This window comes from Mesoplodon mirus, assembly GCF_964341445.2.
Source record: "Mesoplodon mirus genome assembly, chromosome: 5".
NCBI lineage: Eukaryota > Metazoa > Chordata > Mammalia > Artiodactyla > Ziphiidae > Mesoplodon > Mesoplodon mirus.
Window position 1 is genome coordinate 35,488,666 of NC_138980.1, and position 109,725 is coordinate 35,598,390.

At 52.8% G+C, this 109,725-nt stretch overlaps 5 protein-coding genes across 23 annotated transcripts; 3 read left to right on the top strand and 2 right to left on the bottom strand.

Annotated features, from left to right (window-relative positions):
• Nucleotides 1-330: 330 nt before the first annotated feature.
• Nucleotides 331-25,656, bottom strand: MAP2K2 (mitogen-activated protein kinase kinase 2). 4 transcript variants are annotated; one of them, XR_014293999.1, is made up of 12 exons: nucleotides 25,275-25,655; nucleotides 21,321-21,531; nucleotides 15,149-15,295; nucleotides 10,725-10,802; nucleotides 10,012-10,063; nucleotides 9,810-9,934; nucleotides 8,875-9,088; nucleotides 6,747-6,811; nucleotides 5,721-5,782; nucleotides 4,747-4,792; nucleotides 1,636-2,951; nucleotides 331-1,083 (listed from the first exon to the last, which is right to left on the bottom strand). XR_014293999.1 is itself a non-coding variant. In XM_082620542.1 (11 exons), the coding sequence occupies exons 1-11, from the start codon at nucleotides 25,364-25,366 to the stop codon at nucleotides 2,841-2,843; spliced, it is 1,203 nt and encodes a 400-aa protein (XP_082476668.1). In that variant the 5' UTR covers nucleotides 25,367-25,655; the 3' UTR covers nucleotides 1,441-2,840. The 4 variants fall into 4 exon arrangements, 3 of the variants coding, with proteins under 3 accessions (XP_082476670.1, XP_082476668.1, XP_082476669.1); XM_082620542.1 differs by lacking the exon at nucleotides 331-1,083 and having other exon boundaries at nucleotides 1,441-2,951; XM_082620544.1 differs by lacking the exons at nucleotides 331-1,083; nucleotides 21,321-21,531 and having other exon boundaries at nucleotides 1,437-2,951; nucleotides 25,275-25,461.
• A 198-nt stretch (nucleotides 25,657-25,854) lies between these two features.
• CREB3L3 (cAMP responsive element binding protein 3 like 3) lies at nucleotides 25,855-65,467 on the top strand. 5 transcript variants are annotated; one of them, XM_082620779.1, is made up of 13 exons: nucleotides 25,855-25,951; nucleotides 30,043-30,101; nucleotides 33,539-33,602; nucleotides 54,111-54,252; nucleotides 54,752-54,880; nucleotides 55,336-55,633; nucleotides 56,504-56,616; nucleotides 58,284-58,418; nucleotides 58,978-59,084; nucleotides 61,768-61,836; nucleotides 64,069-64,153; nucleotides 64,359-64,455; nucleotides 64,663-65,467. In XM_082620779.1, the coding sequence occupies exons 4-13, from the start codon at nucleotides 54,226-54,228 to the stop codon at nucleotides 64,974-64,976; spliced, it is 1,374 nt and encodes a 457-aa protein (XP_082476905.1). In that variant the 5' UTR covers nucleotides 25,855-25,951; nucleotides 30,043-30,101; nucleotides 33,539-33,602; nucleotides 54,111-54,225; the 3' UTR covers nucleotides 64,977-65,467. The 5 variants fall into 5 exon arrangements, with proteins under 5 accessions (XP_082476905.1, XP_082476904.1, XP_082476908.1 ...); XM_082620778.1 differs by lacking the exon at nucleotides 30,043-30,101; XM_082620782.1 differs by lacking the exon at nucleotides 30,043-30,101 and having other exon boundaries at nucleotides 64,403-64,455.
• Nucleotides 65,468-66,109: 642 nt separating this feature from the next.
• On the bottom strand, nucleotides 66,110-73,306 carry SIRT6 (sirtuin 6; the record flags this gene model as incomplete). Of its 10 annotated transcripts, none has more annotated exons than XM_082620793.1 (8): nucleotides 66,110-67,102; nucleotides 67,192-67,315; nucleotides 67,965-68,045; nucleotides 68,124-68,219; nucleotides 70,072-70,124; nucleotides 70,411-70,593; nucleotides 72,008-72,040; nucleotides 73,150-73,216. In XM_082620793.1, 8 exons carry the CDS (start codon nucleotides 73,213-73,215, stop codon nucleotides 66,761-66,763), a joined length of 978 nt encoding a protein of 325 aa, XP_082476919.1. In that variant the 3' UTR covers nucleotides 66,110-66,760. The 10 variants fall into 10 exon arrangements, with proteins under 10 accessions (XP_082476919.1, XP_082476922.1, XP_082476918.1 ...); XM_082620796.1 differs by having other exon boundaries at nucleotides 66,136-67,102; nucleotides 70,065-70,124; nucleotides 73,150-73,306; XM_082620792.1 differs by having other exon boundaries at nucleotides 66,136-67,102; nucleotides 70,065-70,124; nucleotides 71,913-72,040; nucleotides 73,150-73,215.
• Nucleotides 73,307-84,151: 10,845 nt separating this feature from the next.
• ANKRD24 (ankyrin repeat domain 24) lies at nucleotides 84,152-100,005 on the top strand. The gene is made up of 20 exons (XM_082620805.1): nucleotides 84,152-84,503; nucleotides 85,527-85,657; nucleotides 85,735-85,823; nucleotides 86,888-86,952; nucleotides 87,451-87,508; nucleotides 89,045-89,115; nucleotides 89,298-89,404; nucleotides 89,580-89,767; nucleotides 90,260-90,288; nucleotides 90,910-90,990; nucleotides 91,132-91,239; nucleotides 91,854-91,898; nucleotides 91,988-92,086; nucleotides 92,928-93,000; nucleotides 93,233-93,351; nucleotides 93,528-94,931; nucleotides 97,710-97,877; nucleotides 99,069-99,194; nucleotides 99,423-99,488; nucleotides 99,687-100,005. Exons 1-20 carry the CDS (start codon nucleotides 84,174-84,176, stop codon nucleotides 99,762-99,764), a joined length of 3,435 nt encoding a protein of 1,144 aa, XP_082476931.1. The 5' UTR covers nucleotides 84,152-84,173; the 3' UTR covers nucleotides 99,765-100,005.
• An 855-nt stretch (nucleotides 100,006-100,860) lies between these two features.
• EBI3 (Epstein-Barr virus induced 3) lies at nucleotides 100,861-109,340 on the top strand (the record flags this gene model as incomplete). 3 transcript variants are annotated; one of them, XM_082620802.1, is made up of 7 exons in its annotated part: nucleotides 100,861-101,008; nucleotides 101,115-101,214; nucleotides 101,838-101,958; nucleotides 103,655-103,833; nucleotides 105,744-105,901; nucleotides 107,843-107,987; nucleotides 109,090-109,340. In XM_082620802.1, exons 2-7 carry the CDS (start codon nucleotides 101,142-101,144, stop codon nucleotides 109,164-109,166), a joined length of 753 nt encoding a protein of 250 aa, XP_082476928.1. In that variant the 5' UTR covers nucleotides 100,861-101,008; nucleotides 101,115-101,141. The 3 variants fall into 3 exon arrangements, with proteins under 3 accessions (XP_082476928.1, XP_082476929.1, XP_082476930.1); XM_082620803.1 differs by lacking the exon at nucleotides 100,861-101,008 and having other exon boundaries at nucleotides 101,026-101,214; nucleotides 108,283-109,340; XM_082620804.1 differs by lacking the exons at nucleotides 100,861-101,008; nucleotides 109,090-109,340 and having other exon boundaries at nucleotides 101,026-101,214; nucleotides 107,843-107,995.
• Between the last annotated feature and the right edge of the window lie 385 nt (nucleotides 109,341-109,725).

Here is a 109,725-nt window from a genome sequence, read left to right on the forward strand (position 1 = left end):
AAGGGAATGTGACGGTCCGGGGCCGGGGCTGGTCCAACCTGAGAATTCCACTGGATCAGGCGGGAAGGCATTTGCCCACCCGTGACCCCGAGCTTTTAGATGGCTTCTGGCCCATGGCCAGGGTTGGGGGTAAAAGCCTGTGGCACCCTGATTGAGCTGGGCCACCTTTCCTGGCTCATCACTTATTCCAAGGTCACTTGTGAGCTGCTCAGGGCTCAGAACCAGGCAGGGAGAGTCTGCTCTCTGGGGACACAGAGGTCAGCACACGTGGTGTTGTAAAGTGCTGTTTAATATGATGAAAACTTGGACCTGAGGAGAAACTTGCAACGACAAGACGCTGGATACCTTCTTCTTCCAAACCAAGCGCAAAAGAAACCAAAAAAACAAACAAAAAAACCCAAACCCCAGAAGCGAAGAAAACTCAAAACCCAAGTAAGAAAACACCCAACGGGTGAGATTCTGAAGCTCCTGGATTCATTTCCTGATTGATTTGTTTTTGGACAAAGAGGTCAGACAGAGGGGTGCTGGGGGTCCCAGGGGCCTGAACAGGGCAGCTGCATCATCTCACGTACTTGGCCGTCTCGGGGTTTAAGGAAGAGCCACGGGGAACCTTGACACAGAACAGTCTCTCACAAGAAGCTTGGGAGAGGCCAGCAGCCTGGATGCCTGACCCCACCTTCTGCCTGGACCCCTACACGTCAGGAGACCCCAAAACCAACAGATGTTACATGTTCCAGGAAGAAGAGCCTGCCCCCTTGCAAGAGAGGACCTCGACAGGACAGGGAGCAGCGTCCCCAGGCCGGCCTGCAGTCACCTTTGGCCAGATTGTTAGGAGCAGCCAGGCCTGGACCACTGTGAACCGGGGAGAGACGGGGTGTCGGGGTGTGGGAGCAGAGGGGGCCAAGTCTAGCGACGTTTGCAGGAAGCGGGCAGGGGGGCGGGGGAGGGAGGGAGACCCCTGGCTGTTAAAGTCGGACACTTTCATCACGGTCTCCAAGGCTCTGGCGTGTTCCTGGCTGAGTCGGAGTGGGAAGGGTGAGGGCCAAGTGTCTCTCTGGTCCTTTCCTGAGGCGCCTCGGGGTCCTGGCAAAGCAACACAGCAGACGGTGGGTGGCTGGAGCCGATCCGTGCTCCCCCAGCAACCCTGGAGGCCTCACCCCACTGACCCGATTCACCCGCACCCCAGGAACCCCGTCAATGTGGTCTCACTCCTTGCAAACGGCAGTCGGCTCTGTTAACAGACATTGGTCAGGCCCACAGCCTGACGTGTACAGGACTGGCCCAACGATGGGGCTGTCTGTGACTGCCAGCGCCGGGCGCCCACGGGCCAAGACGCTGAGTCACAGTTCACCCATTAGGCCCCCTTCCCCCTCTGAAGCTCTGGAGGGAGCTGGGGTACCCACAGAGCGACACCTCCATCACTTTTAGTTATCTTTTTTATTCTTTTCTAAATCAGGAAAGACTTTGGGGGCAACTACGAGGTGGCAGAAATCTGGAAAGCTGGTTGGAACAGCTACCAACTTGTCTTCTCTTTGGTGACCACAGGAAAAAACAGAGGAGACTTGAAGGGTCTCCCTAGGAAGAAAAGGACCCAGCAGTTCCCAGAGGGCCACAATCCCCCACCTTCAGCTGTACCTTCTCCAGAAACACGGGGCCGGTGTGGCTTGCACCAGGACCGCTGCTCTACAAGAGCCCTTCCTCTGCGATTTATCAGATAAATATCGGCTCGTTTCAAGCCTTCAGGAAGTATTGGGGCTGTGGGGAGACTCACAGCTTCATCTTCAGAGAGCCTGCAGGAGGGGAAGCCTTAGAAGCAGCCCTGCCTTCCACCACTTCCTACTGCCCGATGGCCGAGAGGCGGCCTTCTCCGTTGGAGGTGGTACGGCCCTGAAGGCGGAAAGGCTGGGTCTCAGGCCTCGGACCTCAAGCAGACCCCTGCAGGGGGCCTGGCTGGACACCTCAATGGCCACCAGGAGTCAGGACAGCCTCACCCCCACCATCGCATTTCCGATCAGCTGCGGTCGAACGGTTCAAGGGCCGAGACAGTGGCGTGCCTTGGGTGGTCACTTCTGATTTGCTGGGGGAGCGGAGGTGACACAGAGCCACCCGCCCACATCTGTCGGCCTGCAGGCATAGGGGAACGGGCCTTATCTGCAGGATCTGCTGGGGCTTCAACCACAGGACAGCTTGGAAACCCAAGGCTTCCTTTCTGCCAAGCGAGTGTCAGCTCAGGCTGCTGCGATGTCAGAAGTCTCTGTTCCCCGAAGCACAGCAGAGGACTCGGGGGTCCCTCCCAGGGGGCAGGTCACGCACTGCTGAGGACAGGCTGCATGGCCCGAGGCTGGAGCCGCCAGGGCGGGGGGGCGGGACCCCACGAGAGCCACTGGGCCCGATGGCTCTTGCGGGCCAGGAGGGCCACCTCCAAGGGGCAGATGCCAGGCTGGGGGCACACATGCACCCCAAGGTGGCAGCCCCCTTCTATTCTGGTGAAAGTCACCCACGGCTGGGGGTCCCTCCGAGGCTTCAGCCCTTGGAAAGGAGCAAAGCCAGTGCCCGACGCCACCCCCGTCTCTCGGGGGTTGGGCCGCCCTCGCAGAGGCGTCCACCCCGGGCTGGACCAAGGCTGACACCCCAAAGACAAGGCACAAGAAGCACAACCGGCACGTTTGCTTTTTCTTTCCCTGTTTTGTTTTGGTTTTTTTCTTTAAACCTAAGGAAGCAGGTTCTGAGAAGACAGCGCAGCGGCGTCGGCCTCCCCGGGCCCGAGGGCCACACGCGCATCCCCGCAGAGGGGGCAGCCGAGGGGCGGAGGGGGAGCGGGTCTGTCGGTGGCGGGACCGTCAGACGGCGGTGCGCGTGGGCGTGCTGGGCTGGTTCAGCCGCAGCGTTTTACACAACCAGCCGGCAAAATCCACTTCTTCCACCTCGGACCGCTTGATGAAGGCGTGGTTCTGAAAGGGAAGGAACGACGTGACTGGCTCGGCCCTGGCCGGCCGGGTCCCCAGCCCAGAGCAGGGAGGCCTGGGCCTGAGATGGGGTCTCAGGTGACGGGGGAGGCCACTCTATGCCCCCTGGAGCCCAGGGTGACGTGGGGTCGGCTCACCCTCTGTGGGGCATCCTGGGCGCTGTGGGGTGTGGAGAAGCATCCCTGCCCCGACCCGCTCGATGCCAGGATCCCCCCCGAGGTGTGACAACCACACATGTCCCCAGATGTGGTCCAGGGACCCATGGGGGCAGAGTCACCTGGGTGAGAACATCTGATCTGGAACCACGGAACTCTGTGAGGATAGCAAGTGCCCTACATGTCCTGTCCAGGTGGCAGCCACCGGCCGCTTGAGGCTCCTGAGCCCTTGAAACAGGGCCCGTGTGGCTGGAGAGCAGGATCGCGCCTCGTCCATCAGTTTAAGGAACTTTAACAGTCACCCTGACAGCGGTTCCCGTTCGGAAGGGCGGGGGTCTCGGCCTCCCACGTGACATCCGCCTGTTATGCCAGCTGGGGAGGCGAGACCACCCCCACCTCCCTGAAGGTGGGCGCAGGCTTGGGTGAAACACCAAACCAAGGGAACAGGACTCGTGGTCGGGGAGACAGTCAGCCCCACACGGCCCGCGGTGTCACGCAGGCAGAGACCTGGACGTCGTCCCGCACCGTGTGAACTGCGCAGAGCTGGGTGGGTGGGTGGGTGGGGGGGAGACGACAGCAGGTGTCAAAGTTCACTCCCCTGTTCCATGGGTCTGCATGTTCCACAGTGAACACGTGCTTCTTATGTCGTGCGTGCCCTGAACATACGTCACTGGCCTCAGTAAGGAGCTTCTAGAAAGAAGCAGATGGACGCAGACCCCTTCCCACAAGGCGCTCCAGGCCAGGCTCACTCTTGGGGCCACAGAAAACTGACTACAGCCAGGACACACAGGCTGTAGCCACAGCAAACAGAGGGGGTGCCTTCCTGGAGGCGGTGCCGAAGCAGATGCCCACAGCTGGGGGAAGAGCAACAGGACATGTCCCAGAAGGAGAAGGGCCATCCTGTGCAAAGGTCCTGAGGTGGAAAGCGGGAGGGAGGCTCGGTGGAGGACATGGTGGGGAGGGGGGAGCGTGGTCCTGCAGGCGGGGGGAGGGGCACAGGAGCCCACTGGAGGGGCGTGGCTCAGTTATTCAAACTACCGCATCGTGACCACCCTAAGAGGCTCCCTCTCTCCCATGTGGACACATAAGGTTGACAACCAACGTCTCACGCCTGTAGCTGGCAGTGTTTTCTCTCTTCGAGACACAAGACGCATAAACAAGGGGCTGACTCAGCATCGGGGGTGACTCAGGTGGTCAGGTCTGGTGATGGAGGAAGAAGGCCTAACGTCCACAGTGGACGTGGGCGGAAGGCACTGTGACGGTCACCCTGAGGCTGGCAGGCAGCCCTACCGGGGGAAGGCCAATGCCGGAGACCACCTTGGTTTTCAAGGACGCTGGACAGTATGGGTTTTGAGGACGGCAAACACCCCAGTGGTGCCCCCAACGCCTTGGAGGCCGGCCATTCTGAGACACAGCCCTAGCCCCAGGCACACGGGCCCTTCTGTCCCCCGGGGAGCTAAGAGGACCACAGCCGCTCTGCATGGCACCCCCCCAGCAAGCCAGGGCGACCCACAGGGGTTCTCCAGCTTGGCCAAGAGACATTGCAGCCAGCTCAGGTGTTCACTCAGGGTGAGGAGGGCCTGCCAGGGACCTCCGGAAGTCCAAAATCTGTGAGCATCACTCACCATGAGCATCTTCAGATCTGCTCGCTCTGCTGGGTTCTTAATTAGGCTGTGGGTTCCAGGGGGTGGGAGAGAGAAGACAGGTGGGCAGTCAGTGGCCTTGGGGGAAGAGGCCTGCATCCTGCTGCCCTTTCCTGCCTGGCCCCCGTGGGTGAGGGGCTCCACCGCCACCCTTGGGTGTGAGAGCAGGATGCCCTGGGAGGGCAGGGCAAGAATCTGAGACCAGGACAGGAGGGAAAGGGGAAGAGGGTGGGAAACCCCCCCCACGCTGCTCCATCAGAGGCCCAGCAGCAACCGCAGCTAAGTTTCTAATAAAAACCCCCAAGTCTGGGAGTCCAAGGGTCAAAGTGGAAGTTTTCCCTTCACGAAAGCAGAACTGTCTAAAAGGCAGCTGCTCAAAGCAGTTCGGGGCTGAGTGGCAGTTCTTCAAACTGGCAACCTCACAGGGCAGAGAGGTTTACGGGGAGTGCTGGACACACACTCACAGGCTGGCTGCGAGGTACGCAACCCTGGGCCGCAGCGTCGTGTCCTGACATTCAGGGCGCTCGACGGGCCGGCCCTCCGGGTCCATAGCCCGCTCGCCTGAGGCCGCGTCACCCAGACGCTTCAGAGGATGGGAGGGCCAGCCCCCAGAAACCGGCTCCGAAGGCCTGCCTAGGAGCCACGGGTTATGGGCTTGAGGGGTTAGGACACCGGGCTGCCTGCTGGCAGAAGGCAAGGCGGGAATAGCGTTATTTCCAGAGAGCCTGCCATCCTGGCTTGCACGGGGTTTCGGGAACAAGCTGGGGGTGGCAGCTGGACACCATGACTCAGCAGCCTCGGTGGGGGGGTGGCGGGGGAATCTGGGTTCTCAGGTGAGCTCCGGTCCCACCAGCCGCTGCCACTGCCCGGCATCCCCGAGGCCCTGGTCGTCCCAGGAAGCAGGCGGCCTGGCCCCTGCCCCCACCCGCCCTGAGCTGGCGGCCGTGGTGTCTTACCATTTATTTACAAACTCCTGGAAGTCCTGGGTGAAGATGCCATTGGGCAGCTTTGGAGGAGGCTGCGGGGCAGGACAGACAGGCGGGGGTGAGAGCTCAAGGATGCTTCTGGAATCAGGGAGAAAAGGCGCTTCCCAGCCTGTGCCTCTGAGGACAGCTCAGCACTTGTCGGGGACCCTCAGGATGCACCCTTCCTGGAGGCAGAGGGCGCCCACCCCCTGCTTCCAGCAGCTTCCCTGGGGCAGCCCTGCCAACTGGGTCAGCCTCTTCCCAGAGTTTCCTGCAAAAGCTCTTCTTCTTTGGGGACCACGACTGGTTCAGGAGTGAAGGAGAACAGGGCTCATCCTCATTTTATGGACGAGGGTGGTTACTCTTGACCACGTGCTACACGGTCTGGGCCACTACCCTCCGGAGGTGCTTGGAGAGAGCTGGGGGTCTGCCTGAAGAGGGGGAGCCCGAGGGGCCTGGCCCCGCACAGGTCCCGGGGTGGGGACAGCCGTGCGCAGGCTCAGGCCCCGTCCAGGAGTGCAGTGGGCCTTCTTCCTGCTCAGGGGCGGGAGGTGCCGGCGGCATCCCTGGAAGGACGTGTTCACTGGGCCTGGGTGTTGCTGCCAGGTGCAGGGAGAGCTGTGTCACCGGAATCACCCTGCCCTGTTCTGTTGCCACTGACCCTGCTCTGAGCTGCTCACCTCAAGACCCAACCCTGGGCCAAGCTCGGCCACCCCAACTCCAAAGGGCCACTGGAAACACACTTCCATCAGAGAAGGGCCAGGAGGGTGACCCGGCCACGCTGAGAGGGAAGGCTGTAGGGTCAGGTCCTGCTCGGCCCCGTCCCAGCTGCAGGCCTGAGGAGGCCACTCCCATCCTTATGCCTGGATTTACCCATCTGTACAATGGGAGTATCCACACTGCCCTCTCACGGGGTGGGGAGAAGGAATGGGTGGGCGCCCTGTGCCCCCTTCCCAGAGAGGAAGGAGACCTGCCTGCTGTGGAGACCTGCCTGCCAGCAGGGCCCCGGGCACGCACCTCGTTCACGATGTAGTCCAGCAGCTCAAAGATTGCCATGGCCGGCCGGCTGTCCATCCCATGACCTGCCCAGGGCAGAAACAAAGACGGGTGAGATGGGCAGGTGGGCACCGTGCTTCCATCGGGCGGCGGGGCCTGAGCGCACTGAACGCAGCCGAACACCCTCCTTCGCACCCGGCCCGACCCAAGAGGGCAGGCTCCCGGGCCCAGCTGCCTTCCTGGGAGAGGAACATCTCTCCTGAGCCTCTGGTGAATTAAAAAACCAAAACACCAGAATGAACAGGAACGTTTGTTGAGAAGGCACACATCTGGCAGGGGGCTGCGTCTGGGCTGTGCTAAAGCCGACCCCCTGCTCCCTGGCGTGGGGGGAGGGGGCACGGGGGGCCGAGCAGGCGAGGGCAGCAGTGTGACCTGGCATGGACCTGCGGGCTCAGGATGGTGGCCGGCTGGGATGGCTAACCCCTGTCCTAGACCCAGCTGGCCAGGCCCGCGTTTGGCAGCTGGACTTTTGCCTTCTGTCCCCTGTCCTGAAATGGGCACGTGGGCCAGGGCCGGGGCTGGGGGAGGTGCTGGCAGGCCGAGTGGCCTGGCACAGCGCCCCGCTCCTCCCCGCCTGGAAGGTCTGGGCACCGTCTGGGAGTTGGGATGGAAAGGGAGGGGCAGGGCCAGGGCCTGAGGACACAGATGCGGGCGGGGGTGGGGGGGTTCTCCCCTTGGAGGAAATCAAGACACCCCAGCAGTCTGGGTGCGGCACCAGGAAAGGGGAGGGTCTGGGCTTGAGAATACTGTGAAAACAGCCATCTGACGACCCAAGTGTCCGTCAGCGGTAAACAGAGACCACACGGTGGAATATTATGTGACCATAAAAAAGGAGCGAGGCACCGATACTTGCCATGGTGTGGACAGATCTCAAGAACACAATGCTCACTGAGAGAAGCCAGACACAGAAGGACACACAGTGTGTGATTCCATTGATGGGAAACGTCCAGGACAGGCAAATCCACAGACACAGAGAGTGGGTTCGTGGTTGTCAGGGGCTGGGTAGGGGACAGGGTTTCCTTTTGGGGTGATGAAACGTTCTGAAGTCAGATAAAGGTGATGGTCGGACAACCTTGTGAAGGTATAGAAATCCAGTGAGTTATAAGCCTGAATTCAGTGGACCACATGGTATGTGAATGCTATCTCAATAAAGCTGTTAGAAACCAACCAACCAAGTGCAGTCCACTGCATGTGGTCCTTTGGGCTCTCACTCAATTCAACTCTCTTCCTGTCACTTGACTTAAAAAATAAATAAATTGGGCTTCCCTGGTGGCGCCTGCCGATGCAGGGGACACGGGTTCGTGCCCCGGTCCGGGAAGATCCCACATGCTGCAGAGCGGCTGGGCCCGTGAGCCGTAGCCGCTGAGCCTGCGTGTCCGGAGCCTGTGCTCCGCAATGGGAGAGGCCACAACAGTGAGAGGCCCGCGTACCGCAAAAAAAAAAAAAAAAAAAAAAAAAAAATCACAGAGCCCTACGCACCCCTTCCTAATTACACCACCTGAGCCATGACCCTGACCCCTCGCCAGCCCCCAGCGTGGTGGAAGCACCGGCCTGAACCTCGCGGGTGGCTGCCTGAGTTACCGGGAGGCCCCTGGGAGCCCCGCTGCCCTCCCGTCCCCGTGCTGTGTGTTGGGGCTGAATCTAACCAGCCACCCAAGACCCGAGTTGAGTTCCTTTCACTTTGGGCTCCCTGAAAGGCCTGGCCCAACACAGCAGGACGGCCACTGCAGAGTCCAGGTGTGGGGCAGAAGACTGCCTGCTGGGCAACCCTTTCGGCTTTTCTGTACACTTGAACATTCTCGTGATGAAATGCTGGAGAAACCACCCGCCACCCCACGGCTTGGCTGAGGGGCGAGTGTCTCGACCCTGCCAGCTGGCAGCAACAGGTGCAGCTGCCCCAGACAGGACAGATTGGGGCGTTGCTTGCAGCGTTGTCCCCAGAAGCCTCAGGACCATCTGAGGACTGCTGACCGCAGTGACCACGGCCCAGGGGGACAGGTGGACCTAAGAGGGGCCAGAGGGGAGGCAGCTGCTGTCCCCAGGCGCCGCGTGCCCCATCCAAACCGGAAGTCCCAGCCTCGGGCCATACCGCTGATGGGGCGTCCGGGGGGTCTCGGCCGCGGCGAGATGCTGTGAGGCTCTCCTTCCGCGCCGTCGACCATGGGCCGGCCAAATATGGCCTCCAGCTCCTTGGCGTCTGGCGGGGGGATGGGGTACCTTCCAATGGACAGCTCCACCAGGGACAGGCCCATGCTCCAGATGTCTGACTGCACCGAGTAGTGAGTGCCTTGCAGCCGCTCCGGCTGGGGGGAGATGGGCAGAGACGGCCCGAGGGAGATGGAGGGGCGCTGGCACCCTAGAGTGTCCCTGTGGTCCCCCTGCAGCCCCATCCCGCTTAGGGACCCAGCAGCAGAAAGAAAGCCATTCCACCCCCTCCCTCCACCTGCTTCCAGCCATGCTCACAGCAGCCCCTTAAAGCCCCGCAACCCAAAGTGCTTCTGGAGAACGACCGACCCAGGAAAGATGCTGGAACGTCTCCTTCTCCCAACAATCCCAAGGCGGACTTCTCAGAATCTGCTCTTAAAATCAGCCAGATGGGGACTTCCCTGGCGGTCCAGTGGTTAAGACTCCACGCTCCCAATGCAGGGGGCGCGGGTTCGATCCCTGGTCAGGGAACTAAGATCCCGCAGGCCATGCGGTGTGGCCAAAAAAAATTAAAGAGATAAAAATGAAAATAAAAAAATAAAATCACCCAGATAGTGCCTAAAATAATGGAGGGCTAGTCAATTGGCTCAGAAATGGACTGACTACTCTCCCCGAGCGGACAGGAACCAGGCCGGCATCTCCAGAGAGACAAAAACCCAGATGAGAAGATGATGGAAACTAGAAATTCGAAGGAGAGAAGAAAGCCCGCAAAAGAAACTATACTACAGGGAAGGGCAGGCTTTTGGAAAAGCTTCTGGAAAACGAGGAAGAGCTGATGAGGGTCGGGGTGGCGCGGGGGAGGATGCTGGAAGGACTCACAGACATGTAGGACCGCGTGCCCACGAAGGAGTTGGCCATGGAGTCGATGAGCTGCCCGCTCACCCCAAAGTCGCACAGCTTGATCTCCCCTCGGGAGTTGACGAGGATGTTGGATGGCTTCACATCTGGGAGCAGAGCCGGCGGTGTGGACGCTGAGGGTCGCCGCCAGCCCCTCCCGGCCCCGGGGCGCCCGTCCCCTTACCTCGGTGCATGATCTGGTGCTTCTCCCGGAGATACGCCAGGCCCCGCAGAACCTGCAGGGAAGCCGCAGGGCGGTGCCGTGAGGGGGACTGTCCTCTGGACAGGCCCGAGGCCCAGGCGGAAGTGGCCATGTGACAGTGACGACATTCTTCGGGTGGGTACAGTCACCCACCTCCCCAACTCTCACACGGCCCCCCACCCTTGAGGAGGACACCACTCTCCCCTTGTCTGAGGAGGGCCCGAGGCCCTGTCAGTAGGGCTGTAAGTGTCCAGCCAACGGCCCCGCCTCAGGGGTCACCCCAGCCCGAGAGGCGTCCTCTGTTGAGCCCTTTGGTGCCGGCACTGTGCTCAGGGCCCCCATGTTGATGGTGTGAAGGATACAGTGGCTGTTTCACCGAGTTAGACAGGCGACACTCGACGATGGCAGCACCGTGGGACAGTGCGTGCCTGGCGCCACACCACGGTTCCTCCTGCCACCCCCATGCCTGTATGGGGCAGGGAAGTATCACCCCCACTTCACAGGCAAAGGGACGCCACCCGCTCAGTCCCACAGCCGGTGGAGGCTGGCACTGGCACCTCTGCCTCTTTGCCCGGAGGCTGATGCCCACCACCGGCTTCCGGAGGCTCCTCGAGCCTGGCCGCGTGGAAGGGGGCAGAAGTAAGAAGAAACCCATGAGAACGCGGGGCCGGGAGCGCGCGCCTGCATGCACTTACCGCGATGCTGACCTTCCCCAGGATCTCTTCGGGGATCCTCTTGGCTTCTTTCAACACCTGGTCCAGGGAGCCACCGTCCTAGGGGCAGCACAGGAGAGAGAGGCAGAGCTGCCCCGATCCGTCGCGAGGTAGGGCTCCCCAGAGGGACGCCAGAGCGGCAGGGAGGAAAACGAAGCATTGCCCTGGTTCCCGGAGAGCTGGTGCTCAACTTCCTCCACGGAAAACAGAGGCCAGACCACAGCCAAAGGCAACCCACTGGCTCAGAGCAGGGACTCCGGCGGCCCCGGCCACCTCTGGGGCCTCAGGAAACGGAAAGGGTGCCAGTGTGCTCGCCAGGCGGTCCGTCCTTCCCGGAACCGAGGCCCGTGGCTGGACGGCGTGACTCAGCCTTCCTGAGGTTGCCACGGCAGCGGCAGGCGGCCAGTGCTCCACGAGGCCTGCGGCTGAGCTGCCCAGCTTGCAGCCGGAGCACCAGAGAGTGTACCTGAGCCAGACCCGCAGCTCTGGGCCTGGGTCCCCTCCCAGCAAGTCAGCCGCAGCCTCGGGAAGGGGAGCGCGAGCACAGGGGCGCCGCCCGCAAGTGCCCGGCACAGACAGAAGGCCAAGCCAGCTCCGCCAGGAAGGCCTGATGGCCGAGGGGCACGGGGGAGGGGGAACGATGGCTTGGCCCCCCCATCCTGCTGGTGTAGCCACTGCTCGTCACCCTGAAACTGGGATGTCCAGTAAAGGATGTGACACAGAGCACCCTAGTTGATCCCCTGACCAGGGCATGGCCCCAAATCCACACGATAACGAGGAAGTGACAGAAACCAAGTGTCTTGCGCAAGGTCACCCGGAAGCAAACCTGGAGACCAAAACCCTGGGTGTCACCGACTGGCCCAAGGCGCCTCTTCAGAGATGGGCTCCAAGGACACACCGAGGCCCACCCAGGATGCTAGGCAGACCGGAGCTGAGGCTCGGGCATGCGGTGGGAGGTGGTCAGCATCTGAACTCGCAGCTGGGTGGAGAGCCTGTTTTCTCTCCATGCGGCTCTAGGGCTCCTGTGGCCACCGGCTGTCCCAGGAAGCCTCTTATTCCATTTGGGGGGGGGGGGCGAGAAGCCTGCAGCCTCGGAGACGTCTGGTCCCCCCTCCCTGGCACTCTCCTCCAGCTGTGCTTGGGGAGAAGGGCCGCGGTGGGAGTTGTGGAAAACCCCAGGCCCTCCAACGCTTTGGGAACCCATGAGGGACTCTGTAGGCTAGCCCCGGCCTGAGGACGAGGGGGCTGTGCGTGCAGCGACAGCGGGTGTGGCCGGGAAGGAACCCACGGGACCAGGCGGTCCAGTGCACTTGGTCGACAGGCTGCCCGGTCCAGCCCCGTTCTGCGTGCAGGGCGAGATGGGAATTCCACTTTTTTCTCGTTTTTTGTTTCATCAACCTTAAAAGGATTTTTTTTTTTTTTTTTTTTTTTTGCGGTACACGGGCCTCTCACTGTTGCGGCCTCTCCCGTTGCGGAGCACAGGCTCCGGATGCGGAGGCTCAGCGGCCATGGCTCACGGGCCCGGCCTTTCCGCAGCATGTGGGATCTTCCCGGACCGGGGCACAAACCCGCGTCCCCTGCATCGGCAGGCAGACTCTCCACCACTGCGTCACCAGGGAAGCCCAAAAGGATTTTTTTAAAAAAAGCGTTCGTGATCTCTGTTCCCTGACTCGGCTCCTCATACTCTTAACTTTCCGTAGGATTGCGGTATGTTTGCTGGATGACATTCAGGGAGAATGTCTCCGCAGCGACTACGGTGGGCCAGGCCCCAGGATGGGGTCTCAAGGTGACTCAGGACACATCACGGGTCTTCTCCACGCAGCCCCACTGCTACCCACCCCCTGACATCAGCGTGGATCATCCTCCGTGGGAGGCCGAGCTGATACAGAGTTTTAAGTATATCTATCTATCTATCTATCTGGGGGCTCATATTATGCATACTTTCCTCTCGGGGGATTTTCTCATCCGATGCATATATGCTGCTTTCACTTCTCCCCTGGAAAGCGGCCTGGTGTCATTCTTCACCTCCCCTTTGCTGACGGACGTGTCTGATTTTTCATTATTGTAGAACAAGGGAGTGCATTCTTCAGTAGATTTGACCAGGACCCAAGAAAATACCAAGAGGTGCCTCTGAGTGGTCAGTCGGCTGCTCCTTGGCCGCTCCGGCCCTGAGACACCCGCTGTCCACTGGTCCAAGCCCCTAGTTTCCCCAAGAAAAGGAATAGGTCTGGGCACCGGGGAGCCGCCAGCCCCACTGTTTCCCATGCCCACAGGTGAGTTTCTCCTTCTGTGCTGAATTGGGGCTGCTCGTCACAGCCAGCGGGCCTTTCTCATAAGCTGGAGCTGGAATCTACCCGGTGGGAGACGAGAGTCAATCTGTGCACGACCCTGCGTAGAGGTGAACGCGTGCCCTCGACAGGGAGAGAAATGGAGGTGATGCAGGAATTCGGGGAAATGGTGGTAGTGGTGACAACGTCATGGCTGACGCTCCGTCAACGTTCATGGACCAGCTCGCCCCGTCCTCACACCTTTGGCCTGACAGACAAGGTGTGAGACTCGTCCAGTCCCGCACGAGAGGTGGGGGGACTGCAAGCGTCCTCTCACTGCCATGTGCGAGACCCTGCAGGGGACCAGCGGGCACGAGGACGCTGGTGTGGGTGGCACAGGCCCTCTCAGCGCTTCCTGTCATCTTGTCCTCCTCACGCCCTCCCCGCCCAGCAGCCACCCACCACTTAAGGCTCACCTCCATGGACTGTAACCCATCAGCAGAAAGAGGGGCGCGCGGGCCACACCCGAGCCCGTGTCTTTGCGTTTGTGTGCCATCTACGCGTTCCACTGTCGTCACATGCTCGCTATGAAAGCGAACAAGAAAAGCCCAACCGTGAAGCTCTGAAGGACGAACAGGGCAAACAAAGAGAATCTAGCATCTCCCCTGCATCCCAGCAGTTCCGTCTGTGCGTCGCCGGGGTGCAGGCGCCTCACCTGGAACTGATGCTTTACACCCACCAAGGACGGAGGGGGAGGGGGTGGGGCTGTCATGCTGCCTCTTTTCTTTTTCATTTTATTTTATTTTTTTTTAGACCATGCTGTGTAGCACGCGGGATCTTAGTTCCCCAACCAGAGATGGAACCCGTGCCCCCTGCAGTGGGAGCACAGAGTCTTAACTACTGGACCGCCAGGGAAGTCCCATGCTGCCTCTTTTGTACAAGGCAAAGAGGGGCCTCCAAACTCTCAGGGTATTCAGGGAGCAGGGATGGAGGTAGCTGAAGGGGGGCGGCGAGCAGGGGAGGAGGGGGGAAGGGGAGAGGGAGGGAGGAGGCGGGGAGAGACAGCACAGAAGAGGCTCCCCTCAGACCACAGCGATGTGGTCACATCCTTTTCTCGCCCTGATACTCGTCTGTGCAGTGTCGACCAGGTGGGTGGGCAGATACGACTGCCCTCTCCCAGGTGGGGAAGGAGCTCCCACGGAGCAGTGCCAGGCGGGAATCAGGCAGCCAGGTTGGGGCAAGGCAGCTGGGGGAGCCCTCCCTCCGGCCCACATGCATTCCTCGCGGGCTCTTGCTCAAATTCATTTCCTGCCTTCGTTACAAAACCATCAGAGGGGACGGCAAGCTGGAGGCGAGGTGTAACCAAAGCCACCTGCCAAAAGCCACGTGGCATCCTGGTTTTGCAAGGGCCCTGAGGGCCGGGGCCTGGACAGCCGGGCGCGGGCAGGGCCCTACCTGACAAAGGAGGCACGGCAGAGGGCCGGCGGCATTTCCCCTGGGGGCCTTCGGCTCTGACCACTTCTGCTTTCGTTACACCTGATCCCACCCACTTCTGAGCCTCGAGACCAGAGTTCCTTAATGAGGGGGCACATCAGAATCAACCACAGTTTGGTTTAAAAGAGATGGGTGGCCGCCCTCCATGGCAGAGGCCTGGTCCCATGGGTCTGAGCTGGGGTGCAGACCCGGGTCCCCAGACCACACACGCTGGTTAGAGGGCACTCGGGAAGGAGAGATCAAGTGTTTAGTCGCGTAGCCCACCGGCGGGCCTCAGCCCTCAGGCGTGCCTGCTTGGGTGCAAGGACTTTCAACATTGCATTACTCAGAAGGCCGCGGGGACCGGAAACAACCTCAGTGTCCACCGAGAGCGTTTCATAAATCACCCAACAGGTACACGTGGACACCAGGGTGCTAGACGGAGGGGAAAAAGACGGAGCGAGCTCTGTGCCAACAGAGAGTAACGTCTACCATGGATCCGGGGAAAAAGCAACGTCGGGAGGAGGGTGTCTGGCGCTTAAGAAACAAAGGAGCCTACGTGCACACACGGCTGCACTGCCTCGCCCACCTCCAAGAGGGTCCCCCGGGAACAGGACGGGGACTCCGGGGTGGGAGGCGAGGCGCCCCGGGCCCCACCGCGCTCACCATGTGCTCCATGCAGATGCTGATCTCGCCGTCGCTGTAGAAGGCCCCATAGAAGCCCACGATGTACGGGGAGTTACACTCATGCAGCACCTGCAGCTCACGGATGATCTGGTTCCGGATGGCTGGCTTGATCTCCAGGTGGATCAGCTGCAAGGGAGAGGGAGGCGGGGTCAGGACCGGGCCACTGAGGGGGGCCGGGAAGGCGCGGTGTCTGTGTACCTGAGAATGGGGAACACCACCCACACACAGACTGGAGCGGGAATGTTCGCAGTAACCAGCTTCACAGCAACTGAAAGGTGGGAGCAACCCAAATGCCCTGAATCAACGGAGGAAGGGACAGAAAAATGTCTCTCTAGGCCCTGAACATCACTCAGCCGTGAAAAGGGGTGACGCACTGACACTCGCTGCAACGTGGATAGACCTTGAGAACACGATGCTCAGTGAGAGAAGCCAGACACAGAAGGACACACGGTGGGAGATTCCACTGATGGGAAATGTCCAGAACAGGCAAATCCACAGAGAGTGCCTTCCTGGCTGTCAGGGGCTGGGGACAGGGGAGTGACTGCTAATGGGGATGGGGTATATTTTTGGGGTGATGAAAATGTTCTAAAATTGATGATGGTGATGGATGCACAGCTCTGTGAATATACTAAAAATCAGTGAATTAAATACTCTAAAAGGGTCGTTTGTATGGTAGGTGAAGTACTTCTCAATAATGCTGTTTAAAATATATATATATATCATCAGAGGCAACACTATTCCATTGGTTACAGGGGGAGCTCTGTTAATCAAATCATACAAAGGGCCAGCCTTTCCCAGGAGCAGACCAGGTAATGCCCTGAGGCGGCAATTACTTCACCTCTGCCCCCCTCCGCCCCTTGGGTTTTCTGGACCCCTTCCCACCCCCAGCCTAGAGAGAACAGATAGCCTTCCACTGCCACCCTAGGATCCTAGCTCCACTTCTCCTTGAGTTTAAGTCAGCAGAGAGGACTGCCACCAAATTCATCGCAATATCTGGAAAGGTCAGAAAAGAAAGGATCGTCCAGAGAGATGCAGAAAAGACAGCTGACAAACAGCCAAGAGCAACGCCCAGCTACAAACCCCAAGTAAGCCAAGATCCCCCGTACAGCGGGGGAGAGTCAGGCTGCAGGTCCACATCCTGGTTACTTCGAGTCCTAGATGCTACAGCCATGGTGATAAGACAAGAAAAGGGTGTGATTTCCACCTGTCCATCAGAGAGGCGGAACCAGATCCCCGGTACCTGAAAATGACCACTACCAATTCAACAGACATTTCTGTGGAGTCATTTACACTCGGGGCTGGTGACAGGGAGAGACAGCACAGATGGTCCTGCTTGGAGGAGACGCACCACCCCGAGGGGAAGAGACGCAGGCAAAACAACCCCGCTGTGGTGGAGATGCTGACGGAGGAATCACAGAGCAGGGTCCAGGGCTCAGGCGACACTCAGGCCGGGCCTCAAAGGACAGGTGGGACTCTGCCAGATGGACAAGGTGGGGTGGGCATGCTGGCAGAAGGACAAAGAGCTGCCTGTTGGCAGGCTGTGTGCCGAGTTCACGGGGGCACGGGGCATCCGTGGGGCACCCACCAACGACCTCCAAAACCTTGAGAACTGCAGCAGCTCCCAGCGAAATGGTGCCTGGTGCCTACGCCGCCCCCAGGCAAAGCCTCACGCCTCCACGTGAAGGTTCCCCACCTGACCCAGCCTGCAGAGCAGAGCTCTGGCTGTGGGCCCTGGGACACCGCACCTGCCCCTTGGCCATCACCAGCAGGACGGCGGAACACACCAGAACCCCAGGTGCTCTCTCCTCCATCGGCCGCCCCTGTGAGCACGTGCACACAGACCCGCTTGGAAAGGGCGAAAGGAGGGTCTGAAAGCCAAGTGCTGCTGTCGTGTGCAGCACGGCAGGTTCATCCTGCAAGCCAGGTGGGAGGGCACGGCGAGGCTGACGGTGGGCAATGCCGGCGTCAGGACCATCAAGGCCCAAGAGGAATACAGCGCGGGCCACCAATTTAATTTTGAATCCTCTAGCTGCTGCGTTCAGAGTACAGAGAGACAGGTGACATGAATTTTTCATGTATTTCGTTGAAACTCGGTGTAATGTATCAAAAATTGACTGTTTTGACGTGAGGGCGATATAAAAATAGTAATGAGTTTTTTCACACGGAGCCCTTGAAACCTGGTTTGTGTTTCTGCACGTACGGTGTGCCCTGGCTGACATCGACCGTGTTTCAAGGGCTCGGCCACCACGTCTGACCAGGGGTAGCCATCGTGGACAGCGCCGCCCTCGACCGAGAACTTCGAAGGAGCTGCAGATGAATTACTGGGGGGGGGGGTAGAGAAGCAGAAGTGGGGGAGTTGGACAAAACTGGGCAGATCTGGACAAATCCCAGGGGTCCTGGAAGCCTGGAGTCAGGACCTTAATGTGAATAAGGCCAAAAGAAGTCAGAGGCTTTCCAGAAAAATATGGTAAAGAAAGGATGCAGGGGCGGCTGCCATGTGAAGTGAGCCTCATGGATCACCTAGGAACCAGCGCTGAGGGGGTGTGAAGGAAAAGCAGGAATGGGAAGAGGGCCACGTTTCTGAGCACTGGTGCTTGCGATTCGCCCTGACGATGACGACCCATAGGGGTTGGAGAGTGGTGGTGAAAACTGCCCCCATTGGGCTGACCAGCAAGTTCAGGTTCAGAGACTTAAATGACGCCCCCAGGGGCACACAGCTGGTGAGCGGTCAGGGAGGGTTGGGGCCTGGCTCGTGGAACGCCAAACAAAACCCACGCTCTTTCCACGGCAGCACCTGGGCCGTGCGAGCTCCAACAGCTGATTAAATAAGTACAGTGTTAGGAGTTCAAACCCCATCTAGGAGTCTAAGGCTGTTGCAACTGCAGAATGGGGGAGTTGAGTTGGGAATGGGGGCAGGGGGCACAAACTAGGTAAAGAGGGAAATGGATTGCGGAGGCGAGGCCTTGACAGCTTCCACTGGGTCAGGGTCAACTGCAAAGGGAGGACCCGAGAGGGTTCAAGCCCAATTCAGACACCGACCCAGTTAAGCCTCAGTTTCTCAGTAAAACAGAGCTGTTGGTCCATGCAAAAGAGAATGTGCACACCGGCTTTGACCCAGGGCCATCACTAGAAAGGCAGCTAGCGTTAGGCCGTGGCCTTGGGCAGGTCTGTAACCTCCATTCTGGAAGCATGCAGATGCCGAGGGGAACACACACACACACACACGCACACGCACGCACGCACGCACGCGTGCGCGCGCAGCTGAAAACACATCCCTCCGCCCAGAGCACAGGGAAGTTGGGAGAGCCCCACAGGTGCAACACGGTCACCGAATTCTTCAAGGATCTCTGCCGGTCCCAGTGATGCAGAGGTTGTGTGCCCAGGGCCCCACAAGGATGCGGGAGGAATCGTGACACCAGGCATGAGTTCAGAGAACATTTACGAACGGATGTGACAGTGGAAAATGGAAATGGAGACCGGTTCTTGCGGGTCTTAGGGAACTGGTGTCACTGCTCGTGTCGTAGTGGTCAGGGTAATCCCCTGCCCATCACAGGGACTGGAGGGATGCCGGCCCACAGCAGGATCCGTGCAGGCCTTCCAGAATGCATGGAATTCCTACTCAGTTTCCCAGGAATTCGGAATTCCACCCAGGGTAGTGGAGGGAGGACGGAGGCCACCGTTCCTCAAAAACCACTTTGACACCTCAATTTTCCCACCTGTGTCCTCAGCTGAATACAGGCAAACAGAGCTCCTGGGAGAACTGGCACTCTGGGAGCCCTTGACCTCCACAGACCAGCCGAGGGCTCCGGGCCCACCAGGGAGTAAATTCACGCCCTGAATTGCATGACTCTGGGTGAGGCTGCACAGGCCACAGGCAACTGGAAGGGGTTACGACTGATGGGGAACAAAATCTGAGGTTCACTCCCCCCAGTTTTTAGAACTTTTTTTTTTTTGGCTGTACCACGCGGCATATGGGATCTTAGTTCCCTGACCAGGGATCGAACCGGGGCCCTTGGCAGTGAAAGTGCTGAGTCCTAACCATTGGACCTCCAGGGAATTCCCTTTCTTAACAAAATTTTTATTCTATTATTATTATTTTTTTGGCCAAACCGCGCAGCATGTGGGATCAGTTACCCGACCAAGGATCGAACCTACGCCCCCTGCAGTGGAAGCTCGGAGTCTTAACCACTGGACCACCAGGGAAGTCCTCCCCTTTTTTTTAAACCTTTTATTTTGAAAGGATTATGCAAGCACAGGAAAGCTGCAAAAAGAGCAGAGAGAGTCCCGTGTGCCCTTCACCCAGCTTCCCCTGGCAGTGACGCTGTCTGTGACTGAGGCCGGTATCACAGCCGGGACACAGACATCGGGGCAGCACCACTAACTAGACTACACCTGGGCTCCCCAGCTTTAAACCCAGAAGCCTTACTTCGGAGGCTTTCAGAAAGCCGTAGACAAACTCTCGGATTTCATGGTTATACAAGGCACATCGGCAGCCACCTGGAAGAGTCCTGGCTGTCCTGAGACCCCTCCGACCCTGATGAGCACTCTGTGCACTCTGTTCCCAAGTCCCCCCCTTCCATCACCGTCTGAATTTCACGTCTGCCCTTCCACTCCCTGTGCTTTGGGCGATGGCAGACCAGGGATTTCGGGGGCTGCTCTGGTTTTGAAAAGGCTGCCTGTGGTAAGCAGACAGAAATAGAAAGCATGTGGCTATAGGTTTCAGGAGGGAGGGCGGGGCTCTGGAGGCAGGAGGAATAGCTGCCGCACTAACCTCCCCCCGGCATGGAAATCGAGTGCATGGTTCCCAGGAAAGGCGGGCCCTGCGCAGATCCCCCCGAGGAACGGGGTGGTCAGGTTTCCAAGAACACAATTCGGAAACTACAGGACGATGGGCTTCCAGAAAGGGGGCTTTCTATGGCTGCAGGAACACGTCTGTGTGAGCTGAATCACGTGTCAACTCAACATCCCTCAGTCACGTGTGCAGGAGTCACCATCCCCAGGTGGTGACCTCTTCTTCCCCACTCCCGGTGTCTCTCAGGGACCCTCCCCTACGTGTATCAGGGAGGCCGCACTGTGGCACAGGAGCCCTCATGAGGGACTTCTCAGCACCAGGGTTTGCACTGAACAGGGAGGTGATGGTTGATTTTGTGTGTCCGCTTGGCTAGGCCACGGTACCCAGCTGTTGGGTCAGACGCCAATCTAGATGTCACTGTGAAGGTATTTTTTAGATGTGATCTAACATGGAAATCATCAAACTTTGAGGAAAGCAGGTGACCCTCCGTAAGTGGGTGAGCCTTATCTAATCAGTTGAAGGCCTTAAGAGAAAAGACTGAGGTCGTGCTCCCCCGCAACCCCCAAAGAGAGGATTCTGCCTCCAGACTCCCTCTCTCTCTTTTTTCTTCTTTTTAAATTTTTTGGCCACGCCACAGCATGCGGGATCCTAGTTCCCTGACCAGAGATCGAACCAGTGCTCCCTGCAGTGGAAGCATGGGGTCTTAACCACTGGACCACCAGGGAAGCCCCCAGACTCTCTGTGGACTCAAGCTGCACCAGCTCTTTCCTGGGTCTGCGCCCACCGGCCCGCCCTACAGATTTCAGACCTGCCAGCCACCACAGTCGCCTGAGCCAATGCCTTAAAGTACCTCTACCTACCCCCACCTCCTACACACCCCTAGTGCTTCTGTTTCTCTGGAGAACCCTGGCTACTACAGGTGGCTCGGGTACCCCATTGCCAAGGGACCGCCCTCCCCCACCCCACCGATGTGGCCATCGCTACCAGAAGACAGTCCTGGTCGGCAGGGCCTTCTGGTTGTGAAGTCAGGGGAAGCCCGGCTCTAAGGGGACTCGATTCTCCTCTCTTCCATCTGCTACCCTTCTCAAGCCAGTCTGTTCCCGGCAACCTGAATTTCAGACATCCCGCAAGGCAGGGGGTGGCCTCCAAGGGAAGAGCTGCGCGGGACCAGGCTGCATCACCACATTCTAACTAGAACCCAGGTTGGCGGGGGTGGCCTCTGAGCCTGGGAGCCTGTCAGAAGGCAGAGGCCAGCACCCTTGAGGCCCCTCTCTCTTGCTGCCAGGGCACCTGTCGCCACCACTTGCACCCGCAGAGTACGGGGACAGAGCCGTCGCCCTGCCGCCAGCTGCCTCTCACCTTTCTTGCCATGATGAGGCCCGAGGGTCTGTGCTGGACCTTGGTGACCACCCCACCGTTCCCGGCTCCCAGCTCCGAGATCCTTTCAAAGTCATCGTCCTTGAGCTCCCCGACCTTGGCCTTCTGGGTGAGGAAGGCTTCCAGCCGCTTCTTCTGCTGCTCGTCAAGTTCTAGCTCCTCTAGCTTCTTCTGCAGGTCCACCAAGTTTGCTCTGCGGAGACCCCAAGGGCGAGGGTTAGCCAAGACTGCATGCGCTACCAAGAGATGACTCAGCCCAAGCCGAGGTCACCGCGTGGCCACTGCACATTCCAGGCCTGGGGTTTGTAGCTGGGAGGTGAATCAGACCTGATTCTGGTGCTTGAAGGGCCTACGATCTCATGGGAAAGAAAGACCACCCGCAGACACAGAGCTGAGGTCCCTGAGAACTGGGGATGCCGTCCCTCTCCCCCACTCATAAAGGTTAGGAGACCTCAGAACCTCGAGGACCAGCTCTAGCTCAGTGGCCCTGCTATCAGACCTGGGAGCCCTTCCTCCTGACACAAGAGCTCTGGACCACATGGGAAGGAGACAAGGGAAATGGAGAGACAAGCCTGGGGGTCGGGGAGTGAAGCCCCAGGTCAGGACACCTGTCTTTCACAGGGGTGGAGGAGCAAACTCATTTTGAGTGGCCTCAGAGCAAAGAACTAGAACCAAGAGGCAGATGACAGAAGCCGTAGCATCTATGCCTCTAATTTACACGAATTACACAGAAGCACGGGCGGGGGAAAGGAGAGGGGCATAATTTAAACAGTACAGACAATTCCAGGGCATTCCTTTGCAGCAGCATGCTCTTATTATATCTTGAGCGTTACTGTAAACGGTAGGCATTTATACGTACACGCATTCCTAGAGCCGGTTATTAAAAACCAACCATGTGGGACTTCCCTGGTGGCGCAGTGGTTAAGAATCCGCCTGCCAATGCAAGAGACACAGATTCGAGCCCTGGTCCGGGAAGATCTCACATGCTGAGGAGCAACTAAGCCCGTGTGCCACAACTACTGAGCCTGCGCTCTGGAACCCGCGAGCCACAAATACTGAGCCCACGAGGCACACCTACTGAGCCAGCGCTCTAGAGCCCGTGAGCCACAACTACTGAGCCTGCACTCTGGAGCCTGTGAGCCACAACTACTGAGGCCCGCGCACCTAGAGCCTGTGCTCCACAAGAGAAGCCACCGCAATGAGAAGCCTGCGCACCGCAACGAAGAGTAGCCCCCCGCTCACTGCAACTAGAGAAAGCTCGCGCGCAGCAACAAAGACCCAACGCAGCCAAAAATAAATAAACAAATAAATAAATGTATATAAAAACCATGTATACTGCACTTTATTGGGTGATTTCAACGAACTTTCAAAGGAAAGGTTGACAGTTAAGCTATTTTCACTAGCCCCTTGACTTTGAACCAAATCCTGGAGTAAAACACTGTAACAGGCAGGTAGACGCCAGCTCAGTGCTCAGCGCGCACAAGCACTAACCTGAGGCTGCCCAAAAGAAAAAGAACATGAGCTATGTATGCAATTTTAAAAATTTCTAGCCACGTTAGAAAATGTTTATCTGGTGAAATTAGTTACTCTGGAATATGTATTATACTTACAGCTCCCCTGAATTTGGACAAACAAGCCACATTTCAAGTGCTGGCTGTGGCCAAGGGCTCTACCCAAACAGTGAGTGCAGCTCTAAGAAAAGTCACTAGAGGAGAATGGGCCACCTCCAGAGGTCCCCACTCACCATTCTCCAGGGCATTTAAGCCAAGGTTTACCGCCCACCTAGGGGAGACCCCCCCCACGGGGGGGGAATTCAAGCAGGAGATGAAGGGGGACACTGGAGTTCTGGCAGGAGCCTTCCAAGCCCCAAGTTCAACCATGACTTGCCTACAACTTAAAGAGATGTAAGCAAAAGGGCACACAGGAGCAAGATGACCTGCCGCTGGGTGATGGTCACCTGAGCTGGTACCTCGAAGAGGTCATTGGGAGGTAGGGGGCTAGGTGCCACTTTCTGAGCAGGTACAAGAGCTTTAACTCCCATAATCCGCCTGGGAGGCACCTCTCTTGTAGACCCAGCCCACCCAGGAGGGACAAGGTTCAGAGGTTCAGTAACCTGCCTGAGGGTCACAAGGCAAGGAAGTGGCAGAGGCTGGAGCGACACCTACGTCCATCCAGCCTGCAAAGCCTGTGCTCATAGTACTGGTCCCCTGAGCCAGGACCTGGATAAAGGGGGAACGAGAAGGACGCCGATGGACAGAGAAGGAAAGGCAAAGGAAGGAATGTACGTGCCACAACCCCTTCACCATAGGGCTGAAGAGGCAGCTTTTGCAGCCAGACCCTCAGACCCTGGAATGTGTCCAGCCTGGCCTATGACATCTAAAATGCATTATGGAGTCAGCTGATTAAGCCATTTTACATTTCATGGCAACTCTATTGTGGTTATTTTTAAAAAAACCCTGGAATTCCAACGGCTGGCTTCTTCTACTGGGGGAATTCTTGAAGGGATGGAAATCACAAATCACATTAAAAAAAAAAACGAGAAGAGAATATGATGAAGGAGCTGTCTCGTAAGAATAAGTGGAGTTTCTGAGAATCAGTAACATGTCCCCACATCGAGCTGCGCCCTCGGGGACAGAGAAAGATGTGAACTCACACACATATGCATCAAGGCGCTCCTCCTTCATCTGGTCGCAGGAGGCCAAGTCCCCTGAGAGGCACTAAACATGCCATTCGCCCATCACACCTGGTTCTCATGGGTCACACCACAGGCAAGGCACACGGCACATGGATCCCAGCCACGGACCTCTGAGACCAGCCTGGCCGCTCCAGCATGAAGAACGGGAGTGGGGAGGTCATAGGGACATGCTCTGGGGCCAAGTGGCGTGACCTCACACAACGCAACTCTGCCATCAGGTAACCCCAATGCCCCATGCTTCTTTCTGTGTCTCCTTCCTTCCCCTCAAGTCCTCCTGTCCCCCTCAGTTGCCTCAAACCCACCCATACTTCTCCAGCCCCTCAAGGCTTTGCTAATCCATTCGATCCAGAATCTCTGTTCATCTGCTTTCAGGGGTCCCAGCAGGCCCCCAACTTCTTTCCTGCTGGATGCCCAGTTTTCCCCACCCCCGCCCCTTCAAATCCCCCTTGCTCCTTGTTCCCCGCCAGCCTCTATGCCTTCTCCAGGCCTCCTAGCCACTCTCCCCAGGTTCAGCTCCACCCCCCACCAGCAGGGTCTTCTCAGGCTCCCTTCTCCCCAATTCCCTGAGGACCCCTCCACCCCTCAGGGATCCCTCCCCACCCTCAAATCTCTCAGGTACCCCCTTCCCCTTTTCCTGGACCTCCTTACCCCATGCTCACTCCCAGGAACCCCGCTTGCCCCTTCCCCTCCTCTCAGGAATCCCACGCGCCACCGTTCTTGGAATGCAAGGACCCCCCCCCCGTCTTTCCCTCCACATCACTACTCAGGGACTTCTCCTCCTTCCTCCAATTTCACTATTGCGGACCCCTGACCCATCCTCTCCCTTCAGAAACCCTCCCATCATCATCCTGGCTGCACTATTTAGGGCGCCACATTCCGGTCTTCTCCCCGCAGGGACCGACTCACTACTCTGAGACCCTCCATCCCATCTTCTCCCAGCAAGAACCCTCCCCCAGCCCGATTTCACGATTCAGGGACCTCCCTCCCGCCGACAGCTATACTCCGAGCCCCTCATCTCTCCTCTCCTCTCGGGGACCCCTCTCCGACCTTGCTACCCAGGGCCCCCTCCCCTCCTTTCAAGGACCCCCTTCCCCGATCTCGCAACTCAGGGACCCCTCCCCCCGTCCTTCCCACCGAGGGCCCACTCCCCCGTCCTCTCATCTCCTCGACCCCCTCCCCCGACCTCGGTATTCCGGGACCCCCATCCCGTCTTCTCCCCGGCCCTGGCCCTGCCCACTCACTCGGAGGCGCCCTCGCTGGTGGGGGACGGGCCCTCGGCGATGGCGGGGTTGATGGTGAGCGCCGGCAGCACCGGCTTCCTCCGGGCCAGCATCGGGGATCCGAGGGCCGGCGGCGGCGGCGCCTCTAGCCGGGGCCCATAGGGGGCGGGCCGGGAGCGGGCGGCGCCGACGCGAGCGCGGGGCTGCGGCCGCGGCCTAGGCCGGCGCCGGGGGGACGAGGATAGGCGGCGCTGCGGATCGGGGCCGAGAGGCGCCAAGGGACGCAGGGGCTGAAGCCGAGGGATCGGGGCCGCGGCAGCCACCGAGGCCGGACCGAGGCTGACGCTGCAGCCGGAGCCCGGGAAGCAGAGAGAAGGGAGGAGGAGCTACGAGATCGCGGGCCTCTCGCGATAACCAGCGCCGGGGAGCCGAGCCGGGCCCCGCCCCTCACCCCAACGCGTGCGCACCAGCCTGAGGCCGTCTCCTCGAAGGGAAAAGGGGAGGATACTGACTCTAGGCGGCGCACGGAGCATGCGCACTCGCTCGTCTCCCACCGAGCGTGTGCGCATGTGCTTGGGGCGCCGGGAGTGGGTTCGGGGGAGGCAGGGCGAGAGCGAGGACGCGGTGGGCAGGTATTCGTGAGGGAGACGTCAGACCCTTAGAGCCTTGCAGGTGCCGGACTGGGAATACATCACCCGGTAAAATCCTCAAAAGTTATGGGAGGGGCTTCCCTGGTGGCGCAGTGGTTGGGAGTCCGCCTGCCGATGCAGGGGACATGGGTTCGTGCCCCGGTCCGGGAAGATACCACATGCCGCGGAGCGGCTAGGCCCGTGAGCCATGGCCGCTGAGCCTGCGCGTCCGGAGCCTGTGCTCCGCAACGGGAGAGGCCACAACAGTGAGAGGCCCGCGTACCGCAAAAAAAAAAAAAAAAAGTGGGAGACTTAAATTGACCTCAGAGTCAAAGGCTTTTTGCCAGTTATGGACACACACACACACACTCATAATATCAATTACCATCATTCTTTCACGCAAGAGAGGTCATTTAAAAACTTTCATTTTTGTTGTAAGTATATGTAACATAAAATTTACCATTTTACCATTTGTAAGTGCACAGCTCAGTGGCATTAAGTACATTCACACGGTTTAGCAACCATCCCCACCATCCATCTCCAGAACTTTCTCATCCTCCCAAACTGAAACTCTGCCCCCATGAAACACTGACTCCCCATTCTACTCCCCCAGACTATCACTACTTTCTGCCTCTATGAATTCGACTCCTCTAGGGACCTCATATAAGTGGAATCATACAATATTTGTACTTTTGTGACTATCTTATTTCACTCAACATAGTGTCCTCAAGGTTCATCCATGTTGTGGCGCGTGTCAGAATTTCCTTCTTTTTTAAGGCTGAATAATATTTCTCTGTATGGTTGGACCATGTTTTGTTTATCCGTTTACCCACTGATGGACATTTGGGTGTTTCCACCTTTTGGCTGTGATGAATAGTGCTGCTATGAATATGGGCGTACCAATATCTGTTCATATCCCTGCTTGCAGTTCTTTTGGATATCTACTTAGAAGCGGAATTGCTGGATCATATGGTGTTTCTGTGTTTAATTATTTTGAGGGATCATACTGTTTTCCACAGCGGCTACACCATTTTATAAGAAAGGTCATTTTTAACACCAATTTAAAAAAAAAAGGCAGTGTATGGCGCAGAATAAAGGCACAGCCATTTATTTAAATGGGAAAAAGTTGGCTTCATGAAAAACTCACCACATTGCTTTTTTTTGGCTCACATCTATGAGCACCTGTGTGTATTTCATGGTAGGGTGCATCTTCACGTGGGAAGAAACAGAGAGAGGAAGGTTCAGTCCACCTCTTCTAGGTCCATACCAGGTCCCCTGGTCCCTCTGGCTCAGCCCTGCCCACTTCCTGTCCAGCCGCCCTGAAGTCATTCTTTTAACAGTTAATTTGCAAGCCTTTTAGGTGCTAGACCCGCGCTGGGCACTGAGAGATACAATGTTTAAAAAAATAGCTACATAATCTAAGTATACATAATTGCAAAATGTGACAATGGTCTAAAAATGCAAAGATGTAACCATAGCTCTGATGAAAACTGCTCCCCCACACTGCCTGCCCCTCCACTTTTACAATCTGAGCCGTGTTTGTTTTGCCTCTCACTGCTCCCAGTTGCTCATCCAAAATTCAGAAGAATGCTCATCTAGCCTCAAATAATGCCATGACCTTTCCCAGATCTGGGCGTTTCCAATGTCTTTCTGTTCTGCAAAATGATTTCTGTATGATTTTATTTTATTTTAGGCTATATATACATATAGTCTTTTTTATTGAGCTGTAATGTACATGTAATGAACGCACAGTTCTTGAATGTTCAATTCCTTAAGCTTTTATAACTGTATACACCCATGAAACCATTCCCGGAAACAAGATGCAGAACATTTCCATCACTCCAGAAAGTTTTCTCAGTGTCCTATTCAGTTAATCCCCCTTGCCCCAAGCAGCAGTGGTGTGCTGGTAAATGTTTAACGATGGGCTTGTGAAACGAGAGATTGGGGGGTGGGGGGAGAGAGAGAGAGAGAGAGAGAGAGGGAGAGGCTGCTTTGTAATTTGTAGTACCTGTCCTTTTCTGTGGTGTATATATTCCCACCGAGACTTATTTCCATCTACCATGAAGTTGGAAAGGATGGTAACAGTAGGCACCTATGAGCCAGGACAAGCTGGCTGCAGCCCCCTACTCCCCTACAGGCATCCTAGATTCTGATTTCTATCCCCAGAGATTAGTTTTGCATGTTCTAGAGCTTCGTGGAAATGGAATTGTACAGTATGTACTCTTGTGCCCAGCTTCTTTTGCTCAGCAAAATATTTTGGCCATTCATCCATGTGATTGCATGTAACAGTAATTTGTTTTTTTCCTTGCTGTATGTGTGATATTCCATCGTGTGTATTTGGGGGACTGCCCTTCATGTAGACCAATCAATTCGTTCTTTTTTTTTTAATTGAAGTATAGTCAATTTACAATGTTTCAGGTGTACAACAAAGTGATTCAGTTATGTATATATTATATATTTTTCAGATTCTTTTCCATTATAGGTTATTAAACGATATTGAATATAGTTCCCTGTACTATACCATAGGTCCTTGTTGTTTATTTTATGTATAGTGGTGTGTATCTGTCAATCCCAAATTCCTAATTTATCTCCTCCCTTTCCCCTTTGGTAACCATAAGTTTGTTTTCTATGTCTGTGAGCCTGTTTCTGTTTTGTAAAGAGGTTCACTTGTATCATTATTTTTAGATTTCACATATATGTGACATATATTTGTCTTTGTCTGACTTAGTATAATAATCTCTAGGTCCATCCATGTTGCTGTAAATGGCATTATTTCATTCTTTTTTTTAATGGCTGAGTTAAATTAGTTCTTGAGGAGGATCAAGGGATCAAATCTTTTCTAATAAGCAGAATTTTCTCCTCGATTCCTAGTTGGGGGCTCAGCGTACATTAAATCTGATTCTCCCTGTTCCTTCCAGTTCCCTATTTCTTGGAATTCCCAATGCACCCTGCTTGTTTCTGGCATATGGCTCTTTCTGCATTCTGATTCCCTTCCCTGCTCTCTTATTCTATCTTCCCTTCTAGTTACGAACATTTTGAAGGCAAGGAAGATGTTGGATTTGTCTCTTTCTCTTCCAGTCCAGCTCCTTGGATAGTGGAAGCCTCCGAATATATGCTACTTGAATTAATGAAACGCATGCTCCTGTCCTTGGGAGGCGAACTTCCTGCTAATCACCTGATGCTCAGCCCTTGTTATAGAACATGAGCTTTTATTGTTGCGATTACAGCAGACTTGCCCTCCACCCCCTTCTCTATCTTGACCATGGAGTACATTTTGCTCTGTAACCTCACCCTGTTACCTATCTCTCTACTTATCATTGGTTCCAATCACATCTTTCTTGATACATCTGTTCCCTGGTCCCAGAGACTTGGATCTCTCTGAAATCTCCGCCTCCCCATGGAGATTAATTTCTAATAGCTTTGTTGATAGATTCAATCCAAAGTGATGTTTATCTTACTCAGAAACAATTTAGCATTAATATCACATGTGTACACTCTGCCTATCTCGGAATGCACCCTGAACTTTACCTCTCTCACCTGGGCAATGGATTAACTGGAAGAACGGCTGACCTGACCCCTTTGCATACTGCAGTTGAGCTCTATCTAGACTACCTACAACCCAGCAATTCTACCCCTAGGCATATGCCCTTGTATAACCAGGAGACACATACGCTAATGTTCTCTGTGGCAAAAATCTGGAAACAACACGAATATCCACTGATGGAAAAATGGAAAAATATGTTCCAGTATACTCCCCAAAGAAATATTAGGCAGCAGTAAACTCACAAATGACAACAACAACGTAAAAATGTCTTAGAAAGTTACAGAAGACGTTTTACGACACCTTTTTTTTTTTTTTTTTAGATTTTATTTAATTTTGGCTGCATTGGGTCTTTGTTGTGCAGGCTTTCTCTAGTTGTGGTGAGCGGGGGCTACTCTTCGTTGCAGTGTGCAGGCTTCTCATTGTGGTGGCTTCTCTTGTTGCGGAGCACAGGCTCCAGGCGCGCAGGCTTCAGTAGCTGTGGCATGTGGGCTCAGGAGTTGTGGCTCAGGGGCTCTAGAGTGCAGGCTCAGTAGTTGTGGTACACAGGCTTAGTTGCTCCGCAGCATGTGGGATCTTCACGGACTAGGGCTCAAACCCGTGTCCCCTGAATTGGCAGGTGGATTCTTAACTACTGCGCCACCAGGGAAGTCCCCATCACCTCAATTTTTTTTAAAGGTAAAAAGTATTTATACTCAAAACATCACATCCTAATTATATTTTGCTATTATGTATGCTTTTTAATTTGCTTTGATTTTCACCTATTTTCATTGTTTTTGTTATTGTATCTGTTTGGTGGAAATATGATGGGGAGGTACTTTCTGTATCTTTTTAACTTTGTGTCATTGACATCACATTGGCAGATTGAAATGGTCCCTAGTGGGAGTATTTACACCCTGGAAATTGGCAAATAATACAAATGAGGGCTTGATTTATTGTGTTTTTGATTGCATAGAATGAGTCAGAAAATATTTTGGTAAAGGATCGGTCAATATTTTCTGCTTTGTGGGCCCTACATCTCTATTGCATGTCTGTACGGAGAGAGCAGCCACAGACCACACTAACCAAATTGGCATGGCCACGTGCCAATAAAACTTTATTTACATAAACAGGCAGAGGATCATAGCATGCCAACTCCTGGTTTAGGCTTTAAAAAGTGGTGGGGAAAAGTTAATAATGCAGATTAAATGTCAAAATGTGTGTGTCTACCATTGTTAGGTTGTGACTAGCACACACACACACACACAGAAGTGGAAAGATATTTTCCAGTATTCAAAAACCATTACATGATTCACCAAAGAAGACGTTCACATTATTGATGAACAAGTGAAATTCCAACATACATCTTCACTTTCATGTTACTTATTAACATAAATGAAAAATATTGCCAATGTTCATGTCAGAACTACACTTGTTCCATTATTTGCTACCAGAGGTTGGCTATGGATACAAGAGTTTGGCAAAACTCAGTCAAAACCTATTCTGAGATTCAAGTGGCTATGTAGAATTTATAATATGGTATTGTATATGTGATTATTATTTGTAAATTGTGTCCTACACCTCCTTTATATTGTTAGCATTTACAAGTATATATTAGAGACTTCCCTGGTTGGGAATCCACCTGCCAATGCAGGGGACATGGGTTCGAGCCCTGGTCTGGGAAGATCCCACATGCTGCAGAGCAACTAAGCCCATGCGCCATAACTACTGAACCTGCTCTCTAGAGCCCGGGAGTCACAACTACTGAGCCCACGTGCCACAACTACTGAAGCCCATGCGCCTAGATCCTGTGCTCCGCAACAAGAGAAGCCACCACAATGAGAAGCCCATGCACCATAACAAAGAGTAGCCCCCACTCGCCGCAACTAGAGAAAGCCCACGTGCAGCAACAAAGACCCAAGGCAGCCAAAAAATATAAAATAAATAATAATAATAATAAATATATATATTATATAATGCATGTATATTATATACGTTTAATGTATATTCGACATATAGAGATGTCTGCAATGCATGTATATTATATACATGTATATTCGACATATAATGATGTCTGCAATGCATGTATGTTATACATGTATAATATACATTAGATATACAGAGATATCTAAATTCCCTTCCAAGAGAGCCGGTTGTTAAACACAGACCAGCACACCACTACTTTTACACACTGGGGAGCTGAAATATTCCTCCACCAAAACGGTGTGCATTCATTCAACTAACATTTATTGAGTGTCTACTCCCTGCCAGGTGGAAAGACCTACCCCAGGGGATATGGATATTCACTAATTACCTCATTCAACAGAAACGTCTGTGATCATTCCCTGCATCAGCTTCCATCCAGATACTTAGCTATTCAGAGAGAGAAAGGGATATGGGGTTGAGCAAAAACTCAGGAAGTAGCAAATAAGTGGACAAAAACACAGAGGCCCATCTCTGTGATGCCATCCCTAGAGGTTTTATGTGTGTTTTTTGCTTGTTTGTTTTTCGTTTCGTTTTGTTGGTGGCCGCACCACCGTGGCTTGAGGGATCTTAGTTCCCCAGCCAGGGATGGAACCTCAGACCTGGGCAGTGAAAGTGCAGAGTCCTAACCACTTGACTGCCAGGGAATTCCCATCTCTTTCTTTCTTTCTTTCTTTCCTTCTTTCTTTCTTCCTTCTTTTCTTCCTTTCGTTCTTTCTCTTCCTTCCTTCCTTTCTTTCTTTTCTTTCTTTCTCTCTTTTTCTTCCTTCCTTCCTTCCTTCCTTTCTTTCTTTCTTTCTTTCCCCTTCCTTCCCTCCTTCCTTCCTTTTTACCTCCTTTTATTATTTGATTATTTTTCTTGAGATATAATTGACATATAACATTATATTAGTTTCAGGTGTACAGCCTAATGATTTGGCTTATGTATATATTGAGAAACAATCACCACCACAAGACTAGTTAACATCTGTCACCACACATACTTAACAAACACCTTTTTTTTTCTTGTGATGAGAACATTTAAGACCTCCTCTCTTTGCAACCTTCAAATATAAAACACGGTACTATTAACTATAGTCACCATGCTGTACATTATGTCCTCAGGACTCATTTTATAACTGGAAGTTTGTACCTTTTGACACCTTTCACCCATTTCTTGCCCCTCTCATCCCCGCCCCTAGAGTTGTTTTTCTTTATTTCTTTCTTTTTTTTTTTGCGGTACGCGGGCCTCTCACTGTTGTGGCCTCTCCCGTTGCAGAGCACAGGCTCCGGACGCGTAGGCCCAGCGGCCATGGCTCACGGGCCCAGCCGCTCCGTGGCATGTGGGATCTTCCCAGACCAGGGCAGGAACGCGCGTCCCCTGCATCGGCAGGCGGACTCTCAACCACTGCGCCACCAGGGAAGCCCTGTTTTTCTTTTTTAATGATGTTGTATCATGTCCTGACCAATGGATGGGCAAGATGATATCTATTTTACAGCTGTGCAAAAAGGGTCCATGCAAATGAACAAGAATTAGGAGGAATGTGGAAAAGGAGTTTGACTTGGGGCAGGGGTGATTAATAGGTGAAATTTACTTTTTGCCTTCCCTTTATTTATTTATTTCATAGCACTATTATTTAGTAAGAAACAGATAAGCATTGACTTTTAAATTTTATTATTATTTTTTTAATTGAGGCATCATGTATGTAATGCAAAATCCACCCTTTTAAAGTGTATGGGGACTTCCCTGGTGGTCCAGTGGTAAAGACTCCGTGCTTCCACTGCAGGGGACGCGGGTTCGATCCCTGGCTGGGGAACTAAGATCCTGCATGCTGCGTGGCAAGGCCAAAAAATTATTAAAAAATAAAATATAGTGTATGGATCAGTGGTTTTTAGTATATTCACTGTGTTGTGCAACCCTCACTGCTATCTAGTTCTAGAACATTCCATTGCCCCCAAAAGAAACCCCATTCCCATTAGCCGTCACTCCCCAGCCCCCGGAAACTTGCTTTTCTGCCTCCAGTTTGCCATCAGCTTCTGACTGTGCCCATAAATGTCTGCGGAAGGGATGAAGTCAAATGGAGTTTTGATGGGATGTCGTAATCACTCCGATCAAAGTCCCAAACTCAAGGTTTCTAGAATGAGTGATGACTTTATTTTTTCTTTTTTTACAGGGGCAATTAAAAATCTCCAGGGCTTGGCAAGATCAGATGGTTGGGTGCAGATTTCTCTCTCAAGGTCAGTACCTCAGGTGACCTTCAGTTTATGAAGGTGTTTCTTCATCAGTCTGATTTCTTTCTTCCTTCCTTCCTTCCTTTCTTTTTTTAATATTTGTTTATTTTTTTAGGCTGCACCGGATCTTAGTTGCAGCACGCCGAATCTTTGTTGCAGAACGCAGGGTCCTTTAGTTGCGCATGCAGACTGTTAGTTGCGGCATAGATGTGGGATCTAGTTCCCCGACCAGGGATCAAACCTGGGACCCCTGCATTGGGAGCGCGGAGCCTTACCCGCTGGACCACCAGGGAAGTCCCCGGCAGTCTGACTTCTGTTTCCTATAAAGCATCAGAAACATTGTTTAGATAATTCAGCAAAGGAGGAGTCCCTCAGAAACGTGGGGCCTTGGAAAACTCATCTCACCCCTCTGGGTCTCAGTTTCCCCTTTGGCAACACCATTTCCTCCTTTGACATGAGAGCAGGGCTCTGCAAACTTTTTCTGTAAATAAATAAATATTTATTTAATAAATATTTTCTGTTCTGAGGGCCAGTCTCTGTCGCAAAAATATAGAGACAAATGGGTGTAGCCAGGTGACACTGACATTTGCATTTCATATCATTTTCAGTAACAGAAAATATTCTTAAAACTTTTTCTCAACCGGTTAAAGAGTGTAAAATGCATTCTTGAAGACAATACAACAGCAGGTGGTGAGCTGGCTTTGGCCCGTGGGCTGTGGTTTGCCAACCCCTGATCTAGGGCATCAGGACATTGGTTACACTTCGAGGCATTTGGGGTATAAGACGTGGCATGTTCCTCATAACTAAGTTAAGGCAAATCATTCCTTCATTCAACAGCTACAGCAGTTCGTTCAAATTCTTATTGAGCCCCTACTCTGTACCAAGCTCTCATGGAGCTCACAGTCTGATAGGGAGAAATAGGCCACAAACAAATAAAAAACAGTATGTCCCATTTCAGCAAGTGCCGCGGAAGAAAAATAGCAAATGCAAGAGAAGAGGAAACACAGAAGCTGGGAATAGGGCAAAAGTCACAGTTTTAAATAGGATGTCAGGGACTTCCCTGGGGGTGCAGTGGTTAAGAATCCACGCTCCCAATGCAGGGGGCCTGGGTTTGATCCCTGGTCAGAGAACTACGTCCCACATCCATGCCGCAACTAAGGAGCCCGTGAGCCTCAACTAAGACCCGGCACAACCAAATAAATAAATAGGATGTCAGGGAAGGTCTCATTGAGAAGGTGACATTTGGCAAAAGCAGAAAAAGTTGGGAGTGTGCTCCATCGAGATCTGGAAGAAGAGTTTTGAGGCAGATGACACAGCCAGTGCAAAGGTCCTGGGGCAGGACTGCACCTGGCGTGTTGGAGGGACAGCCAGGAGGCCCGGATGGCTGGAGCAGAGTGAGGCAAAGTGGATAAGACTGCTGATGGATGGATGTGGGGTGTGAGGGAAAGAGAAAACTCAAGGACAACCCAACGTTTTGACCTTGAGCACTGGAAGGCTGGAGCTTCTGTTTAGTGAGACAGGAAGGGCAGCAGGAGGAGCAGGTTTGGGGGAATGGCAGGTGCTCAGCCACGCTGAATTTGGGAGGCTTGTGAGATGCCCGCATGGAGATGGCAAAAGGCAGTTGGATATACAGGCCATTTGCCAACCTTCAGCAGTTAACCCTGAAAACAAAGTCAGACTTCTAGAAATGACAGGCATAGCAGAAGCACTTGCTGCATTTGTGGTAGGGATTAAGCTAGTTTTTGTTTGTTTGTTTGTTCTGTTTTTGGCCATGCCCCACTGGCATGTTGGATCTTAGTTCCCGGAGGAGGGAGGAGGGATCGAACCCGGACCCCCTGCAGTGGAAATGTAGAGACTTAACCACTGGACCTCCAGGGAAGTCCCTAAGCTAGTTCATTTTGAATCTAATAACTCACATCTGATATCTTGGAGAGGTGGTACTGGACTTTATAAATAATCACAGCTTTTTGGGGGGAGAAAGGTCCAAGCATTATTTTAATATTTGAGAAGGAATGGGTAACATCTTATTACGTTATTACGTCAGGTAAATATTTGATAAATATTTGATGGGGAAAATGAATGAATAAATGAGTGATGAAGGAAGGAAGGCTCTGAAAAAGAGTGATTTGTCTTCCCAAAAGTCCCTGGCACAGCTGGCATGGATGCCCTCTCGCAGGAGGACTATCTTCCTTTCTGACTGCCACGCTGGTGATGCTCTGCTCACATCCCAAAACACAATGGTTACACCTTCCCTCTCGTGAGCCACACAGAAAATCCCTAATTTGTAGCACCTGCCGATTCCTGAGGTGTAAATACCCCAACCTTGACCAATTTCAATCTACCTGCATGATGTCATTGAATCTCACCAGCCAGAGGAAGCCAGCTCCAGCTTACCACTGTACCTGAGTCTTTTCGGGCCTTGGACCCAACATCATCTCTTAGCCTGAGCGTATATATTACCTATCTCCTCTGTCCTTCTATGTCTTCAGTGTGAAATACCAGCCAGTTCCTGCAGATGTTGGATGAAATTATGTGGATCAAAATACTTCAGGAGAGGGACTTCCCTGGTAGTCCAGTGGTTAAGACTCTGCGCTCCCAATGCAGGGGGCGAGGGTTCGATCCCTGGTCAGGGAACTAGATACCTCATGCCGCAACTAAAGATCCCTCATGCTGAAAGTAAATATCCCGCACGCCACAACCAAGATCCTGCATGCCCCGACTAAGACCCAGTTTAGCCCAATAAATAAATAAATAAATAAATATTTTTAAACAACACTTTGGAGGGGCAAAGAATGGCATGCTACACAAATGCAAGGTGTATGTACAGATAAAAAGCACAAATTAAGAGGTGGTGTGTATACACACCAAGGGGCTTTGGAAAGTAACAAAGCTGTTCAAATTTGTTGACATCTTTGACAACGACTGAATGGGATTTAATTCATTGAGAGTCCTACTGTGTAAAGCATGGTGGGAGAGTAGGATCATGGCCCCAGTAGGGGGGAGTCCTGGAGACCTTGGCAGGGGGCAGGGGGAGGAATCAGGACAAGGAGGGGGCACAAAAATAACCTCCCACTCCTCCCCACTTCCCAGGAGACCTGGTGGGGGGGAGGGCGTGGGTGGGGCTGCCAGGGAAGGAGGTTGAGAAGGCAGTTGCTCGAGGGGTCCCCTAGAGGGCGCCAGGGACTGAGAAGTTGACCGGTCTCCCCCAGCCTCAGGCCTGGCCTGGGTGGGAAGGGGAGGGGTCCACTGGGTGACGCTGGGCAGCTGTCTATAGAGGAGGACCTGGGGGCCTAAGTCTCTGAACATGGACTTCCAGAGTTGGGGGTTTGGAGGAGAGGGGTTGAAAAATTAGAGCAGGAGTCTGCAAAAAAAATTTTTAAGGGCCACGTAGCAAATAGCTTAAACACAGCCCGTCAGTTAGTCAACTCTGCCCTTCTAGTCCCAAAACAGCCACAGACCATACAGTCCATAAATGGGCGTGCTGTGCGCCAACGGAATTTTATTTTTTGAGGCTGAAATTTGAATTTCATGTAATTTTCCTGTGTCGCGAAATAATTTTTTCCTATATTTTTAAAGCGAAATAATTATTCTATATTTTAAAATTATTTGAAAATGCAAAAGCTGCTCTTTGCTCTCAGTCTTTACAAAGAGACTATGGGGGTATAGTTTGTCAATGGACTAGGGATGATAATAAATATTTGTCTGACACTAGGAACCAGGTATTAAGTGCCTAAATGTAGTGGCTTACATAGAACATTTAAAAGCTGAAGGAAATCTTGTTTTAACGCTCACTTCTCTATAAGCCAGAAAGTTTCAGTAATAATTATGCAAAGCAACCAATAATTGTAATAGCCCTAAGAGAAATATAGAGTGAAATTTGTTCTTTCATTGAACACCAGCTATATAATCACACCAGTAACATACGTAAAATAAATATCCCAGTCCAATATACACACTACTAAATGTTAAATAGATAGCTAGTGGGAAGCAGCCACATAGCACAGGGAGATCACCTCGTTGCTTTGTGACCACCTAAAGGGGTGAGAGAGGGAGGGTGGGAGGGAGATGCAAGAGGGAGGAGATATGGGGATATATGTATATGTATAGCTGCTTCACTTTGTTATACAGCAGAAACTAACACACCACTGTAAAGCAATTATACTCCAATAAAGATGTTAAAAAATTAAATAAATAGGGCTTCCCTGGTGGTGCAGTGGTTGAGAGTCCGCCTGCCGATGCAGGGGAAACGGGTTAGATCCGTCCGGGAAGATCCCACATGCCGCAGAGCAGCTAGGCCCCTGAGCCATGGCCGCTGAGCCTGCGTGTCCAGAGCCTGTGCTCCGCAAAAGGAGAGGCCACAACAGTGAGAGGCCCGCGTAGAGCAAAAAAATAATAATAATAATAAATAAATAAATAAATAAATATCCCAGTCCAATAAAGGGAAAAAGATGATGAATGGATACATTTTAATTCCATTAATGAATTTTTTTTTAAAGAAAACTTCTCTTTACATGTAGGTACATATCTCTACTGATCTGTTGCAGCAATGAATAATAGCTTTACAGTTTAATAAGTTTAAATCATCAAACAAGAATAATAATTTAAAGGAGGAAATTATTGATATTTCCATTTTAAAGATACGGCTCAAATCCAGTAAAAATGAATTAAAATTTGAGCTTGCCAAACAAAAATATTATAATTTGCAATTGGTGCACTGTCTAAACTTTTAAACAGAAATAGAAGGTCCAAGTGGTCAGATAGGGAAAAAAAAAAAAAGTGAAGTAGCTCAAACTCTGTTTCTTTGCATTTAAAATCACTGGCCCATCACTGTTTATTTCAAATCTACTGTTTAAACACAAGATCGTGTAATACCACAAGGGTTGGAAATACGAACTGTGTCCAAAGAGAACTCAAAAGAATTAGAATCGTTAAGAACTAACTCTTCAAATGAATGTGTGTAGCTGAGTCTGTGTGTGTCTGGAGCCAAATGCATTGCATGCAGTTCTCCAAATTCACCTCCGTGTAAAATACAATGTTTATTAAAGGATAAGTAATAAAATGTGCCAATTCAAAACTTCCAGTGGTTAAACCACAGCAATTGTTCAGACCAAGAGTGGACAGACCATGACTTGCCAGCCAAATCCAGCTTATTTTTGTAGGAGCTAAGGAGCGTTTTTGTTTTTGTTTTTTTTTAACTGGTTGGGAAAAAAATCAAAAACAGAGGGACTTCCCTGGTGATCCAGTGGTTAAGACTTCACCTTCCAATGCCGGGTGTGTGGGTTCAATCCCTGGTCGGGGAGCTAAGATCCCATCTGCCTCGTGGCCAAAAAACCAAAGCATAAAACAGAAGCAGGGTTTCCCTGGTGGCGCAGTGGTTGGGAGTCTGCCTGCTGATGCAGGGGACACGGGTTCGTGCCCCGGTCCGGGAGGATCCCACATGCCGTGGAGCGGCTGGGCTTGTGAGCCATGGCCACTGGGCCTGTGTGTCCGGAGCCTGTGCTCCACAATGGGAGAGGCCACAACAGTGAGAGGCCTGTGTACCACAAAAAAAAAAACTCAAAAAACAGAAGCAGTATTGTAACAAATTCAAGGAAGATTTTAAAAATGGTCCACATCAAAAAAAAAAAAATCTTAACAAAAAATCAAAAAGAATAATATTTCACACGTGCAAAGTATAGAGGATTCAAATTTCAGTGTCCATATAAAGAGCTTTCCTGGCACTGGGCCATATTCATTGATGAATTATCTGCAGTGACTTTCTTGCTGGGATCACAAGCTGAGTAGTTGCCATCTGGCCCAAAGAGCTGAAAATATTTACTATCTGGCCCTTTATGGAAAAACTTTGCTCACTCCCTGGTTTAGACCAATAAAAGATTTCTTAGGGGGAGATTATTTTGACACTGACATTGTTCAGAATTGTCTACGCACGTTGATAAAATAATAATAATAAAATCAGGTTTATTATCAGTTTCTGAATTCTCTGCAGACAATGGGCTCCCCTGTTTTTACTTCAGATTTTCTTTTTTATAAATTGAAGTGTAGTTGATTTACAGTGTGTGTTAGTTACTGGTGTACAGCAAAGTGTATCAGATAGATACACTTTTCAGATTCTTTTCCATTATGGTTTATTAAAAGATATTGAATATAGTTTCCTGTGCTATACAGTAGGACCTTGTTGTTTATCGATTTCATATATAATAGTTTGTATCTGCTAATCCCAAACTCCTAATTTATCCCTCCCCCACTTCCTTACCTCTTTGGTAACCATATGTTTGTTTTCTGTTTTGTAAATAAGTTCATTTGTATCATATTTTAGATTCCACGTATAAGTGATATAATATGATATCTGTCTTTCTCTGCTTGACTTACTTCACTTAGTATGATAATCTCTAGGTCCATCCATGTTGCTGCAAATGGCATTATTTCATTCTTTTTTATGGCTAAGTAGTATTGTATTGCATATATACCACATCTTTATTCATTCATCTGTTGATGGACATTTATGTTGTTTCCATGCCTTAGCTATTGTAAATAGTGCTGCTATGAACATTGGGGTGCACGCATATTTTAGAATTAGAGTTTTCTCTGGATGTATGCCCAGGAGTGGGATTGCTGGATCATATGGCAACTCTAGTTTTAGTTTCTTAAGGAATCTCCATAGTGGCTGCACCAGTTTACATACCCACCAACAGTGTAGGCGAGTTCTCTTTTCTCCACACCATCACCAGCATTTTTTTAACTGCAGACTTTTTGATGATGGCCATTCTGAACAGTGTGAGGTGATGCCTCACAGTAGTTTTGATCTGCATTTCTCTAATAATTAGCGATGTTGAGCATCTTTTCATGTGCCTCTTGGCCATCTATATGTCTTCTTTGGAGAAATGTTGATTTAGGTCTTCCGCTCATTTTTTGTTTGGGTTGTTTTTTTTTTTTTATTATTGAGTTATACAAGCTGTGTGTATATTTTAGAAATTAATGGGCCTCGTTTATGATAGCACCTGGAGTGGGCTGCTCCCCTCTCCCCAGCCGTGGTATGCCACTGCTCATGTATAAGAGTTCACTGGATCTTTACTATTATCCCCATTTTGGGAGGAGTAGAGGCACAGAGAGGCCAAATAACTTGCCCAGGGTCACGCGGCTTGCAAGAGGAGGGGCTGGAATTGAATCCAGAGAGCCGTAACCATGACATTCGCTCTGTGCTAGATGACACGACAAAGCCCCAGCCTCTTGTTGCCATGAGCACTGCTACCTGGGGTTGACTCTGGCTCACCCCGGGGGCAGCTCCGACTTAGCGTTGCTGCCTTGAAGTTCAGCATCACTGCTTACAAGCTGCTTGGGCTAGAGCATCCCCTCTGCGAGCCTTAGTTTACTTATCTGCAAAATGGGTATTTACAAAGTCCCCAACTCATTTGGGGTTTTTGGAGGATCAAGTTTATTTGTGTACTTTGCACAGTGCCTGGCACAGTGAGTGAGCAATAAATTTTAGCTGTGGTTTTGATGAGACTGGGTGCCCAGACCCAGAAGCTGGGCCTAGGAGAAATGGCATTGTTTTCTGTGGAGAAGGGAAGTCCAAGAGAGTGGGGGTGGGGATGGTTTGAGAGAATTCAATGCACAGAGTGAGTTCTCCATGCATGTTTGTTTGTTTGTTTGTTTGTTTTGGAGGCCCCGCTGGGATTCTCCATGCACGTTTGCATGCAAATTGCATATATAAAATAAACCTAATGAAAGGTAAGAAATGACTTCCTTTTCAATCCTTTTTTAAACTGTCTGATTCTATCAAGAAGCACTCAAATTGGGTGCTGTTGTGTCTTTTAACACATTTTTGCTAAGTTTTTAAGCGTCACCTAATCCAGAACCTTCCACAGGCAACAGTAGCTGTCTAGAATATAATAACATTGTTTATTTTCTTTTGCATCTGTTTTAGGCACCTGATACTTAAAAAACAAAACAAAACCTGGTGTTATAATGTTTCCTTTTAAGACACATTTTAATTAATTAATTATTTTTTTTTTTTTTGGCTGTGTTGGGTCTTCGTTTCTGTACGAGGGTTTTCTCTAGTTGCGGCAAGTGGGGGCCACTCTTCATCGCGGTGCGCGGGCCGCTCACTATCGCGGCCTCTCTTGTTGCGGAGCACAGGCTCCAGATGCGCAGGCTCAGTAGTTGTGGCGCACGGGCTTTGTTGCTCCACGGCATGTGGGATCTTCCCAGACCAGGGCTCGAACCCATGTCCCCTGTATTGGCAGGCAGATTCTCAACCACTGCGCTACCAGGGAAGCCCTAAGATACATTTGTTGAAGAAAGTTTAGTACCATCTTCAGCATTATTACGTATTTGGCTTTTTTTCTTCAATAAATTTATTTTTGAAAGACACTTAGTAACACGATGGTAAATTAGACCAGTATCAGATGCCCCAATTAGAAGGTAATCGTAAAAGCAATGTAACATGAAAATAAATGTTACTAGGGACTTCCCTGGCGGTCCAGTGGTTAAGACTCAGAGCTTCCACTGCAGGGGGCACGGGTTCAATCCCTGGTCCTTCCGGGAACTAAGATCCCACATGCTACACTGCGCCACCAAAAAAAAAAAAAAAACTTACTAAATTCTGTTGAGGGTTTTGGTGATCTTTTAAGTATACTCTAACTTGGAGATGCTATTGGTGATCTGAGATTTCTACAGTGTTCTTCCTGCAGCAGGGAGGACATTTGGGGATTAACCATGCTCCCAGCGAGAAGAATCAGGGCGCAGTTCTTTCTTAACACTTTCTCAGCCCGTTCCACCTCGCTCATGCGTGGATGGGATTGTCCCCTACCTGGTGGGCTTCTCCATATATACATACACAATGTGGCCCACGACTCTTATCAAACTACACTCCTGGTCAGATTTTCCCTGGGATTAAACATCAACCCCAATGTTTAACCTGGCAGGGGCTTCATTTTATATAACCTTTAGATCCATCGTCCCATTTTGCAGATGGGGAACCAGAGTCTCAGAGGGGAGGAGTGACTCTGTGATGTCCCAGCCAAGTCGATTGCTGAGCTGGGGCTAGGACTTCGACCTCCTGGCACCCAGTCCAGAAAGCAATTGCACACAAAATGGGCAAGTTTTGAATTGATTAGAGACGACGCAGATATCCCAACTCGGCCGAGAGTAGGTGCATTTCTTTTGAGACCCATGGCGCACACTGAATTGTGGGGTTTGCTCCACAGATGGATTTGGAGCCACTTCAGTGGTGGTGGGGGATTGATTTCGTGGCTAGAGGTATATCGGTGATCAAAATACACAGGTCCCTGCTCCCTGGTGTAAACAGATAACATAGATAGATAAACAGAATTCCCTCCCATCAGAGGGGTTGTACTGGGTGTGACTGGGATGGGGGTGTGACTTTGGCTGGGGTGGTCAGGGCAGCTACTTAGAGAGGTGACCACCAGGCTTGGGTTTCATCGCAGCTTTGAGGGGTGTTAGGGGTTGAATTGTATCCCCCAGGCCCAAATTTATATGTTGGAGTCCTAACCCCCAGGGCCTTAGAATGTGACTGTATTTGGAGTTGGGGGTTTTCAAAGAGGTAATCGAGTTAAATGAGGTCACTAGGGTGAGCTCTAATCCATAAGACTGAGGTACTTGTAAAAAGGGGACATTTGGACACAGAGATACAGGGACAAGATGGCATCTAAAAGGCAAGGAGAGGGGCTTCCTTGGTGGTGCAGTGGTTAAGGATCTGCCTGCCAATGCAGGGGACACATGTTCGACCCCTGGTCCAGGAAGATCCCACATGCCCTGGAGCAACTAAGCCTGTGCACCACAACTACTGAGCCTGCGCTCTAGAGCCCGCGAGCCACAACTACTGAAGCCCACACTCCTAGAGCCCGTGCTCCGCAACAAGAGAAGCCACCGCACTGAGAAGCCTGCGCACTGCAGTGAAGAGTAGCCCCCTGCTCACCACAACTAGAGAAAGCCTGCGCGCAGCAACGAGGACCCAATGCAGCCAATAAATAAATAATAAATTCTTTAAAAAATAATATAAAAGGCAAGGAGAGAGGCCTCAGAAGGAACCAGCCCTGCTGACACCTTGATCTTGGACTACCAGCCTCTGGAACTGGGAAAGAATACATTTCTGTTGTTCCAGGCCCCCAGTCTGTGGGACTTTGTTTCAGCAGCTACAGCAAACACATTCAGAAGGTGAGGGATGGAGGGCCAGGACGAATTCAGGCTCTGGGGACCCCGAAATGCCTCCCCCACCCGAACCTTAAGGACTCCCTCCCAGAAGCCCCAGGGGTGGAGCCAGAGGAGACAAGGTCTCCTCGCCCACAAGGGGAAGGAAGCTGAGTTGACCACATCCACAGCCGTAGGAGGCCTCCTTTTCCTGGTGAGAGGGTCAGCTCTGACCCTTGGACCCACCAGCCATAAAACAATCACCGAGATGAGGTGAGATGAGATGGTGGTGAGACATGGGGGGAGGACTGGGCAGAGGGGTGTGGATTGCGAGATGGCAGGGGCGCTGACCCCGTTTGCTGGTCTAGACTCAGGATCCTCACGGGGTACTGTCCCAGAGGCCACCTGGTCTCCTGAAGCTGGGGGGCCCCCTTCCTATGGTTGGCTCAGGGCTAGACCCCGACACCAAGCTTGGAGAACCGGATCCCTGACCCAAGGGACCTCCCAGCTCTTTCCAAAAACACATTCCCTCCAGCCCCACGCAGAAACTTCTAGAACCATCACAGGACTGACATCAGCCTTCTCATCCTGGAACAAGACACCACCCTGCCCTCAACTCTCCAGGATCTTTCTGCCGAGGCCTCCCTGACCCAACCCCTCCCATCTCTCTTTCCTGCTTTATTCTTCTATACCTGGTCTCTCCCAATTTATTTATTTTTTAAATTTCTAATTGAAGTATAATTGATTTACAATGTTGTGTTTCTCTTCGATTTATTTATTTACTTGCTTATGCACAACTGATTTTACTTAGCATCTTCCCCACCTCAGAACATCAGCTCCACGGGGGTGGGGCATGGGGAATAATTGGTTATGTTCTCTGCTGCGTCCCAATGCCTGGCACACAGCAGGCACTCAAGAAGTAGTGGTCCGTGCCGTGGAGCGGCTGGGCCCGTGAGCCATGGCCGCTGAGCCTGCGCGTCCAGAGCCTGTGCTCCGCAACGGGAGAGGCCACAACAGTGAGAGGCCCGCGTACCGCAAAAAAAAAAAAAAAAAGGAAAAAAAAGAAGTAGTGGTCACTGGGACTTCCCTGGTGGTGCAGTGGTTAAGAATCCACCTGCTAATGTAGGGGACACGGGTTCGAGCCCTGGTCCTGGAAGATCCCACATGCCGCGGAGCAACTAAGCCCGTGCGCCACAACTACTGAGCCTGCGCTCTAGAGCCCGTGAGCCACAACTACTGAGCCCGTGAGCCACAACTACTGAGGCCGCGTGCCTAGAGTAGTCCCTGCTCGCCGCAACTAGAGACAGCCCGCACGCAGCAACGAAGACCCAACGCAGCCAAAAATAAATAAACTATTAAAAAAAAAAAAGTAGTGGTCACAAGAATGAATGAATGAATTCCTGGACATAACGTCCTTCATGCTTTAGGAAGGGCAGAGGGAGTCTCCCACCCCCTGACAAAGTCTCTCCTCTCATGGTATTGGGAGACCCTGGTTCAAACTTCCTGTCTTCAGTCACCCCTGAGTGCCAGAAACCCCTTGGACAGGGAAGCCTGGAGGATTAGGTGCTAATCAGTTGGCATTGCCCAAGAGCCTGATCAGAGTCCCCCTGTCTCCAGCCCCTGGCCTGCCTCAGCCACACCCATGTCACAAGGGTTTTACTCACTGCCTGGCCTGGCCGTACCCCAAGGGAGAGTCCCGGAGAAAGAGGAGGAGAAAGAGGGGGAGGAGGGGGAAGGGAAGGGGGCAGCAGCTGCTCCCAGACCCCTTCACCTCTTTCCCCCAAAACTGACCTAAAGGGAGAAGTAGAAAGGACCCTCTGGCAAGCAGCCAAAGGAATGTGGAGGTGACATGGTGACGAGGGACATGTCTCCATCTGGGGCAGGGGACCTGGGCGTTGTCTCAATGGTGGCTGACTCATGGAGTGGCCATGGTGAATCATAACCCCTTATTAGCCCCTCTGTCCTCCTGTGCAGAATGGGGACTGTCATTAGGGCCAGACTTGTGCTGAGGCCAAAGGGCTGAGGGGACCGGAAAATGACAAACGGACGTCTGCCCTTTGAGCGCCTCAGAACCTGAGCCTGGCGTGTTTCTTACAGATTCATATACTAGTGATAATAGTAATAACCCTAAAAATGGCCAGAGTTTGAGACCTGGCTGTGTGGGTGTCCCTTCTGAGTACTCCACATGTTATAATGGGTCGAACCCCCAAGAACTCGGTGAAGCAGGGTCTTTATCCCCCATTTTACAGATAAAGAAAATGAGTCAAGAGGAGCAAAGTTATTTGTCCACAGTTAAAGTGGCAGAGGCAGGATTCGAACCCAGGCCCTGCTCTACCCCAGCCGGTTCCATGGGGATATCATTCTCACTTTAAAGTTTTTAGCAGTTACATCAGAAAAGTACAAAGCAAAATGAAGTTTCGTATTAATAATAAATTTTTGTCAATCTAACTGATTGAATTCATAAACCCGAACTGTTATCATTTCAACGTGCAGTCAATGTCACATTTATGAACGCGGTATTTCACTTTTTTTCATGCTAAGTCTTGGATATCCAATGTGTATTTCACACGTACAACCCATCTCAATGTGGATGCTCAGTTTTTTGGGGGGTTTTTTGTGTTTTTTTTTTTGCGGTACGCGGGCCTCATCACTGTTGTGGCCTCTCCCGTTGCGGAGCACAGGCTCCGGACACGCAGGCTCAGCGGCCATGGCTCACGGGCCCAGCTGCTCTGTGGCATGTGGGATCTTCCCGGACCGGGGCACAAACCCGTGTCCCCTGCATTGGCAGGCGGACTCTCAACCACTGTGCCACCAGGGAAGCCCGGATGCTCAGTTTTCATCAGAAATCCTCGATCTGTATTTATAGAGTTCAGAAAATTTACAGTAAAAATGTAGATTCACATACGCAACTTGTTCCATATATACTCAAAAGTTGTCTGTTAAATGAATTAAGTATCAATTTTTTAAATTTAAATGAATAGAAATTAAATAAAAGTTAAAATCCAGTCCCTCAGTCACACTTTTTATACTTCAAGCACTCAGTAACCACATGTGAACTTAATCCTGCTATTGGGCTGAGCAAGTCTAATCCACAGAACCTGTGGATTACAGGAAACGTTTTCTGAAAAGGGCCAGATAGTAAATATTTTCAGCTTTTTGGGCCAAAGTGTCTCTGTCAAGATTATGCAACTGTGTGACAGCAACTGTAAACAATATGTAAACTAGTGGGAGTGACCATGTGCCAACAAAGTTTTATTTATAAAAACAAGCAAGGGGCCAGAATTGGCCCACAGACCATGCACTAAACTCCATGATTATATTTATACATGTTCAGTTGTTCCTTCTACAAGTATTGATTGGGCAGCTACTGCGTACCAGGCACAGTTCCAGGCACTAGGGATACTGCACACAGTAGGTCTTGTCCTAATGATTGTCCCTATTTTGCAGGTGAATTCTAGCTAGAGACTTTATGGTACTCCACCCCACAACCTTTCCTCTCTCTGACTTGCTAAGCACCTGGATCAATGTTGATGTATAGAAGGAGTAAAAGACACTTTTGTAGAGTGAAATAATGAATGAATATTGACATTCCCTCGGATGTGTCCCTCTGCCTGGCACAGAATAGACACTCCATAAATGTTTGTTGAATGAATGTACGCTGTGATAAATGAACAAAATATATAGTGTCGGGTGACAGTAAGTTTCTATGAAGAAACATAAATCGAGATGGGGATGGAGACTGGTTTTAAAGAAGGTGGTCATGGAGAGCTTCATGGAGGAGTTGAATTCGAGCAGCCATTTAAAGGTGAAAGGAGCCAGCTACAGGGAGATCTAGGAAAGGGGATAGGACAGCAAGTGCAGAGGCCCTGAGGGAGGACCGTGCCTGGTGACATGAGTCCAGTGTGGAGGCAGAGAGAGGAAAGGCAGTGGAAGACGGTGCAAAGGTAACAAGGGAGAGGGCTTTTTGAGTTCTAATAAGGAAAGCAGACTATGGGGGCGAGCATGGAAGCCAGGAGGAGGAGGAGAAGGGGGAGAATGCACTGGTCCAGCCCAGTGAGGATGGGGCTGAACCAGGACAGTAGAAATGGAGCAGGCAAAGAATGAACGTATTTTGAAGGCAGAGCTGTCAAGACTTGCTGATGGATTGTAATAAACATGTGCAAAGCCCACTGGAATATAAACAGAAACACAAGAGTGTGGGAGCTGAGAGAAGGAGGAGGGTGACAGATACACAGGAAGTAGTGAGAGCCAAAAAATAATGCCACGGAATTCAGAACAGTGGTTACCTCCATGGGGGGAGGGGTAACTCCTGAAAAGGGATTTCTGGAGTTCTGGAATATTCTTTTTTTTTTTTTGGCCGTGCCATGCGGCATGTGGGATCTTAGTTCCCCGGCCAGGGGTCGAACCTGTGCCCCCTGCAATGGAAGCCCAGAGTCTTAACCACTGGACTGCCAGGGAAGTCCAAAAATTATATATATTTTTAATTTAAAAAATTTACACATGGTCTTGGTGCAAACCAATGCTAATAGCATGCCATCAGATTAGAGTATAAGAGATTCAATTATGAGCATTTGACAGCCAAAAAGTAAGGGGGAAGGAAAGTAATGATATGTGAATAGGCGAGGACCATTTTGGCAAATTCAGAACTGGCCAGACATTCTTGAGTATCCACCATTCCCTGAGCAGTGTCAAGGGAGATGAACAGACCTGCCTTCAACCTTCAAGGGACTCAGTCTAGTTTTGAAAAGACAATACAGACAGGCAGGACCAATCAACAAATACCTAAGGAGAGTGTGTTAAGTGCTAATCTCTATAATCTACATTCAAATGTGAAGTTTGGGGCGGGGGTGGGGGTGGGGGGGTGGGGGGTGAGCGAGAGAGCTCTGTGGACAGGATTAATCAAGGAAAGTAAATAGTTTTTTTTTTTTGTTTGTTTTGTTGTTTGTTCAGTGCAAGGGTCAGAAACTCCAGCTCAAAAATTTTAAACCAAAAAGGGAAGTCACTGGCTCACATCACTGCCATGTTTCTGAAGCCAAGGAGTGGATTTCAGGTATGGCTGAGTCCAGGACTTCAGACTATGTTGTCAGAGATCGATTGCTCTCTGTCTGCTCTGCTGTATTCTGGGTGGGCTTTATTCTCAGATAGCTTCTCCCATCATGGGGTAATGATGGCCAACAGCCCCAAATCTACACTCCTACAGCTCAGCACCCCTAGAGTGCTATAGAGTGGAAAGGGGAGTTTTGGAGTGAAGTGACTTCCCAGGGTCTAACGTAATATCTGTGAAGAGTGAAGGTAGAGTTCACACACATGTCCATCTGTCTCCAAACCCTGCGTTCTTCTTAGCCACTGAATCATACTACCTCCTATGGAACTGTCCCCAAGCTGCAGAGGAAATGGTTAGCATTTTCTCAATTTTAAGAGTTTTCTCATTTGAATTTTTTTCAGTCTTTTCTGACTTTTAACTACCACTTGTCTGAGCTAGAATCTAGTACAGTATGCAATCTCCAGTCAGTAAAGATTCAGGAAGCAGTTTCTATGTGCCCTAAACTAAATGCTGGGATTTTATAGATAGGAAACGTGTATGTTTAAGGGTGTGAGACTGAATATCATAATTTCATGGTGTTTCACATAGAACCCAGTGGCTTTTGAACATCTTACCACTTGAGTACATCTGAAACCCACAGAGGGAAGTTATTTGCCCTGGGCAAAAAGATAAGAGCTAATATAGATCTGGGTTACAGTTCCTTGAAGAAATGTAAATGTTCCCAAGAAAAATAATATATTCACCCAAAATCAGTCATTCACATTTTACCTAGGTCTAGTTATATCTAAGTAACATCTGAGAGGGGTGATTTTTGCCCTGGGGAAAAATGCTAAGAACAAATCTTTGAGTTATAATGCCTTAAGGCTCCATAAGAAAATGTAAATGCTCCCAAGAAAAGAAATATATGTGCCTGATATCAGTCATTCACACTGCAGTTGGAATTAGCTCAAAGTGCTTTGAGCACATTTTCCCTGAGGTAACTTTAGAGATGGAAAGGAAGAGGGATCTGTGAGAAAAGCATGGGTGTAGGGAAACTGCCTCCTGGCAGGACTTGGCTGGCAATTATTGATATGGTGGTGTTCACATCAGAATAAAGCAATAATGATGAAAGGGAGGCATCACCTTATTTAAGCAATGTTACAGGCAAGGCAGTGGGAATGCTGGACTTTGGGGACCCAGGTGGATCAATTTACTTTTGTAGAGGGGGCAGCTCCTAAACACTAACTCTAATACAAGGTGAGCTTGTATTAGAAAACTTGGGAAACTATGGAAAAGGTATGTTTTGCATTTTATTTGTATTGTGTTTTTTTGTTTGTTTTTTTTTTTTGAGGTACGCGGGCCTCTCACTGCTGTGGCCTCTCCCGTTGCGGAGCACAGGCTCTGGACGCGCAGGCTCAGCGGCCATGGCTCAGGGGCCTAGCCGCTCCGCGGCATGTGGGATCTTCCTGAACCAGGGCACGAACCTGTGTCCCCTGCATCGGCAGGCGGACTCTCGACCACTGTGCCACCAGGGAAGCCCCAGACTCTATTAATCAATCCCCTATTGACAGATATTTGGTTGTTTCTAATGTTTTCCTAAACGCATTATGTACGTGGTTGTTCATTATGTATTTAGTATGCTTTTTATTGAGGTAGAATTAATTTACAGTAATGATGCACAGGTCTTAGGTGTGTTCAATTGGCTGAGTTTTGACATTTCTAGACAATCATGTAACCCCCATTAAAAATAAGATATGGAATATTTTCTCCACCCTAGAAAGTTCCTTCATGCCCCTGTCCACTCAATTGCCCACTCTACTTCAGGCAACCACTTTCTGTCACCAAGAATTACTTTTGCCTCTTTGAGTGTCATATAAATGGGATCCTACAGTATTCTTTTGTGTCTGGCTTCTTTTATCACAATGCATTTGAGATTCATCCATGTTGTTGAATGTATCCGTAATTTATTCCTTTTTATGGCTGAGTATTATTGTGTTGTATGGATATACCAGTTTGTTTATCCACTCCACTATTGTTGGGTATTTGAGTTGTTTACAGTTCAGGACAATTATGAATCAGGCTGCTGTGAACATTCATGTACAAGTCTTTCTGTGAACATATATTTACATTTCTCTTAGATAAATACCCAGGAATAAAATTACTAAATGCATGTTTAACTTTATAAGATATTTCCCAGTTGTCCAAAGTTTCCCCAAGTGGTTGGACCCTTTTGGTTCCCACAAACAGTGGGTGAGAGTTCCAGTTGCCCCAGATTTTCCGCCAACAACTGATGTTGTCTTTTGTATTGCAGTCTAGTGGGTATCTTTAAACGTTTTCATATATCAGAAATGGTTCAGTATGAATCAAGTGCAACTTAAAAACAAAACTCACACCTACGCAATTATGTTTAAGAAATGCTACAAACTCTGTCCCTTCCAAGGGTGTTACAGAGTGTTGTAAAGGCTCTGACAAGTTCCGCAAAGCTGTTTATTAACACCGTATTCCTCAATCAACACAGCATCCTCTTGTGTTATGTGTCATACTTTTTAAATAATTAATTAATTAATTTTTGGCTGCATTGGGTCTTCATTGCTGCACGCGGGCTTTTCTCTAGTTGTGGCGAGCGGGGACCGCTCTTCGTTGCGGTGCGCGGGCTTCTCATTGCGGTGGCTTCTCTTCTTGCGGAGCACGGCCTCTAGGCGTGTAGGCTTTAGTAGGTGTGGTGCAGGCTCAGTAGTTGTGGCGCATGGGCTTTGTTGCTCCACGGCATGTGGGATCTTCCCAGACCAGGGCTTGAACCCGTGTCCCCTGCATTGGCAGGTGGATTCTTAACCACTGCGCCACCAGGCAAGTCCCATGTTTCGTGCTTAAACACATTGGTGGAATCTATTGTGGGAATTTTACCTTAGATTCCAACTTAGCATCGCTTTGAAGCATGTGGTCATGTCCAGTAAATTAGGTCATATGATTCCAAGGGCATCAGAAAGTCCTCTTGTCCCTCAAATGCTTATCTTTATCCTACCTTTTCAGACGTCTCTTCATTAGGACATATAAAAGCCTTCCAAAGCCCATGATTATAAAATTACAAAAAAGTACAAATATCCTGGGGAGGTGGACTATGGGGTCTAAATCTACATGAAGGTGTAAATGAGTAATACCAGATCCATGATTCTGGCAGGTTTTGATAAGAAGAGGAGGAAGAGTTCTATGTCAAGGGCGCCGGGGCTCCTCAGAGTCATAAATGGGAGTGAGGGGGAGGCAGAGACAAGCCCAGAAGTCAAACTTCACCTACTTTCTACACCTGCTGAGACTGCCCTGGAAAGGAGCCTCCACAGCAAAGGCTGAATAAATATTATGACTAGGATCACTAAAGCCAAACCAAACCAAACAAACCCCTTAAAAAATCCAACACACACACACAAATCCAACACAGAGTGGTTAAAAAGGAAATAAGAGATGCAGAGGTCAAGAGTGAGATAACGTCCCCCATCCAGAGGGGGACAGTTACCGTAATGCAGGGATTCTCCTGCCAGGCACTGTTGACATCCGGGCCAGGCTTTCTCTGTGTGGGGCCGTTCCAGGCATTGTGAGGTGTGGAGCAGCATTTCTGACCCTCACTCATTCCACGCCTGGAGCACCCCCAGTTGTGACAACCACAGATGTTATTGTCAGATAAGAGAACCACTCTGGCGCAGCACATAATAGGTCGTCCTTAAGTTTTTGATGCATGAATAAATAATGGCTGGTCCAGGGAGAAATGTACACCAGGATGTGAATTTCTTGAGAGCAAGGAGGGTGTCTGAGTTACTGTGTAAACCTAGCACCTACCATCGTGCCTGGCACACAGAAGGTTCGTCATCCATTCACTAATCTCCAACAGCTTCCTGCTGTATTTTGTATAAACCAAATTCCTTGCCACAGACTGCAAGGCCCTACACGACCTGCCCCGTCCCCTCCCTGCCCTCCCCTCCTCCCTCTCTCACTCTGCTCCATCCACATGGACCTCCTGGCTGTTCCTCCAACACGCCAGGCCCCATCCTGCCCCAGGACCTTTGCACATGCTGTTCCTTGGCCTGAAACACCCTTCCACTAGATCTCCCAGTGGCTGGCTCTTTCTCATCATTCAGGGCTGTACTTAAATGACACTTCTTTTTTTTAAATTTTTTGGCCATGCCACATGGCATGTGAGATCTTAGTTCCCCGACCAGGGATTGAACCCTCGTCCCCTGCATTGGAAGCGTGGAGTCTTAACCGCTGGACCACCAGCAAAGTCCCTCAATGTCACCTTCTAAAAAGAAGCCTTTGCCAGCCCTCTGTTGCCCTTTACATGATGACATTTAGTTTCTTGGTAGCATTTGCCCATTTGTCAGTTTTCTGGTGTGTTTATGCATTTATGATCTAGCTCATCCACTGCCTTATCCCCAGGGCCTTAAATAGTGCTTGGCACACAGAAGGTGCCCAATGAGTAAGAGTTGACTGAGCACCTCCTGTGTGCCAGGCACTTCCTAGACACTGGGGACCCAGCTGAGAACAAAAGAGCCTCTATCTTAGCCCCGAAGTCACTCACGTGAAGAGGCAGGGGAGGAATGAGGGAAGAATACAGGGAAGTAAACAAGAAAATTTCAAATAGTGAGGATTTCAGTGAAACCAGTGATGTGATAAAGAGGTACAGGGTGAGGGCTCCTCTCTGGTGAGGGGTCAGAGACGGCCTCTCAGCTGTCTGGGCTGAGATCCACAGATAGAAAACATTCCCGAATATGTGAACGCAGTGATAGATTCGGGGTGGCGGGGATAGGAGTTCCAGGCAGAGGGAACAGCTAGTGCAAAGGCTCTGAGGAGGGAATAAGTTTGGCTCAATGAATATTTATTGAGAATAAATGAATGATAGAAGATTCTAGAAGGAATCGATTGCTCTGGTTTGGCCGTGGAGAGCTTGCTTGCGGGCAGGGGGTTGGGGGTTGCCAGCTCCAATGAGGGAAGGGGGCTCCTGGCAGAGGGAAAGGCTTTAGCGGAGGCCTGGGCAGTTCTTGGTTCTGTTCTGAGAGTGGACAAGACCCAGACAAGGGCCCTGGGCTCTCCTGGAGCCGACATCCAGGGACTATGACGAGAAACAGTACCTGAAAGTAGGGGAGAGGTCATGCGAGAGCCGAGGCTCCCCAGACTTTGGCCTTTGCCCACTGCCGGCTGGAAAAGCACGAAACATCTGAGATAACGGTCTTCCCTCCCCTCCCCCTAGCCTGCCCCCGTGTCACTGGCCCTTAACCCTGTCTGTCTTGCCTGTTCCCCAATCAGCACCTGGGGGTGGGCTAGGAGCGCCCCAGGACTATTTCAGCATCTTTTAGGGGTGGTGACAGAGCCACAGAGAAGAGCCGGCTGAGCCTGGGAGCCCTGGTGGTGGGGTGAGCCCCCAGCTCGCAGCAGACGCAGAAGTGGCTGGAGAAGGAGCTGGCCGGGCTCATGAATGGGGATTTAGCAGTTGGAAAGGTGAGCCCTGCACGGGTCTCCAGGTGAGGGAGGGTTTATGCCAGGAACCTTCCCAAGCTCCCAGGGTTGTCAGGAACCTCACACCCCATTTTATAGATGAGGAGACTAAGGCCCAGAGGGAGAATGCAACGACCAAAATTGTGTCTCCATTCCGGGGCTGCTCCTGGTCTTTCTTCCTGGTTCCCCCGCCTTCCAGAAGGGGGGAATTTGGGCAGCATGGGAGTGCAAGAGAGGGCTAGCTCCATTGGCGGATCATCCCCACGGGGGCATCTGTCTACCACTTTTTAAAGAAATTGGCTGTCAGGCCCCAGGAGTCTCTGGGCTGGCCCCCAAACACAGATTTGGAGACAGAAGTCCAGCAAGCAGGAGCAGCAGGCCCGACCTTGGGGCTGGAGCTGGGATAGAAATGGAGCAGGATGGACCTCAGGGTGGTGTGCAGACGGGTGGTGGGGAGGAGAAGGGCTGCGTGACCCTCACAAATGTCCCCTCCTTGCCCCAGATGGCTTCCTCCACTAGTCTCACGTGCCCTATCGACAGCCTGGAACTCTTGGATCTCCTGTTTGACCGGCAGGACGGCATCCTGAGACACATAGAGCTGGGCGAGGACTGGGGCCACGTTGAGGACCAGGTGATAACCCGCTGCATTTACCCCAGGGCCAGAGCCAGGACCCCACTCAGCTCTGTGTATTTATTGCTCATGTGTGAGATTTTAGCAAAGCACGTTATTGTATGGAACCTCTCAGCGACCCTAAGGGGCAGATGACATCACCTCCTTCTTATAGGTGGGGAAAAGCGAGGCCCAGAGAGGGGTGGTAACTTGTCCTGGGTCACACACACAGCAGTTTGGAGTTGGGTCCAGACTTAAACTTGGGGCCTGTGCCTCGACACTGTTGGATGTTGTTCCCGTGCTACATGACTGTGTTCAGGCTCCAACAACACTGGGGGCAAGGAGCATTAGCTCTTTCCATCTTACAGAAAGGACACGTGAGGCCCAGAGAGGGTCAGTGGCTTGCCCAGAGACACACAGCTACCAAACCAAAACATAGGCCTCCTAATTCCCACCGTCCCTCTCCGTCCCAACAGGTCCTGCCAGGCCCGAACTCTGATGATTTCCTCAACTCCATCCTGGGTTCTGGAGAATCAGTGCCCAGCTCCCCGACCTGGTCTCCTGCGGCCAGTGACAGTGGCATCTCAGAAGATCTGCCCTCCGACCCCCAGGACACCCCTCCACACAGTGGGATGGCTGCCACTCCGGCCAGCTGCCATAGTGCCGAGTCTGACAAGGGGCCCTGCCCCTCCTACCATCCTGGCCCTGCCTGCCCCACCAGGAACCTTGGGCCAGTGGCCCAAGGGCTTGAGGCTTCCGTGGCCATAGACCTGGGTGAGTCCTGTGTCTTTGTCAACTACCCTCACCTTCTCCCAGGCACTGTACATGCAAACCCACCTTTTGAGATGGGTATTGGGATGCTGTCATGGGCCCGTTTTCCAGGTGATTAAGAAATGAGTCAGAGCCGCAAAGGTGGGCTGCGCCCCTGGCAGGCTGGTTCCTGCCCCAAGCATCATGCTGGCAACCTCATTTTTGTACCTTCCGTGCCTGGATCATAGTAGATGCTCAATGAAAGTGTGTGAGGTCACGGGATCCCAGGCCTTGGGGTGTTCCCCCGGACCTGGAAAAAGGCCTGATGCAGAAGCCACCGCCAACAGGGCACCCTTTGTCTCTTGAGCATTGCGGTGGTATGGGAACGCTTATTTGTCCCTTTGGAGACTTGACAAAACTAAGGCTCAGAGAGGTTTAGTCCCTTACCCAAGGTCACACAGCTCCACCTAGTCGGGATTAGAGCAAAGGGCTATTTGACTCTGAAGTCTGTGCTCTCCAGAGCAGCTCACCTACAGTGTGCCAGGTACCTACCTGGTGGGAGGGAACCACAGGTGAATCAGACCTGGTCCTTTCACCTGAGGGAGAGATAAGGGCAAGCCAGCGGCAGATCTAGCCTATAATCCTGGGCAATAACAGCTGCTCCCTCCTGGGTTGACAGTGGGTCCCTGACAATGTCCTGATGAATCTGGGTTCCCATCTTATGGTGGAGGGGAGACTGAGGCACCAGGTCTTGGGGCCCCAAGCTGTGCTACAAATCCCTAGCACATTGGGGTCAATGCTGGGAGCTTTGCTGGAGGAGGGAAGTAGAAGCTGGGAGCTCAGGGGCCACCCGCCTGACTCCCTCCCTGTCTCTGTCCCCATCTGCCCTGTCAGAAATGTGGAGCCCAGGCCTGTACGCCGAGGAGCAGGCTGAGCTGGCCAGCTCACCCCCACACTGCAACCTCACAGTGAAAGACCTCCTGCTCTCTGGCAGTGGCGGGGACCTGGTGAGCAGTCCCCACCCGCCCCCTGGAGCATCAGAGTTGGGAGGGCGCTGGGGTTCATGGGGCCCCAGTACCCCCATTTTGGAGACTGGAAGACAGTCACAGACAGGGGCTGATAGTTGTCCAAGGTAAGTCCAAGTCACTTACTCTGACTTACATCCAGAGTAAGTCAGTGGGTCCCAGTCCTGAGTTCTCTGTCTCCTGGGCTGGGGTACTTTCTACTATAGTAGTAGTATTAAAAAAAAAAAAAGGCTGAAACCTACCAAGCATCTACTATAGACCAGGCACTCTTCTAAATGCTCTTAATGTATCATCTTTTAATTAACAGCAACCCTGAAAACTGGGGCTCTTATCTTAATTCTGCGTTTGAGGAAATGGGCACAGAGAGGTCCAGTAACTTGACCTAAGTCACACAGCTGCTGCAGGCTCAATCCCTGGGCTGGCCCATTGGGCCTATTGTGCCCATTGCACGCTGACCGAGGGCTGTCTATCTTGCCCTGGGGTTCTACTACAGGTAAACTAGACCTGAGAACCCAATTAGTACCTCCATTTCGCAGATGAGAAAGTCAACGCCCAGAGAGGTTAAGCCACAAACCCAAAGTCACACAGCAAGCAAGTGGCCGAGTCAGGATTTGAACTCTAGTTTGCCTGATGCCCAAAGTTGTCCTGACAACCTCTAAGAAAGAGCAGAACACCCCTCTTGACTTGAGAGATGTGCAGTGAGCACCAGCTGTGTGCTCAGCCTCTGGGGACCTCATGGTCAAAAGGGGACAACTGACTGCTCATGGAAATGTACCCATAAGGGAGAGAGGCTGGAGGGGCATTGCAGGTCCAGGAAGGCTTCCTGGAGGAGGCAGAACTTCAGCAGGTCTTGAAAGATAGGAAAGGTGAATGACTGCTCTGGAAATACTAACTGGCTTTTGTAAATGTGTCAAGTTTAATACTGTTGTTCTGTGTGTGAACAACGTTGGGAAGTGGAAGACCTTATCCCCATTTGGCAGATGAACATGCTAAGGCTTGGATCCTGGAGAGAAAATGGTTGGGCTGATCCATGGCCTGGAATTCTAGGGAGTGGAGAGTTTGATCCAACGAATGCCAGGCTGCCCCAATCTCCACCTTTATTCCTGAGCGTCCCATTCCATGGTGTGACATTCCTAAGACTTGGTTCTCTGATGACACGATTCTTTCATTTTCAATGTTTCTATTTCATAATTTAAATTTAACTAAAAAAATTTTTGAATACACAAATGCATTCACGTAGTCCAAGTTCCAAAGGTACAAACAAGTAAACAGGGAGAAACACCCCTCACCCCCATTTCCTGGAGGCTCACTTAACCTGTGCCTTGTGTGTTGGATTTTCCCTTTGCTGTTGCAGACTGCACTGCAAGGAATGTTCAGAGCCCAGAGAAGTGCCTGGCATGTAGTAAGTGCTAAATACATAGCTGTCTAATGACTACTTGTGAAACAAATGAAAAACTTGTATCTGAAGAGCAATTCCTGGAAGTGGAATTGCTGGGTCAGAGGGCCGTGTGCTGGTTCTTTGGAGCCCTAGTGCCAGTGGGGACCCTACAGCAGATGGATCGATTGTTTCTCAGACCTGACGCCTCTTTCATTTCCCAGAGGCAGTCACTCTCTCTGCCCTCAAAGCAATTCTTCTGGTTTCCCCACAGCAACATCACCTGGCAGCCCCCAACCTGTTGCGCCTTGGGACCGGGCACGGCCAGGAGCTGGTGCTGACAGAGGATGAGAAGAAGCTGTTGGCCAAAGAAGGCATCACTCTGCCCACCCAGCTGCCCCTCACCAAGGTGAGTCAGTGGGACCCCTGGCTCTGGAGCTCACCCCCTTTCCTGCAGCTACTTGCCCATGAGTCTCACCTTTGGGTCTCCCACACTAGAATGTTAGGACGTGTCTGTCACCAGAGCCAGAAGAATCACCCTCAAAGCCACCGCAGTGGGGGCTTTCTAGCTGGCCGCAGTCTCCACCCAGCCTATTCACTCAGTATCAGTATCTGAGTTTGCTTTTGCAATTGGAAGACCTCCCTTAGTCTTGATAACTGGCCCCGGGAAAGGCGCTGTTCCCACAGATGGCCAGAAGATGGCGGGATTGCACCAGTGCACAAAATCCAGTTGCTAATACGGGACTGGGTTTGGGAGCTGGGAAGACCTTCGGGACCCAGGACCCCCCTAGAGATTCTGCAAGAATTTCGGGGCAGAAAATCTGGTCTTCAACTCATCATGGGTCTGCCCTCAAGTCCCTGAGTCTGGGATGGCTCCCTTGGGAGGATAATGGGGTGAAGTTGTGGGGTCTGGACAAGAGAACGGACCCTGCAGACTGCCTCAGTCTGCTCCCCATGTCACTCTGCAGTATGAGGAGCGAGTGCTGAAAAAAATCCGCCGGAAAATTCGGAACAAACAGTCAGCCCAAGAAAGCCGGAAAAAGAAGAAGGAATATATTGATGGCCTGGAAACTCGGTAAGGCTGGGGTCCTGGGACACCACACTTAAGTGGGAAACTGAGGCCTGAGAGAGGGATGCAATGGAGCTAAGGTCACGGTTTTCAGGATCTGACAAAATTAGAGTTGTTTCCTTCTCTGAGACAGACGATTTTTCATGTGAATTGCAAGGATGGAAAAATGCCTAGTCAGGTGGTACAGGGCTCAGGTTTGAGGCCCCTTAATCCCCTAGAAGATGTTATGCCAAGAAGGGAGAAGGTATCATCCATCTTGTCGTGGCTCTTTGCCTGAAGATGGGACACTTACTTCCCTTGCTGAGCATCACTGATGCTCAGAGCTGTCATGGCTTCCTTCGGTGGGGGAGAAGAAAGGCAGAATTTCCTCAACTTAAGAACTGTGCACCGGGGACTTCCCTGTTGGCGCAGTGGTTAAGAATCAAGAATCCACCTGCCAATGCAGGAGACACAGGTTCAAGCCCTGGTCCGGGAAGATCCCATATGCCACGGAGCAACTAAGCCCGTGCACCACAACTACTGAGCCTGCGCTCTAGAGCTCGTGAGCCACAACTATGGAGCCCGTGGGCCACAACTACTGAAGCCCATGCGCTTAGAGCCCGTGCTCCGCAACAAAAGAAGCCACTATGATGAGAAACCTGTGCACCACAATGAAGAGTAGCCCCCACTTGACACAACTCAAGAAAACCCATGCGCAGCAACAATGCAACCAAAAATAAATAAATAAATAAATTAATTTAAAAAAAAAAAGAACTGTGCAACCCAGGACTTCCCTGGTAGTCCAGTGGTTAAGACTCCATGTTCCCAATGCAGGGGGCCCAGGTTCGATCCCTGGTCAGGGAACTAGATCCCACATGCCACAACTAAGATCCACGTGCCACAACTAAGACCTGGTGCAGCCAAATAAATAAATATTAAAAAAAAAAAAAGAACTGTGCACCCCAATCTCATCCAATCGCCTCTCTCAACTCATTTAGGCTACTGAGGGACAGGCTCCTCTTTATTCTTTAATAGAAACATAAAAACTTAGCTTGCTCACTTTTTAAACCAAAAGTGATTTAATTAAATGTTACAGATTTGGGTTTTCTATTTATTTTCTAGTCAATTCTGAGATGTCATATTCTTCTGGAAAGTTGTCCATTTCAAATTTACTGACATAAAATTGTTCATAGTTCTCTCCTATTATTTTTTAAGTTCTGAATAATTTATAGTTATGCCCTTTACTCATGTTGTGTATTTGTGCCTTCTCGTTTTTTATCTTGGTCAGTCTTGCCAGAAGTTTGTCTGTTTTATTATTCTTTTCAAAGAATGAATTTCTGGCTTTTCCTCCCACCCAGTTGTCTTTTTGTATTCTAGTTCTTTATTTCTACTCTTAGCTTTATTGTGTCTTTAGTTGTGTTTTGTTTTGCTTTTGGTGGGGAAGATCTATTCTGTTGTTCTTTTGCTAATTGTTAAATGTGTATGTTGAGCTGGTTGAGCTGTAATAAGGTTATACATTTTGGGGGACTTCCCTGGCAGTCCAGTGGTTAAGACTCCTTGCTTCCACTGCAGCAGGGCACAGGTTTGATCCCTGGTCAGAGAACTAAGATCCCGCATGCTGAGGGGCCAAAAAAAAAAGAAAAAAAAAAAAAGGTTATACATTTTCCTCTCAGCACTGCTTTAGCTGCATCTCACACATTTTGATTTGTACCATTGTCATTACCATTTGGTCCCTAGGTCTTTCTTAATTTACACAGTGGATTCTTCTTTATCCCATGAGTTATTTAGAAGGAGGGCCTTTTAATGGGAGAATTTATTCTCTTCCCTGGTTGTGATATGAGGACTAGCATATCCTCATGTCATGATTTGAGTGTTTTGGGTTTTTTTTAAGATTTTTTGATGTGGACCATTTTTAAAGTTTTTATTGAATTTACTACAATATTGCTTCTGTTTTATGTTTTGGTTTTGGTTTTTTTGTTTTTTGTTTTTTGTTTTTTCTGCAAGGCATGTGGGATCCTAGCTCCCAACCAGGGATTGAACCCACATCCCCTGCAGTGGAAGGTGAAGTCTTAACCACTGGACCACCAGGGAAGTCCCATTATTTGAGTGTTTTAATTCTACATCTGAGTGGTCTGGGCCAAGACAGCATTAACAGATGGATGCAGATGGGAAAGGTGGGGTTCCCAGACCGGACCCCAAAACCCTAGATGGAATGATCACATTGTCTTGTTCCTCAAATGTACTCTGCTAAGCCCCTAATCAACTTTACTTCATGTCAGTCCCCAACTGCTCTATGAACTAGGTAACTGTATCTCCACTTTATAGATGAGGGGACTGAGGCCAGACAGCAGAGCGCCTCAAGGTCACAGGGAGGGTGAAGATTGTAACTTGGGTCTCCTTGGACTCAGTTGCCATGCTGCTGCATCTTCTCAAAGCATCACTGCCTGAGTTTGGTGGTCCATTTCCAATCCTGGGGGCTCAGACCGGAAGAAAGCCCCCACGCCAATGCAAAGATGGTACCTAGAAGCCAGGCAGAACTGGGTTTAAATTCTGGCCTTGTTACAGACTTGCCAGGGTGACTTTGGATGAATGACTTCCCCTCTCTGGGCTTCGGTTCCCTGCCTGTACAGTGGGGCCTCACAAAGAGATGTTAGTTTGACCTGTTGGTGACAGGCATATTCTGAATGTCACTGTGATGTTGCCCCTGCAGGATGTCAGCCTGCACTGCCCAGAACCAGGAACTTCAGAGGAAGGTCTTACATCTTGAGAAGCAGAACCTGTGAGTATTGGTCAAAGTGGGGCAGAGAACAGGGGGAGCTGACCCCAGAGTCCCTTGCAGGAGAGGCAGACATGGGGTGACAGGCTGTGTGACAGCAAGGCAGAGCAGGGGGTAAGGGCTCCACCTAGAAAGGGGGAAGGCTGCAGAGAGAAGGGGTTTTGGACTTGGGCCCTTGAAGGATGTATAAGAGTTCACTAAAGGGAAGATGCTGCCGGTAGAGGAAATGGCATATGAACGGCTAAAGGCTAGGAGTATGGTGTGCCAGATAACTGCAGGTGATTCCATCTGTGGGTGCATTTACTTAGTCAATTTTTGGGGGGGTGTCATGAATGATGCAATTACAGGTGTTTGTGAAATAGCTTGTGTTAACACTTTAGTTGTGATGGGAGGAGGTGGTATTTCCTCCCCTCATCGTGGTCAACCTCCCGATTCACATTTTGAACTGTTGGATGTCTGCTCTGGTGGCAGAGAGGACTTTGTTGCATTCATTCAGCTTTGGGGAAGAAGTGTATGCCTCTGTCAAGTTGTTGGGTGTTTTTTAAACCTTAAATCTTTTATCCCCCTGCATATATACATTCATCTTGTCACAAGGTCAGTGTTGCCTCCATAACTGAGTTAATACAGGCTAAATTTCCATCTTCTGTGATGTCCTGTTTGAAGTTTAAACAGCTTGATCTATTTTTTAACAACCTATCAGCATATTCTTCATGTTGTGTGGACAGTGCTTGGTGCCTTATTCTTTCATAGAATCGTCTGTTTGAAAATAGTGAGGGATTGATTCTTTTTTCTAATAAATTTATTTATTTATTTGTTTGTTTATTTATTTATTTTTGGCTGAGCTGGGTCTTCGTTGCTGCACGTGAGCTTTCTCTAGTTGCGGTGAGTGGAGGCTACTCTTCGTTGCGGTGTGCAGGCTTCTCATTGCAGTGGTTTCTCTTGTTGTGGAGCATGGGCTCTAGGCGCACGGGCTTCAGTAGTTATGGCACGTGGGCTCAGTAGTTGTGGTTTGTGGGCTCTAGAGCGCAGGCTCAGTAGTTGTGGTGCACAGGCTTAGTTGCTCCATGGCATGTGGGATCTTCCCGGATCGGGGCTCGAACTCGTGTCCCCTGCATTGGCAGGTGGATTCTTAACCACTGAGCCACCAGGGAATTGATTGATTCTTATGGTGGTATTTAGAAGGGAATTTTAGTTCTTTTCTTTCTGTGCTATAATGTAGCTATGTTTAAACTTTCCAACCAGGTGGTATATTTTCTACTAACCTGTTTTTAACCTGAGGAAAATTCTTGAGCCATTGTTTCCAAATAGCTTCCACTGAGTATTTGCTACACTGGCATACTTCTAGATCAAACTGTATGGCCCTACTTACTCAATTTTTATTTAGCATCTACTCTGTGCCAGGCATAGTTCTGGACACTGGGACCCAAACAGTGAACAAAACAGACCCAGCCCCTCCACTTAAAGACTCACAGTCTCCTGAGAAACAGACTCAAGACAAACAAAAATATATGAAAGATCATTCAAATAGTGATAGCCACTGGGAAGAAAACTAAACTAGGGAGAAGGGGCTAGGGAGTGAGGGGGTGCCATTTTAGGCAGGGAGGTCAGACAAAGTGACATTTGAGATGAGACCCAACAGCTAAGAAAGCAGCAGCTACAAAAAGACCTGTGGGGGGTGGGGTGGGGGAACAGTGTCCTTGGTACAGAGAGAACAGCCTGTGCAAAGGCCCTGGAGCAGAAATGCTTGTGTGTAGGAGGAACAGTGAGGGACTGTGTGTCTGGAGCAGAGGGAGGGAGAGGGAGAGAGGAAGGAGGGGAGGGCAGGGAGGGGACGGGACTGGCTGTGCCAGGCCTTGTGGGCCTCGGGGAGGACTTGGGCTTTTACCTCCGAGGGAGATGGGAGCTCTGGGAGGGTTGGAAGAAGTTGACTCACATTTGAAAAAGTGTGGAGCATGAACTCTAGAGGCGGCAGGAGAAGCTTGGGGGGACCAGAGGCTGGGGCCGGTGTCCAGGCGAGCAATAATGGCAACCTGGATGGAGAAGGTGGGGTGGCAGAGAAGTGGGTGAGATGTTCAGTGGAGATTTATTGAGGGAGCTTCTGGGACTTTTAAGAGCAGTGGGGCCTTGAAGGATGGACGGGATTCAGACCTCAGCCAGGCTGGGGGACCCCAGGAATCACAGGGAGGCAGGTCAAGGCTATGTAGGGATCAACCAAGTCTTCCCGTTTCCACTAAGGTCCCTTCTGGAGCAGCTGAAGAAACTCCAGGCCATCGTGGTCCAGTCCACGAGCAAGTCGGCTCAGACGGGCACCTGCATAGCGGTGAGTCCTGACCCCCAGCTCCAAGGGGCTTGTGAGCCTTGGCAGAGGGTCCTGTGGGGGAGGTGAGTGTGAGTAGGAGGACGGACGGCCCTGAGCCCCAGCTCATGCACACTCCAGTCTTCTGGGCCTCAGTTTCCCTGCCTATGACACGAGTGTGCTCAGGGGAGGGGGAGGGATGGGGTGACCCTGCCCCCATCTCCACCAGGTCCTGCTCTTCTCTTTCGCCCTCATCATCCTCCCCTCCATCAGCCCTTTCGCCTCCAACAAAGCCGAGAGCCCCGGAGACTTCGTGCCTGTACGAGGTAGGTGGACCAGGGGATTGCTCCTCCCTCAAAAACCCTCTGGGCTGCCCCGTGGGCGCACTCCCCTTGGATCCCCAGCCCCCATACTGGGCCACTGGGGGAGGGGGAGGAGGCCCCCTTGCAACTGCTTCCTGAGGCTGGGGGCTAAAAGAAAGAAGGGACCCAGCCCCCCAGGCCATCCCTCACGACCCCCCAACCCTTGCTCAGTTTTCTCCAGAACTTTGCACAACGATGCCGCATCCCGTGTGGCTCCCAACACCGTGCCAGGCTCCGAAACCCCAGGACATGGGCCCAAGGCTGTCACACTTCAGGAAGGGTCTCCAAGCAGCCCTCAGGGGGAATGGGGATCCCGGGACCCGCCGGCTCCGGACAACTCGACGGAGGATCTGGACAACGGGACCCTGGTCCAGGGCAACTCGATGAGGGAGCTGGACCAGGCCACCCTCCTAGACTGTGCCCGGCCTGAACAAGCACTCGGCCCAGGGCTCGTGGGGCTGGAGGTAGCAGGCGGGGAGCTGTGAGCACCACGGGTACGTGCCCCCAGGCCCCTCTAGTCAGGGGTGCTTCAGTGGGTGCTGCAGTGGACAGAGACAAGCATAGGGATCCGAGGTGAGGGAGAGACCCCGGCGATGGTGTCAGGATGGAGATGCACAGACTCACAGCTACAGACCCAGGGACCCAGGCCCATGCAGAAGCTGATGCTCAGACACAGACCATAAGGCCACAAAGCCTGAGAAATACACATACAGATCCAGGGGCAGAAGGAAACAGGAAGACACACACACAGACTGATCCACAGACCCAGAGAGATAGGCATACACCAGGCCTCGGTAACTCCCCACTCAGGGACTCCTTCCTGCCCCCTGGAACACAGGGAGGAGGAAGCGGCCAAGTCTGCTGGGACCCTGGCCCTGGAGCACGGGCTGAGCTCTGAACTTTGGGGCCGCCATGGCTCACAGCCATTCCCTTTTTCTAAGACTGCTACGGTCCTTAATAAAGTATTTTGAGAGAACACGGCTGGCATGGAGGTGGAGTTGGGTGTGGGGCTGAATTAGAGTTTGGGGCTCCCCAACCCACAGAAGGAGGGACTGGGCCAGCCTAGGATAGAGGAGTGAGGCAGGGGGTCCCTTGACCCCCAGGCTGGAGCAGTGACCAGAGAGGTGCCGCGGCGTCTTCAGCACCTTGGAGAGCGGCGACAGGCGGAGAGCAGGGCGCAGCAGGAGGGCGAGGTAGCTCTGGCCCGCACCCCCCCCACACCCGCGACCCTTCCAGGGTATTCGCGGAAGGTCTGCGGCAGTTGCCTTCCTGGGGGGCCGGGCTGCCCACCCTGCTCGTTTTATGGATGAGGACACTGAGGCGTCGGGAATGAAGGGACCTGCCCAAGGTCACAGCTGGGGAGGACTGACCCCAGCTGCACCTGCGCTCTTCCTTTAACGCGTCACCCTGGCCCTGCCCGCTTTGCACAGGTGCCCGGGGGTTGCAATTGAGATCAAAAAACGCGGCCTCTCTCCTCAAGGGGCTCACAGCCTAGTAGCAGAGAGCACATAATAAAGAATCCCACAAGTCAGAATTACAAACTGAGGACTCAGCAAATATCAGCGGCTGGTAAGGCCCTCCTTCGCCCCCAGGCCTGGATTGCACGCCCAGGCACACATCCCAGGGGGTGAGGGGACCACACAGCCCTGCCCCCAGGGACTAGGACCCAGGGCAAGGTTGTGGATGGCAAACAGACTCAGATGCAAGAAATTCTTTTATTGCATTGAAGGCTTTTCTGGAAGCCTGGAGGAAGCCAGGTGGACCCACCCTTCCTCCTCCAGCCCCAAAGGCAGTGTGAGCCTCTATTGTCTGTCCTGCCACAAAGTTTGGCTCCTAAATGATGGCCCTGCCTCCCTTCCCTCCTGGAGGGACTGTGAAGGTTATCTGGGGGCAGGCAGGGGTTGGGGAGTGTGAGGGCCCAGGGGTCAGAGGAAACCACAGAGGGCCTGGCCACACCTCCCAGGAACATCCTGAGTCAGAGGCTGGAGCCTGGGGGGTGGAGCAGGTACAGTGGGTGGGGGGTGGGGGTGTCAGCTCCAAGGTCAGGGTCCAGGGGGGCTGCTCCTTCCCAGGCCCCCTCCAGAGGCCCCAAGCTAAAGGGAGGTGCAATGGAGGGCAAGTCTGCCTCGGGGCCTGGAGCCCAGCTCTCAGCGCCCTGAGGTCTCCCCCCAAGGACAGAGACGAGTAACAAAGTGAGACCAGTAAGGAAAAAAAAAAAAAAAGAATCCATGGTTTCTACAAACAGCCCCGCCCTCCCCAGGCCCCCTGGTCAGCTGGGAACCACCTCCGTCTTCACTCTTTTGGGGGGCCTGTGGGGAACAGGACTGTCCAGCCGCTCCCTTTTGGGGCTGGTGGGCCCAGAGCCGTCGTGCTGGGCGCCGGGCTCAGCTGCGGGCTCCTGCTTGGGGCTGGCGGGCGCTGGGCTGTGGAGCTGGGCGGGGGCCTCCTCCTTGGGCTCCAGCTTGGGGGTGGGTGGGCGGGGCAGGGGTGGCAGTGCCCTCTCCAGCACGCGGGGGCCGTTCCAGGCCGGGATCTCCAGGCCCAGATGCTTCATGAGCCGGGTCATGACTTCATCTACATAGCCGTGGATACGCAGGTCTGCGTGGCGGTCCTGCGGGGGGGCGAGGACCGGTCAGGCGGAGGGAGAAGGCTTGGGGGGGCCTGGGGTGTCAGGGGTCAGGGGTGGGTTCCAGCACGTACATGCTTGGTGGGCTGAAGGTTGATGATGACCAGCCGGCCTCCGCGGCGTTTGGTGGCGAGGGGCAGGTTCCCGCTGGGCCGGATTTGCAGGGAGGTGCCCAGCGTGATGGACAAGTCCGCGTTCCTGGGGCCAGGAGGCGGGATTAGCCTGAGCCCCTCGGCAAGGGTCTCTGCAGCCCTCCTCCTGCCCCACGAGGCTGGGGGTGGGCCGTCTCCAACACACATACCACCCCACCCTTGCTCAAATGCCATGGCTTCACTGCTCTGCTGACACGCTGGGGCCAGCCCTGGGAGGCCGGCTCACACAGCGCCCATCTCTTCCTGGGGGCCGGCTTGCCCCAGCTTCCAAGCTGCCCTGAATCCTGCCCGCCGCTTCCCTTCTGCCGGAGCCACCCCACCACGTCGGCAGAAGTGGAGCTGCTGATGTGGGTGGGACCTTCCCCACTTGGACCCCTGGGTTCCAGACCTGGCTCAGTCACTTCCTGGCTGGGCAGTGTGGACGGAGGTGTCAGCTTGCTCCAGCCTCGGTTTCCTCATCTGTAAAATGGGCCCCGAGCAGCACCCACCCTGGGCTGTGGTGAGGATGGTGTGTGAGGCCTCTGGCCGGGGCCGGGGGTATGAGGGCTCAGTACACAGGAGCTGCCATTGTTACGGGGGAAGCGAAGCCCAGAGAGGGTGTGGGCCACCTCTTTCCTGATGTCTCCAAGGTTGCAGCTGGCTGTGTTTCTGCCCCTCCCCTACCCACCCCACCCTGGGCTCGGCGGGGGTCAGACCTGCTGGCCTCATCGGCCAGAGTGAGGTCCCGGTCAGGCAGGGAGTCTTCCCAGTCCAGGATAGTGTCTCTCAGCTCCCCCCTGTATGGAGAGCGGGGGAGTCAGCAGGGACACCGGCCGCCTCCCCTGGGGTCCAGGGCGTGGGGAGGGGCCGCTTACCGGCAGGCCCGCAGCCCCCTTGACTTGGCCACGGTGCAGAGCCGGCCGGTGGCCTTCAGGCCCATGCTGCCCACGACGGTGTCCCGGACATACTGCCTGTGTCGGGAGAGGAAGGGGTCAGCTCCCTGCCTGCTCCCAGGTGCCTACCCTGCGGCCCCACCTGGGTGGCTCTTGCTTTTTGCAGGCAGCTGTTCTCCCAGGAAAGCGGGGGCCACATGACCAGAATCTAAGCATGAGGGGACATCTGGCAAACCCAGCACGGGGGCGCAGAGGGGGCCTCCCACCAAACAGCTGGCCTGGCTGCTTCAAAAGGTCCACAGCTCGGAAAACAGAGAGAGGTCGGGAACTGCTCCAGGTAAAGGAGACTAAAGAGATGGGACAGTGGCATGCAGAGTGCCGCCCTGGGTTGGACCCGGCACCAGGGAAAAAGCAATAGGAGGGCGCACTGGGAGCACAGATTGGGGAGAATAGTCGCGTTTGTGGTTTTTACATTTCCTGACTTCAGAAACTGCACCGCGGCTGTGGAAGAGAATACCGTGGCTTGTGGGAGATAAATGTCTAAAGGGTTTAAGGGGCAAAGGATAAGGAAATCTGCCCCTTGAACAGCAGAGCATATCCGAACACAGAAAAGGAGAAACAAATTGTGGCGAAATGGTAACATTGATGAATCTAGGTCAGGGTCAGTAAACCATAGCCCTGAGGATCAAATCCGGCCCTCTGCTTCCCATTTTTGTAAATAAAGTTGTATTGGCACACGGCCATGCCCATTCCTTTAAGTGCTGTCTATAGCAGCTTTCACGCTACAGACCTGATAGTCACGACACAGTCTGGCCCACAAAGCTGAAGATATTTACCATGTGGCCCTGTACAGGAAAAAGTTGGGGATCCCCGGTCTAGGTCAAGTATGAGTTCATTGTATGGTTCTTGTGAGTTTTCCACCAGATTGAAGTTTTTCAAAATAAATTTAGAGAGAAAAAAAATTTGTTTTTAAAGTTGGGGCCCCACCTGTGCTCTGGTCTTAAGAGATTCCACCCGCAGGGGAGCCACACACACCCGCCACGCCTGAGTTATTCACACCCCTAAGGCTGCTTGCCCAGCAGAGGGAGACATGCCCAGAGCCCTCCTGTTCCAGGAAGGCTCAGCCTTTCCAGAGCCGGAAGAATGCCCCGTCACACCCTGTTATGGGCTGAGTGGCGCCTCCCAAGTATTTTGGAATAAGACCTTATTTGGAAGTAGGGTTGTTGCAGATGTACTGGGTGGGTTCAGATGAGGTCACATTTGTGTAGGGTGGCCCCTAACCCATGTGACTGGTGTCCTTATAAAAAGAGGGGACACAGGGACTTCCTTGGTGGTCCAGTGGGTAAGACTCTGCGCTCCCAATGCAGGGGGCCCGGGTTCGATCCCTGGTCGGGGAACTAGATCCCGCATGCTGCAACTAAGTGCTTGAATGTGGCAACTAAAAAAGATCCCGCATGCCACAATGAAGATCCTGCGTGCCGCAACTAAAGCCATAAGTGAATATTAAGAAAAAAAAAAAAGAGGAGGGGACACAGACACACAGGGACATGGAAACGTGATAAAAGATTTAGAGGTCGGAGTGATGAGTCTACAGCCAAGGATCTGGAAGAGGCAGGAAGGATCCTCCCCGAGTTCTGAGGGAGGACGGCCCTGCCAACACCTTGATTATGGACTTTGAGCTTTCAGACCCACAAGACTATCAGTTTCTGTTGTTTTAAGTTACTCAGGTTGTGGCAGTTTGTTACAGCAGCTGCAGGAAATGAATACACCTCCCGGGAGGAAGATACGCCCCCAAGTCCCACCCTGGGAGGGTCACACCCTCGCCTCTGGAAACATCAGGTTCAACTCACAAGGCCCTTCTGCAGAGCCTGACCTGGGTCATCCACATCTTGGGTCCCCGCCCCTACCCCCGGTGGCACTCACGTCTTACACTTGACACATTCTTCTACAAACATGTTTCCGTGAAGCTCTGCCAGCTTGTCCCTGTGGGGGGGAGAAGGAAGAGGCTTAGTGGAGGGGATCCAGAGGGCTCAGGGCTGGAATCATGCCCCCCAGGACCAGGAAGAGGGGACCTCGATTCTCCAGATGTGCCCGCCTAGCAGACACTGACACTGGCAGCTGAGCACCAAGCACCTTTCCTGGCTGAATCGCCACAGTGGCCTTGAGAGGGAGGGGCTGCCATCAACACCCGTTTTCCAGATGAGGAAACTGAGGCTCGGAGAGAGGGACAGCCTGCCCAAGGCTGAGCGGGGCTGGACGTGGGGTGCACCTGGGGAAGCCGGAGCGCACGTGCAGCCCGTCCACGTTCTGGCTGACCAGGAAGCGCAGGAGGCCCACGCGCTCCAGCTGCACCAGTGCCATGTGAGTCTTCGTGGGCCGCGCGTTCTCGAAGGTGGTGTCGAACTTGGGGGCCAGGCCCTGCTCCTCCATCGTCCAGACGCCATGGGGGCCCCTGAGGTGGCAGGCGGGAGAGACAGAGAAGCTTAGGGATCAGGAAGACGGGGACAGAAAAGGAGACAGAGAAACAGAGACAGAGAAAGAGAATCAGACAGAGACGGAGTGACACAGTCAAAGGAGGGAGAACGTGGTACACAAGGGCAGAAATTAACTATTCAATCGCACCAACACTTACTGCTGCTGCACTGAGCCTGGCCCTGCGCTGGGTGATGCTGGGGCCCTAGGGGACCCAGGCCCTGCCCTCAAGGAGTCCTCCATCTTGTGGGGAGAGACATAGGTGGACACAGACCCTCCAGCTCTGTGGGGCTGGGGCAGAGGGAAGAACCCGGGGCTGGGCTGGCCCAGTAGAAGCGGTGAGGGCTCTTTGTGAAACTGTGGGAAGGCTTCCTGGAGGAGGCTGAGCTGTCTCTTGAACAGACAGGAAAGGGCCAGACAGCTCAGACAGAAGAGGTAAGCAAAGGCCAGGGGGCTGGCAACAGCCTGTGAGTGGTCTGGGGGCTGCGGGGGCTGCGGGGGCTGAGGTTGGAGAGCTGATCCAGGGCTAGGTTGGGAAGAGCTTTGATTTCCAGCCTGAAGTGCTTAGAACTCTCCTGTATGGCAATGGGGAACCATGGCAGGTTTTCGAAGTGGGGTGAGATTCACACCTTAAAATTCTAACATTCCTCCAAGAACGAGGAATCTGCTCTTCTGCTGTAAGAGTTTGCTCCGGGGGCCTGAGAGGCCTTAGAAAGAGAGTACGATTGTGATAGGCCTGCCCTACAGGGTAGGGTTGCAAACTCAGCACCTACAGGGGCCACTCGGAGGCCACCAGTTAGAGACCCCTGCTTTTCAGCAATGAGACTCTTGTCTAACACAGGCTGCCTAAAGTTAGACATCATCTGGCCTCACACCCTCACTTACAGGTGAGGAAACTGAGGTCCAGGTGGTTAAGCCACTTGTCCCACCAGAGGTCTGACAGAAAAATATTTGCAAGTGAGTATGGAACTAATTGTCCTTGATACCAATTCTCCTCTTTTTCTCTGGTAATAATAGAACCCCACTACTTAGCCTTGCAGTGAGCCTAGACGAAAGACTACATTTCCCAGCAACTAGGTGTAGTCAGGTGACCAAGTTCTGGCCGGTGGAATGGAATGCTGGGTGTGATATAAAGGGACATGCTCCAAAGGAAGGGTCTTTCCCATCCCCAACACCCCAGGGGACTGACATATCACCCCAGACTCAGCGGGAAGGAAGGCGGAAGGAGGGGTTCCGATGGCCACACATCTGTGAGCTCACAGGGAAGCCCTGCCTTGACTTCCCTCCATACGCACGGACCTGAAGTCGGGGATGCCTGAGGCTGTGCTGATGCCCGCGCCCGTGTGGAACACCACGTTGGAGGACTGCCAGACCAACTGTGCCAGCTCCCATACCTTCCGCTCCAACTCCTCAGGGGGGTCAAAGACCTGTTGGGTGGGAGAGAGTGAAGGGAGTGAAACAGGAGGGGAGGGAGCAGGGCACAAACTTTAAAAGAACGACACAGCAGTAGGACATAACAAAAACTGGTTAAAAGTCCAAGATGGTGGAAGATTCGACTTCCAGTAGGCCTGGAGCCTCATTATACACTCATTGTAATACATCAGCATATACTAAATGTATTAACACCCACAGGTGCCAGTTCAAAGGCTAACCATAAATGGCCAAAAAGTGGGCGGTGGCCCGATTCCTGGAAATCCCCACCCCTTCACCGAAATAGTTGGAATAATTTTCCCACTCACTAGCCTATGAAATTACCCAGCCCATACAAACTAATCACGCCATATTTCGAGGCCTCTCACCTTCCGATATGGCCCCAGGGCGGAGAAAGTGTCTGGTGCATGGTAGGTGCTTAATAAATGTTTGTGGAATAAAGTGGAAACCAGGCAGGAGAGGAGTGGGGCTTCACACCACCTGGGAGCTCACTAATGCCTGACTCGGAAGGGAGGCACTAGCCTTTGTGGGGTGGGGGCAATCTTCTCCCCCGCTTACAGAAGAGGAGAGGAGACCCAAAAGGAAGTGACCCCGCCAAGGTCTCAGTGTATGGTGGGGACTTCCTCTCAGCGTGGCTGGAGGGGTCTTTCTGACTTACATCCTCCAGGTTCCTCCCCAGCTCAAAACCCTTCCTCATCACCCTCAGGATGGTGTCAGCTCCTCAGCTTGGCACTTGAGGCCCATCCTGGCCTGGTTCTGGTAACCTCTCTGGCCTAATCTGTTCTCCAGGTTTGTTTATTCCCACCTCCGCGCCTTTGCCCTGGTAGTGCCTTCCGCCTGGAACTACAGCCCCTGGTGCCCCATCAGAACTTCAGGACTTCCCGACGTGGGTCCTAGCCTCAGTCCCAGCCTGACCGACCCGGAGCTGGGCGTGGTCGCGTCCCCAGGCGCGCTGGGGCGTCACTTCCCGCCCCCTCCTCACTGGGAAGTCCCTCCCATTGTCTAGCTTCAGTGTCTCCTGATACTCCCAGAATTCCCGCTGCAAGCCGGCCCCGCCCAGCCCACGGCCCTGACGACGGCTGTCGGGACACCCGGCCGCGCTCACCTCGGGGAGGCCGCACTTGCCCTTGTCCGCGTATGGCGACAGCCCCGCCGCATAATTCACCGACATCCTCCACCGACATCCTCCAGGCCCCAACGGGAACAATAAAGTTTCTCTTGTTGCGGCCGCTTCCGCCGGAAACGGAGTGGGACGAGGAAGAAGGAGGAACCTCCTTCTCATCCTCCGTACCCGGCCTCTTCTCCCCAAGGCGCATGCGCCTCGCGCTAACGCCTCAGTCGCCATATTAACTGCTGGCAAAGAGCAGCCAGCTTCCTACTGTGCTGAGGATGTGGAGTGGCGGGAAAAGGGCTGTCCAGTGACCCTGGCTGGAAACTAGGGGACTGCCCACGTGAGAGTTCTCTAGTCACTTCTAAAATGAGGGGCGAAAGCTATCGGTTCTCTCTTTCCCCTTTTTACAAATGAGTAAACTGATGCTCCCCTTCCCCGCACCCCACCCCTCACAGGACAGAGCCTGAGACAAGGGACTCAGGACTTATGCTTCGAGTCCAAGGTTCTTTCCCCTGCACATTTCATAAGTTTCTAAATTTACAAATGCAGGGTACCTGTGCATGTGTGCGGGGGCCTCAGGGGGTGGCAATTTGGGACCTCACTAGGGAGGGTCACGGACGCCACTCTTAAGTTATCTGAACGTTATCCAGGTGGACGATTATCACTCAGCAGGACAGGTCCTGACTTCACCAAGAGGCTGGAGGAACTGCTCACAATCACTGGGGCTGGAGGCCTTGAGGACTCACTTAAGAAACGTATTGAGCACCTACTGTTTACTAGGGAGACGCTGGAGAACACAGGCAGCACCCTGTGACCGGGCAATGGTGACTTAGTGTGAGTGGGTTGTAATGAGGGCACTGGACAATGAAGGAGCTCAGAGGAGGCGCCTGACCCAGCCTGGGGGCAAGCAGGAAGGCTTCCTGGAGGAGGGGATGTTGCAGCAAAGATCTGAACAGTGAGTACGATTGAGGTGGGGAGAATCAGCCAGTTGGGGGTGACAGGAGGTACAGAAAGAGGGCTCCTGGCATAGGGACCGCAAGTACAAAGGCTGAGAAGAGAGGAAAAGGATGGCTCATTCCAGAAACTGAAATCCGTCCCGCCGTGGTCGGGAAGAACATTGGTGTCTTCCCACCAGAGCCCCTTGGCCAACAGACAGCCCTGCTGCCAGCCTGTCTCCTCCCTCTGCTCATCCCCGGCCCCCTGGGGCAGCTGCCCGCTCAGAGCTGATCAGGTGTCAGAGCTGAGAGCTGGGAGCTGCTGGTGCGAGCTGGTGGCCCAGCTGGGAGCAGGTAACCAGAGCTGGCAGTGGACACAGTGGCCTGGTGCTGGAGTCACTGGAGCTGCAGGAGGTAGGAGGGGAAGGAGTTAAGGGAGGCCTGGGATGGAGGCTCCCCTTAGGGCCTCAGGCTCCTTGCCCCTGATCCCTGGCATGTGGGGGAAAGGAAAGGCTGGTGTGTGTCCCAGCTATGCTGAGGCAGGCTGACACCCACACACACACTCATTCATGCGTGCACCTCCCACTTCCCAGCCTTTGCACTGTCTAGGGTACGTACCCTCTTTTTCTGCTGCTGCAGCTCAATATCCTACCCAGCCATCAGGCCCTGTTCATATATCATCACCTCTTCCAGGAAGCGGCTCCCTAGATGATGGTACTTCCCCCTCCCCCAAGCCTGCGGATTCCCTCCTGCCCAGGCAACCTGCGGACTTCTCTCTTGGGTGTCAGTTACACCCTGCTCTGGGTGTGATTGAGTCTGTTAGACAGGAGTAAAGAAAAAGGGTGGGTGGAGTGGGTGGTGAGTGAATGGGTACCTTGATTGAATGGGGTAAATTGAAGGTGTGAATGAAAGGATGGGCAGTAGATGGATGGGAGGGTGGATGGATGGGTGAGTGGGTTTTGGATGGATGAGTGGTAAGTAGATGGGTCAGTGGATGGTGGATGAAGGATGGTTGGGTGGGTAGATGGTAGGTGGGTGTTGGCTGTATGGGTGGGTGCATAGGTGGATGGGTGGGTGGATAGTTGAGGTAGATAGGTGGTTGGATGAGTGGTTGGGTGGGTGGATGGGCAGGTGGATGGGATGGTGGGTGGGTGGTGGATGAAGGATGGTTGAAGGGTGCGTGGAGACATGAGAAGATGAGTTGGGTGGATGAGTGGGTGGGTGGTGGCCAGTGGGTGATTGGATGGGTGAGTGGATGGTGGGTGGATGGGCAGGTGGATGGTGGATGGATGGTGGATAGAGCACTGTTGAAGGGTACGTGGAGAACCATGAGAATATAAGTTGGGTGGATGATGGACAGTGGGTGGATGTAGAAGTGCTTGGGTGGGAGGATGGATGCACAGGTGAGTGGATGGGTGGAAAGATGATTTGGAGAATTCATGGGCAGGTGAGCAGGTGAAAGGACAGGTGAAGGATATGTCTTAACAGAAATCCCACTCAGACATAGGAAGGAATTCCTAGCCAGACACCTGGCAAAATGCCCCCTTGAGATCCTGCCTGACCTCTATACCTGCACATGCACAAAACACAAAACAGGCTAAGCTGGACAGACATGCATGCACATACATACCTTGTGCTCACATGTGCACACACATGCATGCAGCCATCACCCCAGACCTCTGCCCACCTTGGGTGACTTGCCTCCATGCTCTTACTCACACAGGAGCCAGGCTGGTGTAAGGGGACTTAGCTGCAAGGATTTTCTCTCTGACTTTCCAAGAAACATGCCTCTGTGCTAAGACGCCTTGGCTCTGGGCCTGGGCCCTCAGGAGCCCCTAACTATTCAAGAAAACAGAACCAGTCCAGACACTTCCAGCCTCTGGAGCCAGGGGTGGGGCAGAGGAAGAGCTGGGGGAACCCAATTTGAGGAGTTAGAATTCTGCCTACTAGTAAGAGGCAAAGCTGATCAGAACACCTTGGGATTTTGGAACTGGGCTGTGAAGGATGAATAGGAGTTCACCAGAGAAGGAAAAAAAAAAGGCATCCTAGGTAGAAGTAACTGCACAGATAAAAGCTTGAAACCAGAAAATGCCTGATCTACTTGGGCAACAGGGAATACTGGTGGGATACATTTATTGAGCACCTACTGTTTGCCAGGCTCTATGCTAGGGACGTCACAGGAAACTGGCCACAAGTTAGTTAAGAGGGGATTATTTCCTGCATTTTATGGAAGAGGGATGTAAAACACAGAGAGGGCAAGTGACCTGCTGAAGGACACACAGCAGTTAGAAGATGGGATAGGTCCATGTCCTGCTCTAGGGGCTGGGATGGCCAGGGGGGAGGAGGAAGTGGTACTTTTGAGGAGTGGGAGGGGGACGACTCTCCTGCCCACCAGGATTGATGTCCCTTACCCCCTGGCCTTCTGTAGGTGGCCTGGGCAGAGGAGAAACACCTGACACTGGCCATGAAGACCCTCCGGGCACGATTTAAGAAGACAGAGGTTAGTCTGAGGCCACTGAGATGCCCGATGTCCCCCAGCTTCAGGCTCCTGTCCCCCAGGACCTGGCCAAAGATCCACTGGGCCCTTGGACTGCTGTCCTCTGTCTGTCACCAGATTCTTTTGGCAGCTTCCGTATGACCAAGCCCCTCCCTGTTCAAAACTCTTCCATGGTTCCCCACCATCCACAGGTTTAAGTTTACCCTTTTAGCCTCTGGCCACCTCCCCTCCCTTTCCTCTCTACTGCCCCCTGCTGCCCTGATCTCCACATTACTTCCTGTTCAAGCTTTTCAGCCACCATGCCTTTGTCCAGGCTGTTCCCTCCACCTGCAATTCCCTTCCCTGTACTACTGTGCATCCAATCCTCCCCATCGCTCACAATTTGGCTCCAAGAACATTTCTTCCGGAAGATCTCTATTCCCAGCTACAGTGACCACTTGCTTTTCTGGGGCCTCACTTTCTCAGGGACTCTGATTTCTTGCTTCTGAGTATTTATTCAGCAAATATTTGTATTGGGTGCTGTTCTAGACACAAAGGACACAGCAGTGAACAGGGCAGACTGAAATCCCTGCCCTTGTGGAGCTGACAGCTGTGTTGGGGCGATGGATGCTAAACAAGATAAATAAGTGAAAAGGCATATTTTGTACCAGGGAGACAAAGAATGCAAAAAACGGGAATTTAAAGCATCCGGAGCAGGGGAGATGGTTGCAGTTTTAAAGCAGGTTGTCCGGAAAGACCTCACCAAGAAGCTGATATTAGAGTAAAGATCAGAAGGGGAAGGAGGAGGAAATCATGTGTGTATTTGCAGGAACTGCATTCCAGGCAGAGGGAACAGCCAGTGCAAAGGCCCTGAGGTGGGGTCTAGCTGGCTTCTCTTGCAGCTATATTTTGGGCTGTGAACTTCTAGAGACTGCGCTCCTTCCTCATTCATTACCCACTCCTTCCCAGCCCCACTAGTCCCTGCCAGTGTGCAGGCTGGTCCAGGGCACAGAGTGACAGAAGCTAAGAGAGCATTCACATGTAGAGTCTGGCAGCCAGCATTCCTGAGCACTGGCCTCTGTCAGGCTAGACTTCCCAATTACAGCACAAAGAAACCAGGGTCCAGAGAGGTTAACTCACCTCTCCTGGTCACAGAGTAAAGAAAGTGGCAACAGGGAGATTCAGACCCACACGTGTCTGACTTTAGAGCCCTTGGTCTTTCTCCCATGACAGGGCCTTCCCATCCTAAAGGCCCAAGGCAATCAGGGAGGCTACCTGGAGGAGGTGGTGCTGGAGCAGAGCCTGGAAGGACGGGGAAGATTTAGTTAGACAAGTGCAGGCACACAGGGAGGGGGATGGGGACCAGTGTGAGCAAAGGTCTGGAGGCTGGGCAGAGCCTGGTTGATACAGGGACATAATGGGATGATGAAGAGGTTCTTTTGGCTGGAGCAGAGAATGTAAGGGGGAGCTGAGGCCCGAGAAGGCCCAGCCTGAGGAGTCCTTGAATGTCAAAAACGGGGCAGAGGAACAAGCCTGGTTTTATTTTTTAATTAAGAAAAAATATTTGGCCTTGCTGCACAGCATGCAGGATCTTAATTCCCCAGCCAAAGATCGAACCCGTGGCCGCTGCTGTGGAAGAGCAGAGTCTTAACCACAGGACCGTCAGGGAAGTCCCAAGCCTGGTTTTAAAGTCAGGTGGCTCTGGGTTCGAATCCTTCCTCAGCCCCTGACTAGCTAGGTGACTGTGTATATCTCCACCATTCTCTGGCCTTCCAAAGTTTTCCCAACTGATTTTTATTTTATTTATTTATTTTGGCTGTGCTGCGCGGCTTGTGGGATCATAGTTCCCATCGAACCGGTGCCCCCTGCAGTGGAAGCTCAGGGTCCTAACCACTGGACCGCCAGGGAATTCCCCCCCCAAAATGATTTTTAAATGTATTTTTATTATTTGTCAATTTTAACATTCCTTTCATTTTGTTTAACGTTTAAAATTTAAATTCAATGCCGTTGAACTCATTTTTATTTATTTCATCCCATTTTTGTTTTTAACACTACAAGGAGATTTCCATGTGCTTTGCAGATGTCAGCGCCTTTAACCCTCATAACAATCATGTATGTGTGTGTGTGTGGTACACGGGCCTCTCACTGTTGTGGCCTCTCCTACTGTGGAGCACAGGCTCTGGACACGCAGGCTCAGCGGCCATGGCTCACGGGCCCAGCCGCTCCGCGGCATGTGGGATCTTCCCAGACCAGGGCACAAACCCGTGTCCCCTGCATCGGCAGGCGGACTCTCAACCACTGCACCACCAGGGAAGCCTGGTAGGAGCTTTTATCTCCACTTTATAAATGAGTAAACGATGCCCAAAGAGGTTAAGGAACTTGCCCAACGTCACACAGCTAGGAAGTGAGATGCCTGCCTTCTCCCCAACTGTGTTACTAGGAACACCCGTGTTACTAGGGCTGTGTTATTGGGCCTTGGTTGGGGGGAAAGTGCATTGATTGAAGTGAGAGGGAAGGAGAGGGGGAGGGAGAGAGAAAGAGAGAGAGAGAGAGAGAGAGAGACACGGTACCAGAGCAAGGAATAAATTGTTTGTTAATCCCTACAAAACGTGGCATGGGGTTAGCTTCGTTCACTGCGAAACGATCCTAAAATTTTCATCCCGTTTGAAATTGATTCCTAGTTAGTGTTCACATTTCCTGCTAAAAATTCCCGAGAAGTTGTAGCCAGTGGTAAACCAAACCACAGGATTGTTGAACTTCAAAAGCAGAGTCCTATTGAAATCCAATCCTTCAAAACGTTTGTGCCGCTAAAAAAAACAAAAACAAAAAAAACACCTAGGGGCTTCCCTGGTGGCGCAGTGGTTGAGAAGCTGCCTGCCAATGCAGGGGACACGGGTTCGAGCCCTGGTCAGGGAAGATCCCACGTGCCGTGGAGCAACTGGGCCCGTGAGCCACAAGTATTGAGCCTGCGCGTCTGGAGCCTGTGCTCCTCTACAAGAGAGGCCGCGACAGTGAGAGGCCTGCGCACCGCGATGAAGAGTGGCCCCCGCTTGCCACAACTAGAGAAAGCCCTGGCACAGAAACGAAGACCCAATACAGCCAAAAATAAATAAATAAATGAATTAAAGTACCCTTAATTTAAAAAAAAAACACCTAATTTGGGACGTGGGTGTGTTTTGATAGGTGCCTGGCACAGTGTCAAGATGAGGAGGGCAGGAATAGAGGGGTGTTAAAACCTCAGCCTGGGTGTGAGGGTCTCTGGGTGTGTCAGGGAGGGCGGGAGCAGCGATCAGAGCCTGCCTCGGCTGGAGCGGGTGCGGCAGATGGGAGGCCTGGGGGAGGAAGGAGAGGAGAAGCTGGTCCTCCACTCCCCCCGAAAACCGCCCCCCACCCCTGTCAGTCCCTCTACCTGCCAGGCTCCAGTTTCTCTGCCAAATGCAGGAGTCAGGTTCAGCTTTTGTTCAGCTGCCCCGAGGGAAGAAAGCAAACACCCGCGACTGCAGTGGTCTGTCTCCACCTCCGTCTCCATCTCTCCGGACCTTCCGTTTCCCATTCTCAGCACACAACCCGCCCGGCGTGCCCTCCCTGCGCCTTTCTGCTTCTCTCATGATACAGCCTGCTCTGCCAGGTCCCAGCAGAGCGTCCTACTTGCTCTGAGCCTTCTCGCAACCTCTCTGGGCCTCAGTTTTTCCATCCATAAGATGGGAGGGACTTCCCTGGTGGCCCAGTGGTTAAAACTCTGCGCTTCCAATGCAGGGAGCACGGGTTTGGTCCCTTGTTCAGGGAACTAAGATCCTACATGACACGCGATGCCGCAAAAAAAAAAAAAAAAAAAAAGATGGGAGTTAACTGAAGCCGGGAGCCCAGTCTTTGGATTCCCATCAATCTCCTGCCCTTATTTCAGGTTTTAGAAAAATCCTACATGGAAGAAGATTGCGGATTTGTAGAAAATTTTAGAGATTCATAAACTCCCAGTGCCTCAACACTTTTTGGAAAATCTGTCTGTCTGTCTCTCCCTCACTTTTATTCCCAGAGTCACTGTTTCTTTTTCTTTTTTTTTTTCACTTTGAACAAAGTAGTTTATTGTTATTAGATCAACACAGGCACTAGGGGATTGACTGAATTTTGTAGCTTGTAGTTTATTATTAGGATGCCCTGAAAAGTACTCTTGAAATGAACAAATGTTCATATAGATATATATTAGATATGTGACCTTATTTTAAATGAGTCACTATTTCTTTAATTCATTCAACAAACATTTATTCAGCACCTACTGTGGGCTGGAGATCAGGGCCGGCTTCACAGACACACACACACACACACACACACACACACACACACACACACACCCTGCCACTCAGAAGGGCCCCATGTTTGGTTTCATACTCATTTCTCCCCATCTTGAAATGCTTCATAATTTTTCAACAAGGGGCCCTGCATCTTCATTTTGCACCGGGTCTTTCAAAATCTATACCCGGTACCTGCTGGGGATCCAGCAGCAGTGACTAAGGGGGACAAAAATTCCTGCCTGTGCAGAGGTGACATTCTTTGGAGAGATCAAGAAGAAACAATATTTTCAGAAAGGTACACAGGATGATGTCAGGTAGTGATAAGAATGATGAAGGAAAAATAACCCCCCACTAAGGGGTCAGAGTGACAAGGGGTGATCAGAGAAGGGCTCTCTGAAGAGGTGTCTTCCAGTGCAAAAGACAGTAAAGGAATCAGCGTTGTGGGCAGTGGAGGAAGGAGGGCATTCCGGGTGGAGGACACAGCAAGGGCAAAGGCCCGGAGGTGGGCAGAGCTGTCTGAGGACCAGAAAGGAGGCCACGGCAACAGGATGTCACGGACCAGGGGAAAGGAAGGGGGAGATGAGCTCAGAGAGTTGACAAGGAGGATTGTTTAGAGCAAAGCTAGGCACATTTTTCCTGTAAAGGGCCAGAAAGTAAATTTTTTTTTTTTTTTTTTTTTGCCACGCCACACAGCTTGTGGGATCTTAGTTCCCTGAGCAGGGATTGAACCCCAGCCCTCAGCAGTGAAAGTATGGAGTCCTAACCATTGGACCACCGGGGAATTCCCGTAGGCCATTTAAAAATGGATGGGCATAGCCCCATCCATTTTTAACACTTGTTTTATGGACACTGAAATGAGAATTTCATATAATTTTCATGTGTCAGGAAGTATTACTCTTCTTTTGATTTTTTTTTTTTCCCTGACCACTTATAAGTGTAAAAACCATTCTTAGCTCTTGAGCTGGACCAAACCAGGAGGGGGTGGGGTGGGCTGGGATTTGCCACGCACCCCAGCCCTGGGGATGTCAGTTGGCAGTTAGACCCCTTGCCATAGAACCTCCTGGGCTCTGTGAGCAGTTAGCATTTGATGCCGAGCAAAGACACTGGAGGCTTTTGAGCAGAAGAGAGAAATGCTCTGATGCAGGCTTTAGGAACCTGGTGGACCAGGGAGGGGGACAGAAGCAGGGAGGCCTGGGAGGAGGTGACCTCCTGATAGAATTGTGATGGGGCTGGACCATGGGTGAGAAGAGGTCCCTGGATGTAGTTTACAGCTGGTGGGGTTGGCTGCTGGGTTGGGTGTGGGGTGAGAGAGGAGTGAGATGATGCTAAGACTTGGCCTAAGCCCCTACCAGGACAGCGATGCCCTTGGCCCACTGCGGGGGGCTTCTGAGCTTGTCTAGCATCCAGAAGGACAGGCCGAGGGCAGTTGGAAATCCGAGGCCTGAGCTGGGAGATCCATTTCAGTCTCCTCTCTGGACAAGCCTGAGAGGGTCACACCACCCCCCCTCGGTGTAAGAGGAGAGAGGAGCCCTTAACACCCTCCTTCCAACTCCCCAATTGCTTATCAGCAGATTCTCCATTTACCTGCCCCCACCTCTCCCTCCATCTGCCTAAAGGTGTCTAAGAATAATCACGGACAACAGCAGTGATCCTGCCCCCAGGTACACTGGGTGATACCTGGGACATTTACGGTTGTCACATGGTGGGGGGGGGTGTTTCTGGGCCAGGGGTGCCACTCAACACCCCACAGAGTCCAGAGTGGCCCCACCCCAGGGAATGACCAGGCCCCAAGTGTCAGCAGTGCCTCTGGGTGGAGGAACCCGGCTCTATAGTGTTCGTTCCATTATCTATCCCCTTGTTAAAGAATTGAGGCCCAGAGAGGGAGAATGGCTGGCCCCGGGTCACACAGCAACTATACAATGGCCAAGCTGGGTTCAAAGCCCCAGTGCCTGTCAGCAGTCACTGCTCTTAAATTTGGGTTCCTGAAGGCCTGTCTCCTCACGCATCCCTTCTCTCCCCTGTAATCCCAGTCTTCTCCCTTCTCCTGGTCCCTTCTCGAATTTGCATCCACAGCACAGTTGACTGTCCTGACTTTTGGAACCATTTGTGGCTCTCCTGACACCCCACACTCCTGGTTTCCCCCGCCTTCCCAGGACCCCCTCCTCCAGCTCCTATGCTACCACCTCTCCTCCTCTGCCCCACCCTTACGTATGCACACCCCCGCCCCACCCCATGCCCCAGGTCCTGGACCAGGGCAGAGGCTACCGCACTGGTCCAGGAGAGCAATTTATTTCATGATTTCTCCCAAACATGATCTTGTTCCTGCCACTCCCCAACTCCTGCCCATTCTTCAAGTTTCAGCTCAGATGTCCTTTCTTCCAGGAAGCCCTCCCTGACTCCCCAGGTGATATCAAGAGTCCTCTCTGAGCTCCCAGCTCACCTGGGCTTCCCTCATAATAGCCCTGATCACCTTGGTTCATAAATCCATGGGTGTATCTGTCTCCCCAGGGACCTCAGTGATAGCAGGGACATCTATCTTCGTCACCACTGAGTCCCAGTGCCCAGTGCAGTGTCAGGCACTCTGTAGCACGAGTGGACTGAATGAATGAAATACACATGGCTCAAAGGGCTTGGCCTTGTGAGTCACACATTAACGGAGCAAACATTCACCAACTGCCCACCCCACCCTGGCCTCTGCCAGGGAGGCCTCAGTGGGACCCTGCTCTCAAGGGGCTCCCAGTCTGAGAAAACCAGCAGAACACAGACCCTCCCAGCCCCTTGGAGTTAGAGCCAAAGGCTGTGTCCTCTCTGTCTTTCAGTGGTTTAACTGAGCACCTACTATGTCCTGCGTCCCTAGGATTCAGTATTAGATATGCACACAGCCCAACCACATCTTTCTTTGAATCCGTGTTTATGGCGCACTATGTTCCAGGCCACATATATAGCATCTCATTTAGTCTTCCCAGTAACCCTCTGCAGTAGGTACTGTTTAATATGAAACCCATTTCCTGGATGAGGAAAGTGAAGTTCAAAGCAGGTAAGTATCTGGGCCGATCTTATAGATGGTAAATCCGGGTGTGTGGAGGGCAGGGGGTGTGGCGGGGGGGGTGCCCTGGATTCAAATTCAGGTTTGTCAGACTGCAGAGCCCCACTGGTGGATGATGAATGAATGAATGAGTGAATGAATGAGTGAGGGAGAGCCCGGATAGCCCAGCGGCAGTGGAACCGGACCGGGAGTCACCTGAGACCACCCCCCTATCCCACACTCCCCCTCTTCCCCCCCCCCCCAGAGAGGCGGAGACGAACGCAGGCGGGTGCATGGAGATCCTGGGAGCCTGGCCCTCTTTGCCTCAGCCTCCCGGTGGCAAGAAGGTCAGGTCGGGCCACCGCGGTGCCCCTCCCCCAGAGCCCAGGCCCCTTCCCTGGCACTCCACCCCACCCGTAGGGGAGGGGCCGGGAGGGGGGCAGCAGGCGGGGTGCGCGGGGGAGGGTTGGCGCGGGGCTTGGTGGGACCGCGCGGGCCGGGCGGCCGAGCCCCGGCATCGCGGGCCCTTCCCTCTGGTCACCTCCCGGAGCCCGGCCGCCCGGCCGCCCGGCGCCCTGGACACCATGAAGCAGCTGTGCCTTTGCGCCGCCGCCTCCTTCGCGGTAGGGCCGGGGGAAGGGGCGCGGGAGTGTGGCGGGCGCGGGCCCTTCCTCCCCTCCCCGTCCCGCCCCTCCCCGCCCCCTGACCTCGCAGAGCCTAGACCCTCCAGCCTCAGACCCGCGAAGGATGATCAGGGAGGAGGGAGGGGGCGGGGCAGAGACTGGGGGGGATGGATGGGACATTTGGGGGGACAGTTCTGAGGACAGATGGGGACATAGAATTTAGAGGGCATTTAGAGGGACAGTTTTGGGGAACAGTTTTGGATGGGATCATTTGTGGGGACAATTTAGATGCTGTTTTGGGTGATCTTTTTGGGGGAAAGATTGACATTTGGAGAACAGTTTTGGAGGACATCTGAAAGATTTTAGGGGAGGACATTTTGGGGACAGATGATGGGGTCATTGGGGGGATGATTTTGGAGAACATGTCAGGAATTTGGGGAAGACATTTTGGAATGCATTTCAGATCTTGGGACGTTTGGGAGACAATTGTGGCATCTCAGAGGCAGTCAAAGGATAGATGGCCGAGGATGGTGCTGGGGGACATTGAAGCAACCGTTTTAGGGGTTCCTATGGGAAGACTTCAGAGGGTAGTTCAGAAAGGGATATGATGAGGTGATACTGGAAAGGTGGCTTTCACTAAGGGATGGGCTGGGGGCCTAGGTTTGAGGGACAACTTTTTGGAAAGATGCTGGGGGCTGATCTGGGGATGGTTTAATGGTACGATGGTGGAAGTGGCGTATGACAGCTGGGGCGATGGACCTGGGGGCAGATGCTGGGGACCCAGGCTTGAGGGATGCTGTCTCAGGCCCCCACCCAGGACCACTCCCCCCGGCAGCTGCGGCTCAGCCCCACTGACCTTGGCTCCTGCCCACCCTGCGGCCCCTGCCCCATCCCGAAGCCGGCAGCCAGAGGCAGGCGCCAGGCAAGTGCCCAGGCCGGGTGGTGAGAGCCCGGAGCCCCTGCTGGGGGAGCGGGGAGGGGCAGTGACCGCCAGTCCCATGTTCCCCTGGGTGTGCCCCACAGAGCCAGGACTGGGGCAAAAGTGACGAGCGGCTGCTGCAGGCCGTGGAGAACAATGATGCCGCACGGGTGGCCTCCCTCATTGCCCGCAAGGGGCTGGTGCCCACGAAGCTGGACCCCGAGGGCAAGTCCGCGTGAGTGCCCACGTCCTGGGGGTGTGATGGCTGAGGGGTGGCCACCCTGCAGCTGACCCCTGACCTCTGGCCTCCAGATTCCACCTGGCGGCCATGAGGGGTGCAGCCAGCTGTCTAGAGGTGATGCTGACACACGGCGCCAACGTTATGAGCACGGATGGGGCAGGTACTACCCGCCGGGCCCTGAGGGAGGGAAGAGGAACTCAGACCAGGTGCCCAGCCTGAGGGTCCAGCCAGGCCCTGCTTCATGGCCTCCTTGTCCTGCTGAAAAGGGAGGGTTCTCTTCAATGCCCCCCAGGGAGGCACAGGGGCGAGTCAGGCTGTGGTACCCAAGGATGGAGACCATGGCCGGCAGCAAACAGAGTGAGTCAACTTGTGGATCGGGGAGAGCTGGGACTCAGGTAGTGGTTGAGTCAGAGGAAGTAATGGAAACAGAGGAGCATCTGAGCTTAAGGAGCATCTGGGGGCGTGAGAATAACAAGTACCGTTTTTTTGGAGGGGAGTATCTGAGGTGCATGGAGTAGCTGGGCCTTAGAGTTACCTAGAGCTCTGGGAGTAGCTGAGACAAAAGGAGAATCTAGGTGTGTGACTTAACTAGGGCCCTGAGGGATAACTGTGATAGAAGACATGGCCAGAGGGAGTAGTTGGGACTCAGGGAATAGCTAGGCATGAGGCATAGCCACATCTGAAGCTTCAGGGCAACAAGTATAGGAGCCAGGATGTATGGGTACTGGGAATTTGTAGAGTATCAAAGAAAGCGGCATAGCTGGCACTTTGGTGTAGTTGAGCTTATATAGAGTAGCTGGAGACCTGGGGAGTAGCTGGGGACCTGGGGAGTAGCTGGGGACCAGGGGAGTAGCTGAGGACCTGGGGAGTAGCTGAGGACCTGGGGATTAGCTGGTGACCTGGGGAGTAGCTGGGGACCAGGGGAGTAGCTGAGGACCTGGGGAGTAGCTGAGGACCTGGGGAGTACCTGGCGACCTGGGGAGTAGCTGGGGACAGTAGTGCTTGAGGAGTGGATGGATGTGGAGTGTAGCTGGGATGAGATTGTCTGGGACACCTACTAGCTGAGGCTTGGAGAGTCTCTGGTCCCAGGGAGTAGCACGGTTTTGAGAAGTACCTGGGTTTGGGGACTTGTTAGAGTCATCACAAGTAGTTGACACAGGTTTGGGGGGCAACTGGAAGTTCCCTGAGTATCTGAAGCTCAGTACATTCTCTTCTCCCTTTCAGGTTACAGTGCCCTCCACCTGGCCGCCAAGTATGGGCACCCTCAATGCTTGAAGCAACTACTGCAGGTCATGCCCTTTCCTGCCTCAGATACTTCCCAGCCCCAGATACTCCCTTGCCCTGACTACTCCTGAGTTCCAGGAATTCACTGAACCCCCAGTTACCCCCTGAATCCTTCGTTTTCCTTGGCCCCTTTTACTCCTGAGTCCCAGCTACTCCTTGGACAACCAGATACTCCCTGAGTGTCCAGCTACTTCCCACACCCAAGTTACACTCCCAATACTAGCTATTTCCTGAGCCCAGCTTCTCCCCAAACCCCTGGCTGCCCCTGGGCTCCCAGCTAATCCCTCTTTCTCACCAATTTTCATAAAAGCCAAGAGAGTCATTTGGGGGCCTGTGAGAAGTGGGTTCCACAGAGCAGGTAGGTGGGAGGGGAGAAGGGGGGAGGCAAGGAGTCTGAAATACAGCAGAGCCCAAGGAGGGGCAGTTCCTAGAGAAATTAGGCAACAGGGATGGCTCCTAAACAGAGATGGCTCCACCTCCAGTGACACGCCTCTCCCCCCCAGGCATCCTGCGTGGTGGATACTGTGGACAGTAGTGGGTGGACGGCCCTGCATCACGCAGGTGGGTGCAGCCTGGCCTCGCCCTGGCCACCATGGCCCAGAGGGTGCTAGGCTTGGGAATTATTCTACCTAGGGCTCTGGGGACCTGCCTAGGACATTCCACCTCCTTCCTCACGGAACCCCTACTGTGTGCCAGGCACTGGGCTTTGCATTATCCTCAGTGACCCTTTGAGCCATGGACGATGATCATTGGACAGACAAGGGGATTGAGGCTTATCAGCAAGAAAGTGGGGAGGATCCAGGCCGTCTGACCCCGAAGCACAGCCTACTGTATGCTGGGCCTGGGTGAGGACAATCAGAGGGTGACCAGAGTATAATTTGCTTCAAGGAACTCCTAGGGAATCTCAGGAAGGCCAAAAGTCCAGGCAGCCTTCATAGTTATCAAATCCAAATTCTTTTCCTGAGGGAGGGAAGGGACCCACCCACCTGAGCCAGGGCCCAGCCCAACATCTGTCCACCGTGCCCATGACATTCGGGAATGTCTTTCACTTGATGACTCAAGAAACGTCTATCCTCTTGGGAGCGTGGAATACATTTGCTCTGGAGTTTTATTCACTGTTGAAACATTCCCTGCAGTTGGAGTACGCTGCCACCTAGTGGTGGCAAAGCCTTTGATCACGTTACGGAAGCTCCATGGTTTTTTTCTTTCAATAAATATTGAGTACCTGCTGTGTGCCAGGCTCGGTTCTAAGCAATGGGATTAAAACAGCAAACAAAACCCCATAAGTCCTTGGGCACACAGCAGGTAATCATATAGAGTTTGATGATTTTTTTTAGCTTTTTTTCTTATTTTATCTTTTTGGCCATGCTACACAGCACGTGGGATCTTAGTTCCCTCACCAGGGATCGAACCCGCGCCCCCTGCAGTGGAATTGCGGAGTCTTAACCACTGGACCGCCAGGGAAGTCCAAGAGTTTAATGGTTTTCCAGCAACACTTCCTTGCACAAAGCCCTTCCTTCTCTCTTTGAGGCTCTGGACATAACACACCTTGTCCTACTTTCTTGATGACCAAGTCCTTCCAAGCTCCTCCCTGCCTCGGGGTCCATGTCCATGCAGTGACCTCTACCCTCCCCCTTTCACCATCAAAACTCAAGCTCAGATCAAACCCCAAGAAGCCTGCCCAACCTCAGCGGAGGTCTGATCTCTCTAGTAAATATTAACACTCTTTGTATGAGGGTTTGGTATGTAGTCAGTACACAATAAATGCTGGTTGAATCAAAAGGGGTTAAATACATGAAAATCGGTGAAACGTTCCACCCTAAGAGGGACCCACGGCGGAATGTGGAAGGAGCTTGGGACTGGGAATTAGAAGACCTGGGTCCTCATCCTGGCTCTTTCTCTGACCCCTTGGGTGACCATGGGCCTGGCTAGGCCTCAGTTTCTTCGTCTGTAAAATAGGAGTCATGTCTTTATCACTGATCTTCTGGGGGAGGTGGGAGTTTCTCATGAGATAAAGCATAAGAATCACACTCAGGCAGAAGGCCCCCAGAAAATATCAAAGCCATGCCCTTCCTACCCACCTTTCTCTCTCTCCAGCCGCTGGCGGCTGCATCTCCTGCTCAGAAATGCTCTGCTCTTTCAAGGCACATCTGAATCCCCGAGATCGGGTGAGTCTTTGGGATCTTGTGGGGAAAGATACTGCATTTGAGGTATGCTGCGCAGCATCCCAGGCACCCCTTGAAAAGTATGAAGATTTGGAGGGAAGCTTGGGGGCCGTCATAGGCTTCCCCACCTCCCAGAGTCATTCTCTCACGCCTTGTCTCATCCCTCTCCCAACCCCCTCCCCCAGCTGGGTACAACACCCCTCATCATAGCAGCTCAGATGTGTCACACAGATCTGTGCCGCCTTCTCCTGCAGCAAGGGGCTGCTGCAAATGACCAGGACCTTCAGGGCAGGTGAGCATCTCCACTCTCAGCCAGTCCATTGTGTGCTGTATGACTTAGGCAAGTCTCTTAACCTCTTTGGGTGTGTGATCTAGTTGTCCTCCTCCCCCTACCCAGCCTGGGTGTTGAGGAGGGTGTGGTGGTTTGAAAATGTCCTCACCCCCTCAGTAGCCTCCTCTTCTGGTAGGACGGCCCTGATGCTGGCCTGTGAGGGAGCCAGCCCCGAAACAGTGGAGGTGCTGCTGCAGGGTGGGGCCCGGCCGGGCATCACTGATGCGCTGGGCCAGGACGCTGCTCACTACGGCGCCCTGGCAGGGGACAAACTCATCCTACACCTCCTGCAGGAGGCCGCCCAGCGCCCCTCACCACCCAGCGGTATGCAAACCCCACCTCTGAACAATTTTGAGCACCCTCCTCCATCTTCTAGGTAATTTCTTGTCACCCCTTTCTCTCCCTCCCTACTGTGGATAGTTTCAAGGTATCCCTATTTGTATTATAGGAGGTTTCATTGCTCCCATCACACTACTCAGGACAGTTTTGAGGAACCCCAGAGCTTTTAGAATAGCCTAGGGGTCAACTCTGTTTTCCTGGATCATCCATACTCTTGGATCTTTACCTTACCTAAGAATTGGCCCTTCCACTTGCCCCATCCTGGAGATGCCACTGTTCTCTCTTTTTGAGAGTTTCAAGGCCCCTCCTATGAGTATTCTGTCAAAATGGTTGATTCCTACCTTAAAAGTCCTGATTCTGGGGGGAATTGGGAGCCCTCTCAAGTCCCCTGGGCTCACTAATGCCCTTCCTAGGGCTAGGAGTGGAATCCCTAGAACAGTGCCTGACCCTGCTTCCCTCTTTCCCCTGCCCTCCCAGAGGATGACTCAGGCGAGGCATCATCTCAGGTACGGATCCCTAAGCAGCGAACAAGTCCCTCTCTCTGTGCACACACGACCTTCCCCCTTGCCCCAAGCTCCCTGGGAAGAGAAGGAAGAGATGGACCCTTGACTCAGGGTTAGTACCTGGAAGGACCAGGTTTGGGAGGAATGCAGCCTTCAGGGTACGCTGCCACCCAGTAGCAGCAGCACCCACAGCATAACTCCCAAGACTCCGTGAGAACACTGGGGGGATGGGGCTAGGGTGGGATGGTAGAGGGAACTGAGATGGGTGAGGGCTGGTGCAGTCAGTGAAGGAGTCAGGTCTGGCTTCTTTCCCTCTTCCGGCACTACAGCGTCTCAGCTCCATAGGGAAAGAATCGTAAACAATTGGGTCTCGCTGGGGAAAGTACCAGGGCATGGAGAGGGGCAGAGGGTAAAACATAAGATTTAGAACTCTCAGGAGATGTGGTCTTGCCCCCTTTTATGCTGGGATAAGTGAGGACCAGCGAGAGGCAGGGACTCACTCGAGATCACACAGGAAGTGAGGGCACAGTTGGGGCTGGTGACAGAGAGTGGGTTGGCTGTGTTGGTTTATTTGGGTGGGAGGCTGGCATGTCCCCCATGTACCCCCTCTACCCCTCCCCCCAGAACTCTGTGTCCAGCCATGAAAAGCAAGGGGCCCCCAAGAAGCGAAAGGCACCTCAGCCCCCTGCCAATATCCCGATGCCGGTGAGAGATGCCCTGGCCTTGGAAGGGGGGAGGCATGGAGGGACTCCAGGCAGGATGGGGCGAAAGCTCTGGCTCAGGTATGCGAGGGTACAGTCCTTGGGCCTCATGTAAAGGTGGTGGGTTCCCGGGGTCGGGGGACAGGATGATCAAGATGCCTATGAGGAGATCGTGCGGCTGCGACAGGAGAGGGGCCGCCTGCTGCAGAAGATCCGGGGCCTGGAGCAGCACCAGGAACGGAGGAAGCAGGAGGTGAGGGGCCTCAGAGACATGGGCCTCGGGCTAAGCCTGCAGCAGGTACCATTTTGGGGGTACCCTACCTCTTCTCCCTCTACAGACACACGGGTCTCCTCGGTATTCCTCCAACATGCCAGGCACGGTGCTGCCCCCGGGCCTTTGCGTGTGCTGTGGCCTCTGCCAGAAACACCTTCTCCCAGATGTCCCTATGACTCCCTCCCTCCCCTCCTTCAGGTCTTTGCTCAAAGACACCTCCCCTACCCAAATTATTTAAAATTGTTACACCCCCACTCACTTCACAGTTCCCTTTATTTTTATTCAAAGCACTTACTGCTATTGGATGTACCATATATTTTGTTCATATTCACCCATTGGACTGTAAGCCCACGAGGGCAGACATGGTTGACGGTGCCTGGCTCACAGTAGATGCTTGATAAGTATTTACTGGATGGATGAATATTTGAGTAAGTGAGTGAATGAATAAATAAACGAATTAGTGGCCCTAAAGGGGGTCTGGCACAAAATAGGCCAGAGGACGTCTGTGGTTGGGATGGAGAGCCACTGAGCAGGAGGTGGGCCAGGGAGGCCCCCCAGCCCAGATCCAAGCCCAGGCCCCTTTCTTCCGTCAGCTGCCAGAGGCGGAGGCCAGCTCCCTCCACAGCCTGGAGAGACAGGTAGGGTGGAAGGTGGGGGGAAGCTGGACGGCCAGCTGCCCAGTGTTTTCCCCCAGAGACCCACTGAGCCCCCCACTGCCTCCCTGCAGGTGCAAGAGCTACAGCAGCTGCTGGCAGAGAAGCAGGAGGAGAAGGAGAGTCTAGGACGGGAGGTGGAAAGTTTGCAGAGCAGGCTGTCCCTGCTGGAGGTGGGCCCAGCGGGGAGCAGGGCAGGGGTGGGGCTTCTAGGGGCGGGGCCACCATGGGCGGGGCCACCAGGGGGAAGGGCCTCTCTTCTGCAGCTGCATGGTAACCACTCTAATACACATAGCCTCACACACATGCAAACACAGAACAGACAAACGTACAAACACAGGTACACGTAATAGACACTTTTAAAAACACAGAATCACACATACGTATATGCAGAGATGAACAACCACGCTTGTATACATGTGGTCTTACACATACAACAGGCAAACACACAACAGACACATCTGTGGGTGTATAATCACACATGCACAACAAATACTTGGGCACACACAGCAGATATTTCTCATTCAATCACGCACCTAGGCAACACACCCACAAATACATGTACACACACAAGTATTTCTCAAAATACATAATTACACAAACATAGATACATGTACACAACCGTACTCACGCACATGCACACATACAGAAACACAGAACGGTCACACACCACAGACTAAAATACAAGTGCAAAATCACACACAGTCACGGGGACTCACACAGGAGAGACCGGGACCACTGTGCATGCCCACACACGCACACACACACTCACCGCAGACGCACAGACCCTGAACCACTGTTGCAGGTACTCACACACAGGCAGACAGCCGTGGCCCCATGTAGAATTGTAGACACACCCTTTCAAGGACTCACTCCCATCCCTCTCTTGGTCCCCTGGGACCAGGTGGCACGTACACCCCTAGTTGTTGGAGTTATGGTCACAAACTTGGGGGAAACATGGGGGCTGGAGGGAGGGCAAGACCCCAAGCCGGACCCTGATCACCCCCCAACCAGAATGAGAGGGAGAACACCAGCTATGACGTGGCCACCCTGCAGGACGAGGAGGGTGAGCTGCCCGACTTCCCAGGTGAGCTCCCACCTGCCCTCCCCCACTCGTTGTGTCTGGGGCCCCAGGAGTTGGAGCCTTGACCCATAGGCATAGAGAGAGTTTGCATCTGGGAGGGAGCTTGGCCTGCCCCATTAGTTATTCCACTCCCCAAAGCCTGCCTGCCCCAGGGGCCCTGACCCATGGCTCCAGACCCCCAGCTCCCACTCCTCGTGGCCAGGACCCTGGGGCCTGACTCTGTGTCCCCTGCCAGGGGCTGAGGCGCTGCTCTCCAAGCACCTAAGCCCATCGGCCCAGGAGCTCTTGGCCTCGCTGCAGGAGCAGGTGGCCACGCTCACCAGACAGAACCAGGAACTGATGGAGAAGGTCCAGGTGGGGAAACCGAGGCCCGGGAGGGTTGGCTGGGGACAGACCTGAGGACCTGAGGGGCTGTTCCCCGGGGGGTTGGGCGGGCACGTGGCTGAGTCTGTGGACAGGGAAAGTGGCATGGCTCCCCTGTGCCCCCCATGGCCACTTCAACTCTTGCCCGGCTCCCCTGCCCCCACCAGATCCTGGAGCACTTCGAGAAGGACGAGATGGAGGCTGACAGTCTGGCCGAGGTCGTCCCTCTGGCGCTGTACGACTCTCTCCGGGCTGAGTTTGACCAGCTCCGCAGGCAGCATGCCAAGGCCCTGCAGGCGCTGGAGCAGCAGGAAGCACAGGAGGGCCCTGGAGAAGAGGCAGCCCCTAGGGAGGGCAACGGCCCAGGAGCCAAGACCGCTAGAAACGGACCAGTGGAAACAGAGCTTAACGGCACTGCAGCTCTGGAAACCAGAATTAATGGAGCTGAGAGCACAGATGAGGAGGCTGCGGGAGTAGAAACCACGGAAGCCAGAGCTTTGGAAGCAGCATCCATGGTGGCTGAGGCCACGGAAACAAGACCCACGGACGCTGAGGCCACGGAAACAGAGGGTGTAGGCACCGAGTGCGTGGAAACAAAGGCCACAGGAGCTGAGGTCACAGAAACGAAAACTCTAGAAGAAGGAGGAAACTCAGAAGCAAAGGCCACGGGAGCAGAGTCCACAAATATGAAAACAGAGGAACCAGAATGGAAGGCCAGTGGAACAGGTGCTGTGCAGGAAGAGCTCACAGGCACAGGGACCACAAAAATGGAGGCCATGGGAGTGGAGGCCACAACCCCCAGGGTCACCACAGGCCCCGCCCTGCACCCCAGTGCTGCCGAGCTGGAGGCGGCCCACGGCAAGTGCGAGCCTGCGGAGGCCGAGGGTAGTGGGGCTGGCGGGGTCAGCAGCGGTGACACAGGCCAGCTGCGGGCCGCCCTGGAGCAGGCCCGGGAGGACCTCCGAGACCGAGACTGCCGCCTCCGGGAGCTGGAAGCGGCCTCGGCGCGGCTGGACGAGGCCCAGGCCGGCCGGCTGTTGGCCGAGGAGGAGGCTCGGGGCCTGCGGGCAGAGCTGGCCCAGCGGGAGGAGTTGCGGCTGGAGCTGAGCCGGGAGCTGCAGGCCCTCCGGGAGCAGCTGGCTACGGCCGCAGCCGCCGGGGAGCAGCAGCGGGCCACAGCCATCAAGCTGGGCCAGGCGCGGGACGTGGCTGAGGCCCGGGCTGCTGAGCTGGCCGCGGCCTGTGAGGAGGCTCGGCGGGGCCTGGTGGAATTGCGTGAGGCCTCCGAGGTGCTCCGTCAGTCAGTGGTGCCGGCCTCGGAGCATCACCGTCTGCAGGAGGAGGCCCTGGAGTTGCGGGGCCGGGCGGCAAGCCTGGAGCAGGAGGTGGTGGTCACGGGCAAGGAGGCCGCCCGTCTGCGGGCAGAGCTGGAGCGCGAGCGTGTGGGCAGCGTGGCCCGCCTGGAGCACGAGCGCATCGTGGATGCCCTGCAGGCTGACGTGGCCCGGCTGCAGGGGCAGCTGGAGGAGCTGGGGCGACGCCACGAGAAGACCAGCGCCGAGGTCTTCCAGGTGAGTGTGGTGAGATCCTCATCGGGCACAGCCAGGAGCCAGTTGTGGTCTGTTCTGACCCCACAGCCGTGCGATGTTTCGACCCCATCGGTTTCAATCCTGCAGAGACTTGACGCTGCGATATATCCAGGTGGACCTTTGACCCTGCAGCCATTCTGACCTCCTGGGTGTTTCAACTGGTGTTTTCTTTTTTTTTTTTTTTGCTGTACGCGGGCCTCTCACTGTTGTGGCCTCTCCCGTTGCGGAGCACAGGCTCCGGACGCACAGGCTCAGCGGCCATGGCTCACGGGCCCAGCCGCTCTGCGGCATATGGGATCCTCCCAGACCGGGGCACGAACCCGTATCCCGGACTCTCAACCACTGCGCCACCAGGGAGGCCCTGGTGTTTTCTTTTTAAAAGCCTTTTGGCCATTTTGACCCCATCATTTTTTTTTTTTTAAATAGGAGACAATCAATTTATTTATTTATTTATTTATTTATTTATTTATTTATTTGCCGTGTTGGGTCTTCGTTTCTGTGCGAGGGCTTTCTCTAGTTGTGGCAAGCGGGGGCCACTCTTCATCGCGGTGCGCGGGCTTCTCACTATCTCGGCCTCTCTTGTTGCGGAGCAAAGGCTCCAGACGTGCAGGCTCAGTAATTGTGGCTCACGGGCCCAGTTGCTCCGCAGCATGTGGGATCTTTCTGGACAGGGGCACGAACCCACGTCCCCTGCATTGGCAGGCAGATTCTCAACCACTGCGCCACCAGGGAAGCCCGACCCCATCATTTTTTCTAATGGTTAGCCCTTTTTGCCATCTTCCTTTTTTTTTTTTTTTTTTTTGCGGTACGCGGGCCTCTCACTGTTGTGGCCTCTCTCATTGTGCAGCACAGGCTCCGGATGTGCAGGCTCAGCGGCCATGGCTCACGGGCCTAGCCGCTCCGCGGCATGTGGGATCTTCCCGGACCGGGGCACGAACCTGTGTCCCCTGCATCGGCAGGTGGACTCTCAACCACTGCGCCACCAGGGAAGCCCTCCATCTTCCTTCCTTCCTTCCTTCCTTCTTTCTTTCTTTCTTTCTTTCTTTCTTGCTGTGTTGGGTCTTTGTTGCTGCGGGCAGGCTTTCACTAGTTGCGGCGAGCGGGGGTTACTCTTCATTGTGGTGCGTAGGCTTCTCATTGCGGTGGCTTCTCTTGTTGCGGAGCACGGGCTCTAGGCACGTGGGCTCAGTAACTGTGGCTCGTGGGCTCTAGAGCGCAGGCTCAGTAGCTGTGGCGCACAGGCTTAGCTGCTCCGCGGCATGTGGGATCTTCCCAGACCAGGGCTCGAACCTCTGTCCCCTGCATTGGCAGGTGGATTCTTAACCACTGTGCCACGGGGGAAGTCCCCGGCATGTGGGATCTCCGTTGCGGTGCACGGGCTCAGTAGTTGCGGCACACGGGCTCTCTAGTTGTGACACGCGGGCTCTAGAGCATGGGCCTAGTTGCCCCGCAGCGTGTGGGATCTTAGTTCCCTGACCAGGGATTGATCCACACCCCTTGCAGTGGAAGAAGGAGGACTCTAAACCACTGGACAACCAGGGAAGTCCTGAAGGTGGATCTTTTGACCCCATCTCTTCTCTTAAATACACACACACACACACACACACACACACACACACATCCCGCAAAAAAACCTAGCAACTGTTCTTAACAAATATGTGAATAAAAAGCCACATTTGTCAATTGTCATCAGGAAAGCATTTTTCTCTCCATGCCTCTGTTTACTCACCTGTATAATGGAGCTAATAATAGTTCTTAGTCCTCACATGAAAATTAAATGGTTTAATTTTACTTAGGACAGTGATGGTACAAGTGATTAATAATTGCAGCCAGGATTATTGTTTTTCCAAGAACATACTCTTCTACTTTTTTTTTTTTTTTGGCTGCACTGCTTTTAGGGATCTTAGTTCCCCGACCAGGGATCTAACCTGTGCCCCATGCAGTGGAAGCGTGGAGTCTTAACCACTGGACCGCCAGGGAAGCCCTATTTTCTAAATTTTACCTTCCTTCATGATCACTTCTTTTGTGGGTAAATTTTGCAAGTCTGATTTGATTCAGACTTAGTTTTTTGGGTTTTTTTAAATTGTTAAGGTGTAGCCAGTCTGTACTAAGTGGAACATCTAATTATTATCCATTTTCCCTGACCTATTATTTCTATAAAGGCCAATGATCCCCCCAGGATCAATTTTTGCAAATCTAACACTGCTCCAATCTTGATATTTTTGTGAAAATGCAGTCATCAATTTTGGGGCATTTGTTTGCTTTTCATCCAGACTCTTCTGTTTTTCCTTCATTTCGTAAGAAATCTACAAACCTTCACACCACTGGCAGAGAAAAGAACATTGGTTATATTGTAATAATAATGGTAGTAACGTTCATTATGTCATAATAACACCACCAACATTACAAACTTGAAGGTAGCACTTACTGTGTGCCAAGCACCATTCTAAGTGTATTCCATGTATTTTCTCATTTTATCCTCACAATCACCCTGTGCCGTGGAGGCTCTTATTGTCCTCGTTTTACACATGAGCAAATTGAGACACAGAGAGCTTATGTCACTTGTCCAAGGACACACAGCTTGGCAGAGTCAGAATGTTCATCGTGCCCAAAGAAATCCAGAACTTACCTGAATCAAATTCCTTGAGGCCAAATGGGCTTGAATAGCCTCAGACCAAAATAGAAGGGTCACAATCTTTGGTGTCCAGGCATCTTTGGGGTCCAGACGTCCTCAGGGTCACACATGGGTTTGGGCCACAGGTGCAGCGGGAGGCGCTATTCATGAAGAGTGAACGGCACGCGGCCGAGGCCCAGCTGGCCACCGCGGAGCAGCAGCTGCGGGGGCTACGTACTGAGGCCGAGCGGGCACGCCAGGCCCAGAGCCGTGCCCAGGAGGCCCTGGAGAGCGCCAAGGAGAAGGACAAGAAGGTGGGTCCCCTTTTCTTGTGCTCAGTCGGGGGCCCCCCACTCGACAGAAGTTGGAGGGAATCTAAGAATGTCCCAACTGAAAGAGCCTTGGGAAATCAACCCATTTTCCAGATGAGCAAACAGAGGCTCCAAGAGGCAAACTGAGTGTCTCGAAGTCACACAGCACCTCACTAGACAGTGGATGTGACCCCCAGAGCCCCAGATGCTTTAGCACACAGAGAAACCCAGCCCCAACCTGCTGTGTGACCCTGGGCAAGTCACTTGACCTCTCTGAGCCCCAGTTTCCACCTCTGTAAAATGAAGATAAAATTGTGGTAGGGATTATGGTTTATTTGTAGCAATGTTACTCCCCCTCAGCACTAGTGACATTTGGGGCTAGGTTATTCTTTGCGGGGGACCATCCCGGGCACTGTGGGGTGTGGAGCAGCATTCGTGGCCCCTACCTATCAGGAGCACCCCCAGTGGTGACAAACACAGATATTGCCTGGCATCCCCGGGAGGCAGGATCTCCCCTGGTTGAGAACCTCTGATCTATAGAAATAACAGTAAAGCCCAGCATTTATTGAGCGCCTGCTGTTTGCTGGCACAGTTTAAACTTAATCACAGCAGCCTACCAAGATGAGAAGTGTGATTCTCTTTACAGATGAGGAAACTGAGATTCAGAGGGTTTAAGTCATCTTCCCAAGATCTCCAGCAGGGGAAGGGTAGAGAAGGACCCAAACCCTGGCCTGTCTGACCCAGCCCAACCAGGCCAGGCTGCTTTCGGCCCTCCTGTTCTGTCTGTCTCCACTTTCACTTTCCGGGACTCCAAGATCCACGAGCTTTTTCTGTAAAGGGCCAGACGGTCAATGTTTTGGGCCTTACTTCGCCACGGTGCTCAGCTCTGCCGCCGATGCAGGAGCTGTAGACGCTGTGACAATGAATGGGCTTGTACATTTGGCCATGGAAATGTGAATTTGGTTTAATTTGCACATGTCGTGAAATGTCATTCTTCTTTGGACTTCTTCTCCCTCAACCATTTAACATGTGGAAACCATTCTTAGCCGATGGGCCCGACTCAGCCTGCAGGGCAGAGTTTGCTAACCTCTAGGAGGCGGCTTTCCCTCCAAGGCCTGTCCTTTGCCTGGAAAGGTCGCAGGCTCCCAGCCCCGGGCTCAGGGTGGTAGCTGACCCTCCCCCATCCCACTTCAGATCACAGAGCTGTCCAAGGAAGTCTTCAGTCTTAAGGAGGCACTGAAGGACCAGCCGGGAGCCCCAGGCTCCTTGGAGGTGGAGACCCTTCGGGGCCAGGTGAAGGCTCTACGGGAGCAGCTGGAGGTGAGAGCCTCGCCCACCCGCTGGGCACAGGGGTCCCAGGAGGGTGACGGGCAGGCAGGAGGTTGGGCACATGGGCCAGGTGTGGAAGGAAAACAGTTCAGTATTTTAGCAAGCAACACTCTCATGCCAGCGCCTGCCATCAAAATAGGGGCTCGGGGTGCAAAGGGGGCTTTCTGGCATATCTTGGAGGGGATTCGGCTTTTCTGAGCGCCCTCCCCACACCCACAGGAAGCTTCCAGGGACCACAGTGCAGTGGTGGCCTTGTACAGGAGCCACCTCCTCTACGCCATTCAGGTGAGTCACCCTGGCTTTGGGTGCGCCACTGCTGCTCTCTGGGCCTCAGTGTCCCCATCTGTATAATGGGACGCTGGTCGAGGGAAGAGGTTCATGGCCTCGGGGACCAGGAGGGGCAGGGAGGGGAATGGAGAAGCTGGGTGGGGGGCGGTGGGGAATGCCCAGGCTCTCTCCGCTTCTCTCCACCTCCCGCCCCAGGGTCAGATGGATGAAGACGTACAGCGGATTCTGAGTCAGATCCTGCAGATGCAAAGACTCCAGGCCCAGGGCCGCTGAGATCAGAGCACTGCCCTCCGCCTTCCAGGCCCCGAGTCGGGGCTTCCAGACTCACGCGCTGACCATCTGCACTTGGAGACCAGCCTGGGCTCCTTCCCAAGGATCCCTCACTGCCTCCACGGCCCCACTGGTCCCTGCATGCGCTGGTCAGTCTAGACCCCAGCCCTGACCGTGTACCCTTCCCTGCGCCGGAGAATTTGTGAGTCCCTTCCCTCACGTCTGGTCTTATCGTCAGACGCCACCCCAGGAATAAAAGCTCACGGAGCAGAGGATGAAAGCATCGTGTGGCCTGATTGCTGAGCTCCCACTGCAAAGCGGGGAAGGGGCGGCCCAGAGCAGGGATTGGGGGTTAGGGTGAGGAGAGCAAGGCAGGACTCAGCCCCTGAGAGGAGCACCATGTTACTATGTTACTGGAATATCTTTTTTTTTTTTTTTTGGCCACGCCACGCAGCATCTTAGTTCCCAGACCAGGGGTCGAACCGCGCCTCCTGCCTTGGATGTGCAAAGTCATAACCACTGGACTGCCAGGGAATTCCCCAGTTACTGCCCTATTTTTAAAAGTCAGAATGGGTTCCCAAAAGTTCATGATGAACAAAATCTGCAAATGTCAAATGAAGACAGAATCTGAGGCTGCACGACTTACCTCACTGTCCTCACCCTAAACCCAGCCCTGGTGGGAGTGTCCCACACCCTCCCACAGCCTCTTTGCCCCTGGGCCAACCCCCTGAAATCCCCTGGGGGTTCTTGGCTCTTTCCAGCTCGGGCAGGAAGGCAGCTCCGTGTCCAGCCTGTTCCCCAGGTTTCCTCAGCATCCAGCAGTGGCTCTCCCTGTCCCCTGGCGTCCCAGGCCCTTGGAGAATGTCCACGGTTCAGGGCCGCCTTCCCAGAGCCTGGGTTTCTGCCTCTCTGTGGCCTGGAGTGTGGAATGTGGCTGGCGGGGGTGGTGGTCCCCATCTCTGTGGTTGATGAGTGACCGGCACCTTCTGTCGGTGCCAGCTGCTCTCTGTTCCTTCCCACCCTGGCCTCTCTCTGTCTTTCTCCCTGTCATCATCGCCCTCCCCGGTGTGCCCCCTCCTCGCTGCAGCCGGAAGGAAGTCTCTTCTGGGAAAGGCCACAGGGTCACCACTTCTCCCTTTCGTGGCCTCCTCCTTCTGCCCCCACCTTTGGGGCCTTCCGCACCCGAGACTGAGGGTGGCCGGTGAAGGGACTGGGGACTCCTCCTCCGGAGCCCCATGAACCAGGCAGTGAGTCAGAAGGGGAAGGGGAAGTAGGGGGCCTCGACTGGGGGCTGGGCTTTCCCCTGGGTGGGACCTGAGTCCCTTGCCTGCCTGAGGGTGCTCCCTGCCCCAGCCCCTGAAAGCAGATCCCGCCTGAGCCATGGCCCCAAGACTTGTCCTGGTCCTCACCCTCACCTTCTGGGTGGGTTGCTCACTTTGCTGCGGGAGAGAAGGTATGTGGGGATCCAGGGTGGGTAGGGGGAGCCAGGGAAGAGGGACACTCTCTGAGGACTGGACTTTGTCTGCCGTGGAACATTCTGGGTGGGGTGGGAGCTCACACACCTTCTGTATGACCGCTGATGGGAGGGGGTTACCATCCCATTGCATGGGTGGGGGAAACTGAGGCACAGAGAGGGCAAGAGCTACCCCAAAGGGACCAGGAAGTGGCAGCCACAGCCCGGAGGAAGGGAGGGTGGGAGAGAAAGAAATTTTAATTGTATCCATTCATTTCATGTGATTCAAAACAAAACCATTACAAAGAGGGGGTCCGGTAAAGCATCTCCCTCCCACCAGAAATCCCCGCCAACCCTAGGTCCCCTCTGTGGCTCCTTCAACCTCAGTTTCCCCATCTGGAAAATGGGCTAATAGTTCCTGCCTTGGTGGGTTGTAGCGAGAGTGAGAGATGATGTAGGTGCCTTTCATTCATGTACTCATTCATTCCACAACCTTTATTAGGCTCCTAATGTGTGCCCAGCACTGGCTGGCAGTGAGTGGGGGCCAAGCCACGGTAGGGCTTTGACAGTCCCGGGTGAATCAGAAGCTCACGCTCTCCCTCTCTCTCCGGGCCCCCGAGCAGCTCCCACCCAGCCCAGGGTGCGGTGCCAGGCCTCTAGGTACCCGATCGCAGTGGATTGCTCCTGGACCCTGCCGCCTGCTCCAAACTCCTCCAGGCCCACGTCCTTCATTGCCACGTACAGGTCAGAGAGTCTGGAGGGCTTCCTGGGGATTCTACATCTGGGCTGACCCCCTAGGATCAGGGCAGCTGGGGACTTAGTGAGAGCCTGAACCCCTCAGAATTCTAGAGCACCACCAAGCCTTAGAAATATACTCCCTAAAATATGTACTGCGAGCCACATGTGGAGGGTAAAATTTTCTAGAAGCCACATTTAAAAAAGAAAAAGAAATGGGTGACATTGGCTTTAATACTTTATTTAAATAGTATCTAAATATTCCAAATGTTTATCATTTAATATGATCGAATGCAATGTACTTTAACATGCTTATATACGATTCATATATTTAAACATACTAGAAATTGATTTCATAACATTTAATAGGATATCTAAAGTATTATTTCAACATGTAATCCATACTTTAAAAATTAATGAGAAATTTTGCATTCGATCTTGTTATACTAAGTCATGGAATTCCATGTGTGCTTTACACATGTGTCACACTTCAATTCAGATGCTAAACATTCAATCAGAAATTCTTTTTTTTTAAATAAATTTATTTATTTATTTTTGGCTGCTTTGGGTCTTCCCGTTGCTGCCCGCGGGCTTTCTCTAGTTGTGGTGAGTGGGGGCTACTCTTCATTGTGGTGCGCGGGCTTCCCATTACAGTGGCTTCTCTTGTTGTGGAGCATGGGCTCTAGGTGCACAGTCTTCAGTAGTTGTGGCACGCAGGCTCAGTAGTTGTGGCACACGGGCTTAGTTGCTCCGCGGCAGGTGGGATCTTCCCGGACCAGGGCTCGAACCTGTGTCCCCTGCATTGGCAGATGGATTCTTAACCACTGCGCCACCAGGGAAGTCCCCCAATCGGATATTCTTGATCTCTGATTAGATTTCATAACATTTGTGTTTGGAAAAGTAGATTCACACACCTGAGTTGTTCTGAGGAACTTTCCCACGCTTTCTGATAGGTGGAAACTTTTCATTCAGATTAGATGAAATAAATCAAAAAGTCCCACTCAGTTGCACTAGCCACGCTTCATATCCACAGGGCAGAAGCAGAACGCTTTGGATGCTGTGGAAGTTTCTGTGGACGGTGCTGAGCTCCAGGCTCTAGAGTCTGAAATCTTGGGGTGTCAGAACTCGATTGAATTGGAATCTTATTATTTTGGATTCCAGAATCTGAATCGTAGACCTGGGAATGTTGGAGTTCTAAGGCTGGAATGTTGACATTCCAGAAAGCTTTATTTATTTATTTTAAAAACTGTATTATTATTATTACTTGGCTGTGCTGGGTCTTTGCTGTAGCATGCGGGTTCTTCTTCGCTGTGGTGCACAGGCTTCTCTCTAGTTGTGGCACATGGGCTCCAGAGCACGCAGGCTCAGGAGTTGTGGCGCGTGGGCTTAGTTGCCCTGCAGCATGTGGGATCTTAGTTCCCCGACCAGGGATCGAACCCACGTCCCCTGCATTGGAAGGCGGATTCTTAACCACCGGACCGCCAGGGAAGTTCCCCCAGAAAGTGTTAGAATCCGGACCCTAGCATCTCCCTGTGGGGTTTTACCCCCGACCCTGGGTCCCCCGGGCTCTGTGATGTTGGAGTGAGGGGTCCCTAGGATCACACAGCCAAGAGCAGGACTCCTCACCTGCTGTCCCTACTTGGGGTCCAGGGCACAGGGGGCCAGCAGGAAGTGCTGGGACCCTCACAGTGCACTCGGTGTCCAGGCTTGGCGTGGCAGCCCATGGGGAGAGCTGGCCTTGCCTCCAGCAGACACCGGAGGCCACCAGCTGTATCATCCCTGACATCCAGATGTTCTCCATGGTGCCCTATGTGCTCAACATCACGGCTGTCCACCCCCGGGGCGTCAGCAGCAGCTTCGTGCCGTTCGTCCCAGAGCACGTCAGTGAGTAGGGGCAGCAGTGGGGGTGTGGAGGGTCACCCTTGCTTCTGCTCCTCCCCCACACACACGCCCACCTCCCACCTGTCAGGATGAGATCCTGTCCATCCCTCACGGATCCTGTGGGCTCTACCTTCACAATTCAGCAAGAATCCGCCCACTTCTCCCCTCTCCTGAGCCCCTACTTGGTCCAACCTGCATCACCGCCCACCTGGACCAGTGGCAGCCCCTCCATCCTGGTCCCCTATCCCTGCCCTCACCCCCATCTGTCCTCCTCACAGCAGCCACGAGAGGGCGCCTGTGAGCACTCAAGTCAAGTCCCATCTTGGGCTCCTGCCCTCTTGCCCACAGTCTGTCCTCCCCGCAGCAGCCACCAGAGGGCGCCTGTGAGCACTCAAGTCAAGTCCCATCTTGGACTCCTGCCCTCTTGCCCACAGTCTGTCCTCCTCACAGCAGCCACCAGAGGGCGCCTGTGAGCACTCAAGTCAAGTCCCATCTTGGGCTCCTGCCCTCTTGCCCACAGTCTGTCCTCCCCGCAGCAGCCACCAGAGGGCGCCTGTGAGCACTCAAGTCAAGTCCCATCTTGGGCTCCTGCCCTCTTGCCCACAGTCTGTCCTCCCCGCAGCAGCCACCAGAGGGTGCCTGTGAGCACTCCAGTCGGGTCCCCCGTGGGCTCTTGCCCTCTTTCCCACAATCTGTCCTCCCCACAGCAGCCACCAGAGGGCGCCTGTGAGCACCTGAGTCAGGTCCCATTGTTGCCCTGCCTACAGCCCTCCAAGGCTCCCACCATCTGTTCCTGTCCCCTCCCTGCCCTACCCTCCTCCCTCTCCCCGCCTCGCTCACTCTGCTCCAGCCACAGGGGCCTCCTCGCTGTTCTTCCACCACACCAGGCACAGTCCTGCCCCAGGACCCTTACCTGTGCTGTTCCCCCTGCCTGCAAGGCTCTTCCCCCAGGTCTCCACACTGTTCACTCCCTCACCTCCTTTAGCTCTCAACTCAGATGTCATCTCCTCAGTGAGTCCTCCCTAAGCATTTTTTTTTAATTGCAAACCATCATACATTGCTGGTGGTTATTAGAAAACAGACTGGCAGTCCCTCAAAGAGCTAAACATGTTACCATGTCATCCAGCAATTCCAATTCTAGGTATATATCTAAGAGAAAACGGAAAAAGCACGTTTGCAGAAAAACTTGTGCATGAATGTTCACAGCAGCATTATCCATAATAGGCAGAAATTAGAAACGACACAAATGCTCATTAACTGATGAATGGATACACAAAACGTGTCCATCCCCACAAATGGCATATTATTCAGCCATGAAAAGGAGAGAAGCCCTGACACTTGGTACAACATGGATGGACCTTGAGAACACGATGCTCAGTGAGAGAAGCCAGACAACGAAGGACACACAGTGTGTGATTCCATTGATGGGAAACATCCAGAACAGGCAAATCCACAGACACAGAGAGTGGCTTTGTGGTTGTTAGGGGCTGGGGAGAGAGGAATGGGGGGCTGACTGCTCACGGGGATGGGGCTTCTTTTGGGGAGATGGAATGTTTGGATTAAATGGTGGTGATGGTTGCATGACACTGTGAATATACTAAACCACTGAACTGTACACTTTCAAAGGGTGAATTCTCTGGTATGTGAGTTATGTCTCCAAAAACATTGCAACCCACTACCCTCCTTACACTCCTGAGCTTTCTTCCCTCCTCTTTATGACCTTCGGATCTGCCTCTTGTGTCTTATCTTCTGCCTGGGGGGATTGAGCTCCAAGGTGACAGGACTACTGTGTCCCCAATATCCAGAACATCCCTGGACACTCAGCAGACCCTCAATTAATATTTATTGGTTGGTTGGTTGAATGAATGAATGAATGTGCCCTCCGCTAACCCTGCCTCCTGCTTGTCCATCAGTCAAACCAGACCCTCCAGAAGGTGTGCGCCTGAGCCCCCTCCCTGGGCAGCGGCTCTGGGTGCAATGGGAACCCCCCCGGTCCTGGCCCTTCCCAGAGATCTTCTCACTCAAGTACCGGATCCGCTACAAGCGTCACGGAGCTGCCCGCTTCCGCCAGGTGAGGAGGATGAGGTGACGGGGAGAGCGGTTCCCGGGTAAACGGAAGAGCATGTGCAAAGGTACAGTGGGGTGTGGGTCACAGCTTGGGGTGCTGGTGTGCGACGTGAACGCAGCCCAGCAGTTCCACTCCTGGGCATCTACTCAAAAGAATTGAAAACAGGGCCTTGAACACTTACTTGTACATGAATGTTCACAGCAGGACCACTCACAATGGTCAAAAGGTGGAAATAACACAAGTGCCCATCAACGGATGATGGATAAACACAATGTGGTCCCTCCACACATGGGAACATCACTCGGCCATGAAAAGGAGAGAAGCCCTGACACTCGCTACCACGTGGATGGACCCTTGAGAACACGATGCTCAGTGAGAGAAGCCAGACACAGGAGGACACACTGTGTGTGATTCTATTGATGGGAAACATCCAGAACAGGCAAATTCACAGAGACAGAGAGTGGATTAGTGGTTGTCAGGGGCTGGGGGAGGGAGAGGGGGTGAATGCTAATGGGGATGGGGCTTCTTTATGGGGGGATGGAATGTTCTGGAACTAGATAGTGGTGATGGTTGCCCAACACTGTAAATGTACTAAATGCCACTAGATTATCCACCTTGGAATTGTTAATTTTACGTCATGTGAATTTCACCTCAATTGAGAGCACCAATATATTGTTTTCCATTCTTAAAAAATAAAGGCAGGGTATCAGTCAGTGAGCATATGGGCAGGGCAGTTGTGTCCTGGGCAGCCTTGGATGCTGGGCTGAGGAGCTGAGTCTTTGCAGGGTGTAGGCTTTTGCAATCCTGTCCCTTAGAACCTTCCGCAACAGTAGAAATGTTCCACATCCACACCGTCCAAGACGGTAGCCTCGGGCTGCGTGAGGCTGCCAAGCGGTTGCAACCTGGTGAGGAGTGTGGAATGGGCTTTTCAAGTTGATGTAGTATTCATTAATTTAATTTTGTAAATGCTTGCAATTTTAAAATTGAGACAGAATTTACATGCCACGAAGCTGTCTGTTTTAAAGTGCACAAGCCAGTAACTTTGGTGTATTCGCAAGATTGTGCAATGATTAATTAATCTAAATTTAAAACGTAAAGCGTCACATCCGGCTGCCATATGGGACAGCTTGTGCAGAGGAAGGAGGGACATAGTCAGACCTGAACTTGGGAAGCTGCCGGTGGTGGCTGACATGGGACATGCCAAGGATGAGGGGGACCCCGATGTTGGAGGGAGAGTGTGGAGTGGAGGGGACAGAGGGGACAGGGAGGAGAACCCGAAAGGCAGAGCTGAGACAGTGTCTCATTGGTGCCCAGGGATTTTAATCTGTGGAGGTGCCTGAGTGAGGACATGGAGAGGTCAAGGCCATCGAAAGAAGAATTTATTACATTTCCCCAGAAAAGAGGACACATCACGCCACGCGGGGCCATGTGGGCAACTTGGGGACACCAGGAGGCTGAAGTGGGAGCCAGGGGAGAGCCCAGGCCAGAGGTGGATTGGGGTTTCCTCGGGGAAGGCTAGGCGGGGCAGGTGAACAGCTTAGGGTAAACAAGTTTGAATAATTCCAGTGGGCTCTGGGCTGCAGGGTGGTCTCTAGTTGCTTGGCATCTGGCCCTGGGGTGATTTAGGGCAGGGTGGGGATGTGGGCTGGTGTGTGACCAGTAGAGAGAGGGGATGGATGGGGGTGTGGACTCGGGGTGGATTGGTTTTTATATGAAAGGCATGCTCCTGGTCGACCAAGAATTGGCTGGCCAGGGAGGGACAGGCTGTCCCTGCTCAGCAAGATGTTTAAGATGTCCGAAGATGTACAGGGGGCCGCAGAGGGCATGCCGTTGAGGATTGACATTGGTGCCTGAGTCTTGGAGCAGCAGCTCGAACATGGGGACGGAAGGCTTGATCACATAGCTTCCTTGTTTCCACTGACCCAGACCTCCTTCTGCTTTCAGGTGGGACCAATTGAAGGCACATCCTTCACCCTCAAGGCTGTGAGGCCCCAAGCCAAGTACTGCATCCAGGTGGCTGCTCTGGACCTCACTGACTATGGGGAATCAAGCGCCTGGAGTCTCCCCGCCGTTGCCTCCATGACCCTGGGTAAGTAGTGGGGGTTCCCTGCACCCCCAAGGAGGGTCTGTGCCCTTGACATCCACCTAAGGGTGGATGGGACCTGACTGGCTTGGGTTCACTGCTGCCGAATTGCTGGGCAACCTTGGACAAGTGATTTTGCCTCTCTGAGCCTCAGTTTCTCAGTCTGTGAAATGGGGATGTACTCCCTGCCTCCTTTGACACAGTGCAATGTTTTGTGAACTGTGAATATGAGATTTTTTAAATTGTTTAATTAGAAAAGGATCATTGTCACTAGAATCAGGACTCTTCCTTCTTTTAACAGATCCACATGAGACCCTGGGAGGAGAGGACAGACCAGGACACACACACACACAGTGAATCCCCACTGCCACACACGGGGTCAGGGCTGGACCAGAGGAAGAGATGGGGCTGGGGGAGTCAGGGCAGGGGTCGTGGGTGTTCCGCCTGGGATGGAATGATGAATCCATTCAGTTCAGTTCAGTTTGGTTCACCTCAAAAGCTGCCCAGTTGTGAGCCCCACTGTGGGTGGACACCAATGGGACATGAGTTTGTCTGGGAAGCTCTCTCTGAGGAGGGGACAACACAGCCAGGCTCTGAAGGATTTTCTCAATCCAGGAGCTTCTCTGTACATCTCACTCAGGTCTCAATTCCAAGGTCACCTCCTCCAAGAAGCCTTCCCTGACCACCTCATCTAGAGCAAGCAGAATAAAGACCCCCCCCAAAGATATCCATGTCCTAATCCCCAGAACCTGTGAATGTGATACCTTACACAGCACAAGGGACTTTGCAGATGTGATTAATTTAACAATCTTGAGGGTCCTTAAAAGATTGAGGATCTTTCATTAAGTTAATGAAAATGGGGACTTCCCTGGTGGTGCAGTGGTTAAGACTCCATATTCCCAATGCAGGGGGCCCAGGTTCTATCCCTAGTCAGGGAACTAGATCCCACATGCCTGCTGCAACTAAGAGTTTGCATGCCACAAGTAAAGAGCCAGCAAGCCACAACTAAGGAGCCCACCTGCCACAACTAAGACCTGGTGCAACCAAATAAATAAATATATTTTTTAAAGTTAATGAAAATGAAGTAGAGTTATATTGTATTATCCAGGTGGCCCCAAGGTAATCACAAGTGACCTTATAAAAGGGAAGCAGGAGGGTCAGAGGGAGACAGAGAAGGTGATGTGACAGTGGTAGCAGACGTCAAAGTGATCCAGGACCACGAGCCATGGAGCTCTGGCAGCCTCTAGAAGCTGGAAAAGACAAGGAAATGGATATTCTCTTGAAGCCTCCGGAAGGAACCTGCCACCCATTTTAGATTTCTGACCTCCAAAACTCTAATAAATGTGTTGTTTAAAAATATTGAGCTTGTGGTAATTTGTTACAGCAGCCATAGGACACTCATACATCTCAAGTAGCCCCTTCTCATCACTTTCCATATGTCTCCCTGTTTTATTATCTTCAGATCATTTACCAGGACCCGAAAGGGTTTTTATGTGTGTTTATTGTCCCATCAGTCCCACCAGACAGACTGTGATCTCCCTGAGGGCAGAAATCTTACATCTTATTCTCTGATGTGTCCCCAGTGACTGAGCACGTCTCTGACACAAACATTTGTAAAAGGAAGGGAAGAGGCTAGGGAAGGAACGACCTCTTTAGAGGGACAACTCAGAGGCCAACAACGGGGGGGACATCTGGGAGCGAGTGTTTGTAGGGGGAGGTAGGTTTGGAGCCTGGTCTTTGAGTC

Excerpts from the sequence above, each read along its gene's own strand:
- MAP2K2 (XM_082620542.1), bottom strand. The coding sequence starts at position 25,366 with ATGCTGGCCCGGAGGAAGCCGGTGCTGCCGGCGCTCACCATCAACCCC. Across the intron at positions 9,935-10,011 it reads GCACCAGATCATGCACCGAG|ATGTGAAGCCATCCAACATC; the intron begins GTAAGGGGACGG and ends CTCTGCTCCCAG. Across the intron at positions 6,812-8,874 it reads CCCCGGACGCCCCATCAGCG|GTCATGGGATGGACAGCCGG; the intron begins GTATGGCCCGAG and ends TGCCCTGGGCAG.
- CREB3L3 (XM_082620779.1), top strand. The coding sequence starts at position 54,226 with ATGAATGGGGATTTAGCAGTTGGAAAG. Across the intron at positions 54,881-55,335 it reads GGGGCCACGTTGAGGACCAG|GTCCTGCCAGGCCCGAACTC; the intron begins GTGATAACCCGC and ends CCGTCCCAACAG. Across the intron at positions 64,154-64,358 it reads AGACGGGCACCTGCATAGCG|GTCCTGCTCTTCTCTTTCGC; the intron begins GTGAGTCCTGAC and ends CATCTCCACCAG.
- ANKRD24 (XM_082620805.1), top strand. The coding sequence starts at position 84,174 with ATGGAGATCCTGGGAGCCTGGCCCTCTTTGCCTCAGCCTCCCGGTGGC. Across the intron at positions 89,116-89,297 it reads ATCTGAATCCCCGAGATCGG|CTGGGTACAACACCCCTCAT; the intron begins GTGAGTCTTTGG and ends CCCCTCCCCCAG. Across the intron at positions 94,932-97,709 it reads CCAGCGCCGAGGTCTTCCAG|GTGCAGCGGGAGGCGCTATT; the intron begins GTGAGTGTGGTG and ends TTTGGGCCACAG.